The following is a 135000-nucleotide window of genomic DNA, read 5'->3' as shown; positions in this document are numbered from 1 at the left end:
TCAACATATTAAATAAATGTTGGTATTCCAGAGGAAAAGAGAAAATTAAAATTATACTTGATTGTTGTCTGTGATTATTTATTACTAAAAAATCTGGAATGTATTTCAGCATGCTGAAAAATCAAACAATTCTATAATAGATTCTGTATCTTGATTAAATAAAAGCAAAATTCCAAAGAAATATGTTTAAACACTCTATTTTTTTCTTCATAATCAGCTAATCTTCTGTATTAAAAAGCAGAGACATCACTGCCAATAAAGGTGCATATAGTCAAAGCTATGGTTTTTCCAGTAGTCATGTAGCGATGTGAGAGCTGGACCATAAAGAAGGCTGATGACTGAAGAATTGATGCTTTCGAATTGTGGTGCTGGAGAAGACTCTTGAGAGTCTTTTGGACAGCAAAGCAATCAAACAAGTCAATCCTAAAGGAAATCAACCCTGAATATTCATTGGAAGGACTGATGCTACAGCTGAAGCTGCAATACTTTGGCCACCTGATGTGAAGGGCTGACTTATTAGAAAAGACCCTGATACTGGGAATGATTGAGGGCATGAGGAGAAGGAAGTAACAGAAGATGAGATGGTTGGATGGCATCACCAACTCAGCTCAGTCACGTTCAACTGTTTGCTACCCCATGGACTACAGCATGCCAGACTTCCCTGTCCATCACCAACTCCTGGAGAGTGCTCAAACTCATGTTCATCAAGTCAGTGATGCCATCCAACCTTCTCATCCTCTGACGTCCCCTTCTCCTCCTGCCTTCAATCTTTCCCAGCATCAGGATCTTTTCCAGTGAGCCCATTCTTCACATCAGGTAGCCAAAGTATTGGCGCTTCAGCTTCAGCATCAGCCCTTCCAATGAATATTCAGGACTGATTTCCTTTAAGATGGACTGGTTGGATCTCCTTGCAGTCCAAAGGACTCTCAAGAGTCTTCTCCAACACCCACAGTTCAAAAGCATCAATTCTTTGGTGCTCAGCTTTCTTTATGGTCCAACTCTCACATCCATACATGACTACTGGAAAAACCATACATGACTACTGGAAAGACCATAGCTTCGACTAGACGGACCAACTCAATAGACATGAGTTTGAGCAAACTCTGGGAGATAGTGAAGGACAGGGAAGCCTGGTGTGCTGCAGTTCATGAGATTTCAAAAAACAACAACAATCTTCTGTGCATATAAATTATTTACTACTACATCTCTGTCATCTTCTTCTTCCCAGTTTGTCTAAAAGATTTGTTGGTGTAATGAATTTGTTAACATACTAACGCTGCTAAGTCGCTTCAGTTGTGTCCAACTCTGTGCGACCCCATGGACTGCAGCCTACCAGGCTCCTCCATCCATGGGATTTTCCAGACAACAGTACTGGAGTGGAGTGCCATTGCCTTCTCCCAACATACTAACAGATAAAAGGATATCCAGGAAATTTCTAAACAATTTAGGTTTGTGATGTTACAAAACAATCCTTAGTTTGAGCAACATTTCAAGTTACTTTATACTGTTGTTCACAGAATTGGCTTAGCATTCCATAGTAGGTAATTTCAAATTTGCTTGAGTCAAAGTCTTTTCTAATGTTACTACATTTACAAGTGGAATTATAAAACTACTTTTTAGAATTACACTCTTATCTATAGTTATTCTAAGGGTGTAAATAGAAATAGTAAAAAAAAAAAAATCCCATTTATTTCCAGAAAGAAGTATTATACTCATCTCTTGACACTACTGATAGCTCACATAAGGAAAGATTTCAAGAAGATTATTTTCTTCTCTGTGTTTAGCTGTATATGACATTCAGTGATAATAATCTCACAATGATGAATTGATTTTGAGTATTTTGAAAATAACCTTACAGATCAGTGTATGTTACACAAATGTTTATACAAGTCCTCAGTGTTACATCTCTTAAACAGATACAGGCCCCTAAAGAATTTAAATGAACAAACTTCTAATTACATCTATCATGGAGTAACAGGGATTGGCTTTATTCCCTTGCTCTATACAACTAAAAAAATCAGAAAAATATATAAAATAATGGCTTTCTTGGATATCAGGCAATAGTGATCACTGATACATGAGAAACAAAGGCAGTGAGGCTTTTGGTTGCCTGAGATTACAAACTAGAGAAAGAGTCCAGCCATGGCACAGGGAGTTGAAGGTTCTCTTTAAGTTCAATGAGTCAAATTGGAAGACTAGAGAAGTAAAGGTGGTGAGAGCTTGCAGGGCAGAGAACTGAGAGAAAGACCGGCAGAAAGAGTTCTCCAGAGGGCCATCCTTAAGTGCGTGGTTGAGTACTGTTGAGAATATTCATCTGAGGAAACAATCTCAAGCCGGGGGAAAACCATGCAGACAGTTAGAAGAAACAAACTCTACATTTCACACAGGGTCAGGATAAGTGCATGTTCCTAATACACAAAGTGGAAAACCACATTACTTCATAAGACATCAGAGTACGAGGAATGCTGTTGACTCAGTAGTCAAGCAAAATTAGCCCTTAACTAAAGCTCCTCTCCAAATATCAAATTGTTAACATCTGTAGGATCACAGAAAAATCAAGAGAATTCCAGAAAAACATCTACTTCTGCTTTATTGACTACAGCAAAGCCTTTGACTGTGTGGATCACAACGAACTATGGAAAATTCTTCAAGAGATGGGAATGCCAGACCACCTTACCTGCCTCCTGAGAAATCTGTATGCGGGCCAAGAAGCAAACATTAAAACTGGACAGGGAACAACAGACTGGTTCCAAATTGGGAAAGAAGCATGTCAAGGCTGTATACTGTCACCATGCTTATTTAACTTCTATGCATAGTATATCATGTGAAATGCCAGATTGGATGAAACATAAGCTGGAATCAAGATTGCTGGGAGAAATATCAATAACCTCAGATATGTAGATGACATCACCCTTATTTCAGAAAGCAAAGAAGAACTAAGAGCCTCTTGATGAAAGTGAAAGAGGAGAGTGAAAAAGTTGGCTTAAAACTCAACATTCAGAAAACTAAGGTCATGGCATCTGATCCCATAGATGGGGAAACAGTAGAAACAGTGACACATTTTTCTTGGGGGGTGATGGGGGAGTGCCAAAATCACCATAGATGGTGACTACAGCCATGAAATTAAAAGAAGCTTGCTCCTTGGAAGAAAAGTTATGACCAACCTAGACACCATATTAAAAAGCAGAGACATTACTTTGCTGACAAAGGTCCATCTGGTCAAAGCTATGGTTTTTCCAGTAGTCATGTACAGATGTGAGAGTTGAACCATAAATAAAGCTGAGTGCTGAAGAATTGATGCTTGAACTGTGGTGTTGGAGAAGACTCTTGAGAATCCCTTGGACTGCAAAGAGATCCAACCAGTCCATCCTAAAGGAAATCAATCCTGAATATTTATTGGAAGTACTCATGCTGAAGCTGGAACTCTAATACTCTGGCCACCTGATGCGAAGAAATGACTCATTGAAAAAGACCCGGATGCTGGAAACGATTGAAGACTGAAAGAAAAGGGGACAACAGAGGATGAGATGGTTTGATGGCATCACCAACTCGATGGACATGAGTTTGAGTAAGCTCCAGAAGTTAGTGATGGACAGGGAAGCCTGGCCTGCTGCAGTCCATGGGGTCACAAAGGGTCAGACACAACTGAGTGACTGAACTGATTATTATTACTAATGCAACTAATTTGTTATACTAGCACCTAAATCATATATCTGCTATTTTATTTTTTAAATCATAGAGGACTTAGCTTACACACATAAAGTTTAGTTCGTCAAGGATGTATATCGTCACCCTGTTTATTTAACTTACATGCAGAGTACATCATGAGAAACACTGGACTGGAAGAAACACAAACTGGAATCAAGATTGCCAGAAGAAATATCAATAACCTCAGATATGCAGATGACACCACCCTTATAGTAGAAAGTGAAGAACTCAAAAGCCTCTTGATGAAAGTGAAAGTGGAGAGTGAAAAAGTTGGCTTAAAGCTCAACATTCAGAAAACGAAGATCATGGCATCCGGTTCCATCACTTCATGGGAAATATATGAGGAAACAGTGGAAACAGTGTCAGACTTTATTTTTCTGGGCTCCAAAATCACTGCAGATGGTGACTGCAGCCATGAAATTAAAAGACGCTTACTCCTTGGAAGGAAAGTTATGACCAACCTAGATAGCATATTCAAAAGCAGAGACATTACTTTGCCAACAAAGGTCCATCTAGTCAAGGCTTTGGTTTTTCCAGTGGTCATGTATGGATGTGAGAGTTGGACTGTGAAGAAGGCTGAGCGCCAAAGAATTGATGCTTTTGAACTGTGGTGTTGGAGAAGATTCTTGAGACTCCCTTGGACTGCAAGGAGATCCAACCAGTCCATTCTGAAGGAGATCAGCCCTGGAATTTCTTTGGAAGGAATGATGCTAAAGCTGAAACTCCAGTAGTTTGGCCACCTCAAGCGAAGAGTTGACTCATTGGAAAAGACTCATGCTGGGAGGAATTGGGGGCAGGAGGAGAAGGGGACGACAGAGGATGAGATGGCTGGATGGCATCGATGACTCGATGGATGTGAGTCTGAGTGAACTCCAGGAGTTGGTGATGGACAAGGAGGCCTGGCGTGCTGCGATTCATGGGGTTGCAAAGAGTCAGACACGACTGAGCCACTGATCTGATCTGAAACATTACATGTAATGCCTAGAGAAAAGAAAATGGAAAAAGCAGGCCAAGTGTTAACAGCATAGAAAATGAGAACAATCAGAAGGTTTAAATGTAGCCCAGGGTTCTTTCAAATAAGCATTCTTTCGACATGTTACAATTAGAAATGTTAGGTCTTAGCTCCAATATTATTGTGACATATTTACAAAGTAGGATTTGACTTTGGCTACATGAAGACTTAGCAACAAAATCTGTCAAGATTTTTACAAAACCTTTCATTTTTCCTTCAAATATTTCCCTAAAAGTTACACCTGTGTCTTTATAAAATTAAACGTTTCTCTCCTTTTTTATCTTAAACTTAATGATAGCAACTCTCTCTCTTAATGTATGTTTCATTTTAACATTCTGTATTAGACACGCTTCAAAACCAAATCAGTTGGTGTAGAGAATGATCAAAATTATTGGATGCTGATGACCCCATTTTTTTAAATATTAAAAAAATATGACATGTCTTTTTCCATTGCACATTACTGAACTTGAACTGGACGAAAGATACTCAACCTTAATCATTTTCTCCTCCTTTTCTCATAATCATATGCTGACTGATGATAAAGTTATCCATGTTTTTCAAGTTTGAGGGATGGGGGTTTGAAAATTCTAAGGTGTTCAAGTCACCATACAAAGTTTTCATAATATAAGTTGATTTCTGACTAACATTGAATATTATGCCATTAACTTCCGGCAGCTAGAATTGCTTTTCAACCTTTACTATAAAATATTGTACACTTTTCCAATTTTACAGATAAACTTTAATTATAAGTATGTTCTATATGAATTAATTTTTGGTTGTTTGATCATTTTTTTCTTTGCAGTGCAGCTCCTAGATTCTTTTCTATACAAGTTTCTGTGGATTATTTAATAGAAAAAAATATTTTCTTTCAACTAACATGTCCAATTTAAAAATGAGTCATTGTATTCACTCAAGGATGTATCTCTCAAACGGATGGTTTAATTGTCCTATTAGGCTGGAGATTTTGTTTAATAATATACAAAGATAGAACTAAAATAGATATTATTAATAACTAATGTATATTGAATATTTTCTAGAAGAAAAGTCTTTTGCTAAGTCCTAAGTAATTTCATTTATACTTCACTACAATACTAGGGCTTCCCTGGTGGCTCAGAGGTTAAAGCGTCTACCTGGAATGAGGGAGACCCGGGTTCGATCCCTGAGTTGGGAAGATCCCCTGGAGAAGGCAGTGGCAACCCACTCCAGTATTCCTGCCTGGAGAATCCCATGGATGGAGGAGTCTAATAGGCTACAGCCCAGGGGGTCTCAAAGAGTCGGACACGACTGAGCGACTTCAATTTAATTCACTTTCACAATACTAGGAAGCAAGAACCACTGGGATTCCCAGTTTACAGAAGAGGCAACTAAGGATGCCAAAGTGAGCATAACTTGGATGCAGATACTTCACTTATACTGCTCCTGAAGACCCAGACACCTTTATCTTTCAAGAAATTCAGTGACCTAAATGAAAAAAGTCTTCATGATATTCAGTCCCAAGTTGAAATATATGTATATCTCTGTGCTAACAGAACCATAGAATATGAAAGAGTGTCATACTGGGAGTTGAATACACAGTTTTTGCTCTGGTTGGGGGGCGTGGGGCTTATATCTCAATGGATAGACAACCTGGCAATAAATAAGTAGAGACTGTAACATCAGAAAGTGATAGAGCAGTAAAAAAGATTAATAAAAGCAGTATATATCTTTATATATATCATTTACATATACAATGAATATGTCATTTAAGGATGACCAATCTTTTTGAGCACTTGCATTACATTTTGAGTTTTCTACATTGAGTTTTGACCTTTCCCAAAATGGAAAATAGAAAACTTACTTTCATAGCCATCCTTCATCTAGGATTCAGGCAGTATCTTTGATTCTGTAAATAACATTCACTAACATAGATTTTAATATGGAACTGAACATCTTGAAGATATTTTTTTTTTCATTCAGTACACTGAGTTTCTTGATAGATGTAGTAATACACAGTCCAGGAGAACAGTACTGGCCATTTCTGGTATTTATTTTCCCCAAAATATTGATGTAAATGGGGTCCCAGCATCATTGGTATGAGTTTTGGTGCTGGTGTAATATGTTATGTAATATCTTTTAATACATGTATCTCTTCTTAAATTGCCTATAGTGAATTCTACTATCTGCAACAAAGAACTATGACTGATACACATGGATAGAGAGATTGTCATATTGATTGAAGTAGGTCAGACAAAGAAAAATGTCATTTGATATCACCTATATGTGGAAACTAAAAAAAGGGGATGGGGTATAAATGAACCTATATACAAAACAAAAATAGAATCACAGGTGTAGAAAACAAACTTATGGTTACCAGGGAGTAAAGAGGGGGAGGGATAAATTGGGAGACAAGGATTCACATATACACACAACTATATATAAAATGGGTAACTAATAAGAACCTACTGTTAGCACAGGAAACTCTGCTCAATACTCTGTAACAGCCTATATGGAAAAAGAATCTTAAAAAAGAGTGAATATATATATCTATCTGCATAACTGATTCACTTTGCTGTACATCTAAAACTGACACAATATTGTAAATCAACCATACTTACATAAAAATTTTTTTAAATGTTTAAGGTGACATTTGTTAGAAAACATACAAATTTAAGGGAGAAAAGCCCACAGAGATGAAACCAGAAGAAACAGTAAATAAAAAGTCCTGAAATAGGATTAGCTTGATGTGTTTTTGTAGCAGGAAGAACACCAATATGGCTAAGAGAAGTGAACCAGATGGAGAATTATAGGCAATGAGATCAGGCAGAGAGTCATGAAGTGACTTGAATATTATGACAAAAAAATTCAGATTTTATAGTGACTGTGATAGGAAGTAACTGTGTAGTTTTAAGAAGTAGTTTTATATGACCTACAATTAAAAAATTCACTCTGACAGCTGTGCAGTATTTATAATAGAGAAACCAGAGTAGAATTGAGATACACAAAGTTCTAGGAGAGAGAAGAAGTGACTTACACTAAGTTGGAAATAGTGGAGGCCATAGGAATAGGTTTAATTCCAAATATATGTTGAAATGGAACCTATCACTTTTGTTTTTATATTAGATGTACATTTTGAGAGAAAGCAGTTGGGTGAATTATGATTATTTACTATAAGTGAAGCAGCTAGAGAACAAATATTTAGTTTTATTTTGTTAATATGGGGATAGAGAAATCAAAAGTTCAGTTTTGAAATTACCCATTATACATATAAATGAGGATTTATAGAAAAGTTAGTCAATTTTCTATGGATGTGGGGAGTTTAGAGGGCAAACATTGAATTAGAGACATGAATGTCTCTAAATGTCAGAGTCAACTGGACATAGGTTAAAAATCTTTAAATAGATGACCTCTAAGTACTAAATTGGAGAAGGCAATGGCACCCCACTCCAGTACTCTTGCCTGGAAAATCCCATGGACGGAGGAGCCTAGTAGGCTGCAGTCCATGGGGTGGCTAAGAGTTGGACACGACTGAGCGACTTCATTTTCACTTTTCACTTACATGCATTGGAGAAGGAAATGGCAACCCACTCCCATGTTCTTGCCTGGAGAATCCCAGGGAAGGGGGAGCCTGGTGGGCTGCCGTCTATGGGGTCGCATAGAGTCAGACATGACTGAAGCGACTTAGCAGTAGCAGCAGCAGCAGCAAGTACTAATTAGAGATAGGGAATGCAAGAGGCCCATGTATTGTACTAAGCTAGGGGACATTCTAACCTCAGATGTTGGGAGTGTAGGAGGAGTAAGAAAAAAAAAACTGAGAAAAACTGCCCAATGAGATGAGATAAAAAAAACAAGACAGTCTTATTCTCCATATTCCAAGTGAAGATAGTGTTTCTATAAAGCTGGATCACCAACCATGTGATGTTGCTAATCCAAATGGTGATAATGACGAGGTCCAGCACATAGGCATGTCCATCCTAATGTTTTGCCCTGCATGGATTTTCATTTCTTGTTATTTTCATGATACCAAGTATTTATCAGAGCTCTAAAGATTCCATTTAGTAGGCAAGAGAAAGAGGCAAATAAAGATGCAAGTGTATTTCTTTCTTTTAGTGATACTTTCTGGCAGTTAGGTGCAGAATTTCTGCTTGCAACCACTGAACTTAGCTACAAGGCCATGACTGACTGCAGGGAAAATGAGGACATGTAGCCTTCATTCTGGGTGATACAGATAAAAATAAGGGGTTCTATTGGTATGGGAAAGAGAGAAATAAATATTTGTAGATGTTACATTTCAAGTTCCCTGGGAAGCAGAAACTGAGATAGAGATTATTTCCAAGGAAGTTTATTGGAGAGTGTTCTCGGGATCGACAGCTGATGAAAGGTTGGGGAAGAGAATGCCTGTGGGAGACGTTGAACTGCTCCACAGTCCCAACAAAGATCTAAGCCAATCGCATTCAGAGTTGTCCATTGTTGGAAGTGGGCAGGGGCAGTCAGTCTTCATATTTCAACTTTGGTCATTTACTGCAGGCTGCAGACTGTTGCTGAAAGATATGTTGGGCATGACAATTCTCTTCAGCTGAGAAAATTTCCAAAGAAAATTTCCAAAAATTGTCACAAATTTCCTCAAGTGACAATTGAGGGCTCTCTGCCAGCACTTGGGGAAAAATATCTTCATTCCTGTAAAGGGACCTTGTAATATCTACCATTGATGACTACTAGAAGTATGATTGCTGTGGAGGATAAAGTAGGAAATAGAAAACACATTTGCCTCATTTGCCAAATGAGGACCTTGCCTTCAAGTTACATTCCAAAGAACTCAAACACAAGATTGGAAAAACTAAGTATTTAAAGAAAAATGCAAACAAAGAGGGGTGGGTTTCAGAGGGTACAGTTTATCCACTCATTTACAATCTTATTAAGCACTTACTGTATGTTAGATACCATGATAAAACAAATGAATGTGATGGTGTGTTCCTTTGCCATCATGACATTTAGTGACTCATTTGGAAGAATGATGGAAAACAAGTAAATAAGTGAAATAATAGCTAATTTTGATATATGATAGAAAGACAATATTAATAAAATGTAAACAAATGACTAATTATGAAATACGTATTTGAAGGAGATGCTCATAGGAAAGAGGGAACTCTATAAGTGAGGATTAGTGATGAGAAGGAAGCAGCCTCAGGAAGAATGGGAGCACAGATTTCTAGGCAAGGGGTCCATTCAATGACAAAGTGACAAGTTTGAGAACTAGAAGAACATCTGCTTGACTGGGACACAGTAAGCAAAAAAGTGAGTTGTGTGAGATGCTATTAGAGTGGTAAGATTACTCAGTGCCTGAGAATCTGGGTTATTTTCTAGGCACAATGGAAGACAAGGATTTAACACCAGTGAAAGCACATACGATCAGAGTAATACAGTATATAAACTATCTCTGTGTGTAGTTGAGAAACTGATACTTAGGGATTAAAAAGACTTCAGAAAACTTGACATTATTTTTGAGAACTGCTTTCAACAATTATTTAATAAATACAGAAGTGTTCCACACTCTAGAAATACAGTGATGATAAAAAAGACAAAATATCTTGCTTCAGTTCAGTTCAGTCGCTCAGTCGTGTCCGACTCTTTGCGACTCCATGAATAGCAGCACGCCAGGCTTCCCTGTCCATCACCAACTCCCGGAGTTCACTCAGACTCACATCCATCGAGTCAGTGATGCCATCCAGCCATCTCATCCTCTGTTGTTCCCTTCTCCTCCTGCCCCCAATCCCTCCCAGCATCAGAGTCTTTTCCAATGAGTCAGCTCTTTGCATGAGATGGCCAAAGTACTGGAGTTTCAGCTTCAGCATCATTCCCTCCAAAGAAATCCCAGGGCTGATCTCCTTCAGAATGGACTGGTTAGATCTCCTTGCAGTCCAAGGGACTCTCAAGACTCTTCTCCAACACCACAGTTCAAAAGCATCAATTCTTTGGTGCTCAGCCTTCTTCACAGTCCAACTCTCACATCCATACATGACCACAGGAAAACCATAGCCTTGACTAGACGAGATTTTCTTTCTATCCCTATCACTTCTCTATGCACAAACACAAATTTATAAAATTGAATATATGAAAAGTCATCTCTGAATGACTCTTATAGCTCTTCATATATTTATTTTTGCATTTTAAAAATACCATTCTTTTACCTTGTATTAGAGTTATTTGTGATACATACACACACTATCTATATGCATCCTGCATTTTATATATATATTCTATATGCTCTACATGTATATTATGTATGTGTGTATATGATGTATGTGGGTTCCAGATGGCACAGTGGTAAAGAATCTACCTGACAATGCAGGAGGTGCAGGAGATGTGGGTTTGACTGCTGGCTGGGGAAGATCCCCTGGGTAAGAAATGGCAACCCACCCCAGTATTCTTGCCTAGGAAATCCCATGGACAGAGGAGGCTGGCAGGCCACAGTCTATGGGGTTGCAAAGAGTTGGACATGATTGAGCGACTGAACATGGGCATGAGAGCAACTGAGCATGAGCCCGGTTATGTATGTATACACATGTATATATTATGTGTATATAGTATATGCATTATATATGTGTATAGAATACTATATAGATGTTATATATAATATGCTCATGCTAAATTATGCATTAATACATAGAGTTTTCATGTTTGTTAACTATTTGAATAAAAGTAGTAACTTTAATAGTTTGTAGTGTAATCTCAATTTTGTCATGCCCAATACTATATAACATACCACAGGATATTCTCTGTTGAATTCACAAACTTGTGTTCATACGTTTCTATAAAAATAATTTTATATTTTTATTTTAATAAATAATTATTTTAAATATCATATTTTCCTATTTTATGTGAAAATATACCTAAATAAACATTTCTTATTTTTAAATATAAGTCAAAAGTTAGTGTCAAGGCAAAAATATTTTTGTTTACCTATAACTAATTATTATTTAACTCATTCTATTTGTGATAGATATGTCAGGGGAGTGGATAATTTCCTCGGTTCTGTCTCATCACAACAAAAATTTAAAGCGACGGATGTTAAAGCCCTCGGTGTGTCACAGCTCTCAGACAGACCATGTTAGAACTCAAGAACACATCAGTGTTACAGCTCTGTGTTACAGCTCAGTTTTATTTAGAAAATAAAAGGAAAATACATCCTCAAGGTGCTAGGACTTGGAACATGCTGACCCAAAAGACGTGAAGAGAAGATAGAGAGAGAATGCCCATGCTCCTGAGCGAGGGAGAGAGAGACCCCCGGCCTTTTGGCTCCTCTTTTTATATGTTTTTCCTCCCCCTGGGCCTGCCCTATGTAAATTGGGCTAGCCAGGAGTGCTGTTTGTTCTACCTGAGGTCCTCACTCAGGTCCTCGGACCTTCTTTGTTCTATTTTTACAGGCTTTTCTCTTCCTTGTCTTTTGGCCACCGCCATTCTGGACTCCTTTGTCCTATTCAGATATTTATAAAACAATTTAGACGTTTTCTACATTGACTCTGAATAGGATAGCTTAGTGGAACATAGAACTGAATGCAATGCTCTTTTATATGTTGTATTTTCACAAAACCTGTGATAGAATTTTGGATTATTTCATGTGAGAGATTTATGATACTTTGCTATGATTCTACCCATTTCATAAGAGTAGGGTAACTATTGGAATGCTTACATCATCAAAGAAAAAAGAACACCATTTTTTCCAAAGGTTATAAACAATTTTTGTATATGAAGCATGCAAATATTTGAAGCATAAACAGATTTTAAATTTTAAAAAGAACATTGTTCTAGTCAGGGTTTATATTTTTGTTTGTTTTTTCTTAAATAGACTTTGTGTGTGTGCGTGTGTGTGTGTGTGTGTATGTGTGTGAAAAGCAGAACATTGAAGACTCACTGGAATTTAGATACACTTCCATCCATATGCCTCTAAACTTTCAAATGTGTTTTAGACAGAGATCTGAATGTACTATAACCTAGAGACTGTTTTTCAGTCATAAGCCATGCATTTAGTTGGGGAGTCTGAGCTGATCAGGGAGAGAAAAATCTTTAAGGGAGCAAAATACACATCAAACTGATGTCAAAGCTTTTACTCCTTTGAGCTACAGAAAGGAACACCATGAACTGATCACTAATCATGGGCACTACTAAGCCTATGGGATTCAAAAGACAACAGTGCACATGGCCCTTCCCACCAGCTTGTGGAGGAAAATCTTTTTACTCAACAGGAGAAATGTGACACATGCTGAAACAGAGACAGAAGCTAAGAGTAGAGATTTAGCTGACTGAAACTTTTCTAGACTCTAGAAAAATTCTGTCAGAGACAAACTCATTTTCCATCTACTCCCTAGAGCTGTATAAGAAACTATAGAGAACACTTTAGCAAAGAATTAGGGCAGATTTTATCAGCGAAGGGTGGCTGATTATGAAATGCTCTTAGTAATGTAACCCAGACCTGCAGCAATTGTGTTAATTGTGTTCATCAAAAGGCTAGAGCAGGTTACCCTAGCTTTCACCACTTTTTTTGTTTTGTTTCCTAAATCTGATAGAATTAAGTCTAAATCGTAATACATAAGATTTATATATATTGATATATTATGCCTGTTTTCAATACTGACTTAAATGTTATTAATTACCAAAGTATAACGCCATCAAGTTTTTTGAGAAAACTCTCTTAGCCTTATATTAGTCAGAACACTTCCATTACAGTGGCTAAATCTCCAGGTTGGATAACACTTCTTAGTAACAGCCTTAGGATCACATCGGCATTGAAAGGATAGGAGCAGACTGGGGGTCAGTGCCCTCAGGCATCTTAGTTTCTCTTTCTCTGGGCTTCTGTTGCTAGGCACTTACAGAGAATAAAGGCAGGGCTATTGTTTAAGGGTGGTTTCCCCCTTTCCCTCTTAAGCTCCTGTTTCTCTGGTTTCGAAATAAGTGACTATTTGGAAACAGACTACAAAGAGACCAACAGAAATTTCCACACGTTACCATCTAGTTAATATCCCTGGGCAAAGAATTTTAAGGTAAGAGCTATCAAGGAGTTTTTCTAAATTAGTAATCTACTCGAAGGAAATTTTTTTAAACAGAAGTTTGATATTGTTGACTCTAATGAGATTACAGGTTTATTTTGAGTATTAACAGTATTAGTATTTTGTTGAACACACAATAAATTTATTTTTAAGGCATTGATTTTACTTTAAAATGTGTGGCACTTTTAATTCAGCGGGAACTTGAAAAATCCTTTTGGCAGAATTTAACAATACAGACTGAAGGAAAGCATTTATGGTGAAAACTGTTATCATGCTATTATTGCCTATGGCACAATTATTTAACTGTTTCTTTAGTTGATAAACTAAATCAATAGACTTTGTACTGTGAAGCTGTCAATATTTTGGAAAAAGATTGCTGCTACCTTAATTTTACAGATATTTCGATTGCTCTGGACACAGAAATCATGAAGGACATTTTGTCCATTTGCAAATTTGACTGCTTTCTTTCCTTTTGAAACCAAGCTCCATGTTAATTATTTCAACCAGTTTTCTAATATAACAGGAACTGGCCTCTGTGTGTCAACAAAGATGAAGAATCTAGCATAATACATGATATCAGGATAACCTGGGAAGAGGGCAAAGCCTCAAAGTTAAAGTATTACTACAATTATCAGGAGAGGTTATGTGTTTGACTGTTGAAGGCCATAAGGGGAAACAGAAAAATGTATAAATATGTCCAACAAAAATTTTAAAAAGAGATGAACCACACAGAAGGATTTCTGGTGTTTTGAATAAGAAAAATCCTTCCTTGAAGATCAGAGAAATTCAAGAATAGATGGGTCCAAGTCTTACTTTGTCAAGAGTATAGAATATAATGGAAGTAAAGCATTGTTGGTGGTGGTCAGTACCTAAGTCTTGTCCAACTCTTGGCAACCCTATGGACTGCTGCATGCCATGCTCCTCTGTCCTCCATCCTCCACTGTCTCCTGGCATGTGCTCAAGTTCATGACCATTGAGTCAGTGATACTATCTAACCATCTTATCCTCTGCTACCTCCTTCTCCTTTCCCAGCATCAGGGTCTATTTTAATGAATCAGCTCTTCAATCAGGTGGCCAAAGTATTGGAGCTTCAGGTTCAGCATCAGTCCTTTCAATGAATATTCAGGGTGATTTCCTTTAGGATTGATTGGTTTGATCTTGCAGTCCAAGGCACCCTCAAGAGTCTTCTCCAGCACCATAATTCTAAAGCTTCAATTCTTAGGTGCTCAGCGTTCTTTATGGTCTCATATCCATGCATGACTACTGGAAAAACCATAGCTTTGACTATATGGACCTTTGTCAGCAAAATAATGTCTCTGCTTTTTAATATGCTGTCTAGGTTTGTCATACTTTCTTTCCAAGGAGCAAGCATCTTTTGATTTCATGGCTGCAGTCACAGACCACAGTGATTTTGAAGTTCAAGAAAATAAAATCTGCCACTGTTTCCATTTTATCCCCATCTATTTGCCATGAAGTGATGGGACCAGATGTCATGATCTTAGTTTTTTGAATGTTGAGTTTTAAACCAGCTTTTCCACTCTCCTTTTTTACCTTCATCAAGAGGTTCTATAGTTCCTCTTTACATTCTGCCACAAGGGTGGTGTCATCTGCATGTCTGAGGTTTCCGGTGTTACTCCTGGCAATCTTGATTCCAGCTTGTGCTTCATCCAGCCTGGCATTTCACATGATGTACTCTGCATATAACTTAAATCAACAGGGTGACAATATGCAGCCCTGACATATTGCTTTCTCAATTTTGAACCAGTCTATTGCTCCATGTCTGATTCTAGCTGTTGCTTCTTGACCTGCATACAGATTTCTCAAGAGGCAGTTAAAGTGATCTGTTTATTCCCATCTCTTTAAGAATTTTCCAGGTTCCAATTTTTGTTTGACTGGAAAATTTGTTCTAGTCAAATTTTCCAGTTTGACTATTGATCCAAATAGTCAAAGGCTTTAGTGTAGTCAAAGAAGCAGAAGTAGATGTTCTTCTGCAATTCTCTTATTTTCTCCATGATCCAGTGAATGTTGACAACTTGATATCTGGTTTCTCTGCCTTTTCTAAATCCAAGTTGTACATCTGGAAGTTCTCAGTTCACATACTGCTGAAGCCTAGCTTGAAGGAGTTTGAGCGTTACGTTGCTAGCATGTGAAATGAGCACAGTTGTACTGTAATTTGAACATTCTTTGGCATTGCCTTTCTTTGGGATTGAAATGAAAACTGACCTTTTTCCAGTCCTGTGGACACTACTGCTGAGTTCTCCAAATTTGCTGCTGTGTTGAGTGAAGTACTTTAACAGCAACATCTTTTGGGACTTGAAATAGCTCAAGTTGGAATTCCATCTCCTCCACTAGCTTTGTTTGTAGCAATGCTTCCTAAGACCCACTTGACTTCACACTCCATGACGTCTGGCTCTAGGGGAGTGACCACACCATCATGGTTATCTGAGTCATTAAGACTTTTTTTTTGTATAGTTCATCTGTGTATTCTTGGCATCTCTTCACTTCTTCTACTTTTGTTGGGTCATTGCCATTCTGTCCTTTATTTGCTTATCTTTGTGTGATACATTCCCTTGGTGTTTCCAGTCTTCTTGAGGAGATCTCTTGTGTTCCCCAATATTTTTTCCCTCTATTTCTCTGCTTTGTTCACTTAAGAAGGCTTTCTTATCTCTCCTTGCTATTCTCTGGAACTCTTCATTCAGTTGAGTATATCATTCCCTTTTCTCCTTTGCCTTTCACTTCTCTTTTTCTGTCAGCTATTTGTAAGGCCTCCTCAGACAACTACTTTGCCTTCGTGCATTTCTTTTATTTGGGATGATTTTGGTCACAGTCTTCTGCACAATGTTGCAAACCTCCATCCACAGTTCTTCAGGCCCTCTGTCTACCGGATCTTATCCATGAATCTATTTGTCTCCCCCTCCTCCAATCTATAATCATAAGGGATTTGATTTAGGTCATACCTGAATGGCATAGAGGTTTTCCCTACTTTCTTCAATTTAAGCCTGAATTTTTCAGTAAGGAGCTCATAATCTGAGCCATAGTCATCTCCAGGTCTTGTTTTTGTTCACTGTATAGAGCTTCTCCATTTTTGCCTGTTAGAACATAATCAACCTGATTTAGGTATTGGCCATCTGGCCATGTCCATGTATAGAGTAGACTCTTGGTTTGTTGGAAAAGGATGTTTTCTATGACCAGTGTGTTCTTTCAACAAAACTCTGTTAGCCTTTGCCCTGCTTCATTTTGTACTCCAAGGCCAACCTTGCCTGTTACTCCAGTTGACTCTTGATTTTCTACTTTTGCATTCCAATCCCTTATGGTGAAAAGGGCATCTATTTTTTGGTGTTAGTTCTAGAAGGTCTTGTAGGTCTTCCTAGAACAGGTCAGCTATTCAACTTCAGCTTCTTCAGTTGGGGCACAGACTTGGATTACCATGACGTTGTATGGTTTGCCTTGGAAACAAACCAAGATCATTCTGTTGTTTTGGGATTGAACTCAAATACTGCATTTTGGACTGTTTTGTTGTCTATGAGGGCTACTCCATTCCTTTTAAGTGATTACTGCCTACAGTAATAGATATAATGGTCATCTGAATTAAATTCGCCCATTCCTGTCTATTTTATTTCACTGATTTCTAAAATGTCAGTGTTCATTCTTGCCATGTCCTGCTTGACCATGTCCGATTTACCTTATTTCATGGACCTACCATGCCAGGTTCTTATGCAATATTGTTCTTTATAGCACTGGACTTTTCTTTCACCACCAGAAAATATAATGGAAATTAAGCACTGGGTTGATCAAGTATAACTCTGGTTTCTTGATATAATAACATCTCAACTTTGACCAACATACTACTTTACATTGTATAAAAAGTCTCATGTATACTGACCCATGTAATCATCAGAAGGAGACTATAGAGGAGATAACAGAAGGTTGGCAGGATTGAGGGACATGTCTAAGATCATACCAGCAGTCCATGACAGAGCATGGATGAGAAAAATCTCAGGTTCAAACCTGAGACCTTTTGCCATGCTGCCTTCTTTCTACACTGCACTGCCTATGGTTCTAAAAGAAATAGGTAAAGAATTTGGAGAGAAAGGGCTCGTGATAATATGAGAAAAATTATGTGTTTTATGGGGTAGCTGTATTTGGAAAAGATTTATTTACTGAGATTCAGCAGCAGAAGTGCTGATAAATTTAAGGGAAAGCCATTTGTTGGCTGCTTCAATGCAAATCCAGAGAGGTTTTGAATGGATAATTCCCTTTTCTATTTCTTCAGTTTAACTAACAATACACAGATCTGCATACTCTATGCTAAGCAATGAACTGTAAATGTCAATGGAGGCAATTTCTTAATTTTACTGGCATGTAGGCTAATATTTGATGCTGCTGCTGCTAAGTCGCTTCAGTCGTGTCCAACTCTGTGCGACCCCATAGATGGCAGCCCACCAGGCTCCGCCATCCCTGGGATTCTCCAGGCAAGAACACTGGAGTGGGTTGCCATTTCCTTCTCTATTTAAGGTTTAAATTACAATCTGGCAAATATATACTTCAAAATTCCATTTGTGAAGTTGAAGCAAATGCATTTGCAACATACTTCTTAAATATAGGAATTGTTTATTCTAAGATATTAAAGGACCCAAGGTAATGTGGCTGTTTTCTAGTTATCACATATGAAAATCTTCAAAACTTGAGAATTACTGTTAGATACAGTTGTTTCTTAAAATGATTTCTTTTAACTATAAAAGTGTTAGAAATGAAATGAAAGTGTTTTCATTTTGTGTAAATGCTTATGTGTGTATGAATGAGTTATATGCCTTTTTAAAATGAAAGATTGAGACAGAAATGTTAAAGCTGTTTTATGTTTCTCAGAGCTGCCCATGGTGAATGTAAGATGTCTTATTCTACTCAGTACTGTTATCACTACCCTGATAATGGTTCTACTAGCATTGATTTATATTTCTATCCAGTCAAATACTATATACCTTCTTCAATCCATTGTATTTTTGTGAGTAATACACTGAATCATTTCTGCAGGTCTTCTTTTCAACTTACAGTTTTGCTTTTGGGAACATAACAGTAATGATACTACTAATGAAGGAGTTGAGTATAATAAGTTATGCATCACAACTGCTAAGAATCCTTCAGATGAATGCAAAGTCCTTTGTGAGCTATTTTTGTTCTGATTATAACACTGTTTACAACATCTGGTCATTTCCTAAATTTATTACTAATGAGAGTTTGTTAGCAGCTGGGATCGCTCTAAATTTAAGCTAAGCTTATTTAAATTAGGATATTAAACCATTTTCCTACTGCTTAAGAAAAGTAAACTTCTTAGGAAAATTACTTTCATATTTTGTCTCTGTGTGTTACAATCAAGTCTCTTCAGAATGACCATATTTCATTAATTCCTCTAAGATGTGACAAAATTATTGGCTTCTTATTTTCCTATTTTAGGGAAATTTTGTTCTGGTAAAAAAAAATGAATTGTTTGATTGTTAGTCTACTACTTATCATCACTTATTATTAAGTCTGTGTGTGTGTGTGTGTGTGTGTGTGCACGCGCACGTGCATATGTATCATGGTTAGTCAGTTGGAAAGAGCACTTAACATTTTTCCCAGTATTAAAATTAGACAAAATCATCTAAGCTCTGTAAAATTTACTAAGGTATTTTTAAGAGAATGTGTATGAAGACAGAATTAGGTATAAAAAGACTATTGATTTCATTTTGCAAAATCTGGATTTTAGTCCTGATTCTAACAGCAGAATTCACTGAGTGTCCTACTGTATTTTTTCTTTCATTTCGTGTTCTAGACATGTTATAGCCAAATGCTCCAGGAAACAAACTCATTCAGATGGACAGCGTGGATAGTGGAGTGCAGTTTATTACACCAGCGGGTCTGAGAGAGTCTCCTCTTTAGCCAGGGACCCTGACTGACTTTGTGAAAACCTTATATACCTTAGGTGTACTGCTCAAGCCCACATCCCCAAATTCATTAAACCTAGCCTGGAAAATGTTAAAGGGAGGTATAATCAGGTTAAAGCCATGATTCATAATCAGAAGGGTCAGCTGCTTATACATTGTAGCCTACACCAATGAGTGCCATAAAGATTACAAAGGTGATTGACTACATAGGGGGTTATTACATTCTTTTTGGCGATGGGAAATCTTGGTATGGAATCTGGTGTTTATCAGTCCAGGAGGCTAGTTCGGCCGTAGGTATGTTATTTCCATGGCTATCAGGCACATAGTTCAAAGTTCACTGAAAGTACAAGATGGAGTTTCCTTCTTTTTCAAGATGGAGTCAGCTTGGCCTGTTTCTTTCCTCCTTCAGACATACTAAATTTTTGGTTAATATCAATTCAAGTTGACTTTCTATCCTGGAGATCATCTCTGCTCTATAATATGAATATGAGTACTAGATTTGTTGTATTTGATAAAAGAAAGACTGTACACTTACATTAAGAAAGTTCAACTCACTGCTAAGAAGGGGCAGATGTTCTTGATTTACACTCATTAAATTCTTTTCCTACTTATAAAAAATTAATGTGTAAATTACATACATTAAAATTCACAGTAATTTAACAACTGTATATCCTCAGTACTCACAACCCAAAGCAAAATGTAAAATATTTACATCATCTCAGAAAGATCTTTCATGTCCTTTTCCAATAAGTCCTCCCAATCCCAGAAAAACTATTTTCTGATTTCTACCACCATAATTTAGTACTTCCTTTTCTTAGATATCCTATAACTAGAACTGTGTTCTTTTCTATCTTTCTTGTTTCAAACCTTTCACTCAATGTATTGATTTTGAGATTCATTCATGTTATTGCACACATAAGTATTTCATTCCTTTTTGTTGCAGAGTACTGTTCCACTGTATGAACATTTCAATCTTCATTAATATATCCTTCTATTGATGGACATTTGGGTTGCTTCCAGTTTGGGGATACTATTATGAATAAGGCAGTTCTAAATATGAACAAAGCTAGTGGAGGTGATGGAATTCCAGTTGAGCTATTTCAAATCCTAAAAGATGATGCTGTGAAAGTGCTGCACTCAATATGTCAGCAAATTTGGAAAACTCAGCAGTGGCCACAGGACTGGAAAAGGTCAGTTTTCATTCCAATGCCAAAGAAAGGCAATGCCAAAGAATGCTCAAACTACTGCACAATTGCACTCATCTCACATGCTAGTAAAGTAATGCTCAAAATTCTCCAAGTCAGGCTTCAGCAGTACATGAACTGTGAACTTCCAGATATTCAAGCTGGTTTCAGAAAAGGCAGAGAAACAAGAAATCAAATTGTCAACATTTGCTGGATCATCAAAAAAACAAGAGAGTTCCAGAAAAACATCTATTTCTGCTTTATTGACTATGCCAAAGCCTTTGACTATGTGGATCACAATCAACTGTGGAAAATTCTGAAAGAGATGGGAATACCAGACCACTTGACCGGCCTCTTGAGAAACCTATATGCAGGTCAGGAAGCAACAGTTAGAACTGGACATGGAACAACAGACTGGTTCCAAATAGGAAAAGGAGTACATCAAGGCTGTATATTGTCACCCTGTTTATTTAACTTATATGCAGAGTCAGATCAGATCAGATCAGTCGCTCAGTTGTGTCCGACTCTTTGCGACCCCATGAATCGCAGCACGCCAGGCCTCCTTGTCCATCACCAACTCCTGCAGTTCACTCAGACTCATGTCCATCGAGTCAGTGATACCATCCAGCCATCTCATCCTCTGGTGTCCCCTTCTCCTTCTGCCCCCAATCCCTCCCAGCATCAGAGTCTTTTCCAATGAGTCAACTCTGCATGAGGTGGCCAAAGTACTGGAGTTTCGGCTTTAGCATCATTCCTTCCAAAGGAATCCCAGGGCTGATCTCCTTCAGAATGGACTGGTTGGATCTCCTTGCAGTCCAAGGGACTCTCAAGAGTCTTCTCCAACACCACAGTTCAAAAGCATCAATTCTTCGGCACTCAGCCTTCTTCACAGTCCAACTCTCACATCCCTGCATGACCACAGGAAAAACCATAGCCTTGAGTAGACGAACCTTTGTTGGCAAAGGAATGTCTCTGCTTTTCAATATGCTATCTACGTTGGTCATAACTTTCCTTCCAAGGAGTAAGCGTCTTTTAATTTCATGGCTGCAGTCACCATCTGCTGTGATTTTGGAGCCCAGAAAAATAAAGTCTGACACTGTTTCCACTGTTTCCCCATCTACTTCCCATGAAGTGATGGGACCAGATGCCATGATCTTCGTTTTCTGAATGTTGAGCTTTAAGCCAACTTTTTCACTCTCCGCTTTCACCTTCATCAAGAGGCTTTTGAGTTCCTCTTCACTTTCTGCCATAAGGGTGGTGTCATCTGCTTATCTGAGGTGATTGATATTTCTCCCGGCAATCTTGATTCCAGCTTGTGTTTCTTCCAGTCCAGTGTTTCTCATGATGTACTCTGCATATAAGTTAAATAAGCAGGGTGACAATATACAGCCTTGACGTACTCCTTTTCCTATTTGGAACCAGTCTGTTGTTCCATGTCCAATTCTAACTGTTGCTTCCTGACCTGCATACAAATTTCTCAAGAGGCAGATCAGGTGGTCTGGTATTCCCATCTCTTTCAGAATTTTCCACAGTTTATTGTGATCCACACAGTCAAAGTCCTTGGCATAGTCAATAAAGCAGAAATAGATGTTTTTCTGGAACTCTCTTGCTTTTTCCATGATCCAGCGGATGTTTGCAAATTGAATCCTGGTCTCTCTGCCTTTTCTAAAACCAGCTTGAACATCAGGAAGTTCACGGTTCACATATTGCTGAAGCCTGGCTTGGAGAATTTTGAGCATTACTTTACTAGCGTGTGAGATGAGTGCAATTGTGCGGTAGTTTGAGCAATCTTTGGCATTGCCTTTCTTTGGGATTGGAATGAAAACTGAACTTTTCCAGAGTACATCATGAGAGTACAAGGACATCATGAGAAACGCTGGATAGGTAGATAGAAAATTCTAACTTAACTTTTTTTTTTCTTTGTGTATTTTAAAGATGTCATTCCATTGTCTTCTCTCATTTGTTGTATTTAATTAAAAGTCAGCCATAATAGCTGTACACTTTGCATAATGTAACTTATTTTAAAAAATTACTGAGTGCTTTCAATAATATTCTTTGGTTATTCAGGATTTTACCTACAATATGTCCAGGCACAATCTCCTTCTCAGGATTTTCTGAGCTTCTTTAGTGTTTGGGTTAATGTGTTTCATCAATTTTGGAAAATTTTTATCTGTTATCTTTTAAAACTGTATCTTTTGTCCTAATCTCCTTTTCTTTTACTTTTATTAAATCCTACCTCTATGTTATAGCGTATGAAAATGTTCCACAGATCTCAGATACTGTTTTGTCTACACCTTTATCTTTTTTGTGTTGCAGTTTGGACAATTTGTATTTAACCTGCCTGTCTTCATATTAGCCCGTTGTTTCCCTTTCTATTTCCACTGTGCTATTAAGCTTATCAAATTATTTCTAATATCATATTTTTGTTTCTATTATTTCTATTTTCTTTAAGGTTTTTGTCTCTGCTGACATTCCCTCTGTATTCAGACATATTGCTCTCATTCTAGGATATTTAAGTTAAATTATATCAATACATATAATATCTGAGCTTTTCCTGGATCTTTTTCTACTACTGTTTTGTTTCTTGACTATGGGTCACATTTTCTTGTTTCTTCATTTGTCTCATGTTTTTTTGAGAGTATTATGTGTAAAAGAACTGTAGCAAATAATATTTTAGAGAGAGGGGCATATTTCTCCTGTCAGGCCTCAAACATGGGGTCCACTGCTGATTAGTCCCTTCAGTTGCGTCTGACTCTGTGCGACTCTATGGACTTCTCTGTCCATGGAATAATCCAGGCAAGATTACTGGAGTGGGTTGCCATGTCCTCCTCCAGGGGATCTTCCCAACCAGGGATAGAACCCTGGTCTCCTGCATTGCAGACAGATTCTTTACCACTGAGCCACCAGGGAAGCCCCAATATAGGGTCTAAGTCACACCAATTTGTAGTTGAGGTAGGTTTAATCTAAGCTAAAGTTGTTACATCTTTTATTGTTTTAACTCAACACAGTTTTAAAATTGATCCTACTTTGAGATGATCAGGATTTTCCTTTCACTTAAGCTTGCGATCAGAGCACAAACAAAGGTCCAAAGAATTCTTTATTCTTTGCAATACAGAAAAAATATCTCTGAACTTTGTGTGTTACAGGCCTAAAAATTAGGTTTCCAATTATATGCTGCCGCAACATGTGAAACCTAGAGGGTTTCTTATGGCCCTAACCACAAGTTCCCTTCCCCTTTCTGCTCCAGTGGATAAGGTCCCCTGGCCGAATAATTCTCCTTATCAAGGGGACCAAGCACAGTTCCTCTTCATCCCTGAGTAGTGGGATTCAGTTCTCTGCCAGCTTGTAGAATTATTCAAACAAGCCGATTTCACCCTCCATTGAGAGCCAGGGGGCAACCTACATTCTTGATATTATACAGCTGGCCCCTTACAGCCCCTGGCTATTTCACTCTGTTCTCAGGCACAACCTCGGTGCAGACTAGTGTGACATGTAGTGTCTTCCTTCCCAGGACTGTGAGTGTACGTACAAACTGCTACCAGTCCCATTTGTCCATTGTCAGGTGTCATGTGTCATCCACCCCTACCATCATAAGGTGGGAATTCCTCACCAGTGAAGAGGAGGTGATTAAAATGCTATGGGAGATCTCCTGTTTTACAGTAAGAAATCTATTTTATTTTCATCTCTAGTGAGTTATCTTCCTTCTCCAGAACCACCCCTGGATTTGTACACTATGGAAGATATTTCTCCCACCTTTTGCCTTCTGTTTTGCCTTTAGGAGACCACTGAAGTGTGCTCAGTGAAGACTAGCATACCTCAAAACCATTTGTATTTTCAGTCCTCTTGCCCTTTATCCAGCCTTTGGAAGGTTATGGCAGTGACTTAGTGAAAACTAATTCCTCCTCTATTAGCCTTTTCTTGTCACTACCCCAGGGAAGGGATGGAAGCCGAGGCTGCTTGTAACAATCCTGTGAGTGCAGAATCTAAGCTCTCCGTTCAGCCTCTGCAGGCAGGGACAAGGGCAGTACCACAGTTCTTGCTGTGGTATTTGGTGGGAGTAGAACAATTACTGTCTAAAAATATTTCTGTCTTTCTAGGTTGACCATTTTCTTCTGGTCCTTTGGATTTTCTTGGGGTTTTATTGTTTATGCCATCAGTGTTTCTAGTTTGTCAAATTCTCCCATACTTGGTTGGGGAGATATTAGGCAAAAAGAAAATCCAGAGAACCCAATGCAGTTGTTCCTCAGGTCTCCTAGCCCATCCGCCTTCCTCACCTTCCAGAGTCTTCTTATGTTTATATTATACACAGTGGCCAGGAGTTTTAGACGTACTTAGTAGGAGGAAGAGGGAAACATATGCTTCTATATTTCCAGAAGCAGAGGTCATTAATGATAATCAATCAATGATTAGCCATAACTTTCATGAAGGAAAAGAAAATGCTGTTTCTAAAATGTGCAAAAGGAATTAGTCTTAAAGACTTTTTAATACTTTCAAGTATATTGTTCTACTTAAATGGAAAATATAAAATAAGCAATAGGAGATTTTGCAAACTACAATATAAACATTTCCTAAGAGGGTTATTTGGTCATCTTTTATCAGTTTGCTCTTAATGTTCCTAATTATAGAGATAAATTTTTTATATTAGGACAGAATATGTTCTTTCCTGACAAATTAATAAGCTTGTCTCATTTAATATTAAAAATTATTTGACTCATTATACTTCCATATCTCCTTTCCTACCAGACTACTGGACCTAAATTTTATAGTTAACTTTGGTTTGTTTGCACACCTGAGATTTTTCTAGCATAACTATTTCTTTATTACCCTTTATTATACAGCTCTTAGACTTTGCTTTGTAGTTCTCATGTGCCTGTGATGGTTTCAAGAAAAACTGTCTCAAACATATTTTGAAAACAGATGAGGTAAAAACAGTGGTATTTCTGAGTTTTATTTTGGAAGGATTTGCATTCAAGAGGTAATCTTATTAAAAGGGTATTCTAGGAGACTTCTTGAAGTTGTATTCATAGAAGGAGTACCTTGTATTTATTTACCTTGCATTTTTTTTTTCTTTTGTGTAGCTATGAACTGGGGAATGGATCCTCCCCTCTAACCCCTGACAGGTGCTACTACAGCTGTATAGAAGTACTTCATCATTTTATGCGTTCATTCATTTTAGTAAACATTTATTGAATGTCTACCAAACACTATACTAGATGCTGGGGATGTAGCACTCATACTGTCCTGGAGGTTTCGCTCTAGCAAGTGAAGGAGCATGTTTTCTGTGCTTGTGAAGGATAAGGCAATTGCATCCAGTCCCGTAACTTCCCAGCCAATGGAAGGGGAAAAAGCGGAAACAGTAACGAATTTTATTTTCTTAGGCTCCAAAATCACTGTGGACAGTAACTGCAGCAATGAAATTAAAAGACACTTTCTCCTTGGAAGGAAAGCTATGACAAACCTAGACAGTGTATTAAAAAGCATAGACAACACTACTGACAAATGTCCATCTAGTCAAAGCTATGGCTTTTCCAGGAGTCATGTATGCATATAAGAGTTGGACCATAAAGAAGGCTGAGTGCTGAAGAACTGATGCTTTTGAAATGTGTTCCTAGAGAAGACTCTTGAGAGTACCTTGGACAGTAAGGAGATCAGTCAACCCTAAAGGAAATGAACCCTGAATATTCATCAGAAGGACTGTTGCTGAAGCTGAAGCTCCAATCCTTTGGCCACCTGATACAAAGAGCCAACTCATTGGAAAAGACCCTGATGCTGGGAAAGATAGTATCACTGACTCAATGGACACAAATTTGAGAAAACTCTCAAAGTTAGTGGAGGACAGAGGATCCTGGTGGGCTACAGACCATGAGGTCACAAAGAGCTGGACATGACTTAGCAAATGATCAGTGATATCACTTATAATACTGAATAGGAATTAAAAATGGCACCCAAACGAGAGAATAAAGTTGTAAAGATTAGACTAAAAGCAAATTTACAAACAAAAATCTCCCCTCTAATTCCATAAATTTAAACAAATATAAATCACAATATTATCAGCAGTATCTCACTATATGTTTTAGCTGTGACATAAAAGCAAAATATACAGTTAAAAACAACTGACAAAATGAATGATGACAACTTGAAAATTTTCTCTAGATTTTTGTAAACTAGTCTTCTAGTTTTCTATTTTTGACGTGGGGTTGGGGGGCAGTGGAGTTTACTGTTAGATGATGGAAAGAAGAATTGGACATCAGTCTCAGTTCATTCGCTCAGTCAGGTCCAACTCTTTGTGATCCCATGGACTGCAGACACCAGACCTCCCTGTCCATCACCAACTCCTAGAGCCTGTTCAAACTCATGTCCATTGAATTGGTGATGCCATCCAATCATCTCTTCCTCTGTCATCCCCTTCTCCTCCCATGTTCAATCTTTCCCAGCATCAGGGTCTTTTCCAATGAAAAGAATCTTCTTTGCATCAGGTGGCCAAAGTATTGGAGTTTCAGCTTCAGCATTAGTCCTTTCAATGAATATTCAAAACTGACTTCCTTTAGGATGGACTGGTTGGATCTCCTCCCAGTCCAAAGGACTCTCTAGAGTCTTCTCTAATACCACAGTTCAAAAGCATCAATTCTTTAGTGCTCAGATTTCCTTATAGTCCAACTCTTATATCCATACCTGACTACTGGGAAAACCATAGTTTTGACTAGATGGACCTTTGTTGGCAAAGTAATATCTCTGCTTTTTAATATGCTGTCTAGGTTGGTCATAGCTTTTCTTATAAGGAGCAAGTGTCTTTTAATTTAATGGCTGCAGTCACCATCTGCAATGATTTTGGAGCCCAAGAAAATAAAGTCTGTCACTGTTCCCATTTTTTCACCATCTATTTGCCATGAAGTGATGGGACCAGATACCATGATCTTAGTTTTCTGAATGTTGAGTTTTAAGCCAACTTTTTCACTCTCCTCTTTCACTTCCAAAAAGAGGCTCTTCAGTTCTTTTTCACTTTCAGCCATAAGGGTGGGGTTATTTGCATATCTGAGGTTACTGATACTTCTCCTAGCAATCTTCATTCCAGCTTGTGCTTCATCCAGCTTGCCATTTTGCATAATGTCCTCTGCATATAAGTTAAATAAGTAGGGTGCATAAGCAGCCTTGACATACTCCTTTCCCAATTTGGAACCATTTTGTTGTTCCATGTCTAGCTTTAACTGTTGCTTTTTGACATGCATACAGATTTCTCAGGAGGCAGGTAAGGCAGCCTGGTATTCTTATCTCTTTAAGAATTTTCCACAGTTGTGATCCACTCAGTCAAAGTCTTTGGTGTAGTCAGGAAAGCCGAATAGATGTTTTTAGTCATGTATGGATCTGAGAATTGGAATATAAAGAAAGCTGAGCACTGAAGAATTAATGCTTTTGAACCGTGGTGTTGGATAAGACTCTTAAGAGTCCCTTGGACAGCAAGGAGATCCAACCAGTACATCCTAAATGAAATCAGTCCTGAATATTCATTGGAAGAACTGATGCTGAAGCTGAAACTCCAATACTTTGGCCACCTTGTGCAAAGAACTGACTCATTGGAAAAGACCCTGATGCTGGGAAAGATTGAAGGTGGGAGGAGAAGGGGACCACAGAGGATGAGATGGTGGATGGCATTACCTACTCAATAGACATGAGTCTTGAGTAAACTCTGGGAGTTGGTGATGGACAGGGATGCCTGGCGTGCTGCAGTCCATGGGGTTGCAAGGAGTCAGACATGACTGAGTGACTGAACTGAACTGAGATGTGCTTCTGGAAATATCTTGCTTTTTTGATGATCCAACGGATGTTGGCAATTTGATCTCTGGATCCTATGCCTTTTCTAAATCCACCTTGAACATCTGGAAGTTCATGATTCACATACTGCTGAAGCCTGGCTTGGAGAATTTTGAACATTACTTTGCTAGCATGTGAGACGAATGCAATTGTGCTGTAGTTGAGCATCTTTGGCATTGCCTTTCTTTGGGATTGGAATGAACACTGGCCTTTTCCAGTCCTGTGGCCACTGCTGAGTTTTTCAAATTTGCTGGCATATTGAGTGCAACACTTTCAAAGCATCATCTTTTAGGATTTATCTCAAATGGAATTCCATCACCTCCACTAGCTTTGTTTGTAGTGATTTTTCCTAAGGACCAGTTGACTTCGCATTCCAGGATGTCTGGCTCTAGGTGAGTGATCATACCATCATGGTTATCTGGGTCGTGGAGATCTTTTTTGTATAATTCTTCTGTGTATTCTTGCCATCTCTTCTTAATAAATCAAATCCCTTGACAATTATACAGTGGAAGTGGCAAATAGATTCAAGGGATTAGATCTGATAGAGTGCCTGAAGAACTATGAACGGAAGTTCATGACACTGTAAAAGAGGCAGTGATCAAGACCATCTCCAAGAAAAAGAAATGCAAAAAGGCAAAATGGTTGTCTGATGAGGCCTTGCAAATAGCTGAAAAAAGAAGAAAAACTAAAGGCAAAAAGGAAAAGGAAAGATATACCCGTTTGAACGCAGAGTTACAAAGAACAGCAAAGAGAGATGAGAAAGCCCTCCTCAGTGATCAATGCAAAGAAATAGAGAAAAATAATAGAATGGGAAAGACTAGAGATCTCTTCAAGAAAATTAGAGATACCAAGGGAACATTTCATGCAAAATGGGCACAATAAAGAATTGGACATACTATGCATCAATAAACAATGTGCTACTTTAGGAGGTTACTTAAATTCTTTAAGCTTGATTTTCTATCAGTAAAATGAGAGTCAGATACTTACTTGGCATGACTTACTTGGCATGGAGAAGGGCTATAGTGAAGTATTATTTTCAAAATTTTATACTATTTTAAAGATGAGAATTTCTTTGTGAGAAAGAAAGATGCTGCCAAGAAACCCTGTTAATCTAGTTGAAACTATTCCCTGCTTCCAATATTTTATAGAGGACAATAACTCTTGCAGCCATAAAATGGCTTTTAAATAATACATAGCACTATCTACAAATCTGACAAAGGTCCCTATAGTCAAAGCTATGGTTTTTCCAGGAGTCATGTATGGATGTGAGAGTTGGATCATAAAGAAAGTTGGGTGTCAAAGAATTGATTCTTTTGAACTCTGGTGTTAGAGAAGACTCTTGAGAGTCCCTTTAACTGCAAGGATATCAATCCATCAGTCCTAAAGGAAATCAGTCCTGAATGTTCACTGGAAGGACTGATGCTGAAGCTGAAACTCCAATACTTTGGCCACCTGATTCAAGGAACTGACTCACTGGAAAAGACTCTGATGCTGGGAAAGATAGAAAGCAGGAAGAGAAGGGGACCACAGAGGAAGAGATGGTTGGATGGCATCACCGACTCAATGGACATGAGTTTGAGCAAGCTCTGGGAGATGGTGAAGGACAGGGAAGCCTGGTGTGCTGTAGTCCATGGGGTTGCAAAGAGTAGGACATGACTGAGTGACTGCACAACAATCTACAAATCATGAAGTCCTTAATCTAAGATTCTCTTTTAACTCCTAATTACATTTTTGTTTCAACTTAATATGATTTTTTTGTTTTTTCTTATGATTAGAAAAGACTAAAATAATAACAATGAATAATAATACATTACAAAAAGAAAATGGAAATAACCCCCATTATCTCATCAGCTAGAGGGAGCCCTTTTGCAAAATATATTCAATCCTTAAGGTACAATGAAAAATGACATACAAACTCGATGATAGTACATAATATAATGAGTTTTATAGTTGCTTTCTTATAAATTGCTCAATGAAGAAAAATGGCAATAGAGTAAAACAGTTTAACTTAAACGATTTAGCAACCACAGGGGTGTAGCAAAATGATTGGGTCCAGGTGTAAAAACTCTGATGATATAGTTTAATCCAGGGATAGTTTTTATAGTAATTAGAAGAATGACTGAATATTCTTTAGGCAATAATCCCAGGAATATTATTATTCTTAATTGTTAGTTGATGAATATTAAGAGTCTCAAAAGCAGAATTTGAGGCTAGACTTCTGACAGTTTCTTAAGTATAGGTACTTACTTTATGTCTCCAATTAAGGACTGATCCATACACCTAAATCCCTCAGATGAGATGGTGTTTCTCTAGGGAGTTACAGCAATAGATGGCTTATTGGATTGATAATGAGATACAGAACCTTTAGCCTTCTGATCACAAGGTCACTTGTAAGCTAGGATAGGGGTAACCAAAATCATTATTGGTCAATGTGTTACAGGAGGAGAAATGAATTGCTTCACCTCAGCTCAGTTTTTATTACCATTTGAGAGCCATTTGTTATCTCTTATATGAGTGACCCTTACCACTCAAGTTCATTTGTCCTAAATAGGATCAAGATTTTTTTTTCAAATCATAGAAATAAGAAAATGTGTGTGTGTCGTTATTCTGATTATTTCTTAAACTTTCAGGATGGTCTCTTCATCTACTTTTACTAAATCTAACAAAATGATTTAAAATTGTACACTAAATAGAAATACTTCACTTAGAGCTTTCTAATTACTATTCTGTTCTAAGTCAAAGATAGTTGCTTGTGTCTTTTCCAGATAAAGAAGCTGTAATGTCTTTTTTTAGTACTGACAACTATACTTGTGTTGTGAAAATTATGCATTTCATCACTCTTTTTAGTAAGTAATTGCTGCCTGGATTGTCTGTGCTGGACCTATTTGCTCTTTTACAAATGCAAAGTTAGTTAGTTGCTCTGTGATATATCTGAGAAACAGATGTTTTGTATCACGTATCAAAGTCAGTTGGGTTGCTGCTGACTAATGTGTGTCATAGTTTAAATAACCTCATGTTATATACTCTCTAAATGTCAACAACAGTCTACAGCCATACCACCCTGAATGCACCCGATCTTGTCTAAATGTCAACAATAGCTTATATAAGAGAATGATGGAGATGAAGGGGAGAAAATGTATTAAGATCAAAAAGTTAGTAGTTCAGAGGAAATTTAGGTCTTGTTTCAAAACCTGGTGTCCTGTATACAGGATTAGAGACAAGAATATATATCTGTTGTTGTTTGGTCGCTCAGTTGTGTCTGACTCTTTGTAACCCCCTGGACTCTTTGCAACCCCATTTATAAAGGATTAGAGACAAGAGTATATATCTATAATAATATATAACCAAATAGTCATGAGGTTTCCAGTTTTTTGGTTCTGAAGAAAACGTTACAAGACTGAATATTTAACAAGAACTTAATACCAGGCACTGAAATTGACAAAAAGATTAATTACACAGAGATCTAGCTTTCAGGTAATATATAATAGAACACAAGTACATTGAGACCCAAAAATATTCTTGCTTTATAATCTTAGCATCTAAGAGAGCACCTCACTAAAGCTGACTGGCGATTTGGGTTATTACTGAATGAATGAAAGAAAGAAGAAACATATGGATGGATGAACTACTCTAGTTTGTTACTTACATGTCCGAAGGGTATGCTATGGAAAATTTTTTACAGCTCAGAGAGCTTAATGGAAGCCTGAGAATCAGACATTTGTTGGAACAGTGAAATCATAAATCCCATGAAGCATCTCTACTGGGAAAACCACCATTGAACAGTCTTTGATCAATGCAATTCCCTACTTTCTGCTGCTGATACATTTGGCACTACAGTAAAAATACAAAAACTAATATGTATTATTCCACTTTAATTTATTTTCATATGAGTCCACTCTTTCTTCATCCTTTTTTAATGGTAAAATACTAATCACTCTCAACCATGAGAAGATAAGCATTAGAAAATAGAGAATTAAATTTCTGATGCTTCATTCCATTAACTGGTTCCAATAGAAATTTCGAGAGCAAAATTTAAAGTGAGTTTCTTGTATACTCACATAATTCAATAATTTATCCTTTTCTTTTTTATTATCATCATTGAGATTGATTTCAAATAATGCTACAGCTAAAGTGTGTATAGAAAAATAGGGACATGTTTTTATTTTTTCACAATTTAGCCTGTGATGCATGAAAGGGCGGAGACACTGCAGACAGAGTTTTTATTTGTGCATGTGTATATGTCCTTAAACAAAACATGGCTCTCTGGATGGGGCACAGTTGAAAGGAAGTATCACATTATTTTTTCTCAATTTCCTTGCATAGTAGAACAAAATGTAAACTATTTGACTTAACCCATCCAAACAAAATTCCATCATCACCATGAAATTTCTCTTCAAAACTGAGCAACACATGAAATATAAGTGGACCTGGGAAAGTTACTTCACATTTCTTTCATGGGTTTTCCTGATAATCATTGCCTGTGTTTTTCCATTTACCCTCAGCTTCGTCAGACACGCTTTACTGCTTCCATAGATCATCCTACCAGAGGTCACAGATCACACAGAACCTACAGAAACAGGAAATCAAACTTCCTGAGTCCACTACAAAACACAGAAACCTGTTTCCTCTTCACATCTCAAATTGGCAAACCTCTGTCTTAGCAGATTCAGTGTGGAAGCAGTTGTCAGAAAGGCTAGAAGGACTTTATCCCCCAATTTTACTTGAGCTTTCTAGCTTCCAACTACTGAAATGAAAGGAGCAAGGCTATTTATCCTGCTTTCTAGTTTATGGAGTGGAGGCTTTGGGCTTAATGGCCCTACGCACACTTGGACTACAACTGAGGATGAGAACTCCCAGAGGAATGCGACCTCTGCTTCAGTTCCTCCAAACAAAGGACAAAGTCTCCAGGTGCTGCCAACCCCCAAGATCACATCAACTGAAGTGGCCACAGCTCCTGATTCCAGCACTTCTGAAGACAGTCTTCTGAAATCAATACCACTGCCTTCAGAGACAAGTGCATCTCCAGAGGGTGTGAGAAAACAAACTCTCACACTCACAGAGAAGACAGAAGAAGGGATGCTGAAGTTACAAACGCTTGCCCTCCAGACGGAACCTACCCTCAAGTTCAGTCCTAAAGCAGAATCAGTGATTCTTTCCAACTCCACCCTGAAATTTCTTCAGAGCTTTGCCAGAAAGACGAATGAACAAGGCATTTCTCCAAACTCAGTTGGAGGCGTGGGAAATCGATCGCCACGGGAAACGTACCTCAGCAGAGGTGACAGCCCTGGAAGCCAAAGAACCAGCAAACAAAAACCAAGTTTTGAAACAACTAGAGGAAAGTAAGAAAATTCTTTTTTTCCCCCTTTCTAATGATACGGTTTGTAAGATTGCAAGCTAACAGTTAAATGGTCTCATTTCCAGACAGGGTTTTGTGTTCAAGATGAAACCAGATCATATGTCAGTTAGATGAGGGAATTGAGCATTACCTTATCTTAAAAGGAAAAGCTGAACAAATAAAATGCAGCAATTTGTTTTAATTGAAGTGGTCCAAGTTACTAAATAGAGGTACTTTAACTGGAGATGGTCACTAACCCTACAGTGTAACCCTACAGTGACTTGTTAGTTAACTCACATCAAGCATATGCTGTTTGTGCTCAGAATTACATCCACAAGGTGAAAGAAAAAAATGTCAATACGGTTAACGTGTGAACAGATTTAAAAATTGAAACAGCCTGGTGCTGTGGAAATTAAACAGTTATCAAGAACAAACCAAGCAGAGCTGGGTTGGAATCCTGGCTCCCGTACTGTCTGGATCCTTGACTTCAGCAAGTCAATTGATGTTCCTGAATCTAAGTTTTTTCATTTGTAAAATACAGATAGGAAATACAGATAAAAATTCCAACTTTGCAGGGTTATCATGCAAGATTTAAATTAATGAAATGTGCTTAGACACATACTTCTCACAGAATGGGTGCTCAACAAATCATATTTTACTAGTACTGTTATACTGAGTTATGCTATTATCATTAATGTGTTGATTAGAAAGGCCAATTTTTCCAATTGATTTTGATTTAAAATTAGAGAAAATTCTATTTGAATTGTTGAAACAAAATAATAAAACAAAGCTTAAAACAGTATCATTAAATAAAACTTTTAAAAGGCCCAAAAAAACAAGAACAAAACACTGAGAAACGCAAGTCAGTGTTCTATTCATTTAATGTTCAAAATTATTTCTATGTTTAGAATACTAGATGTTTAGTATTATGAAATTAAACTTTCAAATACCTTTTGCTTATAATAAAAATTTAAAGACACCAAATAATGCCTTGGAAGCTTGAGTTAAATACCTGACTACATAAACTAATTTAAGTTAATAATAGCAACTTACACCTGCTATATGAAAGGCATTGTGTTAATGGTATAAAGATGTTCTTGATATAAAGATGAGGACACACTGGGAATATAAACCAATAGATTTGTATTTATTTAATTCCATTTTCACTGTATTTCAAAGGTTATAGAATTTTTTAAATATGGAAGTAAATGTGATTTTAACTAAAAACATTAACTTCGTGGAATGTAGAACATGCCAATGTACTATAAAATAAATACTACAGATTACAAAATGTTCAGCTTGGGATGGATATACTTTGTCTGTAAGAGACATTTTAACAGATATAAATTAAGCTTTCTCATGTTTATGAACAACAGAATATGGACTATCAAATAATAGTAAAATGTAAACTATTGAGAGTCATAGTCACTTATAAAATCATCTCTATTAATATTTTGTAATATTCTATGATTTAATTTTTTTAAACAAGTTGTATAGAAACCTTAGGCACTCGTAGAAAATGACTTGAACTTTTTAGAGATGTGTGTCAAGAGTTTTCAATAGATTGTAAATACAACCAAAAGAAGAAGGGAACAGTTCTAATTAAAATAGTGCTTAAAGTTTTACATGGCATATAGAAATGGCATACAGTTGTTTCATAATTAGAAGTAGTAATTGATAACTTGATGAATACTAGATACATGCTAATTGTTTTACCCAGAGACCTCACTGTCAAAGCTTATGAACACCTACTTATTTTTATATATTACAAATCATCTGATGATTTTTATATATTGCCTATTATGTGCCTAACATTGTACTGGTCTCTGGGGAAATAGAGAATTTTTAAAATAATTCCTGCTTCCAAGGAATATTTTCTATAAAAAGTAACCACCAACATGTCTCAGATTTTTAAAAATTCACTATATGTTAGGAGGAAACAAGACATTAAAGTTGTAACCTGCTGAGCAGAACTCTATCCGTTGGATTTTCCAATGACAATAATCTTATTTCTGGGGCTTCCCAGGTGGCTCTAGATGTAAAGAACACTCCTGCCAGTGCAGGAGATGTAAGAGATGCATGTTTGATCCCTGGGTCGGGAGAATCCCCTGGAGAAGATAAAGGCAACACACTCCAGTATTCTTCCCTGGAGAAACCATGGAAAGAGGAGCCTGGCAGAGTACAGTCCATAGGGTTGCACAGAGTCAGACATGATTGAAGCGACTTAGCACACATGTACTTAGAGGGTCTTGAAGAAACTCCAGGAGACAGTGGAGGACTGAGCAACAACAACTTAAGAGTCTACATCCTGAAGTCCTGGAGAGCTGAGGTTCTATTTCATTTTTTTGGCTGAACCATGCAGCATGCAGGATCTCAGTTCCCCGACCAGATCAAACTCTCTGCATTGGGAGCACCAAGTTATATACCATTGACCACCAGGGAGGTCCTGAAGTTCTCTTTTGGTAAACTTTTCATTCGGTCCCAGACTTCTACTCATTAAGCCACGCAATTGATAATATGAGATAAAACTTAGGCCCATCTCTTATGGACACAGTGCTGACGAAAAGAAACCTTAACAAGGTCAAAAGAGATCTTTCATATTTTATTTGATTAACAAACAAAAATAGTAGCAAACACTTTATGGTATTTTCTCTAGTACTATACTGAGGGTGTGTGTGTGTGTGTGTGTGTGTGTGTATGAAAATACTTAATTTTCAATCCTTTAAACATCGCCATAATTCTATGAAGAAGATTCTTTTACTATTTCATTATGGAGAGGTTAAGAAACTTAACTAGGGTCACTTAGCTAGTAAATTGCACAGCAAAAATGCAAACCCAGGCTGTCTTCAGAGACAAAGCATTCTATCCCTACATTATACTCCCTCAGCAAACACAGTCTACTATCCCAACTGGAAAAAACAAGTGGCCAGTATATTTCCCCACTTCTGAGGCTTCAGTGACTATTCTTTGCTCCATAACAGAGTCCAGATTTGTTACCCAATCAGTCACACAATGCCATCTTTGATCTGGCTCTTGCCTATCTCCCCAGCCTCATCTTCTGTCACTTTCTGGCCATTAAAATTTGTAGTTTTCTAGTCCACAGTATATTGTTTGTTAAACCCATCTCTGGTCCCTGTTTGTACTTCTGGCTAGCACAGTCTTATTTTCCTATCACCTACTTCTTTTACACCTAATAATAGTATCTCCAGGAAGCCTTCTCAGTCTCAGTCAGGTGGGCTCTCTGACTGTACTTAAACTCTGAATTCTTCTTTTGCCACACTTACAGTAGTGTATTATAATTATATATGTGATCTCCTTGCATTTAGGTACATATTTTCATTGCTAGTAAAATATTTGGTTTATAATACATACACAATATTTAATGAACTGACTATAAAGTTTATGGATCTATATGTGAATATATAAACAAATCCTTCCTAAAGAATTATTATTTCTGTATAAGAAAATCTGATTGACTGGGGATAAACTCATCTTTAGGTTTTGGGGTTTTTTCCCTAATACTCTTAGAATTTTATAGTGATTCTACTTAAAAGGAATACTTACATCAATAGAATTTTTCTGGCATATTTTTGTCTCATCTTGTATTTTGTCTCATCTTAGCACCACAGAACTCCTGGCCCCACCAGAGTTGTGGTTTCCTGTCTAGCACAATGGAGGTTGGTCAGTGACCAAGCACTTTGAAACAGGCAGGATAAAAAGGAGAAATTAGAATTAGTGTATCTATGCAGTGAGCCAATATTTGCTGAGGACTAATATAGGCTACACAGTTCATGGGGTCTCAAAGAGTCAGACATGACTGAGCAACTAACACTTTCAACTTTCAATACGTCCCCAGCATCGTGCTTGTGTTGAGAGTAAAACAGTGAAAACAAACTCCCACCTGTTCCGCCTCCTGGAACCTGCAGTCCAGGAGGGCATGGGGAGGGAAAAGAGTGCATCACAAAGACTGATGTGGAGTCAAAATGGTGATCAACATTCTGAATGAAGTTCTTAAGAATATGTAACAGGGTGAGTGGCCTACCCTGAGCACTGTGAGCCTCCCCTGAGAGGATAGTAGGTAAGATGAGATATCGAGAGGCATCGACTGCCTACCTAATAACTTCTCTCACAATCCCAATGCCTGCACATGTGTACTTGAATCTTCATCTCAGTGAATGGCTAGTTCCATAACTGGAAACCTTTGGTATATCTTTTACATTTTTTCCCCTGGCCTTTATATAATCAATTAAGAAGTCTCAGTGTCCTCTCCAACATCCTTCAAACCCCTAGCCTCTCTCCACTTTTACCATACCATCCCATTCTTACCACCATTACCCACCACCAATCTCTTAACTTATCCGCATTTCCACTCTTGCCTCCACACGTGTGAGACCTTTCAAACTTTTTTATTGAATAAATTTGACATAGACCATTGTATGTTTGACACAAAACTCAGCTCCTCTGAGTCCCTCTGTGCCCGGCCACCTGCTCCAACCCAGGTGCTGCCAGGGCCGGGGCCACTGCACCCACACTGAATCCTGATTATTTTAAGCTAGCTGTGGAAATGGTTTCCCTTGGCAATGTTTGACTTAGGAGTAGCCATGTGACCAGCTTTTGACCAAAGAGACACCTGGGAAGAACTATGGGGGGACCTCAAGGAAAAACTTCCCTACTCTTGACACTCAAGGTTTCTCTTCTTCCTCTAGACATGCAGTCTCTACTGTGATAGCCACTAAGCACAGGTGGCTATTTAAAATTAAATTAATTAAAATTAAGTGAAATTAAAAATTCAGTTCCTCAGTTATACTACTAGTTACATGGTCAAGCACTCTGTTCACCTGGAGCTAGTGGCTGCCATATGGGACAGTGTAGACACAGAGTATTTGCATTGCTGCAGAAAGTTCTATTGGATAATGCTGTGCCTGGATATTTTCAGTTTGGATTTGATGCTGAAACAGTGGTACCCATCTGAAAAACACTGAAAGGGGCTAGGGATTGCAAGTGAAAATGGAGATATCCTGAGGTTTTGAAAGATTGGCTTCCCTGATAGCTCAGCTGGTAAAGAATCTGCCTGCAATGCGGGAGACCTGGGTTCCATCCCTGGGTTGGGAAGATCTCCTGGAGAAGGGAAAGGCTACCCACTCCAGTATTCTGGCCTGGAGAATTCCATGGACAGAAGCTTTATCTATCTCTTTAAGGGCTTCCCTGGTGGCTCAGATGGTAAAGGCATTTAAACTTTAACTCAGGTTAATGAATTTCATTGAATGTAAGATTTCATATACTGTGATGCATTATCTTATGTATTAATAAGAAAATATGACATTAAAGTTTTTAGATTTATCTCTCAGAGTTTTATTATATATCACTTATGCATCCTTGAAATGAAAATATAAATAAAACTGGTTTAGCTATTTCTAAGGCAGTAACAATACCTACTGTCTGACCAATAGTGACTAAAAGATACCATTGATTTCAAAACATATTCCTGATTTCAGAGATATGTGTCTTAAAAATCAGTGAAACTTGGTATTTTGCTCACATGCTCAAATTCACTTGGTAGCTCTCCATACCTATAGAATAAAATGCCAAATCCTCACTATGCACACTGGGTCTTGCTCATGACCCCCTGTCTTTATGATCTAAATTTCCACCATGCTCCAAGTTCACTCCACTTCCTTTTCTCCACAAATGGGTTTCCTTTTGGTTACTGACCATATCACGTTAATATATATCTCAAGGAAATTTCCTGTTTGCTCTTGATAGAATGCTCTAACTTCAGTATTTTGAATAATGGATTCCTTTGCTTCATGCAACTCTAGCATTGATGTCCCTCTCTCAAGCAGACCTTCTCTGACAACCCAATGTCAAATTACCATCTTATCACCTTTACTTTTTTCTTTAAAGCATTTATTTGAAATTATGAGTTTATTAATATATACATTTGTGTATTTTATATTTTTTCATGTCAAAAATACACCCTATGATAATAGGAACCTTGCCCTTTTCAATTATTATTCTATTCAACTGCTAACATAAGTGCCATGCACATAGAAAAAGCCAAACAAAACTCTGTGGAATGACTGCTTATTGAGTGGATTTGGAGTTTGAAGCAGAGATCAAGGCTAGAGACATAAGTTTGGAAAATATGAGAACTATAAAAATATGGATAATCAATTGAGGAGTTTTCTCTCTCTCTCTTTTTTTTTTAATGAAAAAGGAAAGGGAGAGAAAGCAGAAGTCAGAGCTGGCCCTGAGAGTTTCCCACTCTTTTGTTGCCATTGTATTTTATTTTGCATAGAGAATGGCCATAAATATTGTAAAATATTAATGAAAAGGCCAGAAGGGAAAAGTTGAATATGAAACAAGATGAATACTTTATTTGCTGAGTTTACTGGAAACTTGATTTATTTTAGAATTTCATTTGTTTATTCTTTCTATAAGCTATATAACTTGCTTTAAGTACAAACAGGTGGCTCAAGTTAAATAAATTACGATTTCTAGTATGTTTAAGGGCTTTCCTGGTGGCTCAGTCAGTAAAGAATCTGCCTGCAATGCGGGAGACCTGGGTTTGATCCCTGGGTTGGGAAGATCCCTTGGAGGAGGGCATGGCAATCCACACCAGTATTCTTGCCTGGAGAATCCCCATGGACTGGGCAGACTGTGGCCCATGGGGTCACAAAGAGTCAGACACAACTGAGCTACTAAGCATATCACAGTATGTCTAAAATAATAAATACTACAAGTCTTGTATTAATTAGACCACTTGTAAATAGAAATTTTAAATATAATATAAAAATTTGATGGTTTAAAATCACAAAAACTAACCATCTAATTAATTCTATTGCCTATCATAATAAGCATTTTTCTGCTTAATTCTGTAAATTATGAGGTTTTAGATGTGAAAAATCTGGTCAATTAAATTCAGATAACATCTTAGTCCATTCAGGCTGTTATAACAAAATAAAAGACTGGGTGGCTTATAAACAACAGAAATTTATTTCTCAGTTCTGGAAGCTGGAAGCCCAGGAACAGTTGCTAGCATGGTCAATGAGGGCTTTTTTTCAGGTTCCTGAGTTCTCATTTTACCCCCACGTGGTGGAAGGGATGAGGGATCTCTCTAGGGCCTCTGTTATAAGGGCACTAATACCTTATACCTAATAACTCCCAAAGCCCCCATCTCTCAATACTATCATGATGGGCATTTGGATGTCAACAAATGAGTTGGAGGGGGACACAAACATTCAGTCTATAACACGTATTGTTTGCAAAGTTCTTATCAAAGGCCTAGTGGCATCCAAGGGGATTATTCTCACCTGCTATAAATATCTACAAGGAAACACACCATTTATATCCTTGAGAAATAAATGTATCAACTACATTATTGCCAGTGAAAATACTAAAGTATACTCTGCATCTCAATTTTTTCTTGTTAATCATTTCCTTTTATTTCTTTGATATTTTTACTCACTGAATTGCTGCTGAATATATAAGTACATATTGTATGATACATACCAGATTTTAAGGAGTGCTTATATAATGTAGGTGATGAGATGAGAAGTGTTTGTATACTTTGTTTACTTAAATATGAAATTAATTTAAAAATGTGTTACTTGGGGGGATGCTAAAAGAGTCAGTTTACAGGAACAACTGATTTAAGTATAGCATTAAGCATCACAGCATCTATTAGCCTTCCTTTCCTGAGGCTCTGCAGTTTGCACAGTGGGAAAGTCTGACACCTACTGGAGTAGAGTTTACAATATCCCTGAAAACACTCAAGTCACAGGATAGGGAAAAGAAACAACAATAAAATAAAATTAGGAAAATAAAACAAATGTATGAAAAAAAGTTTAAGGTACCTTTAATGATTGCTGCTTATAAAAATGCGTATGTTATGCATATCTAATTCAATGTACCTCTTAAAAATGTTCTATTATTGGCTTTAAAACTTGAAAAATAGGTTTGGTCCAAAAGGCAAACTCCATGCACATCCTGGGAAGGGGGCACCCTCAGCTCATTCTCCTAAAATTTTACACTGAAAATTACTATTATTATTATTATTGTATATACACAATAATTTGTGACTCTGAGCATATGTCATTAAAAACTCAATTATATTCACTACATTGTGCCCACCATGGAAGGCAAATCAGTGGTGCCTGACAAAAGACTTTCATTGCAAAGGATGGTATATAAAAGGTTTTTTTTTTTCTTAAAACCTAAGTTAACCAGAAAATTCAAGTATCAGAAATTTCCCATCATCTGAGATTTTCATGATTGCTTCTCAAGATCTGTTTCAAATATTTCTATGATTCTTTTATAAAACTAATACTTCCATCCCAGTTTAAATATTATACAGACTTTAGAAAACGGATGGGCTATATAAAGGTATTACACTAAAATAAAATGAACCACAATTTTTAAAATTTGAAAACAGTCATTTTCTTAACGAGATTATTATCAAGATGGACTTATCTTTTGGACTAACTGCCAAAACTAAATATAAAATGTCTAATGCTTTATTTGTGTGTGATTTACATAATAAGAATCTTTTCACTAAATGTAAATGCTTACTTCCAAGTTCTATTAATATTTCTTTCACATTGTATATTTCCTTTGGACTACTTTCTCTTTTGTAACTGGTGCACTACCTATAAATCCTATACAGTCTATGAAATTCTCCAGGTCAGAATACTTGAGTGGGTAGTCTTTACTTTCTCCAAGGGTCTTCCCAACACAGGGATGGAACCCAGGTCTCCTGTATTGCAGACAGATTCTTTAACAGCTGAGCCACAAGGAAAGCCCAATGAAAATAAAGACTCCTATAAAGATTACATAACATTTGGGAAGTATTTAGGTTCATGTCTTCTTGGGACTATAGAGACATCTGGAATATATTTCTTCTGAGAGCTAAACTTCATCATATGCATTGAACCGCAACAATAATAATCTTCTGTATTGACCTGATATACATAAGCATTTACGGTTAAGATGAATTTATCAGGTCATTAGAGAAGAAAAAGGAGCGATCTCTACTAGTGTGAGGCAGAAAACAAAGTGGGAGATTTATACATACATATATACAGCTATATATATATATATATATAGAAGTCACTCAGTCGTGTCCGACTCTCTGTGACCCCATGGACTATATATATAGCCCACCAGGCTCCTCCGTCCATGGGATTCTCCAGGCAGGAATACTGGAGTGGGGTTGCCATGTCCTTCTCCAGGGGATCTTCCTGACCCAGGGATAGAACCCGGGTCTCCCACATTGTGGGGCAGATGCTTTACCCTCTGAGCCACCTATATAGGTATCTATCTATTCCCTTCATAAAAATATCCTATTGAACTCTCTGAATCATGTAGTCGTTAGCAGCAGCAGCAACTGTTTTAAATATATTAAGTCATTTAATCTCACAACAATTTGTGAGGTAGGTAACATTATTAAATTTATTGTAAATACACAGTCTCCCCAAGTACAAAACCTTATCCAACTTCCAAGAGAAAATTACATACCATTGGCTAGTTTATGGTGGGAATTTTGCTGATTGACTTTGATTTCTAGTGTATAGTCTCAGGAATTGGTATTTTCATGGTATTGTGTCAATTCAAATCACAGGGTATGAATATAAACATTTAAACATTGTCTTCTATGAACAGGATGACAAGCAATTTATTAATCTGAATTTTAAGGACTAGTATAAATACATTACATTAATCTTTTTAGATCGGTGTTTTCTATTTCTTAAGAAAAATACTTGTCATGGTCATTATTTAAACAAATCCTTTGTTGCTTCAGTCCACTCTCAATTCAGGATAAGAATGGATGTGTGTGGGCCATGGTTTGGTCAGTGTGCACAGCAAACGGCAGTGACCAACTCATGGAATTTTTAATTTAGTGTTTTCACTGGCTCCTTGGAATACTGGATTTCTAAAATGTTTCAAAATAGAACGATTGTTTATTTACAGTGCTTTTCTGAGTTCATTAACCACAAGACTTCAAGTTTTCTGAATAAAAATAGAATCTTCTTCTATCATTACTTTTTTAAGTTCTAAATAGCCAAAGATGTCTGCTTTTCCCTCAAACAAATCTTTTACCTATTAACTTGGAAAATCCGAAGGATCAATACAAGCCCTTCTCAGTACATGTTGCTACACAAAAGCAAGTGTTATTACCCTTAAAGAGAATCCCAAATGCAGTCTGCTGTTTGGAGGGTTAGGACCCCACGGAAAGCTCAACACTTCAAAGAAACTGCTCTCTGTTTGCCATAATCAGTCTGGAAAGGTACAAAAGAGGTCTAGATTTAAGCAAAATGCTTGTCTGGGATCATTACATTGCTTTTAAACTTGCCTGTCACCATTTCACCATGCTGAATTTTATATTTTAAAACTTATATTTTCAAATTATTCGGTTTTAAAATTATATTTACATATTTAATATCCCTTAATGAGCTTATTTCATTGGTAGCATAAACCTAATTATGAGTCACACACCAGGGACTCTTTGGCTGTGGATAGTTCTCCCAGTTTACACTGGATCAAAGATTGCTGGGCCATGAGCAATCTACTGATCTGCTTTTTTGCCTACTACACTATTTTAGTCATGAAATGGTTTTACTATTTAGAGTTTTAAACAATCACTTGCAGGTGATGCTGATTCACTCTCACGAACAATATCTAATATCCATCTTTCTATCATCTTTTTTTTCCCCAAAACCCAGGTTACATAGTGACAGTGGTACTTTTTTCCTGCCTCATACTGTCCCCTCCATAATCATTCAGCCAATGCTTACATGACAGACAGTTTAACTGGGCTTCAGCTGAAGTTAATCATTCCCTGTAATTAGGATAATCAGTGGATTTGCATGAAAAATCTATTTTTAAAATATCCCTTTATTGTAGTCTTTAATTTTTAAATTTTTGTTACCTGTTTTTGGCAGTTCTTTGTTTCACATTATTTTTCCAAGTATCACCACACTTGAACAAAATTTGCTAACGTGTCTTTTTATGTCTTTACAGAACTGAATTGTCAAACTTCTCATTCAAAAGAACCTTGCAGAATAAGCTGTATAATGCTCAATTTTTCTGCCTTAGACAGATGAATGACTGAGTCAGCTTTATTTGTAAAAGACCTAAATATTTCAAAGCAGATATTTAGTGACTCTGGGGAAAAATGTGTTCCTTCTTTGGTTTTTAACGTTTAGGTTGATTGTTGTATTATTTTAATAATAATTATTATTATTATTATTTTAAGGAGCATAGATTTCTTATATTCTAGTGATTTTGTGACATACATCTCATACTGATTTGAACTCATTTTTTGCTGTTTAGTTGCTCAGTTGTGTCCAACTCTTTGCAACCCCATGGACTGCAGCACGCCAGGCTTCCCTGTCCTTCACTATCTCCTGGAGTTTGCTCAAACTCACGTCTGTTGAGTCAGTGATGCCATCCAACCGTCTCATCTTTTGTCCTCTCCTTCTCCTCCTGCTCTCAATCTTTCCCAGCACCAGGGTTTTTTCCAATGAGTTGGCTCTTTGCACCAGGTGGCCAAAGTACTGGAGCTTCAGCATCATTCCTTCCAATGAATATTCAGGGTTGATTTCCTTTGGGGTTGACCGGTTTGATCTCCTTCAATCCAAAGAACTCTCAAGCATCTCAGAAGCATCAATTCTTTGGCACTCAGCCTTCTTTATGGTCCAAATCTCATATCTGTACATGACTACCAGAAAAACTTTGATTCTACAGACTTCTGTTGGCACAGTGATGTCTCTGCTTTTTAATATGCTGTCTAGGTTTGTCATAGCTTTCCTTCCAGGAGCAACCATCTCCTAATTTCGTGGCTGCTGTCACTGTCCACAGTGATTTTGAAGCTCAAGAAAATAAAGTCTGTCACTGTTTCCACTTTTTCACCATCTATTCGCCATGAAGTGATGAGAGCAGATGCCATGATCTTAGTTTTTTGAATGTTGATTTTAAGCCAGATTTTTCACTGTCCTTTTTCACCCTCATCAAGAGGCTCTTTTTTTCATTTGACGTTACAGTCATGAGCTTTGCTACTATACTTTGTAAATCATTCTGCCTCTACCTTCAAGAAACATAGCCTCAGTTACAAGTGAGCAGGAATATGTATCTTATTATATTTATATATAGGGAAAAATGATAGAAATAGAAACCTAAGAATGAAAAAAATCATATAATCCAATCATTCAATTAATCTATAGTTATTAAGTGGAGAAGGCAATGGCACCCCACTCCAGTACTCTTGCCTGGAAAATCCCATGGGTGGAGGAGCCTGGTAGGCTGCAGTCCATGGGGTCATGAAGAGTCCACGACATGACTGAGCGACTTCACTTTCATTTTTCACTTTCATGCATTGGAGAAGGAAATGGCAACCCACTCCAGTGTTCTTGCCTGGAGAGTCCCAGGGATGGGGGAGCCTGGTGGGCTGCCGTCTATGGGGTCGCACAGAGTTGGACACAACTAAAGTGACTTAGCATAGCATAGTTATTAAGAACTTTCTTACAGTTTAGTATAGGATCTCTCTTATAATAAAATAACTGGTATTACAACCAGAAATGAGGCTGATTTTTGTTTTCCCAAATGGTATCTATATATTCCAGTCTCATTCTGTTAAAAATTAGAAAAATAATTTTTCAGATATTACAAGCACATAAAAACATTTTCCAGACTTCTGCCTATAGCAACTAAGTTTCATCCATTTACATTAGATAATTTTCTTTCTCATATGATTTGTTTAATAAATTATTTTTATAAAATTGCAAATAATTTTTTTGTGTCTATACTCATTTAACTGTTAACATTTAACTCTCTCTCCATTCCCCTACAACTTAATTTGTAACATTAATATATATCTTCAATTTAAGATTCCTTGAGGTGTGGGATATCTTTAAATATCATTTTGGATGGCTTCTGCCAGAATGTCAACTAAAAATAGGTACTTTAATAAGGGCCATTTTTGTCTGATCATTGCATTTTTGGCAAATGACCTACTTTAATGTTGTTACAGTTTCTCAGCCTCCTTGGAGAATGGTCAAGTCATATTCCTCTATTATCTTATATGTTGAAGAGAGTAAGCATACATGCATGGATAGAAACAAAGTTTTTTAGAAATGGGCTTGAGAAAAGTTATAGGTACAATATGGTCTAATTGATAAGACATGGGTCAGCACAGCAATTCAACTGAATCTTTCTGTAAGGCAGGATTTATTTTTACGTTATTCTTAAAGCATACTTAAAATTGTGTGATATTTGATAAAAAATCGATTTATTTTTTAGTTTTATGTAAGAAAAGAGCATCACATGGTATTATTTCTGTAATTTGCTTGCATCACACAAGTTTAAGTATTGATGAATAAATCTATGTGTAAATATTTCAGAATGTATTTCACCATTCTGTGGTAAATGGACATTGAAACTACTTTTAAGCTTTGATAATTATGAATAATACTGCTATAAATACTCAGATACATGATTCCTGGCACATATGTGCCATGGTTTCTCTAAAGTATATATCTAACCACTGGATCAGAGGATTCAAAGTTCATTTTTACATGATATTAACACATTGGTTTTCAAAGTGGTTGTGCCACTTTATAATTCCACCAGTAGTATGTATGAGAGTCCAATTCTCTATCTCCTCTGAACACATGAGACTGTCAAATCCTCAATGTTTGCTTTTTGGAGGTATAAAGCATTATTCCATTATGATCTTAATTTGCATTTTCTTGATGTTGACAAGACTGACCTTTTTACATGTATAATAGACATTAGTATTTCTTTGTATAAAATGTTTGTTCAAGTAGTTTATCCATTTTTCAGTGTTCTATTTTTTGTCTTTATATTACTTATTGGTAGGAATTTGTTATATTTTTTGGATGTTATTTTTTTTTTGTCTTTGCCAAATATTTTCTTCTAATCCACCGTCTCTCTTTTTAGATTACTTCTGGTGCTTTCACATGAGTAGAAATTTTAAATTTTTATATATTTAAGTATTTTAGTTAGTACAAAGAAAAACAAGAGGGTTGTTTTTGTACTTTAACCTTATATGTTACAAGATGGCTAAATTCACTCATTACCTCCAGAATTTTTTTGTAAACACATCACAATCTTCCACATAAAACATGTTTTCTGCAGGTAAATATAATTTACTTATTTTCAGTCTATGTGTCTTTCTCTTTCTTATCTTATTATATTAGAAGAGGTTCCCAAGTAGTGAAGATATTTGTCTATGCTTTCAAGAGGTTTAGAGTTTTAGCTCTTCCTTTGAGAGCTTTAACCTGTTATTTGGTTAATTTTCATATCTGGTTTAAGAAAGCAGTTCAACTTCATTTGTTGACATGTGGCTATCCATTTGTCTGGTCTTGAAAAGAGTATTCTTTTCTCCTTTAAAGTGCTCAGCACTCTTGACAAAAATCAACAGAATATAAATATAAAGGTTTATTTCTGGACTCTAACTTTGATCCATTGTATATAATTATAGAGATCCTATAATTATATCCTATTAATTAAGCTAAATGCAAGTCTTAGTTAATGTAGTTTTGTAGTGTGCTTTGAAATTGGATAGGGTAAGTACAGAGTGCTCTATTCCGCCCCCCACCCCCCGCCCCCAGTATGCTTTGGCTATCCTGAGTTACTTGCATTTCCCATATGAATTTTAAGCTTTAAATTTCTGCAAAAAAGCCAGCTGGGATTTTGACCAAGATTGTGTTTAAGAGACAGGATGGCAATACTCACCAAATTGATCTAACAATGTTAAGTTTTCTAATTGGTAAACACTTCATTTATTTAGGTCACCTTTAAGTTCTTTCCATGATATTTTGTAATTTTTGTAATTCCTTTGTTAAATGTTTCATGAGGTTATGATTATTTTGATACTAATGTGAATGGAATTGCTCTCAGTTTTATTTTTTGAATAGTTTCTAATGCATAGAAACAAAACTATTTCTCATATATTGCAACCTTGCTATATTTGCATATTAGCTCTAGTAGTGTTTTAGTGGACTCAGAATTTCCTACATGCAAGAAATATGCAAATATAAGTTTTACTTCTTCCTTTTTAGTATGGATCCATTTTTTTTTTACTCTTCCCCAGTTACCCTGAATAAAACCTCCAGTAAAATGTTAAAAGTTCCATCTTAATGGCTCACTGTCATTTCCTTTAAGAGCCTCATATAAGTGCTTAGCCGTAAGTCCAAACTTGGGAATCCCAATATGACAAAACCCAGCTATTCCCCGGAATCCACACAATATCCATCTGGTAGTGAGAATAGCTACTCTAGGTAATACTTTCCTTCTATTTGCAGTAAATCTGTTTGCCCTTTTGATAATTCAAATCGTATGTATCTTAAAATTGGTTGAAAATGTATGCTTTTATATTCCTGGTCTACCAAAAAGTTTAAAGTGAGGATTATATTTTGGTCTGAAGCTTCCTTAATTTTACTAGCAATTAGTATATCATCCACATATTGGATTAAAACTCCATTAATTGGAGATCCCTGAATTCCTTGGCTAAGGCTTCCCCCAAAATAGGCGGCAGCAGGGAGGGGCATGCTAAAATCCTTGTGGCAATACCATCCAAAAAATATTGCTTTATATTAGTCTCTGGATCAACCCATTCACAGGCAATCAATTCTTGGGACTCAGGGATATGTAGTAAAAAGCATCTTTTAAATCCTGAACTATAAACCAGCAGTAGGCTCTAGATAAAGTTGTTCACAAAGCATATGTATTTGGCACCACAGGATATATATCCTCTATAGTTTGGTTAATGGCTTTCAAATGTACAAAAATGATAATCTCTGATCCTTAGCTTTTGTTATTTATTTATTGGCCATGTCACATGGCTTGTAGGCTTTTAGTTCCCTGACCAGGTATTGAACCTGAAAAACAGGGCTTCCCTTGTAGCTCAGCTGGTAAAGAATCCATTTGCAGTGCAGGAGACCTGGGTTCTATCCCTGGGTTGGGAAGATCCCCTGGAGAAGGGAAAGGCTATCCACTCCAGTATTCTAGCCTGGAGAATTCCATGGATCGCAAAGAGTTGGACATGACTCAACGACTTTCACTTTCACTTTCACTTTCTTTCACAGATCATAGCAGTGAAAGCCTGGAATCCTAACCAGAAGCCCGCTAAGGATCCTTCTCTGAGTTTTTGTACAAGCAGGATTGGAGGGTTATGTGGGGGTTAAGAAAGTCAGATTACTTTGCATATAAGAAATGGGGCTATCAAAGGCTTTATACTTTCCTCCACATGCTTCTTTTAAAGGGTATTTCTTTGAATTTGGAGTCCTGGCACCTGGAGGAATTTTTACTACTATTGGGTCAGCCGTCTTAGTTCTTACTGCCCTCCTGTCATCCCAAACATCTAGACTTTCCTTCCTGAAATTTTTCAGGTTGGTGTTTTTCTCCCTATTAGAACAGTTTGGAGAGTTTCATCTTTTTAGGATCATCTCAGTAGGACAGCATTTTATTTATCAAATTATATGAGCTTCCCTGGTAGCTCTGTTGGTAAAGAATCTGCCTGCAATGCAGGAGTCCTGGGTTCAGTCCTTGGATCGGGAAGATCCCCTGGAGGAGGGAATGGCAAACCAGTCAAGTATTCTTGCCTGGAAAATCTCATGGACAGAGGAGCTTGGTGGGTTATAGCCCATAGGGTCACAAGAGTCAGACACGACTTAGGGACTAAACCACTACCATCATAGATCAAAAGTAGAAAACAGTGAGTGACATATACAAATCCCCTGGGGTAGACCTTGGTCATCCAGACCTGTGGGAACTTGTCTCGAGGGATATTGCCCTGCCTGAGGCAGAGGAGCCCCTGGACTAAATTATGTACTCTGGTGAGTACAGGGAAGGGAGACCAATCCCTTTTGATGATCCAGAAAGAAGGGTACAAGGTCAGAGCTGGACGTGCAGCTCTAGGATGGTTGGTGAAAACCTCAGGGGCACTTGCAGAGATTCCTCCCTTCATATAGGGAGAGAGCTACTGGAAACTCCACAGGAGGAGTCAAGGCCATCATTAGGCTCTGACTCAGGCAAGACAGGCATTTTCTGAAGGTTTTCCCTCTGAATCAGAATTTCACATCTCTTTTGCAAATCCTTGAAGTGAAGTGAAGTGAAGTGAATGAAAGTCCCTCAGTCGTGTCCGACTCTTTGCAACCCCATAGACTGTACCTGCCAGGGTCCTCTGTCCATGGGATTCTCCATGCAAGAATACTGGAATGGGTTGCCATTTCCTTCTTCTTCTATAAATACCCAGTTTGGTTTTGCTGCTGAAAAATGTATTTAACAACTTGGAAAAACCAGTTGAAGTGAAATATGTGACCCCATTGCTTGCACATGCCTATTCTTAATCTGAGGAAAGTGGATAACCACAGTGCAAGGCAGAGATGATGGTATAACAGCCAGGAGTCCTCCATCACTGGAGGAAAAATAAGCCCTTTAGTGAAACTGAGCTCTGCAGTTCGCTGATAAGATTTCCTCCATAGTAGTGCTCAAAATAGTTTGCTTGTTAGCTAGCAAAAATACCAAGAGCCTAGAAAGGCCTTTCCTCACATTCATGGGGTGGGTCACGTGTCAACCAGCAGAAACTCAAGGTCTGGGTGATGCAATGTTGGCTGTACCCTTGAGTTTACAGGAGATGAAGGAAGGCACCAATCTGGGGTTCAAAGCACACTTTTTCCTTTATAGGAAGTACCTGAGCACAGTAGAGCCCTGCCCTCCTCACCATCTCTTCACCTTAATGCTGGTTCTGAGGGTTAGCCCACCCCTCCAAGAATGAAGGTTTAGAAAGAGAGAGAGAGAGCACCTGTGTGGGCACGCAACCCCTACATCAAAGCTCGGTCATTATCCTAAGTTTTAAACCCAAGAGCTGGGAATGGATTGCAAATGGATTGCAAATGGATTGTTACTCCCCTCAAAAAGAAAAAGGAAATGAAACAGCCTCAATAGGCATGAGAGAGAAAGTAAGAACCTTAGGATTTAGAAACCAGTTTCTAGTTTTGTTTGGTTTCTGGAAAGAAACAAGCCAACGTAGCAGTGACTTGGCTATATGAAGTCCCCGAGACACCACTGAAGAGAATGACAATCTCAAAAATGACCAGCTCAGATGGGAGGACTCATTCAGGGAACACTGGAAAGCTTTCCATTAGAGATGGTTGTCAGAAGTATAGCCCAGGCTCTGCCTCACTCACCACCTTGAAAGCTTACCTGATGAGGAGGGTAGAAGAGGTGACCATATCACCCTGAAGAAAGTGAAGTGAGGAGGCTGCCTGAGATTCAAAGCTGAATTTGACAGAGGATACAGGTTGAGACAGTGAAGGCCAGGGAAGCCTGGGATGCTGCAGTGCATGGGGTTGCAAAGAGTTGGACACAACTGAACAACTAAACAGTTCGAAATAATCAAGTGCTCACTTCTTCCAGAGCATATTGGGGTTTAATCTTCCTAGTAGAAAATCAAAGCATTTTACCTCCCCAGCAGAGACCACAGACAAGCGAATCAAGACATCTGGGCAATTTCCAGGTAGAAAGCATTCACCTCAAAGCTGCCTCCACATTCTAGCCCGTGGCATTGAGCACCACCACCAATGTTTGTTCCTACTGGCAGTTTCCTTTCTTACACACATATGTTGTTGTTTGTCACTGAAGTATGTCTGATGTTTTGCAACTCCCAAGACCATAGCCCTCCAGACTCCTCTGTCCATGGGATTTTTCAGGCAAGAATACTGTAGTGCGTAGCCATTTCCTTCTCCAGGGCATCTTCCTGACCCAGAGATGGAATCTGTGTTTACTGCATTGGCAGGCTGATTCTCTACTGCTCAGCCACCAGGGAAGCCCTGCATACATATACACACACACCCTTAAAAGCAGTTTAATGCCTGCTAGCTTGGCTCATACAAAAGAAGGTTAAAATTCTCAGTGAGGAAAAAGCAAAATGTATTCAATTGTATAAAGGCTTCTTCCCTTTCAACAAACAGGGATAAAGCAAATTTCCTCCCATTTTTCCTCTTTTACAAAGGAAGTCTAATTGTAAGCTGCTGCTGCTAAGTCGCTTCAGTCGTGTCCGACCCTGTGTGACGCCACAGACGGCAGCCCACCAGGATCCCCCATCCCTGGGATTCTCCAGGCAAGAATACTGGAGTGGGCTGCCATTTCCTTCTCCAATGCATGAAAGTGGAAAGTCAAAGTGAAGACACTCAGTCGTGTCCAACTCCTAGCGACCTCACGGACTGCAGCCTACCAGGCTCCTCCATCTATGGGATTTTCCAGGCAAGAGTACTGGAGTGGGGTGCCCAAGAGAGTGTTATAATTCAAAGACCATTCTCTGGCATTTTCCTCCAACTCCAGCTGATATTAGAGCTATGCTGTGTAACAAAAGAAAGCCATTTGTTGTTGTTGTTGTTTTTCATAACTTCAGTATACCATAAATATAGCAGGAAGTTTTATATAGAAATTGCAAGAACATGTTACCATTTAAAGAATAAAAGCACATAATTGAAAGAGCCATGTTATAAGAAAGGACAGGTACAAACTTACTGATAGGGTTCTGTAACCAAATGATCCTTAGATATCTCCATTAAAAAGTATCTCCATCTTTGAGATAATTTAACCTTCTAGACCAGCCACTCTTAGATGTGTTTAATACTACTTAACTGCTATTTTCAATGAGCTTACTAAGCATCCTCTTAAAGTTTTATTTGTGTTTTGGAAGGTTTTTTTTTTTTGCTTTGTTTTATACCTGGCTAAATGTAGGCCAAGTTGACTATCATATTTATTATTTAAACTGCAAATAATTATATAAAATTATTTTTTCCTGTTACTACTTTAACTATCTCAACCTTCCTTAAATTCCTATTTGTCTAATAACTGTCTCACCTGTTTTAATCTCTTTCGTTAACTCACTCTAAAGTTACATGGGTGTCTTATATCATGCTGACCAACTTGGAAATAGATGATTTTTCTTCTAGCTCCCATTTTACTAATTTTACTTCATGTATTTCCCATTTATTTTTCCTATGCTTACTCCTTAGGCTGATTGGTATGATCACATACTTCTTTTCTTTTCCCATTAAATTTGCAAGTAAATGGTTGAGGTACCCCATTTTGGAAGTTTCCCCCCTATACCTCAGGAAGACCAGAGGGAAATGATACCAAGGAGGTGTCTTAGGTGGAAAATTCCTCTAACCCAGGCACAGACTTTGTTCTTCTGGAGTGGGCAGTTTTCCTGATTTACATTCCCTCATTTCTTCTCACACAACAGAGTAATCAGGGCTGGTTCCATTAAGAGCACACATCTATACCTCCAGGCAATCATATAGGCATGAGCGAAAGACCAACCCCAGCGGAAAGCAAAATCTCTAGTCAGAGAGCGATGTCTTCTCCTGAATCAGAGGACCCTCATTAATGTCAGGTGTAGGGACTTCTTACGGGTCCAGTGGGTAAGACACTATCTTCCAATGCAGAGGATGCAGGTTTGATCCCTGGTCAGGGAAGACTCCACATGCCTTCTGGCAACTAAGCCCTTTTGCCAGAATTATTGAGCCTGCACTCTAAAGCCTGTGAGCTGCAAGGGAGACAGGACACAGCCAAAATTAAATAGATAAATAAAAAAAAATTTTTTATATTTCAAATTTAATACTTTTCTGCAGTCATTCCAAGAGCCAATGGCTATTAACCAAGCCTAACAAAATAGACACAGACAAGCATGGACAAAGAAATCCAAAAGCCTGGGACCCAATCCTTTGAGTACCTCAGCAGCTGTAAGCTTTTATTCCCACCCTACCTTGTGGAAGTGTTTGTCCCTCCATCCTGTCCAGCTCTGTGGACTGTAACTCATTAGGCTCCTCTAATCCAGGCCAGAATACTGGAGTGGGTTTTCATTCTCTTCTCCAGGGGATCTTCCCGACCCATGGATTGAACCACGGTCTCCTGAATGGCAGGCAGATTCTTTACTGTCTGAGCCACCAGGGAAGCCATACCACCCTCGCTTAGGGTGGGAATCTAACAATCCTGAGAAGGTTTCAGTACAATTTCAGCACAGGCACTTTTTAACAAGGTTACTCACCCGAAAGACGTGTGATCCTGGAGCAGTTTCTTCTCTCAAAAGTGAAAGCAGCACCAAGGAGCCTGGAGAGCAGCAGCAGGATACGGGAACATGACTGCTGACCCCTAGACAAGTTTGGTCTGGATGGCCACTTAGGGTCAGTGGCAAGGGTCCACGTGCTGCCAGGGGCCACAGTGCCCCTGGTGTCTTTGGCAGACAGTCACAAGATTTCTGTCCCTTAGTGTCACCAAAATCTTTACCTAGCAAGGGCTCCCTGCCCACTGCGCACAGAAGCCAATACCAAGGTATCAGCTTTTGAGAAGATAGAAGTGTATTGCAAGGTTGACTGGCTGTCTCTTGCATCCAGGGCTCAGGATGAAATTTGGGGGATTAGGGAAATTTTAAACTCGGAACCTTATTGGCTAGTCTTGAACCTGATTGGGTTAGTCCATATAAGCTCTCCCTGCTTCTGGAAGCCAGATTTTCCTGATTGAAGAACTCATTTCTTGAAAGCCTCAAGTAGCAACATTTCTGTCCTATTGAGTTCCACAAACCAAAGATTCTTGATCCTGCAGTTATTCTGGAGATAAGGGTTCCTGTCTTGCACATGCCCAGTGCTGTCTCTGTGAAATAACTCAAGGTTTCATTAACCAACAGTCTACTCAAGGACGCAAGACCCCTTTAAGCTGGTGCTATTTCCATTTGATTAATCGATACATTTAAGAATACGAAACTAGGTAAAGCTGGTCAATATTTTACCTGCTGTTTAAAATTTAATAAGCTTAATGTTATTTTTGCTATCGTAACTATAACTGATCTTAGCCATATGTCTAAACTTTTTATTAATTATAAAAATGTTTATATTAATCTTCACTGAACTGCTAAACTCATTTATTATAATCATTTAAATTGACTGTATTTTCTTCATTCACAATCATATCACTTGTGGCTAATAACAATTTTTCTTCTCTTTTGAACCTTACACCATTCATTTGCTTACATTTGTCTTACTGCATATTGTTCAATAGATCTAGGTCTGAGTCACTATCTCAGTCTAATATTGATAATTTGCATAAGGGCAATCTTGGATTTTGACTTAGCTTATAGCTGAACAGTAGAGATTCTGGTTTTAGCTCTGATTTATTCCTAATTTATTTTGATCTTACAATGTTTATTATCCATAAATACAGCCATGCAATAATAGGCATGTTTTCTCTCATTTCTAGATACTTTAAAGTTAGATATCAAATTTTCAATGTGTCTAATACACAATAGTGGCAGTAGACATAGGTGTATGAAAATAATCTTGATGAAAAGAATGCTTTCTGACAATAATATTTTCCTAATATAAGTGATCTCTTCCTTAGGAACTGGTGCGCTTATGTACATACCAGATTGTCTCCAACAGTGATACTGGACAACCAAGTCACTTATGTTCCAAGTGGCAGGGGGCCCTGTGGCTGGACCAGTGGACCCTGTCCTCAAAGGTATGTAGTGTTTCTTGAAAATACCCATTGCTTTTACCATAATCATGTGTGGCCTGGATTATGCAAAGAAAGTTAACCATACCAAGTACATGTATGTACAGTAGGGTCAGGGTAGAGCCATCACATTAAACTAGATGTGTGATCTTTAGTTAAAATGGACAAACTAATTATCCTTGCATCCGGTCCCATCACTTCATGGCAAATAGATGGGGAAATAGTGGAAACAGTGGCTGACTTTATTCTTGGGGGCTCCAAAATCACTGCAGATGGTGACTGCAGCCATGAAATTAAAAGATGCTTACTCCTTGGGAGGAAAGCTATGACAAACCTAGACAGCATATTAAAAAGCAGAGACATTACTTTGTCCACAAAGGTTTGTCTAGTTAAGGCTATGTTTTTTCCAGTAGTCATGTATGATGTGAGAGTTGGACTATAAAGAAAGCTGAGTGAAAGAATTGATGCTTTTGAACTGTGGAATTGGAGAAGATTCTTGAGAGTCCCTTGGACTGCAAAGAGATCCAACCAGTCCCTCCTAAAGGAGATCAGTCCTGGGTGTTCATTGGAAGGACTCATGCTAAAGCTGAAACTCCAATACTTTGGCCACCTGATGCAAAGATCTCATTCATTTGAAAAGACCCTGAAACTGGGAAAGATTGAAGGCAGGAGGAGAAGGGGGCGACAGAGGATGAGATGGTTGGATGGCATGACCAACTCAATGGACATGAGTTTGGGTATTCTCCGGGAGTTGGTGATGAACAGGGAAGCCTGGTGTGCTGTGGTTCATGGGGTCACAAAGAGTCAGACACAACTGAGCAACTAACTGAACTGAACTGCCACTTATGGGTGTTTTTAGCATATGTGAGTTAAATGAAGTAATATGCTTAGCCTAGTGCCTGGTACTTTGTGGGTTTTTAGTAAATGTTAACTCTATGTTTGTTTCTATTTGTATTATTACTATTACTTATATTCTATGACTAGACCAGCAATCCTTTAATTCCATGAAATTCATATGGTTCTAAAGGTTTATTAATAATTTCCCTTTCATACTAGGCTAAAGAGAAGCCCATAACTTGGCAAGCCACTAATTGCAATTATGTATGGTAAAGCAGCTAAGTGGGTTCTTTCTTCTTGTGTCTATTTTAATGACTTATGTTATTTAGGGTTGTTTTTTTTAATTATGTAATTTTCCTAAAATGTGAGGCTGAGTGATAAATTTTCTGAATTCATGCAGTCACAGTAGCTCAGCTGGGGGTATTTCAGGAAAGCCTGCAATAAAAACTAAAATTGTTATTCAGGCCATGATGGCTAATGTTATGCAAATTTTCATACAAATAACTCAGGCAATGAATCAGTCTGGAACAGTGTGCAGTAAGGATGCATAAAACCAAGGTGTTTCTTAGTGCCTAAGGGCATAGCTAAGGTCCAAGGTCCAAAGAGCTAAGCACATCTTAGGGATTTGGGAGACCTAAGCTCCAGTTCTTCTTCCGGCATTTACTCCCTTTATGACAATTTCCTAGTCAACGTGCAATACAGAGAAAGGACTGTTAATTCTTTAGTAGTGAAAATATCACTACAGTAACCCCAATCACACTGCCCTTCTGAGTTTAAGGTGAACTTTTTTTTTTCTCTTTGAACAAACTAGAAATATATATCTTTGTTCCCGTTTTTTAATCTTTCTCTACATTTGAGTGAATCTCTCCATGTACTTTTTATTTCAGTACAAAAGCACCATTTGTCAGTTTTTATTTGTCTGAGCCACATGCACCAGGGATACAGTTTGTCAAAGCAGGAACAGTTGACTCCAACAGTAATGCAGCTAACTGCTTGACTTCACCCTGACAAACTCTAGAGTCTTTGCCCAAACTGCCTTACTCCCTGTTTAGCATTAGCTGCTGGACTAGAGATGCTATTTCACTGGACAGAGTTATTTGCTGATTATAATTTACAGAAATAAATACAGATAAATGATTAGCCTACTTTCAGAGATGGAAGAAGTCTTATAGCTCATTTTAAAACTGAGAAATAATTTCACACATAATTAATCACCCATCAAGTTATCACAGAAACTAAGACCCAGCCTGTTATAATACATTTCCCCACATAATCAGGGTTTATCCATGATACTGGCTACTGTTGTCTCCACATGGTCATATGTGACAAATTCAGATAATAATAAGTTCCTCATCAGCAAGCCAGGGTAATAATACTGTCCTCATAGAACTAATATGGGGATTAAACAAGATAATACAAACCAATTTCACAGACCCATTTAATAAGAAGTATTACCTAAATATTAAAGTCATAGGGATAAGAATCGTGTGACCAAGTTGTATTTATGATTTACACTTACATATTTAAAGCTTGCAATTTAGTACCATTCGCTACTTATTAATATATTGATTATTAACTTGAAATGCTATAGTTTCTTCATTTCCCTTTCATGGTTTCTTCTCAGAAACATTTTCTCATGTTAGATCCTTTTCTCTCTCTCTCTCTCCCCCTCTTCCCCTCCCTCCCTTCTTCCCTCTCTCTCTCCCTCTAAGAGAGATACTACATAAGAGAAATATAGGTAGTATAATTTAAAAACTTGAGAGATAAGAAAGTACAGGTTAAAATCATAGTGGCTATCATATTTTTAATCAGATCACTGATATCTAACTTGTTTCAAGTTGTTTAATATTTATCTGGAGGAAAACAGATTCTTTTAACCCTAATTATATAAGAATAGTAAGAACTAAAACTAATTATTCTCATTAGCTATTTAAACATTAGAATTAAAATAGATTTTAACATTGGTTTAGTGAAAAGCATTATCAAGGGAAAAATTGTAGTATCTTTAGAAAACATAATGATAGGTATAAATTTTAAATAACAAAGAGTATAAACCTTAATTTTTTTATAATGTATTTAAAGAACTCTAAGTTTGACAGTAATATTGATGATGAACATTATTGTAATAAGAAGAATAACAGATAACACTCAACATAAGCTTATTATATTCCAGGCATCATTTTCCACTTTTATTCCAACTAATAATTTAATGTGAGACAAATAAACTGTTTTCCCCCAATGGGCTCCTCTCCTCTAGATCTCAGAAGATACCAAATTCTGTGTACAGGATGCAACATAAGATTGTTACCTCATTAGAATGGAAGTGCTGTCCTGGATTCAGCGGACCAAAATGCCAGCTAAAAGGTATCCAGGTTCAATGCATGAGACAGGGTGCTCAGGGCTGGTGCACTGGGATGACCCTGAGGGGTGGGATGGGGAAGGAGGTGGGAGGGAGGTTCAGGATGGGGAATACATGTACACCCATGGCTGATTCATGTGAATATATGGCAAAACCACCACAATATTGTAAAGCAATTAGCCTCTAATTAAAATTTTAAAAAGGGTATATTCTAATAGTAATTTCATAATCACAATGAGAAGCATAAAACTACTAAAGAATAAGCAACTGATTCCAAAGGAGTTGTGTTTTCTCTTTTGAACCCAAGCAAATTAACATGAAGTGAAACTACCAAGACTTACTATTTTAGAGCTTCCTAATGTGGGAGCTATTCCAGCACCCTAAAATTTCATAAGCTATCCTTTAAATTCTTTAATATTTGTATTGGTTTCATATGATGAATAATTGGAGATGTCTAAATATTTTAATTTCCCTTAGCTCTGTGGCATCGACAACGCCTTATTAAAATATCAGAAATCCTAACTTTATTTTTTAAGTAAACTGTCTTTAGAAGTGATCCTATGTAAAATTAAAATCACCTTCTAGTTTTGTTCCAGTTCAATCATTTGAAATAATATCATCTATAAGTGAAATTCTGCTTTTTAAAACTGATCCTAATGGAGCCATTTTTAAACAAAGTTTAAGGATTTTCTGGTGGCAAGCCTGATCAAATGCATGGTAACCTGCTATGGTCTAACATCCATGTGACTGTTATTTTGCTTTGGGCTTTAAATAGGTTTCCTTTGAAAAATAAAATACTGCATCAGAATACATATTTTAAATGAATGAATATTACAAGAAAGGCCATTAGCAGTAGCAGGGAATTCAATCAACAGTGTAAGAGACTGTGATTAAAAATTAATATAAGTGTGGAGAAACCATTATGATTCACATTTAAAAAAAAAGAAAGTTGTAATATAAAAGCTCTAGGAAACTTGCAGTTTAGTTAAGGATATTATATATGGTTCTTCTAGCCCATTCATTGAGAATCTGTAGGCAAATTTCACTGTACTGCTATTTTATTCTGGATCTGGACTGAATTTCAGAAATGTTATTTAATACATTTTCAGAGTATAGCATCAGGTAAAACAAAGTTTTAAGCAGAATATAATCTATACCAAAAATATTTGCAAACAAGGTAATTTAGCGTGTTCTAAAAAAACTCAAAATATGATCCAGCTTTCAAAGGATTTCTGATTTCCATCAGGTACACAAACATACTCTCTGTGGTAAAACATATTTGTTTATAGACTGTGTATGTCAGACGGTTAAGAGTTCTGGAGAATATTTAGTACTCTGTTCTAAAGTCTACAGTTCATTTTTATATTTCTCTTATGAAAAAAGATCCTTAGGATTATTAATTCCATTCAGTTCAGTTCAGTCACTCAGTCGCGTTATCATTTCTTAAATATCCAGCGTTTGTTCAGAAGGGTTCACAATATACCCTTCTGGAAATTTTGAATGTCATTGCACGTCCTATTGTACCTAACGGACTGAATGCAGACATGTAGCAGGAAGAGGAGCCTGTATGTCAAAGAATGTCATGGTCTCCAGTTGATGAGGACTATGTTCCTTCATGCTTCTTCCTTTTATACCTGCTAATGGATTATTAATCACTAAAGGTGGACTGTTTATGCCCAGGAGGAAAAAACACAGAATTTCATCATTATAAATATACACACACAATAAAAAAAAGACTAGTTGACAGTTTTGAATACCTACTATGTAGTGTTTTCCCCTTTTTTCAAAGTATTATATGAAATATTTAAACTGAATTCAAACGGGATTTGCTTTGTTTTTTTAACAACACCCTCTGGTATAATGGAAGCAACCTGTGGATACCTTTAATACTAGATTCTCAAATCGTTATCTTGAATCCCCATTAACAAACACATTCCACAACAGTTCTGACTCTGACTTTCCGTCACAATAGTGTAACTAGAATTATGCAGGTGTCTGCTGGTTAAGCTGCCGTGGCAGGTCTTCTTTCCATTGAAATCTAGAGTAGGAATAATTTTCCGATGGCAGATGTGCCCGTTGTGTCATTTTGCCATACAATCAACCTAATACAAGTGTGATTCCAAGGGAACCTACTGTTGCTCCCTACAGTATCCTGACCATCCCAGTCTTCACTTTTATTGCAGTACATAAAAGCTGTTGAATTTTTCATTAGAGCAGTTGATGCACTGGTAGTATCAAGAAATACTGTGTCCCTTTGTCCCTTGAACCATTCTTCATTATCTCATCTATCCTTGGGGCAGGGGTTGGGGGATGTGGGGGGAGTGCACACATTTTCCTTCTGATTCCTACCCAGTTACATAAAGGTACTCCTCCGCTTTTCATCATGCCTTATATATGTGCCAACAGTCTTTTATTCATATGTGGGAGAGAAAATTGTCAGGTTTCCTTTGACAGCACTCTCCATGCTGTCTCATATGACAAGCAGCTCCAAATATGGCAAGAACAATCAGTGTGGCTGATCCATTCTTTAAATCCCTTCAGAGCCCTCAAGGGTTTGAAAGAACCTGGTTATGTAGCTATAATTACTTCCGTGTCAGTCCTTTACAACAAGAGGGAATTATTTTATTCATAGAAAATTTGTAAAGTATTACATGAATTTCATAAATCCTTGTTTCCCCACAACCTTCCTTCCCACAACAAAATTAACTTCATAATAGAAAAAGTAACAATTTTAATTAAAATTGCACTAGGGAGGTCTTTTTAAATATATAATCAATAGATCAGAAAATGGAATTGCTGGCAACTATACTCTCATTTATTTCTCCTGCTTCACTTTCTACCCTTCTCTTTTTCTGTCTCTCTCTCTTTCAATAGACCAATCCCCAACCTGTTAGGAAAGGATGTGTGATCCAAAATCCATGGGGGCAAAAGAATTTGAAAAGGAAAACAGGTACATGTTTATGTATAACTGAATCACTTTACTGTACACTTGAAACCAGCACAACATTGTTAATCACCTATACACCAATATAAAGTAAAGCATTAAAAAAAACAAAACCCATGGAGCATTTCTTTCTGTGGTCTTATTCTCTAACATACTATTTATATTATTACTAACTTTCCACACATTCTCTTTTTGCTGCAACTCAGGGAATCAAAATTCTGGTAAGAAGTTCTATTAAAATATTAGTCACACTCCTAAGAAGAAACTAAGTTTTAAAAAGCGTAAGTGAATAGAGTTTTGTTGGGAAGAAAAAGGAGCACCAAGTCCAATATCAAAGTAACATTTTTATATATTTTACATTTGTTACACCTTTCTTGAGGGTCAGCAAGCTTGTCTTCACAAAGTGACCTAGATTTGTGATATGGTATCCAAGATATGTTTTGAAATATCAGTGATGACATACTTTCTAAGACAATTTTATAAACTTTGCAATAATGTGCTTTTCCAGTAGATGTCTCTGAAATGTTCTGAAGTAGTTAAAGGAAATTTTGGCTTGCTCTAATAACACAAAGGACAGGAATTTAAGTTCAAATAATGTTAGCGAGGAGGGGAAAAAAACTTCTCTAAAAATCTGTTTTTAAAAAAATCCAGTCAGCTTTAATCAGATCCTCTATCTAGTAAAAAGGTATTTTATAAAACTTTTCTAAAATATATCATAGTTATTATGAATGTTTAAAATGTAATTAGTTGGTTATTAGAATAAACAGGCCCTGCCATATATTATGAATATATAAAAAATATTTCTTTTCATAAGTGTGCACTAACTCAATAAATTATGTAAGAGCTATTGTACTATTTTAAATATGGGGCTTCTCTAGTAAGATTATTTTGAAAATTACTTCAATTAATATACCATAAAAGTTACAATATTTGAAACGAAAAAAACTACATTTCTTATATTTTTGCATATCTAGTTCTTGGTGGTGATTAATGCCTTCCCCTGAAAAAGAACATTACCTCCTCTGCTCAATGATAGTATGATACGTTTAGTCAAAAAACACAATGTACTTTTGTTGCATCAAACTGTATTCTTCTATTTAGCTACTAAATCTCAGTAAATGTTTACATATGTACTCAACATCATCATGCAGTGTTCAGTTAATATCAAAGGATCAGCTGCAAACTGGCCTTGTCAAACCACACAGGAAGGTGTCTGGTTCTAAGGTGGAGACAGCAAGCTTCCTCATTACTGAGACACCATTAATGACTTCCTCTATATGCCTCAAAAGCCTGGAAGGAAGAAAAACTCAAAAATAACACCTGTCTAATTAAAAGAAAAAAAGGAAAATCACCTAATAAAGGGATGGTTGTTCTTGACACTTGCTGACCTTGCTTCTCTTAAGCCCTGATCCACCAAGATCAGAGATTCTAGTGCAAGGAAAAAAAAGAGTAATTATATTGGGAAAAGAGAAAAAAGAAATCCAATTTTTAAAATACATTGAACTTTTTAAAAATCAGAAGAACATAAAGATCTGGGTAGAATTATTCTAATTATTATTAGAATTAATTATTAATTATTGATTGAAAAAATTGATTGAAAAAAATGAATTAATTATTCAATTAAATAAATGTCCTTCTGTCTTAGCACCAATCTCTTAGAAAGGATCAAGAAAAAAAGAAATTTGTACCTATGGAATAAAACAAAGGTCTCTGCTTAAGCGCAAGATAAGAAGATTGCCTGGAAAACCTAGAATCGTGGCAGTCCTGTGGTAGAGAATACATAAGGAAGACAGAAAGATTGCTAAATGAAAAAATAAAAGAGCATCGATCAACCAGGAATTTTATCACAGGAGAGTAACTGACTCCACTCTCAGAGATCATATCAGTGCTTCTCTACCATCTAAATCCCAAGAAATAAATTGGAATGAATGCAAGTATTGAACTCCAGTCAACAAACAGAGCTAAGAAAAGATAACAAACTATTGAATTTGTTAAACAGGCATTTCAGGTTTTTAACAGCCTTGGCAGAGACCCCATCCAATGAATTCCACAGAAAAGAGGTTCATACAACAATTGGATCTCAAAGATCTTTTGTGGTGCTTAATGGTTGTTTCTTTTACTTAGGAGTAAAATTCTTCATCCATTTCCTCCTAAAACAATTAATTAAAAATAACTATAGCTAAGAGCAAATGCGAAGTTTTATGCACACACACACATGTAATCACATTAGTTTTTGCCATTCAATATTGAAAGGGTTTCTTTCCACTTACATTTTCTTTCAAATCAGTCTTTTTAAAACTTTAAAACATATAGAAAAATATTCCTAGATTTCTTAAGAATCTCCATACCATCTTCCATAGTGGCTGGAAACTCAAACAGGGCTCTGTATCAACCTAGAGGGGTGGGATGGGGAGGGAGATAGGAGGGAATTTCAAAAGGGAGGGGATAATGTTGAGTTTTGACAGAAAACAACAAACTTCTGTAAAGCAATTATCCTTAAATAAAAAGTAAATTAAATATATATATGGAGAAATATTAACTGTTATTTCATAAAAATATTTCTACATGCTGAGGAATGAAGCACCAAAGATGAGTATGCAAGAAAACTAAAGACTTCAGTCAATATTTCTCTGTTAATCTTTATCCTTTTTGGTTTATTTCTCTTTTTCTTCCTGAAGTGTTAGTCACTCAGTCATGTCTGACACCTTGTGAACCCCATGGACTGTAGCCTCTGTACATGGAATTCTCTAGGCAAAGATACCAAAGTGGGTAGCCAGTCCCTGCTCTAGTGGATCTTCCAGACCCAGGGATCAAACCTGGGTCTCCCACATTGCAGGCAGATTCTTTACCACCTGAGACTTTCTGAAAGCTTTATTTAATTCTCTTCTCCCATTTTCTTATTCTAAAATTTTTTCTTATCTTTTTATTTCTAATTTGCTGATTTGCTCTAGTATGTCACTTACTATTCTCTCATTGGCAATGCAATAGCATTTTTCCAGATTGCATGAATGAAACTTACTTGAAATTCTTTTGACCCTAAGGTGAATAGAAAATTACACTTAAAGTCTTTTTGTATACCTCCTTTCTGTTCTTGACCCTTTACCTCTTACCTAGGTTTGTTTTCACTTCTTGCACATTCAGGATCTGGCCTGGAGTGAGTGGCAAAGAGACAACCATAATTGGATGAAGTACTCTGCCTCCAATAGGACCCAACACACATAGAATACCCTTCACTTCCTCTTGTGTGAGTGTGTGTGTGTGTGTGTGTACGACTCTCTTTTTGCTGGTACTTTCCAAATCAGGAACAGTCAATGAAATAGAATATTACAATCTCCACATTAAATATGCAAGATTTAATACTTTGTAAAGAGAAGAGACCCAATTTCATTAAAATATAATGCAATATAAAATAATGCCTTATAATTTGTAATGAAAACTTTTAGCATCGTATTTTAAACCCTTGGGAATGTACTGTGTAAAATGCTACTGCAATTTTTATTGCGGTTACTCCACTTTAGTCAGGATCATGATTGCCTCAATCTGCCTCTTGATTATGGTGATGTGGTGGCAAGGGACAGGGTTTATATTAAAAAAATTGACAACTAATTTGGTATCAATTAATATATAAATCAATATAAAAATCAAAAATTAAGAATATTACTTTATTTTCTTAAGTTACTCCTGGAGGAGGAAATGGCAACCCACTCCAGTGTATATGTTATTTATATTATAAAACTATATACCAAATAATATAAATCATAACACAAATCAGTCATTGTATCATTCAAATAAATTCTAAGCAATTTATTAATTTCTATAAATTTTGATGTGCTCTTTTTTTTTTGGCATGGATGACACCAGCTAAATGATCTCCCCATCAGAGATATGATTTAATATAGGTAACTGCCTCTGTCTGTTTTAAAGACTTCTTCATCAGATTTAGAGCCATGAGTGACATGAAATCTCAGTAAGTTTATAATTTCTTTTAATATCAATGGTATTGCCACGTGACTGAATTATCTACTAGACACCACTGAGTTAACAGTGATTGCATTATGTTTTTTCATTATTTCTGTGTGTATTTTTAAATATTCAATATATTTATTATTAACTAAACCATAAAAATTCTTATAGGAATGTCCTATTTAATCAATTCATAGAGCTCAGCAAACATTTAATCAAACTTAGGGCATCATAAATCAAGGTGCTTAAACATTATACTTTTGAGTCTTGTCATAAAAATTTCATTTTCACATAAGTTATTAGAAAATCTGTATTTTCTCATGTAATTTCTCCTGTATTAATTTTTGTGTTAAGTAGTATCTGTAAACATTTTTCATATCTAAAATATCTTTTATCAGTTTTCATGTTATTTTCAGTTTAAAAGGGAAATAATTTTTTCCTTATAAAGTTAAAAAAAGATTTAGAATATCATTTATGAAAACCAATTCTCCTTTTCCTTTCTGTAAAAAAAAAAAAACCTTGTTTTCCAAATGTTAAACATAAAACTGATCTGAATTTCATGATGATGTTAAAAGTTCTAATTTTTTCTAAAATTCTTATTTTATTGAATTTTACTAACATATTTGATAGTGTTTTTGAAGTTTTTTATTTCAAAGGCTTTACTTTACTTGAAAATTTTTATCATTACAAAAGCTTATTTCATGAAACTAATTGGTGGGTTCTAGTGGTAAAGAACCCACCTTCCAAGGAGACATAAGACATATGGGTTTGATCCTTGGGTTGGGAAGATCCCATGGAGAAGGAAGTGGCAACCCGCTCCAGTATTCCTGCCTGGAGGATCCATGGACAGAGGAGCCTGGCAGGCTACAGTCCATAGGGTCTGAAAGAGTCAGACATGACTGAAGTGACTTAGCACACATGCAATTTCATAAAGTTCTTTAATATTTTTCTCTTGATCACAAATTAATTTTAACAGAAATTAAATGTCATTGAAGACAAAAAAAGTCTAGTAATTTTTAATGATACAAATTTAGATCGTTATTTGAAGTCTACATTTATATATTAAGTAAAAACTGATGGACTTCTGTGGTTGTTGAGTGGTAAAGAACACACCTGCCAATGCAGGAAAGGAGGATGTGATCCCAGGGTCAGGAAGATCCCCTGGAGAAGGGAATGGCAACCCACTCCAGTATTCTTGCCTGGAAAATTCCATGGACAAAGGACCCTGATGGGCTACAGTCCATGGAGTCAACAACAGAGTTGGACACAACATAGGGACTAAAAAAAAAAAAACAGTTCACTAATTTGTATTGAAAATCAAGTGGATTTTATTTCAAAAATACATATTATATTTTAAAATATAATTTATTTTTGATATTGATTTGTTATTTTTGATTTTGATATCTTATATATCAAAAGATGTTCCAGACTGATATTTGCACTGTATCATTAGATAATCCAGGACTTGGCTCATTATTGATAACATTTCTATTTTTTTCTAAGGTTCAAAAAATTCCCACTCATGATATCTAAAATACTTTGAAAATTTAAACCTTTGTCTCTTTTCCAGTGTTTTTAATAATTTATTATAAATTCATAAATAATATTTAGTAAAATCTATGTACTGTGGAAAACTCTGAAAGAGATGGGAACACCAGACCACCTGACCAGCCTCTTAAGAAACCTATATGCAGGTCAGGAAGCAACAGGTAGAACTGGACATGGAACAACAGACTGATTCCAAATAGGAAAAGGAGTACGTCAAGGCTGTATATTGTCACCCTGTTTATTTAACTTATATGCAGAGTACATCATGAGATACGCTGGGCTGAAAGAAGCACAAGCTGGAATCAAGATTGCCGGGAGAAATATCAATATTTCTCAGATATGCAGATGACACCACCCTTATGGCAGAAAGTGAAGAGGAACTCAAAAGCCTCTTGATTAAAGTGAAAGAGGAGAGTGAAAAAGTTGGCTTAAAGCTCAACATTCAGAAAATGAAGATCATGGCATCTGGTCCCATCACTTCATGGGAAATAGATGGGCAAACAGTGGAAACAGTGTCAGATTTTATTTTGGGGGGCTCCAAAATCACTGCAGATGGTGACTGCAGCCATGAAATTAAAAGACGCTTACTCCTTGGAAGGAAAGTTATGACCAACCTAGATAGCATATTCAAAAGCAGAGACATTACTTTGCCAACAAAGGTCCATCTAGTCAAGGCTATGGTTTTTCCAGTGGTCATGTATGGATGTGAGAATTGGACTGTGAAGAAAGCTGAGCACTGAAGAATTGATGCTTTTGAACTGTGGTGTTGGAGAAGACTCTTGAGAGTCCCTTGGACTACAAGGAGATCCAACTGGTCCATTCTAAAGGAGATCAATCCTGAATGTTCATTGGAAGGACTGATGCTAAAGCTGAAACTCCAATACTTTGGCCACCTCGTGCAAAGAGTTGACTCATTGGAAAAGACTCTGATGCTGGGGGGGGATTGGGGGCAGGAGGAGAAGGGGACGACAGAGGATGAGATGGCTGGATGGCATCACCGACTCGATGGGCATGAGTTTGAGTGAACTCTAGGAGTTGGTGATGGACAGGGAGACCTGATGTCCTGCGATTCATGGAGTCGCAAAGAGTCAGACACGACTGAGCAACTGAACTGAACTGAGCTGATGTATTGAGAACAATTAGTATGTGCTAGAAAGTAAACTAAAGTAAGCACCAAACAATTTAGAAATTCTAACTACTACATAAATCACACCTAATAAGAAATTGTGTGTGTGAGTGCTCAGTTGTATCCCATTCTTTGCAACCCCATGGACTGTAACCCACCAGGCTCCTCTTTTCATGGGATTTTCCAGGGGAGAAATCTGGAGTGGGTTGCCATTTCCTTCTCCAAAATAAGAAACTGATGTCTGTCAAAAAACCGATATAGTACATCGATTAAGGAATCTCCTTAAACTAATGAATCTGCCTGTAACGCAGAAGGCTTGGGTTTGACCCCTGGGTCAGGAAGATCCTCTGGAGAAGAGAATGGCAGGCTACTCCATTCTTGCCTGGAGAATCCCATGGACAGAGGAGCCTGGCAGGCTACAGTTGGTGGGGTCCCAAAGAGTCAGACACAACTGAGCGACTACCATTACTATTATGTAGTGCATAAAACGGACCCAACAAATTACTAGTTGTGAAAACAGTTCAGACGTTATAAAAGGAATTCCATTGATCATGTATCCTACAAGATATATCTTTTATCACACATACACAATTAACTTGGAGTAATTTAATATTGCAATTTTTTTAAACTAAGTTGATCAGTTATTGTTGTTTAAGTTGTATCCAACTCTTTTGCAACCCCATGGATTGTAGCTTACCAGGCTCTCTATCCATGGGATTTCCCAAGCAAGAATACTGGAGCGGGTTGCCATTTCCTTCTCCAGGGGATCTTCCTGACCTAGGGATCAAAACCATGTCTCCTGCATTGGCAGGCAAATTCTTTACCACTGAGGCACTAGAGAAGTGCTTATGAGTTATTACACTTTGTCATAATATATTTTCCAGTATGTATGGCTGTATTTCAATATTTTAATAATTGCTAGGTCACATTGGTGTATACTGACTGAATACAGGTTTGGAGTTAGGGCTTTGTGGGATGTTACCAGATAACAGTGAGGTGCTATAGCCTAGGCTTTGAGTGGAAAGGCCCTTTTATTTCTGAGACATACTGAAATTGTCAGTGGGCTCTAGATTTGATTGCTGGGTAGGTGGCTCAAAGACTTCACATGCACACACTTAGGAACCTCTCTTCGGGGATTGTGTGTCCTAACACTGAGAATAGTATTATCTATAGTAGGGAATGGGAACTGTGAAAACCACCCTCCACATCCACCTCACTTCACTTACTCCTTATAAAGGTCTGCTTGTCTATGGAATGGTAGGAGACTAAAGGTTTTAATTCACTTACTAAATCAAGTCTTTAACATGTACTCTTGTTATCAACAAAGCTAGTAGTTGTTTAAAAATTTCTGAAGATTAATCCAATTGCAATCTGGATTGCAATTTTTAACTTAAAAACATCTGGTGTTTTCTTTAAAAAAAAGAAAAAAGAAAAATCTGGTATTTTCTGCCTTATAACATTGACTTTATTTATTAGAATTAGAAAATTTTGAAATTTGTTCTAAATTAATGGTTCTTAACCACAGTCATGCATTTAAATCACCTGCAGAGTTTAAAGAACTATATATACACATTCTCAATTCCCCAGAACAGCGCTACGATTCATAATCTTCAGACGGGGCAAGGGTGATGGACAGAATGTTGACACTTGGTTTCAAAGTTAACAATCACTTCTGATTTCCATCCATAACAAAAAACTACTAGTCTAAAGAAATGTTAGGAAAAAAGAAGAAAAGCAAGAACATAATATGCTTTAAAAGTTAATAATAGAAAAATAAGTTTGAAGAGCAACTGTGTTTGTATGCCACAAAATATGTGGTCTTTGTTTTCACCGTAATCACACATTGCTTCCCAACAAAATGCTCTACCTACCAGGTTGTGGCGTGCATTCCAATGCACCAGCTCTTTTTGTTCTCCTATGATCTGGCTCAGAAAGGTTAGCAGTAAAAAAATGAAAAGACCATTTGTTCATTTTGCTAAACCCACCTTTCCCTTTTGCTATAAATACAAGGCTATATCCAGAACACTCTTGCACGGCTAAGAGGAACGGGTAAGGTAGTGAGGTGGAAAGTTTGTAAGAATGATTTATCTTGATAGATGGATTTAATTCCAGTGATTCACAAACTTCAGTGTGCACTGGAATCAACTGGAGAGCTTGTTAAAGCACAGATTTTTGCCTCACTCCAGGGTTTCTTAAATTAGCAGGTCTGTGGGGGGTGCCCAGAAGTTGTATTTTTAAAACTCCTAGGTGATGCTGATACTGCTGATTCAGGGACCCTGGTTTGAAAACCAATGCTTTACTCTTTAGTAACACTCTTAAGTAGATAGATTTTAGCTGCCAAGAAAATGCTTTATTACATCAGAAGGTATCTTGATTTTTAAAATTATATAATTATTTAACACATATTTCTATAAATTAATTTGAATTGGGGCTATAATAATTTTACTGCTAGGATCTAGCATAAAGTTAATACTCTTCACCACCTACCATGGCTCCCAAATGCATACACTTTTCCCCAAGCTACATATTGTCTTCTTCCACCAAATAAGTTAAAAATTATGCCAGGCTATTTATTAATCAGTGGAGAGAAGAAAATCAAAACAAAAACTCCGGACATGAATGGAGATTCATTAATTTAGCTCAGTGCCCTAAAGAAAGCAATGCAAAATTTAATCCAACAATAGAGACTAAGTGAAATTAGCACCAAGTATATATACTTTCTATGAAGTAGAGATGATTTAGTATTATTGTCACAGCGACATATCCTTACGGAGAATAATTAACATATGCCAGAAGTGCAATTTCATTGGTACATAATTTCACATGGGAAGAAACACAGTCAGATACCAAACACTTGTTTTCTCGTGTCTGACATTCAGACCTCAATGAATAAATTTGTTCATTAGAAGTCTGAAAATTACAGACATATATTACTTGATGTGTTCAATATTTTTAATAAATCTTCCTCTAAATTGTTTTCCCCAGTGAAAAATTATATTCCCATTTAAAATATTGTTTGATTCGTGGGAAAAAAGAAGCAATGTTTTAAGAGAGTAAATTTATTTTATAAGAATTTCTATTTTTCTGAAATTTCACTGATTTTACTGCTTGGTACCCTTTAGACATGCCCTGTAATGGTTTGCTTTTACTTACAGTGTTTCTGTTTTGAACCTATGTATTTCTTAAAAATCTGGGGAAAATCCATTTAAGTGGCACTATTAAGCAAATATTCTCTTAGTAAAGCACTTGTAGCTCTCCCTTACTTTCAAGTGGCCACCAGTTGGAAATTGCTTTGTTAAGCAGACCATCTTTGAGACAGTCCACTTAGAAAGTTGCTACAGCTTTTAACACAGCTGAGTTTAAGGTCCCCTCAATTATACTAGCAGTATATATCCCCAAGTTTACACAGCTTCCCCAAACTATCATCCATTTTCAATTACAAGGAAACCTGAATAATTTTACTTTTTTCAAAGAGAACTAGAATCTTGCACTTCCAGTACCAATAATATGGTACCAATGTGGATGGGGGCAGAGCCGCTCACTCTGCAGTCATATCGGACCATGACCATCATGCTTCAGTACATGTGAAAATGCATGTTAGCCACATTGCTGCTCAGGACTGGAAAAAAATGAGGTAAACCCAGTGCTTAACTCTCTCTCTCTTCTCTTTTTGCTTCTATCTAGCCCAGGAACAACAGCAGCTGATACACAGCAAACAGGCTGAAAGTCACGCGGCTGTTGGCAGAGGAACATTGGAGCAGCAGCCCCAAGACTGTGGTGACCCAGGTCACAGATTGTAATTACTATTGTCCCTAACCCAATCATTGTCAACTCTATTTATGAAGACTTACAAACAATACATCACTTGCCTGTCAAATGTTTGATGATGACACATTAACGTACCTCTTGACCCTTTTCTACTGCTGCTGTGTATTAGGTGAAACTGAATGAATTGCTGGTTCCCAGCATGAAAGGAACATGTGTAATTATTGGAGCTCTCTTTACAGACACAGAAGGGAACAGAAATGCTATCACACTAGGTTGTAAGGAATTCACAGGTTTTCAAATTTAAATCACATTATTGTCCTCCAAAGAGTACAATTATGGAAGAACTTTGGCATGGATGGAAGGACTTGATCATTTTAAAGCAGCTGAGAAGCCTTTCTTCCCTTGTTTGATAAGAGATTGCCAAGGTGTATTGATCACAGACTAGGGCAAAGAACTGTGGCTCAGAATCAACAAGAATATCATGTTGATCTAAAGTTGGCATGTCACATACTTTCTCATATTTCTAATAAATATTTCACCATTCCTTTTAGGCTTCATCTCTTAGAAACATAAAGTTGGTTACTGCTAAAAACATCTATGTTTGGCATATATCTAGTCATATAAAACAAGGCACTCAAATTGAGGAATCTGATTTAAGGGAATCTCTTTAAGAATTCAGGTGAATATAGCTTATAAACTGTACTCAATTTTTGTTAAGGGGTCAAACTTCAGTATTTTCACAAAATACAATGAAACCCTCCTTGAATTATTGAAATCACATGTAAAGTTATGGAAAGTATCATTGTTTGATAAAGTGATTCTAACCAAATTCTGAATCTCTTTCTCTCTCATGATTTGAGTGGCTTTTTACAAATTTCTTCCCCTAAATAGCATAAAATTTAGGATGCCATTTGCCAAGTATATATAATCTATATTTTCAAATATGAAGCACAAACATGGTTTATCTGAATTACCACACAATCTATCATGAGATTTGAGTGGTTTTAAATATGAATTTTTAAATGTTTCCTATTTTCTCATCTTATATATCAGCAGTGACACAAAAAATGACTGACCAGATGAACTACCAGGCAGTGAAACTAGCCCTTCTGCAGAAGAAGATTGACAATATTTCTTTGGCTGTGAGTGATGTAAGGAGCACATATTCCTCACTAGAAGAGAAAATCAATGAAGACAAAGCCGGGGAATTTAAATCTTTTCTAAAAGGTAAAAGTAAATTATTCATTTAGTTGAGACAGAAGGCAAAAGACTCATTTATCTTTTCCCACATCATTTTAAGATCTTTTCTTTAGATTGGGAGGTAGAGAATTCTAAAACAGATTTTTTGGGGGAATAAGATACTTTAAAATCCCTTAATTTCTGAAATAATGTGAACCATCTAAATATATTTTTACTAATACAGACAAATCTTTGACTATTTCATCTGACGTACTGACATTGTGTACCTAGTTATAGCCCTATCTGTATTCCTTTATAGTTAAAATGAGCTATACTTAATCTGCTTCCATTGTGGTTTCCAGTTCAAGATAAAGATGCAGTTCAAGATAAAGATGCAGTCAAGGGAAGCTTATCAAGGCACATAGATCCATGAATGTCTTAATATTGATAAAGATATTGAGAATAAATCTAAAATATATTATTACCCCAGAAACTAGCTCATGGAATATAATCAATAAAATATATTCTAAATTCCATCAGGTCATTATTCATAGAAATCTGAGTCAGTTTTGCCTGAATTTTGTGCTCTTGAATTAGCAGTCTCTGTTTCTTTCTGGAGATCTGCAGGATAATCCATTTCCTGTTCATTTGAGTTGTTAGAATTCATTTTTTTGCAATTGTAGGATTGAGGGTCCATTTTATTGATGACTAAATTTGTTCTCAGCTTCTAGAGGCTACTGCATTTCTTGGCTCATGGTCTTCTTCCTCCATTTGCAAAAGCCAACTCAACAGCTGTTGAGTCCTCATGGCAGCTCTCAGACCCACTCTTCTGCCTTCTTCCTCATTAAGGACACATATGATTACACTGGACCCATCTGGATAATCCAGGATAATCTCCTCATTTCAAAGTTCTTAACCTTAATCATATCTGTCAAGATGCTATGGAAGGTAACATATTCACAGGTTTAGGCGATTAGGGACTGAACATCTTAGGGGCAGCATTATTCTGCCTACCAGAGAGTTTTATGCATAGTGAGTAATTGGTACGGTAGCAATACAATAGGACCCCTTGATAATTTCAATAAATCCAATCTAAGGGGATCAGGGAAGGCTTCTACAAAGAAAAACCAAGTCAACTGATAAGTAATGGATCAGGAGGACTTAATTTGGCAAAGAGATTTCAGGTAGACCACGGATATTCTAGACATGTGTTTTGGTTACTAGGAGCATCTCAAGTCACTGGGTTTATTGTATGTTTCCAAGTTTCAGGATTACTTGTCCTTTCACTTTATTTTGTACATAAAAAATATGCACTGTTCATCCCATTTCTACCACTCATGTTATTTTTTTTTCTATTTTATGTGGTTCACAAATAAAAGAAATAAAAAGGTGAAGATTTCCATATCATTTACTAGTACAGAGCCATCATTATTTTTTCAGTCATGTAAATTATTAGTGCTATTAACCAACTGAAAGAAAGACTCTGTCTTACATTTCTGGTATGTCCCCTATGGCTAAAACTCATAGCAAGCATAAGAAAGGAATATATTTTCCCTGAAGTGATAGCATGAGAAAGAAGTTAAATAGAAACAGTACACAATCAACTATAACCATCATAATAAAATTTGTTTAACAAAATTTAGTTATCATAACCTGAGAGAATTAGGCCTGTCAACAGCCTTTTGTGAACCTACTAACAAAAAAACTGGCCCTGACACAGGAAAAATATGCATTCATAGTAACAACAACAGTTCCTCTTCAATAGGAGGCATTAATTGTGAGCTGAGCCCAATCAATTAAAAGAACCAGAGGGCTTGCAGTTAATGAATGTTCATACAGGGAACAAGAGCTAAATTCACCCCCAAGGTACTGCACTTTCCCAGCAAAACCATGACCCTTCTCTCACTTACACTACATCAGACCGAGAGGCACTGCTTTATCTGCTAGGAGCTGGAGAAACTGTTTAAAATCAAATGCCCCAACACTTTTAGAGTTATCTAAATGTTATGAATAGACCATGTGTTCACAGCCACAGGAGGGACATGCCAAGATATCTGATATCAGATATATCTCTTAAGTTACCATATACAATATCGAATTGTTAGGAAGTAGTAGCACATTGAGTCACATGAAACAGAATCAAACTACACTGAAAATGATGTGCTCCCTCAAATATTGACATAAGGCATTTTGACATATTTTTGCAAAAGTTAGATTCTTGCACAGATGTTTCTATAGTAACAAATTATATGAATATTATCTGAAAAGCTTGTTTTCCTGAAACAAGTTTTTAAAGCTAATAATCTGTTTGATTCCTTTTCAGACACTAGCTATAATTTTTACCCTTTACCCAATGTAGTTTTCCATTAAAATTTTAAAGCATGAATTGTTACTTTTATTGTTTATTTTTTTCATAATTACTTTGTTCAGGATTCTGTACTGAATTTTATACCTATTTACAGTGTTTTCACCTATTTTCATTCTTTTCCTGATTTTCAGATCATGCTGCTTTCCCTGTTTAAAATCTGTTGTTACTGTTGCTATTATTCACAATTAATAAATTCAGTTACACTTAAGTTTTATTTTACCTTGTCAATATTTTTTTTCTTTTTAAATTAATTAATTTATTTTACTTTACAATATTCTATTGGTTTTGCCATACATTGACTTGAATCCACCATGAGTGTACATGTGTTCCCCATCCTGAACCCCCCTCCCACCTCCCTCCCTGTACCATCCCTCTGGGTCATCCCAGTGCACCAGCCCAGAGCATCCTGTATCATGCATCAAACCTGGACTGGCAATTCGTTTCACATATGATATTTTACATGTTTCTGTGCCATTCTCCCATATCATCCTGCCCTTGCTCTCTCCCACAGAATCCAAAAGACTTTTCAATACATCTGTGTCTCTTGTGCTGTCTCACATACAGGGTTATTGTTACCTTCTTTCTAAATTCCATATATATGTGTTAGTATACCATATTGATGTTTTCCTTTCTGGCTCACTTCATTCTGTATAATAGGCTCCAGTTTCATCCATCTCATTAGAACTGATTCAAATATATTCTTTTTAATGGCTGAGTAATATTCCATTGTGTATATGTACCACAGCTTTCTTATCCATTCATCTGCTGATGGACATCTAGGTTGGTTCCATGTCCTGGCTATTATAAACAGTGCTGCGATGAACATTGGGGTACACATGTCTCTTTCGATTCTGGTTTCCTTGGTGTGTACGCCCAGTAGTGGGATTGCTGGGTCGTATGGCAGTTCTATTTCCAGTTTTTTAAGGAATCTCCACACTGTTCTCCATAGTGGCTGTACTAGTTTGCATTCCCACCAACAGTGTAAGGGGGTTCCCTTTTCTCCACAGCGTCTCCAGCATTTATTGCTTGTAGACTTTTGGATAACAGACATTCTGACTGGCCTGAAATGGTACCTCATTGTGGTTTTGATTTGCATTTCTCTGATAATGAGTGATGTTGAGCATCTTTTCATGTGTTTGTTAGCCATCTGTATCTCTTCTTTGGAGAAATGTCTGTTTAGTTCTTTGGCCCAGTTTTTGATTGGGTCTTTTATTTTTCTGGAATTGAGCTACCAGAGTTGCTTGTATATTTTTGAGATTAATTATTTGTCCATTGCTTCATTTGCTATTGTTTTCTCCCATTCTGAAGGCTGTCTTTTCACCTTGCTTATAGTTTCCTTTGTTGTGCAGAAGCTTTTAATTTTAATTATGTTCCATTTGTTTATTTTTGCCTTTATTTCCAATATTCTGGGAGGTGGGTCATAGAGGGTCCTGCTGTGGTTTATGTCAGAGAGTGTTTTGCCTATGTTTTCCTCTAGGAGTTTAATATTTTCTGGTCTTACGTTTAGATCTTTAATCCATTTTGAGTTTATTTTTGTGTATGGTGTTAGAAAGTGTTCTAGTTTCATTCTTTTACAAGTGGTTGACCAGTTTTCCCAGCACCACTTGTTAAAGAGATTGTCTTTTCTCCATTGTATATTCTTCCCGCCTTTGTCAAAGATAAGGTGTCCATAGATGTGTGGATTTATCTCTGGGCTTTCTATTTTGTTCCATTGATCAACATTTCTGTCTTTGTGCCAGTACCATACTGTCTTGATGACTGGGGCTTTGTAATAGAGACTGAAGTAAGGCAGGTTGATTCTTCCAGTTCCATTCTTCTTTCTCAAGATTGCTTTGGCTATTCGAGGTTTTTTTGTATTTCCATACAAACCGTGAAATTATTTGTTCTAGTTCTCTGAAAAATACCATTGGTAGCTTGATAAGGATTGCGTTGAATCTATAGATTGCTTTGGGTAGTATACTCATTTTCACTATATTGATTCTTCCAATCCATGAACACAGTATATTTCTCCATCTATTAGTGTCCTCTTTGATTTCTTTCACCAGTGTTTTATAGTTTTCTATGTATAGGTCTTTTGTTTCTTTAGGTAGATATATTCCTAAGTATTTTATTCTTTTCATTGCAATGGTGAATGGAATTGTTTCCTTAATTTCTCTGTTTCTCATTGTTAGTGTATAGGAATGCAAGGGATTTCTCTGTGTTGATTTTATATCCTGAAACTTTACTATATTCATTGACTAGCTCTAGTAATTTTCTGGTGGAGTCTTTAGGGTTTTCTATGTAGAGCATCATGTCATTTGCAAACAGTGAGAGCTTTACTTCTTTTCCAGTCTTGATTCCTTTTATTTCTTTTTCTGTTCTGATTGCTGTGGCCAAAACTTCCAAAACTATGTTGAATAGTAGTGGTGAGAGTTGGCACCCTTGTCTTGTTCCTGACTTTAGGGGAAATGCTTTCAATTTTTCACTATTGAGGATAATGTTTGCTGTGGGTTTATCATATATAGTTTTTATTATGTTGCGGTATGTTCCTCCTATGCCTGCTTTCTGGAGGGTTTATATCATAAATGGATGTTGAATTTTGTCAAAGGCTTTCTCTGCATCTATTGAGAAAGTAATATGGTTTTTATCTTTCAATTTTTTAATGTGGTGTATCACGTTGATTGATTTGTGAATATTGAAGAATCCTTGCATCCCTGGGATAAAGCCCACCTGGTCATGATGTATGATCTTTTTAATATGTTGTTGGATTCTGTTTGCTAGACTTTTGTTAAGGAGTTTTACATCTATGTTCATCAGTGATATTGGCCTATAGTTTTCTTTTTTTGTGTGGCAGCTTTGTCAGGTTTTGGTATTAGGGTGATGGTGGCCTCATAGAATGAGTTTGGAAGTTTACCTTCCTCTGCAATTTTCTGGAAGAGTTTGAGTAGAATAGATGTTAGCTCTTCTCTAAATTTTTGGTAGAACTCAGCTGTGAAGCCGCCTGGACCTGGGCTTCTGTTTGCTGGAAGATTTCTGATTACAGTTTCAATTTCTGTGCTTGTAATGGGTCTGTTAAGATTTTCTATTTATTCCTAGTTCAATTTTGGAAAGTTGTACTTTTCTAAGAATTTGTCCATTTCTTCCAAGTTGTCCATTTTATTTGCATATAGTTGCGAATAATAGTCGCTTATGTTCCTTCGTATTTCTGTGTTGTCTGTTGTGATCTCTCCATTTTCATTTCTAATTTTGTTGATTTGATTTTTCTCCCTTTGTTTCTTGATGAATCTGGCTAATGGTTTGTCAGTTTTATTTATCCTCTCAAAGAACCAGCTTTTGGTTTTGAAGTTTGCTTTAAAAATCGGGTCTGTCTTTCTTTCTTTCTTTTTTTTTTTGCAAGGTAATAGTAGGTTATAAAAATGAAAATTAAAGGAGTAATGGGGACTTAAAAATAACAAAAAAATAAAATAAAATATATTTTTTTAATTTAAAAAATGATAATATAAGACTTTCTCTGGAGCTGTTGTGGACAGTGTGGGGTCAGTTCATTTTCAGATAGTTCCTTGGTCTGGCTTGTACTTCTCATGGTTTATAGGCCCTACCTATGTAGTCGGTGCTAACTATAGGGTTTTAATCCATTGCACCTGTCACTTCCAAAGCGGTTCCCTCTGTTTATTTTAGCTTCTTCTGTTTGCTAGTCTCTTCAGTGTCTAATTTCCACCCTGACACAAGGGGCGTGGTGATGGTCACTTTTTTTAGGCTCGCTTGTTCAGTCGTGCTTTGGGGAGGGAGGAACACTGCAAACAAATATCACTGGCATGTGTTCACAGTGATTCAGCCACACTGGGTTTGCCCCCGCTCACGGAGTGTGTGCTTTCCCAGTCTACACTGCTTAGGCTCTAGGTTGCTCTGCTGGGAACTATCTGATGTGGGCCCTGGTTTGCATGCACTTCCCAGGTCTAAGCCGCTCAGGTTCAGGTTCTCGGGTACTCCACAAAGACACAGACTTGGTTGGGCCTGCATTTTGCGCCCATCCCAGGTCTGAGCAGCTCAGGTGACCAGGTTCTTGGGGTGCGTAGTCGCCCCCAGTTGAAGGCTGTGACTTATCCCCTCCCCCATCCTAGCCACTCAGTTTTCTGGGTGTACAACGGGCGCGCCTTCTCAGGTGTGCCATGTATCTCTTCTGGGAAGCTGATCTCTGGCTGTGACGCTCCCGGCGGATGTTGACCGTCCAGAATCCCAAGAAGTCTTGGTTAGCAACGAAGTTTGTTTGCAGTTTGGCATAGGATGCCTCTCTGGGGCCGCGATTGCCCCCTTCAGGTTCTGGCTGCGCTCGCCTGCCTGTCCCCGGCGGGGCATGGGCCGCTCCCAGCCTGCTAGCTCTGCTCAGTCCTTTGTTCTGCAAACGTGCCTGGCGGTGGTTAGGGCTTTTTGCTGGATCACGGGATAGCTATCCCACAGTCTGGGTTGCTATCTCAAGCTAGTTTCCTCAGATTGCCCTCAGGGCATTCAGGACCAGTCCTTATCCTAAGCAATGCCGCCCACTCCTCCCTGTTCCTCCCCAGCTTGCTAGTGGGGGATGCAAGCATATGGGCTGTTGCACCGGTGGGAGTTGCTGTTAGGCACATAATCTGTGGGTTTTAATTAAGTATTTATTTTTCCTTCCGGTTATTTTGCCCTCTGAGAGTCCAAGGCTCGCCACAGACCCCCCGGAGAGATTGTTTTCTGGCGTTTGGAAACTTCTCTTTTTAAAGCCTCCCTTCCTGGGACGGATCTCCATCCCTACCTCTTTTGGCTTTCTTTTTATCTTTTATATTTTGTCCTACCTCCTTCCGAAGACAATGGGCTGCTTTTCTGGGTGCCTGATGTCCTCTGCCAGCATTCAGAAGTTGTTCTGTGGAATTTGTTCAGCGCTCAAATGTTCTTTCAATGAATTTGTGGGGGAGAAAGTGGTCTCCCCGTCCTATTCCTCCACCATCTTAGGACCACTGCCCCTACCTTGTCAATCTTGAAAAACATTTTAAAGCCAAAATTGTTAGATTATAAATTTCAGAGAAGTCTGATTCCTAACCTTAATTATTTTATTGTGTTTCATCTAGTTGTTGCCGTGAAAATTAAAGATGATTTTAACTAACAGGAAATGACTAAATGATTCTATATAAAGTGCCATAAAAATATCATTTCTATTAAGTGGTGCCTTACACTCAGCGAAGCTACCGTATTCTGTTTTAAATGTCATAAATCTCATTGGCCAAATTTCATTTTCTATGTAGCATCTAGAATATACTCAATGAAGATTTGTTGTATAAATGAGTGGTGTGTCAAATGCTAAGTAAAATTTAAAAAATAAAAATACTTAAAAATCTTTCTTGGTATAATTGTTCATTTTAGTAAATGCAAAAGCTAGACTGTGTCAGTATAATTTATCTTAACTGCAGCTATTTAATCTTTTCTAATAAACTTAGCTTTTCTTTAGTATTTTGGTGCTGTGTGTCACTGATTACTATTTCATACTTCACATGCTTTTTTTTTTCTATTACATACAAGTTGATTTTCACTTACTTACAGTTTTTAGACTATGTTTATTTCAGTGTCCAATGGGTTTAGAAGTGTAAATTTTGTGCTCTAGAAATCCTAAAGCCTAAAAGATCTATTAACAACATTCATCTTTAGTGTTTAGGATTTCTAAGGAAATATTTATCCATTCACAGCTTTGTCTTTGTACCACATTAATTACCAAGTATCAAGATGCTCAAGCAATACATCATTCCATTTGATATAATTGTTCTTTCACAATATGTTTTATGTAAGCCTCTCAAGCAACTTACTTTTTTAAACTTGCTTACAAAATAGAGACATGTAAAGACTATATATTTTTATTTGCTAATTATTTTTCTTGAATAGTCCTCATAGTAGCCATAACTTGTTTCACAATACTCCATAGTTCAGACCTTCAATTTAAAATACTTTGTAATATGTTGCCTGTATTTTGCATTATAAATGTTGGCTACTTGTTGGATTTGAATGGACATATCTTCCATTTATATCTGTTTCATTGCCACATACTATAAATATGCCTCAAATATGTTTTAGTTTTCCCACTTTCTGTTTTTGTATGTAACTGGTTTGTCTGTTTTTACATTTTAAAAATATTTATTTCCTGTTTTAAATGATTCTGAATAGTTCAAGAGTTTTTTCCTCTTTTCCCTTTTTTTTAATGCTGCTTTTTGAATGTCCATAATTCTGGCTTGTGATCAATCTGTTCTTTCTAAAAGGGAAGTATTAACATGTACTTTATTAATGGCAAGTTAATAAACTCTCCCCTTTTTGTTAAGCATTAATGTAATGATATTATAAATTAACTATACTTCAATAAAAAAATTAAGTACAGAATTATCAAACTAAAATTAAATAAATAAAATCACCTAAAAAAGAATTAACATCATGTTATGATAGGTCATGTATATCTTAAATTTCTGTCTTCATTTGACTTAGTTTTGTGGTTCCCCAAACATCTCATTATTTTTATTTCATTGTTATTATGAACTATTGTTGAATTTTGTGATTATTACTTCTTACTACTCCTCATTTGGGAACCTCATGAAATTTCTTTCTGCAGTCAACATATTAAGTTTTAGAAGCACAAAATACAAGCTCTGAAACCTAATTACAGTTGACCCTTTATCAACATAGGTTTGAATCTCCTGGGCCCACTTACATAAACATAAGCAAACTTTTTTCAGTAGTACATACTACAGTGCCTCACAATCCACAGTCAGTTGGTTGAATCTAAGGATGTGGAACTGTGGATTCGGAGATTTGTTGTTTAGTTGCTCAGTCATGTCCAACTCCTTTATGACCCCATGGACTGTAGCACACCAGGATTTCCCAGCTAAGAATACTGGAGTGAATTGCCATTCCCTTTTCCAGGGGGTCTTCCTGACCTAGGGATCAAACCATGTTTCCTGCTTTGGCAGGCAGGTCCTTTACCACTGAGCCATCATGGATTCAGAAGAATCTTGGATATAATGGAGGGCCACTACAGATAATATGTGGAGTTTTGGCTGTGCAGAGGGCTGGTGCCCCAATCCCTGCTTTGTCCAAGGGTCAACTGTACTAGAAAGTCACGAGCTAACACCAGGTACTAAGGCAGAAAGCCCCAAACCATTTATTTTCATATAAAACTAAGGCTAGAATCATTGCATACAAGGGTCTGTTCACTGAAGTCCATCGTATTTCCTTCATGTCTTTTTGTCCAAAGAAACTTAATTCTACAGTTCTAGTGTGTACTACCTGCAACTGATTTTTTCCCCCTCAGACTTACCAATTAAGAAGTGATCATCTTGTAGGAATGCCAGTAATTTTTTAAAATTTCATAAGCAAATGTAGTCAAGAAATATTTTTATTTCATGTCATTAATGTTTAGTCACAAACTTTTATCTTTTTAGAGATATAAAAGTTTACACAGTTAAAATCTATGTCATTTACTGTTGTTTCTTATTTCTTTCTCCAGGCCTAAAGTCCAAAAGCATTAATGATCTGGTAAAAGAAATAGTAAGAGAACAATTTAAAATTTTTCAAAATGACATAGAAGAGACCGTAGCGCAGCTCTTCAAGACTATATCAACTGTCTCCAAGGAACTTGAAAATGTCAGACAAATAATTCAACAAGTTAATGAATCTGTAATTTCAGTAGCAGTCCAGCAAAAGTCTGTTTTAATGCAAGAAAATAGGCCTACTTCAATTGATATACTGGACCTGAAAGATCACATTGTAAATATAAGACAAGAAATGACCCTTATGTGTGAGAAGCCTGTTAAAGAACTAGAAGCAAAGCAGACTCGTTTAGAAGATGCTCTAGAACAGGAGCGCTCCAGTAGAATTCTGTATTATGAATCCCTCAACAAGACCCTTTCTAAAATGAAGGAAGTGCAAGAGCATCTTTTATCAACTGAACAAGTATCAAATCAGAAGACTGTTCCAATTCCTGTATCAGTTAGCAATAACTTCACTGAATACGTATCTACTCTACATCAGAATATAAAGAAACAAGGTTTGATGTTGTTGCAGATATCTGATGATCTGCATGCCCAAGACAGCAAGATAAACAATCTTACCCTTGCTTTGGAGATGGAGAAAGAATCTGTCAGGGAGGAATGTGAAGACATGTTATCCAAGTACAGAGATGGTTTTAAAGTTCAAATTAAGGACACAGAAGAGAATTTACAAGTTTTAAACCAAACATTGATTGAGTTTCTCTTTCCAATGGACAATAAAATGGACAAAATGAATGAGCAACTAAATGATTTGACTTATGATATGGAGATTCTTCAACCCTTGCTTGAGCAGGGAGCATCCTTGAGAGAGACAATGACTTACGAACAACCAAAGGAAGTAGTAGCTACAAAGAAAAAAGTGGAAAGTCTGACTAGTGCTGTTAACAGTCTTAACGTACTTACCAAAGAACTTACAAGAAGATACAACTTACTTAGAAATGAAGTACAGAGTCGTGGGGATGCCTTAGAGAGACGTATTGATGAACATGCCTTAGAAATGGAAGATGGTCTAAATAAGACAATAACCATTGTAAATGATGCCATTGATTTCATTCAAGACAACTATGTATTAAAAGAAACTTTAAATATAATAAAGTATAATCCTGAGATCCATCATAAATGTACCCAAAATATGGACACTATATTGACATTTATTTCTCAATTCCAACATTTGAATGACTCTATTCAGATTTTGGTCAATGACAGTCAGAGATATAACTTTGTTCTGCAAGTTGCCAAGGCCCTTGCATATATTCCTAAAGATGAAAAACTAAGGCCATCCAACTTTCAAAAGATTTCCAAAATGTTCAATGAAACCAGTTCCCAAGTGATAAAATTCCAGCAAAATATAAGTCATCTGGAGGAAAAAATACTCTCAGCCACAAAAATTTCCAAAAATTTTGAAACTCGGTTGCAAGGCATTGAGTCTAAAGTGACCAAGATGCTCACACCTTACTATGTTTCACTAAAAAAAGACAGTGCAGCTACAAATGAGAGCAACCAGGCTCTACAACTGCAGGTATTAAATTCCAGATTTAAAGCACTGGAAGCAAAATCCATCCATCTTTCTATTAATTTATCTTTAATTAACAAGACTCTCTATGAAGTAGTAACAACATGTCATGATGCTTCTAGAAGTATATCAGAACTGAATGCTACCATACCCAAGAGGATAAAAGATTCCCTACCAAATATACAACTTCTTCAGACAAGTCTGACAGAATATGTGGAATCAGTAATTGAAATAAAAACTCAAATTGCCCTATCTAATTTAACTTGGTATATAAATCAATCATTGTCCAGTAGTCTTGCAAATATTGTCAAGTCACAGAAGCAGATAAAAGCATCACTGAAGAAACCAAATACTCTTAAAACAACAGTGAACCTGACAACTGTCCAGATAGGCCGGGCCCAAAGAAACACAGACAACATTCTACTTCCTGGTAAGCTATTATCAAAAAAATAACTTTTAATCATTTTCCTATTTAAGTTTATTTAGTACATATGCATGGTTTAGCAAGATCATAATCTTTGGCACTTAACTGAGCTTGGATAAATAGTTAAGTAATTCAAAGATCTCTGATACATTATTTGAATCTTATTTCATCCTGTGTAAAGCAGTTATCAATACAAAACAAATGCTTATAGTGTAAATACTTGTTCTATATGTCTTTTTTTCTGACAGGCCCCCAATAAAAAGATCAAGCTTGCCCTTGTAGAACATTTTCTTGCATAGGTAATTAAAGGAATTTATTAGACAATGAGCTCCTTGATGAATAAGACTAGATTGTGTTCTGTTCATTTTGGTGTTATGTGGCGAAATGTTTGGTGTGTCATAGGAACTCAGTGTATATCTGTTGAATGACTGGCCCAGTGAATGTACAGTGAGCAGGGATTCAGTTTGGGCTGATGATAGAAGGCCTTGAATGACAAGCTAAGTATCTTAGTCCCTTTGGGCTGCTTTAACAAAATTCCACAGACTGGGTAAATTATAAACAACAGAAATTTACTTCTCAACATTGTAGAGGCTGGGGAAACTAAAATTAAAGTGCCAGCATAGTAACAATCTGGTGAGGGCCCTTTTCCTTGTTCACTTGGTTCTGGTAATCACTAGCTGTATCCTCACATGGGAGAAGGGGTGAGGGAGCCTGTGATATCTCTTTGATAAGAACACTAATCCCATTCATGAGGGCACAACCCTCATCTCCATAGCACCTCCAAAGGTCCCACCTCCTATCATCAACAGTGGGGGTTATATTTCAACCTATAAATTTTGGGAGACACATTCCAGGCAGGTAGACATGATTTTGTAAAGAGTGGTCTTTGGATATTTCGAGCAGAGGGTTGGGGTATGGTGAGAACTCTGTCTCAGGAGCATGAAGCCAGCAATTGTGTGTAGCATGAAATTAGAGTAGGACATTATTGGCAAAATCATAAGAACCAGATCTTGGGAAGAGGTAGCAGAATCAGAGGAGATGGATATGAATAATGTAAAAGTAATATTCAGTTCAGTTCAGTTCAGTTGCTCAGTCGTGTCCGACTCTTTGTGACCCCATGAACCGCAGCATGCCAGGCCTCCCTGTCCATCACCAACTCCTGGAGTTCACTCAAACTCATGTCCATCGAGTCGGTGATGCCATCCAGCCATCTCATCCTCTGTCATCCCTTTCTCTTCCTGCCCCCAATCCCTCCCAGCATCAGAGTCTTTTCCAATGAGTTAACTCTTCGCATGAGGTGGCCAAAGTACTGCAGTTTCAGCTTTAGCATCATTCCTTCCAAAGAACACCCAGGACTGATCTCCTTTAGAATGGACTGGTTGGATCTCCTTGCAGTCCAAGGGACTTTCAAGAGTCTTCTCCAACACCACAGTTCAAAAGCATCAATTCTTCTGCGCTCAGTTTTCTTCACAGTCCAACTCTCACATCCATACATGACCACAGGAAAAACCATAGCCTTGACTAGACGGACCTTTGTTGGCAAAGTAATGTCTCTGCTTTTCAATATGCTATCTAGGTTGGTCATAACTTTCCTTCCAAGGAGTAAGCGTCTTTTAATTTCATGGCTGCAATCACCATCTGCAGTGATTTGGAGCCCAGAAAAATAAAGTCTGACACTGTTTCCCCATCTATTTCCCATGAAGTGATGGGAAGATGCCATGATCTTAGTTTTCTGAATGTTGAGCTTTAGGCCAACTTTTTCACTCTCGTCTTTCACTTCCTTTAGAGGCTTTTGAGTTCCTCTTCACTTTCTGCCATAAGGGTGGTGTCATCTGCATATCTGAGGTTATTGATATTTCTCTCAGCAATCTTGATTCCAGCTTGTGTTTCTTCCAGCCCAGCATTTCTCATGATGTACTCTGCATATAAGTTAAATAAGCAGAGTGACAATATACAGCCTTGACATATTCCTTTTCCTATTTGGAACCAGTCTGTTGTTCCATGTCCAGTTCTAACTGTTGCTTCCTGACCTGCATATAGGTTTCTCAAGAGGTAGATCAGGTGGTCTGGTATTCCCATCTCTTTCAGAATTTTCCACAGTTTATTGTGATCCACACAGTCAAAGGCTTTGGCATAGTCAATAAAGCAGAAATAGATGTTTTTCTGGAACTCTCTTGCTTTTCCATCATCCAGCGGATATTGGCAATTTGATCTCTGGTTCCTCTGCCTTTTCTAAAATCAGCTTGAACATCTGGAAGTTCATGGTTCACGTATTGCTGAAGCCTGGCTTGGAAAATTTTGAGCATTATTTACTAGCGTGTAAGATGAGTGCAGTTGTGCAGTAGTTTCAACATTCTTTGGCATTGCCTTTCTTTGGGATTGAAATGAAAACTGACCTTTTCCAGTCCTGTGGCCACTGCTGAGTTTTCCAAATTTGCTGGCATATTGAGGGCAGCACTTTCACAGCATCATCTTTCAGGATTTGAAATAGCTCAACTGGAATTCCATAACCCCCACTAGCTTTGTTCGTAGTGATGCTTTCTAAGGCCCACTTGACTTCACATTCCAGGATGTCTGGCTCTAGGTGAGTGATCACACCATCGTGATTATCTGGGTCATGAAGATCTTTTTTGTACAGTAGTTTTGTGTATTCTTGCCATCTCTTCTTAATATCTTCTGCTTCTGTTAGGTCCATACCATTTCTGTCCTTTATCAAGCTCATCTTTGCATGAAATGTTCCCTTGGTATCTCTAATTTTCTTGAAGAGATGTCTAGTCTTTCCCATTCTGTTGTTTTCCTCTATTTCTTTGCATTGATTGCTGAGGAAGGCTTTCTTATCTCTTCTTGCTATTCTTTGGAACTCTGCATTCAGATGCTTATATCTTTCCTTTTCTCCTTTGCTTTTCACTTCTCTTCTTTTCACAGCTATTTGTAAGGCCTTCCCAGACAGCCATTTTGCTCTTTTGCATTTCTTTTCCATGGGGATGGTCTTGATCCCTGTCTCCTGTAGAATGTCACGAACCTCTGTCCATAGTTCATCAGGCACTCTTTCAATCAGATCTAGTCCCTTAAATCTATTTCTCACTTCCACTGTATAATCATAAGGAATTGATTTAGGTCATACCTGAATGGTCTAGTGGTTTTCCCTACTTTCTTCAATTTAAGTCTGAATTTGCCAATAAGGAGTTTATGATCTGAGCCACAGTCAGCTCCTGGTCTTGTTTTTGTTGACTGTATAGAGCTTCCCCATCTTTGGCTGCAAAGAATATAATCAATCTGATTTTGGTGTTGACCATCTGGTGATGTCCATGTGTAGAGTCTCCTCTTGTGTTGTTGGAAGAGGGTGTTTGCTATGACCAGTGCATTCTCTTGGCAAAATTCTATTAGCCTTTGCCCTACTTCATTCCATATTCCAAGGCCAAATTTGCCTGTTACTCCAGGTGTTTCTTGACTACTTTTGCATTGCAGTCCCCTATAATGAAAAGGACATCTTTTTTGGGTGTTAGTTCTAAAAGGTTTTCTAGGTCTTCATAGAGCCATTCAACTTCAGCTTCTTCAGCATTACTGGTTGGGTTATAGACTTGGATTACTGTGATATTGAATAGTTTGCCTTGGAAACGAACAGAGATCATTCTGTCATTTTTGAGATTGCATCCAAGTACTGCATTTCGGACTCTTTTGTTGACCATGATGGCTACTCCATTTCTTCTAAGGAATTCCTGCTCACAGTAGTAGATATAATGGTCATGTGAGTTAAATTCACCCATTCCAGTCCATTTTAGTTCGCTGATTCCTAAAATGTTGACGTTCACTCTTGCCATCTCCTGTTTGACCACTTCCAATTTGCCTTGATTCATGGACCTGACATTCCAGATTCCTATGCAATATTACTCTTTACAGCATCGGACCTTGCTTCTATCACCAGTCACATCCACAGCTGGGTATTGTTTTTGCTTTGGCTCCATCCCTTCATTCTTTCTGGAGTTATTTCTCCACTGATCTCCAGTAGCATATTGGGCACCTATTGACCTGGGGAGTTCCTCTTTCAGTATCCTATCATTTTGCCTTTTATACTGTTCATGGGGTTCTCAAGGCAAGAATACTGAAGTGGTTTGCCATTCCCTTCTCCAATGGACCACATTCTGTTAGACCTCTCCACCATGACCCGCCCATCTTCCGTGGCCCCAAAGGGCATGACTTCGTTTCATTGAGTTAGACCAGGCTGTGGTCCATGTGATTAGATTGACTAGTTTTCTGTGATTATGGTTTCAGTGTGTCTGCCCTCTGATGCCCTCTCTCAACACCTACCATCTTACTTGGGTTTCTCTTACCTTGGACGTGGGGTATCTCTTCAAGGCTGCTGCTGCTCCTTATCTTGGATGAGGGGTATGTCCTCACCACCGTCCCTCCTGACCTTGAACGTGGAGTGGCTCCTCTCAGCCCTCCTGCGAAGCGCAGCCACCGCTCCTCGGACGTGGTGTAGCTCCCTGCCACCACCCCTGGCCTTGGGTGGGGCTTAGCTCCTCTCTGCCGCTCCTGCGTCGTTGCAGCCTGGCACTCTCGGCCGCAGCCCCTGACCTCGGACGTGGGGTAGCTCCTATTGGCCGCCCCTCTTAATATCGGACTTGGGGTAGCTCCTCTCTGCAGAAACGAAAACATAGTGGGAAAATTAATGGTCTAAGGAACAACAACACATGATTCCAGTCCTAGTTGTTTCAGTATGTCTGTGTAGCCTTGAGTAAGTTCACCTCTCTGCATCTCAATTCTTCCATTCATGTGATGGAATTGCAATAGGTATTTTGCTGAGCTTATTAGCAGAAATATCTAGTCCCAGACTGTATCTGTTGCAGACTGGATCATTGTAAAAAAAATAAAAATAAAAATATGTGAGCCATTCACAGCCTGAATGCATGGCACTTGGGAAGGGGAGAAAAGTAGAATATTCTGTGGTTTTACACTTGGGAAATGAGAAGCTAGAAGTACCATTGACAAATATTATAAACACCAGAGGAGAAGCATACATTTGAGAGGAAAGAGGAACTTATTGTAGTGCATATAAACTACTTAATAGTCTCTCTGTATGAAAGAAGTGTTTTACTGAGATGTTTGGCATATGAGTAACATTAAATGATATTTTCACAATGAAAAGAATACTCTTCCTAAAAGAAATGGCAGTGTACCTCTCATACGAGTCTGCTGTTTAATTATACACTCTTTTGGATGAATTTTGTATTTTACTGTTTTTTAATTACAAAAGGGTAATCATTATCCTAGAATAATATGACCCTTCATGTTTTATCTCTGAATGTTCTGATAATATTAAAAATCACAGAATAATACAAAGTTGAAATATCTCTTCACTATTTAAACTATTGTACTTATTTATGTATGACTCCTTTCAAATTAATCTGACTCAGGAAAACTAATCTTACCCTATGGGATCACAGAACAATTATTTAGGCTTTACATATTTCCAAGAAAAGGCAGTGTTTCAATACAAGATGTTCTCATAAAAATAATTTTAGGAAAAATGAGTTGTTCTTCCTCCATATTATTTTAATCCTTGGTCTTTCCTCTGTGGACATTGCAAATGAGTTTGTTAAGCTCCATAGGATGTGTGATCATACACCAGGTAAGCCATGTCTTTTTCCCCCTTAAATCAAAAAAATACCCGTATCTACACAGCAACAATAAATTTAAATAGCTTCAAAATTCAATAGAAAATTAAAAAACTAACAAAGTTTCATATTCTTTCATTGTAAAGAATACATGCTAGGAGCTTATAAAAATTGCATTGAGTATTTATATACCAGTATATTAATGGGCTAATAATTAACTTAGTATTGATTCTTTTTTTACTGATGCCTTTATATAATTGCTTCTGGTTTCTTTATTTACTGTAAGTAGAATTTTTATAGACCTAAAATTAATAATTAATTAAAAGTTCTTTATTTTATCTTTGTAAAGATAACCCATAATGATGTCAGGGCAATGAAGATTTATTGGCCTAATTTCATATGTGGGGTAGATATTCACTTTATGCAGGAGCAGCAACATAATATGTGGGGCCCTTTCAAGTGAATGCATAGATACACATGTTCATTAAGCCAGCTCTGCTTCTATGAGCCATGAGACTAGTGGCATTCATTGGACAGCTGAGCAGCTAAAGTATATGTAAGGTAATAAAACCAGTGGATTCAGGCTAAATTCTCCTATAAGAATAAACCAATTGCAAAATATACTACTTTCTTTGATACAAGCTGTCAGGCACACTGAAACACTGCTTAAATTTGACTGTGTTTCTTTGACCTTTGCTATGATATGATAAATATAGTCCATCCACATTATTCCCTTACCTAATGCCAGAAGGTAATTTATCATCATTTTAAAACTTTCACAATATTATTCAGGTAATAACCACTATCATTTGCAGAATAAATACAATTTTCAGGAATAAAAACCACATAAACATACTTTTTTTAATTTAATTTTTTTAATGAAGCATAGTTGATTTATAATATATTTTTAGTTTCAGGTGTACAACACAGCATTCAGTTAGACACACATATATTCTTCTTTATATTCTTTTCTAGATTTTATATGTTCTTCTTTAGATTCTTTCCCCTTATGGTTATTATAAAATATGGCAGTAGGTCCTTGCTGTTTATCTATTTTATATATAGTAGTATATGTATGTTAATTGAAACCTCATTTACCCCTCCTCCCTACCTTTTTCCCCTTTAGTAACCATAAATGTTTTCTATGTCTGTGAGTCTTTTTCTGTTTAATCTTAATAACTGATAACCTCCTTTGAAGCCTAGTAATAGAAATACTACAATGATGTAATATTGGATACTATTTAATAACACTTACTACATCCCAGGCTCTATTCAAACTATTCTACATATGTTCCTTCATTTGATATTTATGAGGTAGCTATCATTATTCTTATTTTGAAGATGAGTAAACTAACCCTCTGCCTAAGGTCATGCCTTGTAAGTGAGAGAGCCTGACTCCTGGTCTGTTGGACACAGGCCTCAGCTGAACCACGGTACTCAAGTAGACTCTGAAGTGTGTTCACCTGCCTTTCTCTTCCTTCTGCTTGTGTTTGATGCATCATACCTGCTTCAGAGTCTGGCCATATCTGAATATTCCATATGACCAGCGTTGATACTCCCAGGGAGTTTGATTTCTTGAGAATCCAAATACTGTCACTTATTTCTGCTTCTGATCAGAGAGAGGTAAGTGGGTGTTTTTCAGTGTAGCTTTTCCATGATAATGGCCAGTGGGCAGTTGTAATTGAAAGTTGCCATTGGTTATTCACAAGATCTTCTTGGTGCTGATGCAATGGCAGGTAAAATTCAGAGTCCTCTTCCCCTCACTTCCTTCTGAGCCATTTCCACATTCAGTTATGCTAACTATGATTCCTCCTAGGCCAATGCTGATAAACTGTTCTGGTTGAATCCCTACATATTTGATTTGTTTCTAAACAATAGTCCAATAGACATCAAGAGGATTTTATTTCACTTTGAAGATTTGTTTGTACAATTGGCAGACTTGTCCCTACAGAGTTTGGCTGCTTGCCTTCCAAGAGAAGCTGAATCCTGTAGTAACAATGTCAGCAGCATGGCTGAGGCTGTGTCCTCCGCTCGTGAGACCACTGGCTTTCTACTTTAACTATTTCCCCTGTATTTACCAGGTATATTTAACTCTCCTTAATAAACCTCTTATTCATCATGATCACTTTAGTTACTCTTTTTAAGAAAGATTTTGTAAAAGGTTTGGTAGTATATGATACACAACTTTTAAAATGATCATTGCTGTGAATATAAGCAGTTTAAAAGAGAAAAATAAGAAACTAGTGAACATTTAACTGTTATATCACTTTAAAATCACTTATAAATTTTGTGACACAGCATAGAGGCAGTTGTGGATGACTAAGAAGCACTGAATTGCCTAGCAAGACTTATTTGTAATAAGTCTTTTTTCCTAAAACTTAGTTTCCTCATTTATAAAATTAGAATAACATATCTACTTTACAAAGTTTATTTTAAGGATCAAAGAAATCAACTGGAACACAGTGAATTATTAACATGGTTATGACTATATGATAAAATTTTCTCAGCTATATTCAATGTTTATATTTTATTTTCTTTAATATTTTCACTTAATATTTTATATGTAATTATTTCCATGTATCAACATAATTTAAATGCTCATGGTATTCCATTGTTCTACTTTTAATTTATAAGTCTCACTGTTTTAAACTCAACATGTTTATAAATGAACTTATGCTTATCACATAACAATAAGTCAAAAAGAACAAGATTAAAAATGTAAAGGCTTAAATGTATAAAAATGCTTGTGCATTTCAAGCACTAAAAGAGATCTGCAGAAGTTTTAATGAGTTTTCTCCATGGTATTTCAGCTCTTGATATGCTTTTCCATGTTATAAAAAGTAATCATTCTCACATATGCCTCAGGATAAGTTGACTTCTATACAAAATAGTGAATATAAGCTAATTATTTTGAAGGATTGCTGCTTGAATTTAGTTTACAATGTGTTTCATAACATATACAAAATGTCACACAAGTTTGCCAATATGCTGGAAGCACTATGGTACTCAGAAAATAGCTACACACATAGCTAAGTTTTATTATAGTGAAATGATGCATGATATAATCAGCAAGGGAAAAGGACCCAGGCAGAATCTGGAGAAATCCAGCATAGGCTTTCTTAGGCTCTCTCCCTCCTATAAGGGGGTCCCACTTCTGTGTGGGATCTTTTGTTTTCCAGTCACCAAAACATGCAGTAACATGCAATTATTCTGCCCAGAGAAGTCCACCAGGTATCCAACTCCTAAGGTTTTTACTGGGGCTTGTCTTAGTCAGCTTACACTGCTATACTGCTATGACAAGTACCATAAGTAAGGTGGCTTATAATCAATAGAACTTTACCTCTCACAGTTTTGAGATCAGGCTGGCATGGTCAGTTTCTGATGAAAGCCCTCTTCTGGACTGCAGACTCAACTTCTTTTCTTCTCACATGACAGAAAGGGAAGGAGGGAGAGAGCTTTCTGGGGTCCCTTTTAAAAGGGCACTAATCCTACTCATGAAGGCTCCACCCTAAATACCTAAATGCCTCCACAGGCCCCATCTCCTAATACCATCCCTTTGGGAGTTAGAAATTCCTCATATGAGTTTGTAGGGGACACAGACTTTCATCTTAAACAGGGCTGGTCATGTAGGCACCCTCTGCTGAGCACATATCAAAACTCTAAAAGGAAAGCAGAAGTTCAGCCTAAAACATATCATTTGTACAATGAGTCAGGGCACTATGAAGACACTTTTTAATTAGAGAAGCCAAGTTCCCAGATATGGATCAAGGGCAAATCCTTGAAAGTCAGCATTTCTAAAGGTAGCAGTCTCAGGCCTGCTATATAAACTCTTTTCTGCTCATGATCTTAAAGATATTCTCCATGCCAGAGTTGGTTAGCAAGCCTGTCTTCTGCGGATAGCATCCCCAGTTTGTGTCAATAAAGCAGGGTTGAAGAGAATATTAAATGAAGTAGTTTTTGTTCATTGTTCCCAAGAAGAAGAAAAGAATCCCCTAGCTTTTCAGAGGATTCCCCTGTGTATGGAAGGATGACAGTTGAAGAGAAGATGCTGGCAAAATTAACAATTCTTTCCTGCCTCATGTCTTGCAATAAAGTGACCATGGAATCTAAAGGTGAACAGTCAGAATGCTATGTGCTTGACATTCTCATCTGAGCCAAAATTTATAACACATGCATCTGACGATAAAAAATAAATGGGACAGGATACCAGGATTCATTTACATAGTCACTACATATGCTAAGATTAGTCTCCTAACAAGAAGCACAGGAGCTATTTATCAACAACTAATTGTTTCTTTGACACCAAAGATTTTACACCAGATCTAATTATTAACTGCCCTGTGATTAAATACAATGAATGGATGTCTTTCCACTGGTGCTAACAACACTATAAATTCAAAACTGCACCTGACACTGTAGTATTATTTTGTGTTGTACTCATTGTCAAACACGAGGAATAATCTGTTGGGATTATTAAGTCACAAATTGTGAGCATGTTGCACAGCTGTCTGAGTGGACATGATTCTCGCATCTTAACAAAAAATTGCAACATAAAAAAATAGTTAAGCCATATGTTAACTGCACAAAAAATTTGAAAAACACACCCCAAAAGTTTGTAATTGCCAGTTTTACTATGCACAGCTTCAAAGTGGATCTGAAAAGAAATAATAAGTATTTTCTCAGTATTATTTCTCAGAAATAATAAGTATTAATATTTTCTCATGGTCCCAGAGTGACTAGTTGGGATGTTTAATAATAAACACTATTTGGTTTTAAATAATAGGAAATATTTTAAGAGAAATAATAAGTATTTTATTATAAATTTAATTTGAATTATTCAAACGTACTTATTTTGAACATCACTGTTTCAGGGGAAATATAACATGGCATTTTGTTTTGTTGATATAATTGGTTAATGTAAACTCAAGTATCTTCACCTCTCAAACTAATTACCCCAAAATTTATTATACAGTGTTTGGAGAACTAAAGAAGTCAGTGAAAGAAAATTATTGAGTCTCATTTTGCCAGTCATGTAGAAATTAAAATACACATCTACCTTTTACAAAAAAGGATATCATTTTTATAATCAACAGTCCCTTAAGAACTCTTTTCTAGACTTTATAATCTTAAACAAGTGTTAAATTTAAAAATTTTCAGGGATATTTATAATAGATTCAAGAGGTATCTGCACAAATATTAAGTGCCAATAAAATCAGGTACTTTTATAGACGTTTGGAATACATACATTTTTTTAAATTCCTATTTTTTGGAGCTTACACTCTACCAGGGATAGAGAAAGATAAGTAAAAATGTAAATTATACAGTCTGGTAAAAGGTGATAAATGTTATGCATAAAATAAAAAGTAAAGGAAGGTAGAGAATCAGAGTACTGTGGGATGTGCTGAATGTGAATAGGGAGCCAAGTGTAGTATTAGTAAATAAAATCATGGGATAGGGCTCGATTTCTGGAAAAATAGTAAACTCTGCAGGCAATGGGAATATAAAGAAAACTTTGTAATTTTGTTGTAACACAAGTTGACAGTGGAAGATGTACCTATAGAGTAATGTGGTATTTCGTTGTTATGTTTTATGTTTAAAAATTTTTTCCATGTGCTTCTGAACACCATGTTGATATAGCTGTTTTGAACATGAAAGAAGAGAGACATGTCACAGCATATGCTAAGCACTAAATGAGGGTTATAGGAGTTTATTATCTTAAGAGTTTAGTGTCTATTAAGAACTGAATGTTTGGGCAAATCTCATGAAAGAGGTAATTTTAGGCTGAGCATTCATTAAATCAACCATTTATACCCTGTGTGGAGTATCATATGTTTAAATTCATTCTTTTAGTAACAATGAAAGATTTTTGAGCAAGAGTGTAAGATAATCAATAACCTCAGATATGCAGATGACACCACCCTATGGCAGAAAGTGAAAAGGAACTAAAGAGCCTCTTGATGAAAGTGAAAGAGGAGAGTGAAAAAGATGGCTTAAAATTCAGCATTCAAAAAATGAAGATCAAGGCATCGGGTTACATCACTTCATGGCAAATAGATGGGGAAACAATGGAAACAGTGACAGACTTTGTTTTCTTGAGCTCCAAAATCACTGCAGATGGTGACAGCAGCCATGAAATTAAAAGACACTTGCTCCTTGGAAGAAAAGCTATGGTCAACCCAGACATATTAAAAAGCAGAGACATTACTTTGCCGTCAAAGGTCCATCTACTCAAAGCTATGGTTTTTCCAGTAGTCATGTATAGATGTGAGAGTTGGATCATAAAGAAAGCTGAGTGCTGAAGAATTGATGCCTTTGAACTGTGGTGTTGGAGAAGACTCTTGAGCATTCCCTTGGACTGCAAGGAGATCAGCCCTGAATATTCATTAGAAGGACTGATGCTGAAGCTGAAGCTCCAATATTTTGGCCACGTGATGCAAAGAACAGGTGAAAAAGACCCTTTTAATTGGAAGAGACCCTGATGCTGGGAAAGATCGAAGGTAGGGGGAAAAGGGGATGACAGAGGATGAGATGGTTGAATGGCATCACCAGCTCAATTGACTTGAGTTTGAGCAAGCTTCAGGAGTTAGTGATGGACAGACAGGGAAGTCTGGAATGCTGCAGTTCACAGGGTCACAAAGAGTTGGACATGACTGAGCAACTGAACTGACTGATAGCATCATCATGTGTGTGCATGATTAAGATTTATTCTAAGTTCTTTCACAGATCAGTCACAAAATTACAACTATCCTGACTTGAATATATTAAGACCTCAATAGGTGATAGAGAAAGGAACAAAATGAAAACTGGGAATGTTAGTTAAATGTGAATATGTATTTAGCAGAAAACAGCCAATTGGAAACACAAGAACTTAGAATAAAAATAACACCAACATTTAAATAAAGTATCAGTGATAAGAAGTCAGTCATTCCATTAATGGAAATAGAAAGGTTAAGAAGGAAGTACAGATGCACATGGGAAGAGTTTAGTCTGTGATACCTTAGTTTAAAGCTCTCTATCCCTGTGTGCATGTGTGTGTGAGCTTCTGCATGCCCAGCCACTCAGTCATGTCCGGTTCTTTGTGACCCCATGGACTGCCCCTTGCCAGGCTCTTCTGTCCATGAAATTTTCCGGGAAAGAATACTGGAGTTGGTTGCCACACCCTCCTCCAGGGGATCTTCCCAATTGGGTTGGGAAGATCACCTGCATTGGTAGGCGAATTCTTTACCACTGAGCCACCTCTATCCCTATGGAAATGTCCAAAAGTCAATGAGTAATGTAGGTCTGGAACCAGAAGAGGGTTTTTAGGTAAAAATTGGAAATTATTGCACTGAGGTGATAGTTGAGGCCACAGAATTAAATTGGGTAGTTAGAGAAAAAGTAGAGAACTGAAGATAGAAACATGGGAGAGAGAAAAAGGTGTAATCAGAACCAGAAAAGTACATGAGCCTCTGAATCAAAGTCTTTAAGAAAAAACAAAAGATTAAAAAAAGACATAATGATGTAGAAGGAGGACCTGTGCAAACAAACAAAATAATAGAAATAAAAATGTTGGGGAGATATCTGTTTATTTTTGCTATAATTTACATGGAGTTAAATTCAATGCTTTTTTTTTTTTCTTTAATTCACTATTTTTGACATGCAGTCTGTGAATTCTGACAGATGGGTAGTCATGTAATCACCACAAAAGTCAAGATGGAGAACAGTTCCATCACACCCTCAAATTCTCTTATGTACCTTTTTAATCAAATCTGCCTCTACTCCAAGTCACTGTCAACAGTGATATGTTTTCTCCCCTTACCCTTTTATCTTTTGCAGAGTATCTTTTACATTAAATCATGTAAAACATTATACAAATCCACCAGTATCTGTTCTAGATACTATGTCTACCACAACATTATAACTTTTCTTTATCTTTCATGCTATGTAGGCTTTTGAGCCTGGCTTCTTTCACCTGGTATATTTGAGATACTTTGTTGCATGTCTTCCTTTTCATCACCAAGTAGTGTGATTCATTGTATGGATGGATCTACAGTTTGTTTTCCCATTTAGCAATTGAAGGATGTTTTGGCTGTTTACAGTTTGGGGTGATTATAAATAAAGCTGCTATAAACATTCAGGTTTACATTCATACATACAGGTTTTTGTGCATGCATAGTTTTCATTTCTCCTGAGTTATGCAGCAGTAGCATAATTTATGGAGAAGGCAATGGCACCCCACTCCAGTACTTTGCCTGGAAAATCCCATGGATGGAGGAGCCTGGTAGGCTGCAGTCCATGGGGTCACTAAGAGTCGGACGCGACTGAGCAACTTCACTTTCACTTTTCACTTTCATGCATTGGAGAAGGAAATGGCAACCCACTCCAGTGTTCTTGCCTGGAGAATCCCAGGGAAGGGGGAGCCTGGTGGCTGCCATCTATGGGGTCGGACACGACTGAAGTGACTGAGCAGCAACAGTAGCAGCACCATAACTTAGTTATAAAATAAATATAGTTTTAACTTTGTAAGAACTGGTCAACCACTTGCCATTTCCATTAAAATGTATGAGAATCCTAATTGCTCCACAATCTTGTCAGCACTTGGCATTGCCAATATTGTTTATTTTACTATTTTAATAATATATTATTGTATTTAATTGTGATGTTATTTTACATTTTCCTAATGACTAACATTGTTGAACATATTTCAGTACCTTTACCATTTTTAATATTCTTTTGATTGAAGATTATAACTCTAAAGAAAAAAGCAAAAACAGATGATAATGTTGAGTAAAAAACATTTCATTTTCTGAGTTGTGACTTAGGATAAATATAATGACAAGTGTTAGAGTAAATCATCTGACAGGGCTAATCTATTTGATAAAGATTGCTGATATGATTAAAAGAGCTTTAAATTATGTTTGAAGTGTTGAGAAAATTATCCCACAAACAAGATCAATAACAACAGACATGAATTTAAAAGAACAAAATAAAAACTGATAATTGAAGGAAAAGTAGTAAAGATGGTTGAAAACAATGTTTCCATCCATCCCTAACTAATGAACAGAGTATGAGTGCCTGTTCAAAACTAAAGAACAGGCAATGAATCTGAAAATGTAATATAAACAACTGTTCACATTTCTAGAAGTTGTTGGAAAGGGACACATGAAGCGTTTTAAGAGCAATGAAAGGATACGACTTATTTGATAGATATGGTTTTGATAAATGATGAAACTGAATAGCACTGAAAATTAATATATACATTAGTATGAGGGTGAAAACATGTTAGCATTGGCATCAGGATGAAAGATAAAGAAAAATTATAATGTTGTGTAAACACAGTATCTAGAGCAGATACTGGTGGATTTATATAGTGCTTCCCTCTGTGTATGACAAAAGTTGCCCAGAGGCACTGAGAGGTCCTCTCACAAGTCTGTTAGAAACTCCATTCTGACCTCAGCAGGGATCAGAGTTATCGGTCCTGCACAATGTTACTGTGTAAATGATGAAATAAAAAAAATAAAATCCTGATGCTAATCTAGAACTAAGCATTAAAAATAAAAATAATTTAAATAAGTAATAAATAAAAATAAAATATTATATGAAACATGTATGGTGATAGGTGTACTATAAACAAAAATAGAAGTAGAAGACATCAGTATGAAGTGTCCCTTCATTATTCATCAAATGCCTATTGAATAAGTGCTGAATGAGCACTGAGAAAAATTAAGTGGATAGAGGGGTAAATTAAACACAACCTCTCTTCTCATGGAGTTCAGACATTAAACAAGCAATTAAAATAAAGAATGGTAAATATTGGCAAAGACAGAGTGCTTTGAAAATGTAAGGCGCTCTTCAAGCAGTTCAAATTTAACATGAGCCTTTATAAAATGTGGAAATAGGATTAATAGAAAAGTATAACTTGAGCACATATCAGGGTTCAGAAAGCAAAGACCAGAACAAATTGAGACTTATGAAACATTCCAATAGAGTGGTAAAGGAATTTTAGTTCTGTTCAGAGCAGGGAAATGAATATTAACAGATTAGTCATGCTATTTGCACAAAATGAGAGAATATTGAGTTGGCCAAACTTAATTGTACTGATCTTCATCAAAGAAAATAAATGGACTGGAAGGAGTTTGAAGTTCTACCCAAGATAGAAGTTGTGGAAAGTTTGCTTGAAATAATTCCATGTCTCTAGAAAAACATGCCAACAACATCATAGAATCAAACTCTACCTGACCTTTGAGAAAAAGTGAAGAAGAAATAGAGCATTAGATAAAGGATGAGATCATCTACTCAATCTTCCATCCATTTGTTTACTCGTCTTTAAAAAGACAGTTTAGTACTTCTATATGTCAAGCACTGTGCTAGTCAGTAGCGACACAAAGTTTAAGAAGTGGAAACCCTGAGCCCTGTCCTCACAAAAGCTCACACTCTAATTGAAAATAGGAACAAATGTACAATTACATGACTCAGTGGGTAAAGAATTCACCTGCAACGCAGAAGACACAGAACGCAGAAGGCAACATGAGCCTTTATAAAACGTGGACATGAATTCGATCTCTGGGTGAGCAAGATCCCCTGGAGAAGGAAATGGCATCCCATTCCAGTATTCTTGCCTGGGAAATCCCATGGACAGAGGAGCGTGGTGGGCTACAATCCTGGGGTCACAAAGAGCTGGATACAATTGAGTGACTAAGCACACACGCAGGCCTGACAAATTCAACAGGAACTTCAGAGCATCAAACAATTAAAAGAATCTATGTAATTCTATCGAAAGGAAAGATGTAAAAGAAAAAGAAAATGATGTTTTATTTAGAGGCTGATTTTTATTAATTCAAGGACAAATTGCCCATTGAACACAGATATGTACAGGAACTTATAAAGGTATCTAACCATTTTTTAAATATTTTAGTAATAAATTAAAAAAATACAAATCAGATGATATACAAAAGTAGATTTGTAGCTGACTGTATAATAAAATAGAAATAGCTTCAATTGACAAATCAGTGCCAACCAATCTTTAGTTGTTTGTTACAAGGTTCTGTACTTAACAAGTATCCATTAAATATTTTTTCAAAATGAGAATATAGCCAATATCTTATCATAACTTTAAATGGAGTATAGTTTATGAAAATATTGAATCATCATGCTGTACACCTGAAACTAATAACATAACACTGTAAATCAACTAGACTTCAAAAAAATTTTTTTTTCATTCTAATTACACAGGCATGCAGTTTGGTCACATTTTATGTGAATTTGAATTATTTAAATATGAAATAGAATGTATTTAAAATATTTATAGATCTCACTCTTGAAATAAATGTTAAAGCAAATAACCTTAAATTTAAAAATCAATGACCTTGTTTTGAAATGAGTGAATTGTAAACAGTTTACACTATTTCCACAAGGTGGAGCCATAGTGGTAACTGTATCCAGTAATGTATTCTTCCAACCTTTTCTTTCCACATTATGTATTACGTTTATAACCATATTTATAACTTGAGGCTTTCTAAATAACTGAAATTATTCTATATCTAATAAGTGAACTGAAACACTGTCTTCAGCAAATTGAGTATGTTGGGGATTTATCCCACTGTTTTACTGCTGTCTAATATTCCTTGCTGAAAAGAGAGCGGTAGTAATAGTGTTAGTCTCTTAGTCCTGTCTGATGCTTTGTGACTCTGTAGACTGTAGTCTATCAGGCTCCTCTGTCCATGGGATTCTCCAGGCAAGAATACTGGAGTGGGTTGCCATTCCCTTCTCCAGGGGATCTTTCCGACCCATAGATGGAACCCAGGTCTCCTGCATTGCATGCAGATTCTTTACCGTCTGAGATACAGGGAAGCTCTGCTGAAAAGATACTATAATTCACTGAACAAGTCCCTTTATCAGTGGTCATTTAGGGGTCCTACTATTTTTCACTAGTGCAAATGATATCATGAAGAAATTTCTTGAACATTATCTTTGTGCAAGTGTGTCTGGAATATATATTCTGCTGGGAGAAATTTCTGGCTCAAAGCAAATGAACATTTTTAATTCTGTCAAATTGTCCTATTCAAAGGTTCCAACAATATAAGGTCTAACCAACATTATAGGAGAATGCTCATTTTCTGCATGACTGTTTTGTTTTTAAATGTTGCCACCTGATATAAAACGTTGTTGATGGTAATTTGTTACTCCTTAATTAGTAATGAGGTTGAATAAGTTTTGAACTGTAGTTGTTCACTGACTTCCCAGCTCATATTACTTGTGCCTTTGCCACTATTTTTACAGGGTTACACTCTTTTTTCTGAGGATTAGTCAGAACTTTTTGTTATAGATATTAGTCATTAGATTGTTGTATCTGTTAAAAAATATTTTCTCTTCACCTAGCACTTTGAAATTTCATAATATGTGGCTTTCATTGCAAATGAGTTTTGAGTCTAGGTGGTCAAACATCAGGATTTTTCTCTTATGGCTTCTGGGTTTTGTTTTGTGTTGAAAAAGCTTTCTAAACAACAAAGATATTCTGTTTATTTGGTTATAATGTAATCATTTTTTCACATTTAGTATTTTTATGCACATGAAATTTATATTTTTATGAAAATACAGTTAGTTTAGCACCATGTATTGAACAGACTTTGTTTTCCTTCTGTGATTTGAAATATTACCCTCATCACACACTGGTTTCAATTGTGTGTCCAGATAGCCTATTAGTTCTACAGTTGACAAAAATCTTAATATTTATCACAAATAAATGCAGTGGATCATAGAATTATTCTCACTTCCAAGAAGCAGGAAAGGGCTTCAGAAGAAGCAGCTCAGAGAGTTCAGAGATTTCGTGAAATCCCATGACTGCATTGGTGGGTGATCTGGGCCTGGGAATGCATTTTTCCTATTTCTGACTCAGTGTTTTTCCCATTCTGCTGCAAACTCTAATTTGACATCAACAGAAAAACAGGTCACTTTTACCCTCTTTTGTCTTAATTCTTTTTCAGTGACAGAGGAGTATTCATACTGTAGTAGATCCCCATGCCAGAATGGGGGTACATGTATAAATGCAAGAACTAGCTTTATCTGTGCTTGCCGACATCCTTTTACTGGTGACAACTGTACTGTCAAGGTGGCAGGAGAAAACGCTTTAGCTCCAGGTAAGAATGTACATGTGTCCTTGGATTTGCTCAGTGTCATAAACAAATATATTTTTTGAAATGTTTTCAAATGAATGTTTAGACCTGCTTAATCTGGACTCACTTGAGGATTAATTCCTTTTACTTCTGAAATTCACTGAATAACATACATGATTTTGTCAGGTAAACTAATTCATATACACTAGTTGAAATTTTCAATGTTGCTTTAATAGAAGCAGTTTATTAAAAATCCCCCAACTTGTTTTTTCTAGTGCATCTTAAAATAAAATATATATTGCATAAGAAAATATAAATTATACTTTCTTAGAAAATATATATTATATATATATACACCATATAATATATATGTATACATAGTGTATATATATGTATATATATAAACTTTTTGTCCTCAAACAAGAATACATCTTTGATTCATATCAAATCTGATCCCTTAAATAAAGCTTTAGTAAGTGTATAGCAGTCCGTCTTCTATGAAGGTCATAATACTGTTCTGACTGGCTGAGGGCTTTTAGACTATGCTAAAATATAGTGAGTAGGGCAAGATGCCTTTTGTCCATTTACTTACATAAGTATTGGTTGCTATAGATTTACTTCCAGAGTGTATCATTTTTGATTTTCACACAACAAAATGTGTGCAGTGCTTAATATATATTCTCTTTAAAATGATGGCAAAAATATGTTTCAAATCAGGCTTTTCTTAATAATATGCTGCATAATAAAGAGTGAATTTTTTAGTCTGCTTTTAAATCTCAGCCTTTGTAAGTACATTTGGCATTAATTACATAGAAGATTGCTTTTGTCTACCTCTCTATAGTGCATATGATTTCCTTGGGTTTCCGTTTTAGCCTCCAGAAACTGTTTGACAACATGCAGGAAAAATTGTTTCTACATCATGTCAGCTTTAATTCATCCAAGGGGCTTTAAAACATTCTGGCATACCATAATAATCATAAAATGCTTTGAATCCCTTCATCTCTGGAGAGATCAAAGACACACACAAATTAATCTTTGAGGCCTTTTTGTGAGTGATATATTGAGTGTTACTGTCATTCTACCATGATCTAAGTGGAGAAACTGAGTCTCAGAGAGACTAAGCAGTTTTGGGTAGTTCAGGCAAGAAAAGAGGCAGGCATCCAGACACACGTGCCCTTGTTAAGTCCAATGAATAACCATTTTACTTCTATTAACCCTTTTTATAACTGAGATAAAGAATAAAGATATAAACAAAACAAGATCAAAACATGAAAATCAACTCTTTCCATTTTTTTCCACTAACAGATTTTTCAAAAGGAACTTACAGATATGCACCAATGGTGGCATTTTTTGCATCTCATACTTATGGAATGACTACACCTGGTCCTATCTTATTTAATAACTTGGATGTCAACTATGGAGCCTCATATACGCCAAGAACTGGAAAATTCAGAATCCCCTATCTTGGGGTGTATGTTTTTAAGTATACCATTGAGTCAGTTAGTGCTCATATCTCTGGATTCTTAGTGGTTGATGGAGTAGACAAGCTTACATTTGAGTCTGAAAATGGTAACAGTGAAATACACTGTGATAGGGTTTTGACTGGGGATGCCTTATTAGAATTAAATTATGGGCAGGAAGTGTGGTTGCGCCTCGTAAAAGGAACAATCCCAGCCAAATTTCCCCCTGCCACTACATTTAGTGGTTACTTATTATACCGTACATAAATTAGCATGAACGACAGACTGTCACCTTTACTGAGAAGCAGCCAGTGTTTTTATTTATCTTTGCATGCACATCTGCTCTGTTTTTGGTTTTTCAACATGAATGAAAACGAACCTCTTTATAAAATCTGAGTAAGGCTCTAAGTTTGTTTATTTCACAAAATTATTTAATTATCTTTTAGACAACCCGTATATGAAGGAATTTTTGCTCCTAAGAGGTTTAGTAGCATAGAAAACAAAATTAGTTTTTTAGCATAACCATTCCTATTTTTGTTCTTTCATGTTAAGGCATTGCAATATACAGGAATATTATAAAATGAGAATCAGTCAATATTGCCAGTCACAGTAATATTTTCAACAGAACATTTAACTTTTGTGATTCCTTGTGTACATAAATATATAACATATATTTCTTAAATTCACATGTTCAAAGTACTCAAAGACCAAGAAGTCTTCCTTTAACTTTGATTTTTCAGTCTTTTCTGTTTTAAAATTTTACATATTGAAATTTTCACTTGTAATGAAAATTTTTAAACTTGAATTAGAAATTTGAAATATGCTTTACTATTGTTTCCTTCCTAAACTATATTCAATATCCTGTGAAAAGCCATAATGGAAAAGAATATGAAAAACAATATATATGTGTGTAACCGAATCAATTGCTATACACCACAAACTAACACAACATTGTAAGCCAACTATACATCAATAAAATTTTTCTAAAAGACTATTTTTTCCTTCCTATAATTAGAGAATAAAGAAATAGTTAACACATGAACATTTACACCCAAGTCTAAAGACACAGAAGTGGATATTTTATCTTTCTTTCATCATACAATAACTATGTGTGTGCTCTGTCACGCTCAACTCTTCATGACTTCATGGACTGCAGCCCAGCAGACTCCTCTATCCATGGGATTTCTCAGGCAAGAATACTGGAGCCACTTCCTTCTCCAATGGATCTTTCTCACCCAGAGATCGAACTGGGTCTCCTGAACTAGTAGGCAGATTCTTTACCACTGAGCCACCAAGGAAGCCCATATAATATATACAGGGGAAAAATTAAAAACACCTTTTTATACTGAGTATCCTATGGCAACACATACAGACCTGATTGTATTTTTATAATAGGTGCATATATTCCATGGTGATATTATGTTTTATGGATTTATGGTATGCTTCCTGTGCCCTGGTTCTCTTCTATGCAACTAATATGTAACATCTCATTGATTCCTTACAAAATTTTTAAAAGGTGGGTATTAACCAAGTTTCACAGCTAGTAAGGACTAAGGTAGGATTTAGAACCTTCTTATCTAGCACCCACTTGCATCCTTTCTCTATCTTACCTCCTACAGATGTACCATAATTGATTTAATAATCCCTTTGAAGTGATTTGGTTATCTCCAATGTCTCATTATAACAATATTATTGTAGTGAACACTCTTAAACATACATTCTTTATATATTTAACAAGATATTTCTGAGGAAGAAATTCCTGTAAGACATTCTAAGAAAGAAGTAAAAGTTTTTGGTATGGAAAACATTCCTCATCAACTAATTTATTTAATGCTTATTTAATCCTATGAATAACTAACTAACCTTTTGAGATAACTAACTATAATAATAACTAACCTTATGAGATATGTATCATGTATTATTCTCTTTACACTGGTGAGAAACAGAGGCACATAAGTGGGTAAGTTTCACAACAGTTCAGGAAGTTGTGAGAATTTCAAGAAAAAAAGATAAGCATATATTTCTACTTTGCTAAAAGTTCTATCAAAAGGCCCTTGAGAAGATTGTTATCCAGTTTACTCATGTCGAGGAGTATTCATTACCCCCAAGACATACTAATCAAAACTTACAGTGTTTAAAAATACTGCCAATTTTAATGTGAAAATATTATTTCCTCAGAGCAGAAACTTAATATTTTTTTCAAATTTTCTAAAACTTGAATGCACATGTCCAAGCAAAGAGCTGTATACAAATGTTCACAGTAACTTTGTATGTAATAGCCAAAAACTAGGTTTCACCCACGTTTGGCAATAGATGAACAGTTAAGCAGATATATCCACACAGCAGAGGACTGCCAATCAATAAAAAGGATATTGGCACGTACTATATGCCAATCTGTAGAAGATTTCAACCTGCAGCCTAATGAAACTTGGACAGCCCTACAGGTAAGTGTGAAGTGTGCATTGCCCAGCGGAATGTGTCATGTTGAGCCAAAATTGCTGTGCCCTCACAGCCCAGCCTCAGTACACCAGGAAGAGTGGAAGCCAGTTGCTGACAAATGAAGGCTGAATGGCTGACAGTTTCTCCTCTTATGTGTAAATGTGTTATTTTCAAAAGTATTTGGAGAATTTTGATAATTTCTTTAGTCCATGCCTAAAATAACATCACAATCTGAAATGTTTATTACTTCAAATACTCTTAGATTAAACAGAATTTTTGTTTTCCAATTATACTTTTCAACAGATACCAGTGATTTCAATGTACTGCCTTTTCTGTAATAGCAAGAACAGTAGGGAGTGAGCCATTTGACAATATTTGTCATTGCCACGCACAATTTAATTTTTGATTTTGTAATTAGATAATTTAGAACATTTAGCATTAATAATGCTTTAGTGTTTGGGTTTTAATTACCAATTTTATCCTGTATTTTTACACATATTTGTAGAAATGCACAATTAAATGACAAATAGCCACCAATTACCAAAAGGCATTGTAGCCACTTCTAAGTTTCTGTGGATTTGTTTGTGTATCTTTTTAAAAGCCATCCAATATTATGCAGGACATCTTGCAATGTATTTGTAATTGTCATGATCAAATTTTTCCATATATTAAAAAAAAAACACTGGGATTTTCTTGATTTTCCCTATGTACACAACAGACTTTAATGGATATTATTTTGCAGATTGAATTCCAGAGCTCTTCTCTCTCACCAGACCTTCCTGCCTAGCAAACTCCCAAAGTATACTCAGACCCTAATTAGTGATGACAATTTCATACCCATTCATTCATCAATTATTTAATAAATACCCACTCTGTGACAGGGAGGATAAGTCATATATTAAAGTAATATAAAAATAAATATCAAATAAATTAGTACAGACAGATAATGCATTTGAAATAAATTATTCAGAGTCATGCTGAGATTTACTCTCACCAAAATCATGAGTAGCTCCATAAGAATGGAAAATGTATATTTAATAACCAATTCTGCCAACAAAGGTCTGTCTAGTCAAAGCTATGGTTTTTCCAGTAGTCATGTATGGATGTGAGAGTTGGACTATAAAGAAAGCTGAGCATTGAAGAATTGATACTTTTGAAGTGTGGTGTTGGAGAAGACTCCTTGAGAGTCCCTTGGACTGCAAGAAGATCAATCCAGTCAATCCTGAAGGAAACCAGTCCTGAATATTCATTGGAAGGACTGATGCTAAAGCTGAAATTCCAATACTTTGGCCACCTGATGGGAAGAACTGACTCATTGGAAAAGACCCTGATGCTGGGAAAGATTGAAGGCAGGGGGAGAAGGGGACGACAGAGGATGAGATGGTTGGATGGCATCACTGACTCAATGGACATGAGTTTGAGCAAGCTCTAGGAGTTGGTGATGGCATGCTACAGCCCATGGGGTCACAAAGAGTCAGACATGACTGAGAGACTGAACTGAACTGAATAACCAACCTCCCTCTATTTTCTACACCTCTGACAAACTTCCATTACTTGTTTTTGGCTCACTCCAGGAATAAAGAAATTTCATATTCAAAGCCAAGTGAGCCTAAATTGTTCTTTCTTACTATCTTACCAAACTGCTCATTTTGGAAGAATGGGCTAGTATCATTAGGGCACTGTGCTCAGTCTCTCAGTTGTATCCAACTCTTTGTGACCCCATGCCAACTCTTTGTGACTCTTTGTGACTGTAGCCCACCAGGCTCCTCTGTTCATGGGAATACTGGAGTGGGTTGCCATTTCCTTCTCCATTTGTGCATCAAGAAATGCTAAAAATAAGCCAAACTGATTTTCACTTGACTAATTTAATTAATGCTCTTAAAGGGGATTTTTTTTAATGTTGTTCATCTGTTTCAAAATATAAACTCACTGAATTAAATGAACTTCTAATTAGTAGAAGTTCAGTTATATATAAACATTATTTATATATAGATATTTACATTACACATACATTTGGTCATATGTAAATCCAGGTTTTCATTTATCTAATATATGTCTAAATACTTCTAAATACTCTCCTATCTATATATATAAATTATGTGTATTATATACATAAAATTTAAGATTTTTATCATGTACTTTTCATCCAAGTCTGACGGAAATGGGTTGACAACTTGGCACTTTTTTTAATAACTGCTACAGTTTATTACTGTCAATTTTTTCACATTAGAAACTAGTTGAGTAATAATCTTTGCTTTCAAGGGCAATTTTTTAATGCAATAAAATACTCCTTTCTCAAAATTGTTTGCCTATCCTCTATATTTGCAAGCACGTGTGGAACACTTCAGAGCAGAAATGATAGCCCACACTTCCTAGATTGCACGTTTACTCTGGTTGATCTTCCCTGTTAGAGGCAGAGATGTTTGCTGCCCCAGTGGTTTCAAACCCAGTGCTTCATCAATGAGCCGAGAAGTGTTATAAGGCAGATTCTCACTGATTTGTGAGATCAGTGAGAATCTTCAGTCAGCTATATTGGGTTTGTGCTTGGGAAAAAAACAATAAAACAACGTAGTGTTCCTTTCTCTGGGCTGACATGTTAATTAAACAACCCCAAACTCTGGAAAAGTCCAAATTTAGGATTTTTAAATTATTTTTATTCATGGGTTTCTTCATGAAATATCAAAACCCAGATTTTGGTCAAAACATTTCCCAGAAAACAAGTGTCAGATGTAGTAATATTTAGAATATTTTTAAATGTTATTTGCATATTTTAAAAATATCAATCTATAGCAGATTTTGGGTTGTAACATGATTTCCTATTCAGTTCAGTTCAGTTCTGTCCCTCAGTCGTGTCCGACTCTTTGTGACCACATGAATTGCAGCACACCAGGCCTCCCTGTCCATTACCAACTCCCAGAGTTCACTCAAACTTAACAAACTCATGTCCATTGAGTTGGTGATGCCATCCAGCCATCTCATCCTCTGTCATCCCCTTCTCCTCCTGCCCCCAATCCCTCCCAGCATCAGAGTCTTTTCCAATGAGTCAACTCTTCCCATGAGGTGGCCAAAGAACTGGAGTTTCAGCTTTAGCATCATTCCTTCCAAAGAACACCCAGGACTGATTTCCTATTATATTCAAATAAATACTTATAGCAAGCCCAATGAAGATTACAATTAAAATGCTATAAGACCACAGTCTAGGAGTCAGTGTTTTTTCCAGTGTATTTAAATCTACATCCAAAAGTTTGGATTAAAAGACTTGAATTCCTTATCTTTTAAAATCAAACAACTACTGTATCAAGTCCACTCAAGTTAAGCATGAAAATACTTAAGCATGAAAATACATGACACAACCTGAGGGTTAGGCATTCTTATAAAAACTACTCCACTTTGCTTACTTAGCCAGCAGAGAAGAAACTGACTGACTAGATTCCTCTTACCAGGAAAAAGACAATTACAGAGAGTTTCTAAAATTACAAATAGTGTTAAAATTGTTTTGGTAACTTACTGCCCTTCATTGATCTTTGCTGTCACCATCACCAAAGCATTTAATTGTGCATAATCTGTATAAAGAGGACCACATATCTATTTCTTCATCTATATGAAAGTTGTGAATTAAGGATGATAATTTGCCAGAACACATATGTAGAAAAATACCTTTGTACTACCTAACCATTTCCAAAAATCATCTGAGATAGCTAGATGAATAATATGATAGGAAAAATATTAAACTTTGACAAACATACTTGATATTTAAACATCCAATATATGTCAAGAACATGTGCTTTTCTCATCCTAATTTTTTAGATACACTCATATGCACTAATTTTCATTATTTGTCACAGTCACCTTGTGCTTAACAAAGAATATTCTACAGAGATGCCTCCCACAGTCTCAAGCCCTTTTTTAACCCCCTTCTGCACCTGATTCCATATCCCACCATTGTATTAATAGATTTGCTGTTTAACGAATGTGTTTAGGTCTCTTTAATCCTGCTGAGGAGGCAGTTAAATAGTGTGGAAATTATTCTGTAGATGAAATTTAAAAGACTCTCCAGGGATTACATGTCTTTTTAATGTTACTTTCATTGTCCTTTCTGAAGCTTGTCGTTAAGGTTTTTAATCATGATTCTATTTCATAAACACTAATTCTATTTCCTTTAAATGGTCAGCAAACTGATAGGTTATTCATGGGTTTTAACTTTTCACAGAGCTCCATATTAACAGCAAACTGAACTCTATCCCATGCAATGAACAAAGACCATTACTGAATCTCTCTATATAATTTTTTTGGTTTCTTTCATCCCATGTGGCATATTTGACAAAGAAACAACAGCATCATCATAATCAACAACCACTACCAAAATATCCTAAGGGCATTCTTGGGTATCACAAAGGAACCTGTTTTTATACTTAAGAAATATATTTTAAATATTACTGGAGCAGTATTGGTATCTGAAAACTGATTGTGTAGTGTATTCTGAAAAATGGGCAGACAAAGATGCCTGTAAAGAATCTTAGAATTCCATGAGGTTGGTACCATTTGCCCATCAATAAAGTTCTTGGCACCGCAACTAGTGGAAGATCACTGAGATCAGTAAGTATACAGAACATACTGGGAACTGAATAGGACTAAATGTCTTAAGTTTATTAATTAAATTTTACTAATTTAGAAAGTTTTCTAGTAAAACTCATTTTACTTAATTTGATGGAACAAAAATAATTTGAATATTCAAGTTTGTGATCACCAATATGAAAACTAGTTCTGATTTTTTTTTTGTTTAATTAGAGAATTAATATGTGACATCTACATTTGGCTAAGGCTGTTATCTTTGTTAGACACAGGTTTTAGGCCTGTGATGAAAACATCGAATTTTCTTAAAATAATCTCATTCTGGGCTGTAACAAATCGCTACTTACTTGCCGTAGCTACATACTTAATACACTGATGCAGTTGCTCCAACAACTGTATTCTTCACGCCAGTGGAAAATGATCTTGGCAAGTGACCTTGTGAGGAGACTATTTTGAAGAAGGCAAAATAGCTACTAGCTCAGGAAGAATGACTTCTCTTACCAGTAAGTAATTATACAGAATTTGAATTGCAGTTCTCTTCTTGAAGTACACATCACACAAGCTACGCACTGCCCTTATATCACTACAGTTTAAAAATTGTAACATCTTTTTTTCCCCCAGAACTGTAAAATCAAACACATCAGCTACAGAGAGAAAGCTCCTAAATATTTTCTTTCCCTCTTGCCTCTTTCTGGCAACTATGTGACAGAAAATGTATGGAGACAAAAGAAAGAAGAAAGATCAAAAGAGAAGTAAGAATGAGGAAAAGGAAGATGAGTAGAAGGAGGATGGTGCCCTTGAGAGGGGGAGAGTGATGAGAGGGAGCAGAAGTAATAACTAAAGAGCCAAACTGGTTAGTATTGAGAGATAGATTATGGTCAGACACAGAGTGATGTAGCACTGGGGACTGAAAACCGTCTTAGTTGCAAGATAATAGTACATTTTCATCAACTTACCTCTGAGCCCAGATGGCATTGTTCCCCAGCAAGAGCTTAGTGCCCTCACATGTAGACACAAATACTCTGGCACTAATATTTGAAAAAAGAAAAGAACTTTATTTTGAGGTCCACCAGCAAGGAGATTGGAGAAGGAAATGGCAACCCATTCCAGTGTTCTTGCCTGGAGAATCCCAGGGACAGAGGAGCCTGGTGGGCTGTCGTCTCTGGGGTTGCACAGAGTCGGACACGACTGGAGTGACTTAGCAGCAGTAGCAGCAGCAGCAAGGAGATAGGGCTCAAAGCTGCCTTTCTGCTCCAGACCTCAGGATAATAGTTAGGGGTTAGGGGAATCTCAAACTTGGAAGCTGATTGGCTAGTCTCAAATCAATACATAGAAGCCACTCATGGTGCTGTGCCGGGAGTCAGCATGGGAGGCCCCACCCATGACAAGGCCATGTGGAAGAGTTCTGGTGGGCAAGGCGAGCCAGAACTCGAGGGGTGCCCCTCTGGGCCTGCCTGAACATTTACCCCAAAACCAGAATCTGTCTGCTTTACTATTTCACGACTTTCACCAACTCTTCTGACATTAACGGGGGGCTATCCCCGACCACCTTTCTCTGTAAGAAAATCAACTTAAAACTCTAGTTAATAAGTCTCCTGGACATAATAGGAGTGTTTCAATTCAAACCCCTCTGATGACTTTCTAGCTTGCCTGACAAGTTTGTTCAGATTCACAGCCTCCCAACCACAAGAGGCATGAGAAGCTTAAGATATTCTAACAATGCAGAGCTTCTCAGAGAGTTAAAATTGTTAAATAGAACTAGCTGAGGATTTCTTTGTTGAGCTAATGCTTGCTGCCAAGTTTTCATATCCCTTACCTACTGTGTCCCTGGGAGTGTATTGATATAGTTGGTGTATAGAAATGTAAGTAGTAGCTTTAATGTTTGTAGCCTTGGACCCTTGAGTTAATTCTTTTCTTGTTATAGCCCACCACTTTTGCCCTATAGGTATGCAACTTTATCTAATGCTTTTGGAGGGTGACAGCCGACTTCAGAATAATCACCTTTAGAGAAAAATAAGTTTTCTGAGGAAAAGGGTCATAAAATGTTAACAGGCTTCCTGGCCAGAAGATGATGTAAATCACCTAAAACTTTTGCATATGATAAGTTTGCAGGAAGAAAGCCTGGCTTCGATAAGGATCAAGGACTGCTGACCTTGCATGACTCTACCCCTTCCCCCGTTATCCTCTATGCACAACTTAAGGTATAAAAACTACTTTGGAAAATAAAGTGCGGGCCTTGCTCACCAAAGCTTGGTCTCCCCATGTCGTTCTTTCTCTTTCCTTTTCCTTTTCGGGCTGATTCCATGGAGTGCAGGGGCTGTCTGCGTTCACTTTCCTGCCTGGGCTTCTAAGACCCACTCGAGAAGGTGCCTAAGGCGGGGTACCTTCCGCGATTTGAGAGGGCGCCTGCGGCCTATGTGAACAGAGCAAGTCCCGTGCTGGGGCTTTATTAGCTTTCTGCATAAACCAAGGAATATCAGCCTCTTTTCTCTCCTCTATTTTCTCAACTGCAAAATTCTTTCCCTGTCTCTTTATTTCTGTCCTTTTCGCCAATGCTCTCCTCCCAAGGGAATCCTTGGTCCCAACCGGGGCTGGACCCCGGTACTGCTGGAAACCACATTTCCTTATTGAAGGAATTCTTAATCCCTAAAGGGTGTGCTGCCACCCATGGGGTTGCAAAGACTGGGAAACGACTGACCGACTGAACTGAACTGACCTGAAAGGGATCTGTTGGCAGTGCTTCTATTCTTTGAGTTTGTAGAGTGAAGAAGATCCTTGGTTCTGGGGTTATCCTGGAGATATGAGTTCCTATCCAGTATACGCCCAGAGCTGTCTATGTAAAATAACTCAAGGTTTGATTAATCAACTATATAAGGAGGCAACACCAGTTTAAGCTGGTCAGTATTTCATGCACTGTTTTCAAAGGGAAAACCCAACAGAGAAAGCCTGCAACCTATTTGTATCTACTTGCGCCAGCTGCCATTTAGGAAACCAATAACTTTGTCTTGAAAAATTTTGATGCTGTCCTTTGAACTTTGTGGAGTGCTATTTTCTGAGTCATGTATGGATGTCAGAGTTGGAATATAAAGAAAGCTGAGCGCCAAAGAATTGATGCTTTTGAACTGTGGTGTTGGAGAAGACTCTTGAGAGTCCCTTGGACAGCAAGGAGATCCAACCAGTCCATATAAAGGAAATCAGTCCTGAATATTCATTGGAAGGACTGATGCTGAAGCTGAAACTCCAATACTTTGGCCACCTGATGCGAAGAACTGACTCATTGGAAAAGACCCTGATGCTGGGAAAGATTGAAGGCGGGAGGAGAAGGGGAGGACAGAGGATGAGATGGTTGGATGGCATCACTGACTCAATGGACCTGCGTTTGAGTAGACTCCAGGATTTGGTGATGGACAGGGAGGCCTGGTGTGCTGCAGTCCATGGTGTCGCAAAGAGTCGGGACACAACTGAGCAACTAAACTGAACTGAACTGATTTTGAGTAATGTAATACCAGCTTCACAAAATAGGAAGTAAAGGGAAAAGGAATTATTTTCTCATCCCAAAAATTCTGTATGATAGTGTCCTCATATTCTTCCTTTTTGTTCTTAAAACTTGGCAATGGGTCTAACAAGAGAAAAAGTTAGCATTCCTACAAATGTTCTTTTAGTGGAATTCTAAGATTATTTCCTAGTATAAAACGATTGTCAGTGTGTTTATTCAGCATATTATTTGAAGTCCCATGAGGCGGGTCTGCACTTTAAAACAAAAGGTAAATTGGTCACGTTTTCTACAAATGAAGCTTATGTTCTGGTAATACCAAGAACTGCCAAGTTTCTACAATGGCATTGCTGCTGATAAGTGTAGGAAGTTAGCAAAAAAAAGTGTAGGAAGTTAAACTGTTTATATGTTTTCTGAGCTCTAAAAGCAAAGAAAATGCTACAGATTTTTTTTTTTTAATTAGTGTAGTGGCTTTAAAATGAATCTGCATTTAATTCAGATTGCTCTTACTATAAAGTATGTTCTGTATAAATATTAATCATAAAATACTTTATCATAATATGCATTTTTCTCTCTCCCCAAATCTCTGTTTTCTTAAAAGGTAAAAGGAAATAAATTTCCATCTAAAGTAAAATTTCATTGATTTCTGCCTGCATCTTTTTTAGAAAAAGAGAATTTGATTAACAAATATATAACTAAATAATCACAGAGGTGGAGTATTGGAGAGGAAGTTCTTTGTAAAATCTCAGAAGAAATATCAAAGGCACATAATTCTGATTTTCCCTTCTGAAATATTTCATAACATCATCCAGATTAAATTGAGAATTTTTTTCAGAATAAATGGAAAGACATTCTGAAAAGTATTTTATTTTCCAACTCTTTCCTATTTTATTTTTTGCCCCATATTTTGTAAAGTCCAAGAATACTCTAAAACACTTTCTAGGAAATACTGAATTTTCAGTGAAATTTAGTTTCACTGTATATAGACCTGAAAGAAAAGTAGTAATTACCCTGAAAGTTAAAGTGTCACTCAGTCGTGTCTGACTTTTTGCAACCCCGTGGACTGTAGCCCACTAGACTGCTCTGTCCATGGAATTTCCCAGGCCAGAATACTGGAGTGGGTAACCGTTCCCTTTCTCCAGGGGCCCTTCCTGACCAAGGGATGGAAAGTGTGTTTCCCACATTGCAAGCAGATTCTTTTCTGTCTGAGACAGCAGGGAAGCCCATATAGACCTGAGGAAGGCCTAATTATATTTTCTTTTTGAAAATGTTACTATTAATATCCTGTTCAACAGGATTCTATAGTTATCTAAACCAATTAAACTGCCATCTGAGTATTATGTTTAAAATAAATTATTTAACATCATTACTTACAAATTGAAATTAGTTTAAGCATAGATTTTACTTACGTGAAATATTTATCTTGTGCAAAGAAACACCTTACTTATTTAGGTGAAATGTTTGTCTTGTGCAAATAAATGTATGGAATGAATTACAAAAAAAAAAAGTCTGTACATAGCCACCTTTATAATCAAGTAAAAAAAAATACAACTAAATAAAAAAATTTGACTTGTAATAGGAGATGAAGCAACCCTTGGGTTTAATTAGCCATTATACAGAAAAAGTCCTAGTCAAAAATAATTTCTTCCTAAGTATCAGAAGCCCTTTGAATATACAGAGCTCACATTATTGAAAATCTGTATGTTTCAATTGATGAAGATTAAGCAAGATGAATGCTTGATTATCTCAGATGAAATCATGTATGCCGACAGAACATCTGTTACAACCTCCCCTCTTGTTATTTTATTGCAAATTTACAATCTATTGCAACTAAAATAGCATGATTAAAACTATAGACATTTTGAATAAAGGGTAATTTATAGACCTCTCTAAATAATCAAACCTATTTTGCAAGTGGATGAGATTTTAAAACAGAAAAAGATTTCTGAAACCCTATATGTGTTGCTTTTCATTCAAAGAAACACTCATATTTGGTTTCTTCATTCAGTCATAACTACTATTAAAAAATTCCAGAATCAAAAATGTTTAATGTTCACTTATTTTTTATATTTATAAAAGCTATTTTACAGACAGTTAATATTGTTTTTTCTTGTTTATAATATCCACAAGGACTAACCCAGTGGCCACATATAGTAAATATTTATTTAGTATTTGTTTACTGAACATTTAACTCGAAAATAAATATGAATAAAATGTCCATACGCACAAGTTTTAGGTGTGTACAAATGTTTCACACTAAGAAAGTAGTCAAAATTATTTCATACAGAATGATGCCATATTACATGATTTATAAATGCAAGAATGTGAAATAGTCAGTGTTAAATTTAAAGTTTATGAAAACAATCTCCCTCATATAACTGATGTTCCCCATAATCTGCCTATATAACAATTAAATCTATGAAACTATGTTAACTCTGAATAAAAGGTTATAAAAATCATTTGTAAACTACAGCTTGGTGGTGATTTAGTCGCTAAGTCATGTCTGACTCTTGCCACCCCATGGATTGTAACCTGCCAGGCTCCTCTGTCCATGGGATTCTCCCGGCAAGAATACCGGAATGGGTTGCCATTTCCTTCTCCAGGGGATCGTCCCAACCCAGGAATTGAACCTGTGTCTTCTGTGGCTCTTGCCTTGCAGGCAAATTCTTTACCACTGAGCCACTAGGGAAGCCTTGACTATTTGATATTGCTAACTAAAATTTCTAATTTTATTATTTATTTACCTTAAATCAAATTTTCTAATCCAAATAAAGCACAGATTTAGGTCCCAAGATGGTCAGAGGTTTCTTTGATAACAAGGCCTGAAATCAGTTATCTATCAGTCAATCCCAGAGGTTACACCTATTTCATGGGAGAGGCTGTCTACTAGGGGGGCCGGTTTTATAGGCAGAAATTACTAAGTTCAAACTCCGTCATGAGCATTGGACTCTTTTGTGCTTCATTTTCTTTATCTGCAAATAGACATAAAAACAGTTCCCATTATTATTAAGATTTTCATTGAGATTAATTATGACAATGCTTGTATGGCTGTGTGTCTGTGTACTCAGTCCTGTCTGATTCTTTGCACCCCCCTGGACTGTAGTCTGCCAGGCTCCTTTGTCCATGGAATTTTCCAGGTAAAAGTACTGGAGTGGCTTGCCATTTCTTACTCCAAGTGATCTTCCTGGCCCCAGGATCAAACCCACATCTCTTGTGTCTCCTGTATTGGCAGACATACTTTTTACCACTGTGCCACCTTGGAAGCCATGGTTAGCACCTAGGAATAATCACTAAAGGGTGGGCTAGCACTGTGATGCTGGAAAGAAGATCATGAGGAGTAAAGGGGAATGCCCAGAGAAGGGGAGGAGATAAATGGCAAGCTCTCAACCACTGCTTATTGTTGTATTCAACTTTTAACAAGGAAAATGAAAAGCAGTAAACAGAATGAGAGTAAGCTTATGAAAATGGATAGGACAAAAGATGCCCTTTTGCCAGAATAAACTTGTATACTCATCTTGTGACAAACTAAAAATCTGAAAGGAAAAATAAGTACAAAGCAAGCCTTGCACACTGGATTGAATAATTCTGAAATGAAATGTAACTTTAGCCTGAGGTAATACATCAGTGTTTGGGGAAAACAGAAAATGAGGACGTGTGAAGAAAAAAATGTAACAGAAAATTATTTGCTGAATTTCAAATTCTGTATTAATTTGTCACCTTTCTTTATGTCACAGTGACACAAACCTTGCAAGGGTGTACAAAAATGTTTAAATAAAAAGGATATGAAAAAATGCCAAAATGAAAAAGAATTTCTCACATAAGTAAATTTTTAAAAATTGAGATATAATCACCATATAATGTTAGTTTCAAGTGTATAAATAGTTAAATACAGTTTTAGGCTGGATAATTGGCTTTTTAAAATCAGTTTTACTGTAGTAGTATTCCAACCTTCTTAGATTATATTAACCATAGTGTCAAAATGACAGATCACATATAAAATGTAAAAATTAAAGCTATTGAACCTCATGAACTGTTCTAATGCATCAAAATTGCATGAAGCTTAAGAAAATCATTTTATATTGCTCAGAATTGTTTAGTTCAGTAGTGGTAAATGCTTCACTAAAATTTTTTGACTTATCTAAAGTAAGAATTTTTAAATGTTGGATTAAAAATATGTTCCCCTGTTCTAGAACATTAGAAAAAATCCTAAAGTAAAAGCAGAGCAGAGCAATTAAATAAAAGGTTTTATGAAGGAACTGGAATGCATAGTGGTTATAAATAAGATTGCTTGGCTCAAAACCTGGCTCTGCCATTTGCTGTGTGACCTTAGGTTAGTTAATAACCTCTCTGGGGCTCAGTTTCATCTTCTGTAAAGCATAGTAATACTATTTACCTCACAGGATTGGTGTAGGAATTAATAGACCTATAGCACTGAGAACACTAATTAGCACATAAGTGATATTCTTGAAATATTCACTATGGTATCTGTAATTTCACTTAAAGGCAAAATAATTGAAATAATCTCAAAGTTTAAAAATGATAAAAACTTCTTTGGCATCAGTACAGTGTTGCCCAGAGATGTACACTTCAATTCATTATCTAACATTTATTTATAATCTCAAAGAGATTTCACTTTAAACAAAGATTATGAGATTCGAAGAATTGATGCTTTTGAACTGTGGTGTTGGAGAAGACTCTTGAGAGTCCCTTGGACTGCAAGGAGCTCTAACCAGTCCATTCTGAAGGAGATCAGCCCTGGGATTTCTTTGGAAGGAATGATGCTGAAGCTGAAACTCTAGTACTTTGGCCACCTCATGCTAAGGGTTGACTCACTGGAAAAGACTCTGATGCTGGGAGGGATTGAGGGCAGGAGGAGAAGGGGACGCCAGAGGATGAGATGGCTGGATGGCATCACTGACTCGATGGACTTGAGTCTGAGTGAACTCCAGCAGTTTGTGATGGACAGGGAGGCCTGGCGTGCCGCGATTCATGGGGTTGCAAAGAGTCGGACACGACTGAGCGACTGAACTGAACTGAACTGAACTGAATGAGATTCTCAGAAAATCTCACTTGAAATATTTTATGGTTATTATAACTTTTAATATTTTATAATAATCTCACTTGAAATACTTCTCACAGGAAGTAGTTTATTAAGAATCTCTTGAGTAAGTTAATATAGAACATAAACATTCAAATAGTGCTAAAATGATTTCTTCCTATGTCTGTTGCCCTCCTGAATCTTTTCAAATATCTAGTCTATGGTACAGGTAAATAACAGACTTTATCCACATGGATTCCTGCATGCTTGATTTAGTGATGATTTACTCAAACAGAAGTTCAGAAAATATCTATTTTTTATTATACATCAAGAGGCTTTTTAGTTCCTCTTCACTTTCTGCCATAAGGGTGGTGTCATCTGCATATCTGAGGTTATTGATATTTCTCCTGGCAATCTTGACTTCAGCTTGTGCTTCTTCCAGCCCAGCATTTCTCATGATGTACTCTACATATAAGTTAAACAAGCAGGGTGACAATATAAAGCCTTGATGTACTTCTTTTCCTATTTGGAATCAGTCTGTTGTTCCATGTCCAGTTCTAACTGTTGCTTCTTGACCTGCATACAGGTTTCTCAAGAGGCAGGTCAGGTGGTCTGGTGTTCCCATCTCTTTCAGAATTTTCCCCAGTTTATTGTGATCCACATAGTCAAAGGTTTTGGCATAGTCAATAGAGCAGAAATAGATGTTTTTCTGGAACTCTCTTGCTTTTTTGATGATCCAGTGGATGTTGGCAATTTGATCTCTGGTTCCTCTGCCTTTTCTAAAACCAGCTTGAACATCTGCAAGTTCACGGTTCACATATTGCTGAAGCCTGACTTGGAGAACGGTTAAACAAAGGGATTCGGACAACTTCTGGGTTAGTGAACGCATTTGAGTGCCAGAAGGATGATGTACCCCAAACGTCATGGAAACAGAAGCCCCTACAACTTGGGATGCTTCCAGATTTCATCCTATGTACCTCTTCATCTGGCTCTTCATTTGTGTCCTTTATAATAAACTGAGCATATTAAGTAGAATTTTCTCTGAACTCTGTGAACCATTATAGCAAATTATTAAAACTGAGAAGATAGTTGTAGAAACCCCAACTTGTAGCCAAGCCAGACAAGAGAACGGGTGACTTACTACTTGTGATTGGCATTTAAAGGTGGCGAGACTGATCCCTTAACCTTCAGGTCCACATTAATTCTGGGTAGATAATTGGCATAATTAGTGTAGGAACCTAGCTGAGAAATGCAGAATTGTTTGGTCTGGAAAATCCACACTTTTGATGTCAAAAGTTTTCCACATATTAACAGATAAAAAGCAGATCATAGTTGTAGATCACTTAAAAGAGCAAAGGAGCATTGATGAAAGAGTAAGTCTGTTAAAACAATGGAACCCCATAGACAGTGAATGCAATTAGGTGGAGTAAGATGAGAACAGAACTAGATTGAGACTGACTCAGTTCTCTAGTTAAGTGACTCAGACTGGTGATTTGGCAAAGAGAGAAAAAAAGCAGTAAGGTGAAGATAGTTGTTTTCTTTCTTTTTTTTTTTTTGTCATACACATATACACATATAAGCTGAAATTCTGAAAAAAACCCAGAGAAAATAATTTTGTACTCTGGATTCCTCACCTGTTTTGAAATGCACATGTACCATTAACCACTAGGAAAGCAATCATTCTATTTTTTGGCAGGGAAACCTGGCTACTTAAAATGAGAGCATAGATAGAGGAAGATATAATAGAAAATTATTTTCTGAAATTCAGAATTCCACTTATCTTTATGCTTATTGCTGTGACTTGCTAGATATAGCAATATGGCTCTCAGGACAGGAATGCAAGGTCAAATTCATTTCCCTTCCTCCTAGAACTGTTTCGCTTAAACTAAACCTAACTTCTGAACTCAGGATCCTATACAAAGTGCACAACCCCCTGGGAAATGTAATTCAGTCACTGCTTCAATCCCCATGCCCCATCTTCTGCTCTGTTATGCCTTCTCTTTTGGTGAGCAGCTGCCTAAGCAGAGTCCTTAATAAATCATTGGGAATAAAAATGTCTTCAGTTAATATTGTCTAGTTATTTGATTTGTCGTGAGTTAAGAGACAACAAAAAGAAGATACACAATAAGAGGGTGTCAAGATTTTTTCAATTATTCTAAAAAATCCATTTGTATAATAAGCTATCATAGTTCTTAAGTAATACAGTGGACTGCACAGTTAATTCTCTGAAAAAGAAAAATAATGCTTGAGCATATATTTGATTTCATATTGAGAAGAACATAATTATTCCATACCAAAAAAATCACTAAAAGGAGTTTTCTTGTTGAGTTTTAAGTTTTTAAATTAACTTTACAAATTAAAAATCCTCAAAATATTGAAAAACTGAAGGAGGATAAGATGATAACTGTCCCATTATATACCACAGTCTTTGATCTTCCAGAAACCCTGATGCTCTCAAATGTAAGCTTTTTACTTGTCTGCAGGTTTCTTTTCTCTGGGAGGAAACAAATTAGTAATTATCAACATATGCACAAGTTAGACCCAGTTACAATTAATAGTAGAAATTGAGAGAGAGAAGTATTTCATGGAGGGTGGTCTGGGGATTTTCCTGCCTCTGAATATTTTATTGGCCAGGGGCTTAATCACATAATGAGAAGCCCATTCTATTTTAAGGCACATATATTGTTCCCAATACTGAGATAAAATATATTTTATTTTCACATTAGTTTAGTTCTTTCATGTAAAATCATATAGAAAATAATTTCTACATTCTTTCTATGACTTGTCCATGCCTCTTTTAGAATGTCATACCCAGAAGGGAATGCTGTGCTCCAGGCACACAAATACCATGTGGAAGGATGTTCAGAAGCTTTGCCTTACAGGACTTATCAGAGGCGGCAGGTTTATGACATTGAGATTGCCAATGCCCACCCCTCAATACTTCCAGTTTCCTTGGAAGAGTCACTCAAGGATCACTCGACAGGACTGTAGGCATCTTTCTCCACTGATGTAGCAGCTGAGACCTAAAATGAGTCTCAAGTCATTTCACATTAAGATATTCTATAAATGAAAATGGAGCACTGAACTTAATTATGCAAAACTTAGCAACTATAATAAAACTCTATTAATGTTGTGGTTATACACACAATTAATATAAAATGTATTGTTATGGACTGAATTGTGTCTCCCTCAAAATTCATATATTGAAATCGTGATCCTCAGTATCTCAAAATGTAATTGTATTTGGAGACAAGGTCTTTAAGAAGTAATAGAGTTAAAATGAGGTTTTTAGGGTGGGTCTTAACCACTGGTTTCCCTAGTGGCTCAGAAGATAAAGACTTTGCGTGCAGTACAGGAGACCTGGGTTTGATCCTTGGGTCGGAAAGACTCCCTGGAAAAGGTAATGGCTACCCACTCCAGTCTTCTTGCCTGGAAAACTCCATGGACAAAGGAGCCTAGTGGGCTACAGTCCATGGCATCACAAAGAGTCAATATGACTGAGTGACTAACACTTTCATTTTCTTTAATCCACTGACTGGTGTCCTTATAATAAGAAAAGCACCTGTACTGAGGAAATACCATGTGAGGACACAGCTGAAGATGATCATGTGCAAGTCTTCAGGAGAGGCCTTAACCTGTGAATACAAACCCGTGAGCATCTTGACCTTAGACTACAAAATCCAGATGAAATAAATTTTCAGTTGCTTAAGTCTCTCAATCTAGAGTTCTGTTATGGCAGCCCTAGGAAACTAATACATGTTGTATATAGTTATTTATATATAATTATTATGCAATCATATACATGTATGTTTTTACTATATATAATAATACAGTAATGTATAATAAATTAATATATAACATTAATATTTATCTTATATATTGTTATATATAATTTTAAGAGTTTGATAACACTAAATCTACATGTATATCACCTATATCTTATCTATAAATGATCCAGTGGGGTGAATTCCTTTGGAAGAAATAATATTAAGGTCAATATACGTATTCATGTCTGTAATAAATTTTTGTAAGTTTTCATCTATGCTGGAAAACACTAGCTGTGAACTGAAAAAAAACATAGAATGCAGAGATTATTCTTAATAGATAGCTTGTGGGGGAGTAAAATTCTACTTTGCTACCAAGGAATTTGCCTTCTCTAGTCAACAGCATTTTAAAAAGTGCTGACAACACACTTATACAATTGCCTTCAACCTAACAAACTTAATGAGAAATTTCTGTCTGCGTTTTGATCTTCCCACAGTATGGTGGCTGCATCTTTCAGAAGAATGTACCAATCATTTGGTCACATATGCCGATAGCAGCATGCTGTCAACCTTCACGTTATTGGACCCATCTATTGTATTTGACATCATTGATGATGAGTTCTCACATTCTTATACAGCATATGTTTTTTCTTAAATAAAGGTTTTTCTTTGCTCATGAAGCATATATGGTTCAGTTCAGTTCAGTCACTCATTCATGTCCAACTCTTTGCAACCCCATGAATCGCAGCATGCCAGGCCTCCCTGTCCATCACCAACTCCTGGAGTTCACCCAAACTCGTGTCCATCGAGTCTGTGACGCCATCCAGTCATCTCATCCTCTGTCATCCCCATCTCCTCCTGCCCCCAATCCCTCTCAGCATCAGGGCCTTTTCCAATGGGTCAACTCTTCGCATGAGGTGGCCAAAGTACTGCAGTTTCACCTTCAACATCAGTCCTTCCAAATGAACACCCAGGACTGATCTCCTTTAGGATGGACTGGTTGGATCTCCTTGCAGTCCAAGGGATTCACAAGTCTTCTCCAACACCACAGTTCAAAAACATCAATTCTTCAGTGCTCAGCTCTCTCCACAGTCCAACTCTCACATCCATACATGACCACTGGAAAAACCATAGCCTTGACTAGACTGACCTTTGTTGGCAAAGTAATGTCTCTGCTTTTGAATATGCTATCTAGGTTGGCCATAATTTTCCTTCCAAGGAGTAAGCGTCTTTTAATTTCATGGCTGCAGTCACCATCTGCAGTGATTTTGGAGCCCAGAAAAATAAAATCTGACACTATTTCCACTGTTTCCCCATCTATTTCCCATGAAGTGATGGGACCGGATGCCATGATCTTCGTTTTCTGAATGTTAAGCTTTAAGCCAACTTTTTCACTCTCCTCTTTCACTTTCATTAAGAGGCTTTTTAGTCCCTCTTCACTTTCTGCCATAAGGGTGGTGTCATCTACATATCTGAAGTGATTGATATTTCTCCTGGCAATCTTGATTCCAGCTTGTGCTTCTTCCAGCCCAGCATTTCTCATGATGTACTCTGCATAGAAGTTAAATAAGCAGGGTGACAATGTACAGCCTTGACGTACTCCTTTTCCAATTTGGAACCAGTCTGTTGTTCCATGTCCAGTTCTAACTGTTGCTTCCTGACCTGCATATAGGTTTCTCAAGAGGCAGGTCAGGCCGTCTGGTATTCCCATCTCTTGAAGAATTTTCCACAGTTTATTGTGATCCACACAGTCAAAGGCTTTGTCGCCGGCTGTGATGGACCATGCAGAAGCGCGGCCGAGAGGACCTAGCCCACGTCCGAGGTCAGCGGTGGCGGCGGCGATGAGCTATCCCACGCCCAAGGTCAGGGGCAGAAGCCGAGAGGAGCACATATGGTACCTTATTGTTAATATTGCCAAGCTTTTTCTGATTCACTTTAAAGATACCATTAAGAACCATGAGATTTAATTCTTGAGTAAAAGTGAGTCCAGAATTGCTGAATCTAATTTAAATTTTCCTTCAAAGACCGTCATTTTGAAGTATAGTTTCAGTTGGCATTATTATATGGATGATATATGAGTTTATTTTTCATGTCTCAAAGAGCAATTTAAAAATTGACTAAGTACCTGAGTGTCATTTGCTAAGTAAAACTGTGAGGATCAGACCATCACCTGAATAATTCTCACTTTCATAGAAATTGTATTTATACTCCATAGTTACTGGGACATATTGATCCATATGGTTTAGTGATAGGAGGACACTTCAGTGGATTCCACTATAGTATAGGTTCCAAATATTTTAGTACTCTACTTCTTTAAAATCTTACAAAAGTGGTATCTTAAAATAATATTACAATGCATCTTACATGCAATAACAATTTAACACTCAAAATTAGCTTACCAGCAAGACATTACTAGAATTTCCCCAATAGCTTAGTGGTAAAGAATCCATCTGCCAATTCAGGAGGTGTAAGAGATGCAGGTTCAATCCCTGGGTTGGGAAGATCCCCTGGAGTAGAAAATGACAACACACTCCAGTATTCTTATCAGAACAGTCCCACAGAGAGAGGAGCCTGGTAGGCAATAGTCCATAGGGTTGCAAAGAGTCGGACACAACTGAATGACTGAGCACACAAGACATTATTATTCCAATTTTATGTAAGAAGTTAGTGAGAGACTCTGCAACGTTAGACTACTCACTAACCTGAACTGGATGTCAGAGGGAAAACATGAACCATGTCTGACTCCAAAATCCACTGTCTTGTCTATTGCTACATTAATACATAACTCTCATTGAAATATTGCGAATCAGTTCTATTTGGTTTCTGCACTGGAAGATTATTTTAAGGTTGATGTTATTTAAGAAACCAGGTTTTTCAAAAACCCCTGTTTAAATTTATACAACTGTTGATCTCATGATTAAAATCAAGCATTAAAAATGGTTGTATAAGCCTGGTAACAATAGGAAAAAAATGCATATTTTGATATTAAAATTAATGATTGGAGAGAGTTCCCAAGATGGCAGAGGAGAAAGACCATGAGCTCACCTCTTCTCACAAAGGTATACCAAAATGAAAACTATTTATAGGATAATTATCTATGAAAAACACAAGAACCTACCAGAAAAGATCTACAATTAAGGATATAAAGAGGGAACCACAAGGAGATGATGAAGAGAGGCTGAGTCATCTTATAGTCAGACCAATACCTCTGGGTGGGTGGCCCACAAATATAACAATTACAGCTGCAGAGGTGCTCCTCAAGAAACCAGGGGTTTGAGTCCTACATCCAGGCTCCCCAGCCTGGGTTTTCTGCACCAGGGAGATAGGTCCCCACAACATTTGGCTTTGAAGGCCACCTGGCTTACTTTTGGGAGACATAGAGGACGGTGGGAAACAGAGATTCCACCCTTTAAGGGCACACACAAAAATCTTACATGCTCCAGGACCCAGGGCAGAAGCAGCAATTTGTTAGGACCCTGGGTCAGACCTAACTGCTTATCTTGGAGAGTCTCCCAGAGAGGCAGGAGGTGACTGGAAGTCACCCTTGTGATGGAGACACTGGCGGCAGCCATTTTGGGGAGCTTCTTCTACCCTGGTAGACACTAGTGTTGGCAAGCAGTGTTTTGGAATCCTCCCTACAGTTTATTAGTCTCAGGACCCAGCCACACCCCTGCCTACCAGCCTGCAGGCACCAGTATGGGGATACTTCAGGCTAAGCAAAGCAAATAACTGGGCAGGGACACAGCCTTCCCTGGCCCCACCAGCAGAGAGGCTTCTCAAAAAAAAAAAACCAAACAAACCCTGAGCCTACAGCCTCCCCTGGACAAGATGTTGCCCAACAGAGGGCCCAGTCCAGCACCCAGCTCTGCCCACCAGTGGACAGGCACCACCTCCAGAGTCCCCTGGAGCCTGGCCCCACATACTAGTAAGCCTGCTCTAGACTCTGGGACCAGCCACACCAACCAGAGGGCATACACCAGCCCCAGGACAACCACAGCCCCATAGCCTGTGGTGACAGGAACCAGCCCACCGACCAGCAGACCAGAACCAGCCTTTGGTCTGGTGAGCGCTGGCCCCACCCACCAAAGGTCAACACAAGCTTCAGGACACCCCAACTCCTATAGCCAGTGCGGCAGGAACTGGCCCTACCAACAAGTGGTCCAGTGCCAGCTTTGGGACTTCTGAAGCCTGCAGCAGACCCAAGGATGCAGCTCTGCCCACTGGTGGCCCAGCACTAGCCCCAGGACCTGCTTTCACCCACCAGTAGGTAAACACCAACCCCAGGACTCTGGCTCTGCCCACCAGTGAGCCAGCCCTAGCTCTGCGGCCCCTTGGGGTTTTGCAACTAGACACCTTGTGACCTACAACCAGCAACTGGCAGCTTCCACATAAGGCAGGCTCTGGGACAGGGGCTAGCCATGCTTGCCAGACCACCCAGAGTAATCAGCCCACCACAACAGAAGGCCCCATGCAGCCAAAATAGGAGTTAGAATATACCCCTAGGGTATATTCTTGAGAACGAGATCATAAAATAGGAATCAGAACACGGTATTTAAGTTCACCTTTGAGACAAAATGTTGTGGGGCTGAACATGTTAATAAACCAAAAAGTTTCTTCAATAGATATTTGCAAATGAAAAGTTCCCAACAGCATTAGGACTGACCCAGTTATTTTGAATATATGCTGACATTATCTCTTCATCCCTCCTTGTGACAACTTTGAGTGATTGTCAGATAAACAACTTGAATTTGAATGCTTTCCTCTTGTGTTAAATGGTTATTCACCTAATAGAATTGATGGGCAGAAGACTGTGCAGTGATGACTGACAATAGCAATTTTACTATTCCGACACACTTTGTGCTATGATTTAATCAGCCATGACATTGTTTTTAACTTCTTTTCCTCCCGTTGGCTCAGAAATCTTATGTGTGGAACAAATATACAAACAAAATGGAAAAGAGTGTGCTGGTATGATTGCAAAAAAATGGTATGGAAATAGGAAGACCCTGCTGTTTTCAACAAGAAGGATTTTGGCCACACAATGTTTATTTCTATTTCTCCAGGTGTGAGGGGAAATATTGTTTAATTATCTGAATGATTAATGTGCTGACACACTGATCTATACCACTGTTTTTGACCATTGTTTCTTTAAAAGAACAAAAAGTTCCAGAAACCTTGGGAAAGTGATTCCAGTTGAGAGACATTAATTGAAGACACAATTCTTAATCTAATGAAATATTTAAAATTCTGAATTAGCACTATAAATAAGAAGTTTATATGTTTAACTATTAAAAATAAGTTTTAGGGTTATCATCCAAATAAAACCAAAAATTTCATGGCTTCTTTTTGAATTTTTGATCCCTGGTTTCTGTAATTCATGGATCTCCAGTTTGCCTATACAAAATCAGACAAAAAGTGGCATTCTGTTTCTAATTGAGTTTGAGACCTCTGCAGCAAGGGGCTTGTGTTTGGCTTCAGCCCTGTTATTAGATAAGTCTGAGTAGGTCATTTCAACTCTGCATCTTTTCCCTCATCAACAATAAGAGTTACATTTAATGCTCTCTGAGAACTTGTGGTCAGCCAAATGATGCCCCTCTCTCCTGAACACAACCCCTGGAACCTGAAAAAGTTAGCCAATGTAACAGATATACTTAAGGTAAGGAACCTGCCTTTGATAATGTTTTGTTTTTACTGTGTTTAATTAACATTTTTACATGTGCAGAAGTTTTAAAAAGAAATAAGTGCATAAGGTTGGTAACAAAGCAATCCCCTGGATGTCTTTCACACATTTCTCCTTTTCATAGGCAGTGATATCGGTAGTCTTATTTCTTGATATTTCAGTTTTAGGAATCATTCGATCACTTGCTACTGTGGAAGATGAGCCCCACCAATACACAACCATCCCACCACTAACCCTCCCAATATAGCTATGTCGTATGTTGATTAGATTAATATTTTTGTTTACATTATGATGATTATGCAAATGCTAGTCACAAATGAGTTTTCTCTAGAGTTAATCATCTTGTTTGTTTGCTTAGTTTTCTCTATACTCTTCACTAATTCAATCCCAAACCGTTTGCCAAATATTTAAATGTCTTCTCCTAAATGATCAGATTTCTGAGTCATTATGTCAATTTCACTTTTTTGCTCCACTCTAGTCTCATTGCCCTCTTGGCCTGATGCACAGCTGTCATACAAGGACTCTTTGTACCCTCATTGTGGGGATTCTTTTCATGTCTTTCCAAAAAGAATCTATTCAGTGTTTTTCTGTGTCTAGTTTTTGCCTCTCGTTTGAAAGAATCAACTTCTCCAGCTTTCATAGAAAGTTTACAAGGGACATAATTCTTTGCTACTCTACATGACTAAATATCTTTATTCTATCCTTGATTGCAGTGTGGTTTGATTTAAGATTCTCGATTTAAAGCAATTTCCTTCAGCTATCTTAGCATACTATCCATGTCCCTGTTAGCTTTCTGTGTGAGCATGGAGAAATTCAAAATTGTTTTGACCCATCATTCTTTATTAGTGGCCCTCTATTTTTTGGTTTTCTCTTCCTCTCTGGATTCTTATAGATATTCCTCTTTTTCCAGAAGTGTTCTGAATATTCACTATGTGTCTAGGTATGGATTTATTTAATCATTAATTTGGACACTCCATGAAAAGAAGGGATGGATAAAAGTAGATGAGTTGGCAAAATTGAAGTAATTTCTCTTGGATTTCATTTTTCTAATAAGGTAAGGTCTTCTACTGAAGTCCACAGAATTTTTTGGAAAGTTATTCAATTCTGAATTGTGGAGAACAGAAATGAGTTCTTATTAGACAAGTTTATCCTTATGTGAAAATAAGAAAACAGGGTGGTCCAGTGGCTAAGACTTTGCACTCCCAATTCAGGGAGCCTGGGTTTGATCCTTGGTTGGGGAACTAGATCCCACATGCCACAACTACAGATCTCATAGGCCACAATGGTTTGATTATCCTGTGTGCAAATAAAAATATTTTTAAAAATAAGAAGTAAACAGGACTTTGGGGGTCTTAAAGATACTAGGAACCCAAAAGCTTGAGAATTTGTTGATAGTTTATGGACTAACACACAGGTTGCAAGTATTTTCACATTTCATAGTGATGTGCTGGGCATCTATGCAGGACATATAAAGCAGGTGATCAAAAATCCATTTTGCACACTTAGCCAATACCTCTTCCTATGCTATTCCCTCTGTGAGTTCTCAATGTCTGAAGTTGAATGAACGGGAGAGAGAGAGTTTCTTTGAGGAAAGCTGGTGAAGTATTGCAGCATTTTTTTTATTCCTTTCCCTTTTCTGTCAACAAAAGAGGGGATCAGACTATTTATTTTTCACCATGAGCAAATCGAGATGGTAGTCAGGAGGACTACTCAGAGAGTTTGACTTGTACTGCTCTGAGTTTCAGGGAGTTACTAAGTCAATGTTATCCACATCTGGAAAAGTTTTAAGTGAACTATTACAGACAGCTGGCATTTCTGATCTTAGAGTTAACAGAGGTGACTCTATTGGAAACAAAACCAGAAACTACATCTGTAGGCATGCAAGGGAGCTCAGGATTAATATTTTCTCTGATCCAGAGTCATCTTGAAAGGAACCTTCCGCAAGAGTGTGACTGCCTAAGACAAGGAACCATAGAAGTAAAAGGATAGATGTGGGGAGGGGATGCAACAACAGCTCATTAAGTCATATATCACTCATGCAAAAAAAAAAGTACATTATGCAAGTCCTCACAGAAACTTCCAAGAGTGAAAATCAGCATCAAACACAGGTCAGCCATAAAAAGCCTCAAAACCAGATTGCCCCCATAGTGGTTAATAATCTTACAGATTTTAATCCACTACCATAGTTGATTACATTATTGCCCCAATAGGTCCAGATATGGCCATCAGGAACTCTTTCAGACTGAATCTTATGTCTTTTCAATCTGACCCAAACTTTTTTTTCCCCTTCTTTTAGCATGTTTGTAAAACACACAAATTGGCACAATTTGATGCTGGCACAATGAGATGCTCTAGGCTTCCCTTGAATTTTTTTCAACACAGCACTAGAATCACAGTTTCTCCAAGGAGTTCTGGTTCTCTTCTTGGAGAATATATTTAAAACCCAAATCCTAACACTGAGTGTACTCTTTGGAAAGAGTCACTGCTTCTAGACCATCTCATTGCTTGGAGCTAGATAATATATGTATGTACACTGAACCTTTACTCACGCACATACAATTATGTTTATTTATCTACCTATTGAAGAAGGCTGAGCGCCGAAGAATTGATGCTTTTGAACTGTGGTGTTGGAGAAGACTCTTGAGAGTCCGTTGGACGGCAAGGAGATCCAGTCCATTCTGAAGGAGATCAGGCCTGGGATTTCTTTGGAAGGAATGATGCAAAAGCTGAAACTCCAGTACTTTGGCCACCTCATGCGAAGGGTTGACTCATTGGAAAAGACTCTGATGCTGGGAGGGATTGGGGGCAGGAGGAGAAGGGGACACCAGAGGATGAGATGGCTGGATGGCATCACTGACTCGATGGACATGAGTCTGAGTGAACTCTGGGAGTTGGTGATGGACAGGGAGGCCTGGCGAGCTTCGATTCATGGGGTTGCAAAGAGTCGGACACGACTGAGCGACTGAACTGAACTGAACTGATCTACCTATTTGCAGACAGATATTTGCAATTAGTTCTTGCTGATTCCTATTTAATTCAGTACCACATGGTTCATTCTGGCATTCACCTTTTGCTTATTGGTAAACTCTTCCTCTGACAGAAAAAATTTTATTTAAACCCTTTAAAAAGCTTTCCCTTGTACTCAGAATAATATTCTCATTGATTACAAACCCTGTGTGATCACTCCTGCTCACTCAGCTTGCTGTTATACATTCTACTCCAAACTCATTGGCCTCATTTCCTTGGTTTTAAAGTCCTGGTTTTGCTTGGAAAATCCCGTGGATGGAGGAGCCTGTTAGGCTGCAGTCCATGGGGTCGCTAAGAGCTGGACACGACTGAGCGACTTCACTTTCACTTTTCACTTTCATGCACTGGAGAAGGAAATGGCAACCCACTCCAGTGTTCTTGCCTGTATAATCCCAGGGACGGGGGAGCCTGGTGGGCTGCCGTCTATGGGGTCGCACAGAGTCAGACACGACTGAAGTGACTTAGCATCTATTACAAATCTAGTTATTTGCTCTAGAGATGTCTTCTCTGTGTTCTTTGCTTGTCTGGCTCAACTCAATGCTATCTCCTCTAAGACAGAGGCCCTCCTTGACCATAACCAACAAGGGCACACTTCATATACCTCTACCTCTATCCTATCATCCTGGTGACCACGTTTATTGCACTCAGCAATAGCGGAAACCTCCTTTTATTTTTGGTTCACTTATTTATATTCTATCTCTTCAACTGGAATGTGTCATGAAGGAAGGG

The 135000-nt window shown here is 37.0% G+C and overlaps 1 protein-coding gene across 2 annotated transcripts; it reads left to right on the top strand.

Annotated features, from left to right (window-relative positions):
- Positions 1-13634: 13634 nt before the first annotated feature.
- Positions 13635-107252, top strand: MMRN1 (multimerin 1). Of its 2 annotated transcripts, none has more exons than XM_027544068.1 (9): positions 13635-13734; positions 33157-33993; positions 56415-56534; positions 59623-59729; positions 72990-73091; positions 74130-74300; positions 84110-86095; positions 104670-104822; positions 106104-107252. In XM_027544068.1, the coding sequence occupies exons 2-9, from the start codon at positions 33404-33406 to the stop codon at positions 106523-106525; spliced, it is 3651 nt and encodes a 1216-aa protein (XP_027399869.1). In that variant the 5' UTR covers positions 13635-13734; positions 33157-33403; the 3' UTR covers positions 106526-107252. The 2 variants fall into 2 exon arrangements, with proteins under 2 accessions (XP_027399869.1, XP_027399867.1); XM_027544066.1 differs by having other exon boundaries at positions 74127-74300.
- Positions 107253-135000: the final 27748 nt, after the last annotated feature.

Source organism: Bos indicus x Bos taurus, chromosome 6, assembly GCF_003369695.1.
Source record: "Bos indicus x Bos taurus breed Angus x Brahman F1 hybrid chromosome 6, Bos_hybrid_MaternalHap_v2.0, whole genome shotgun sequence".
Taxonomy (NCBI): Eukaryota; Metazoa; Chordata; class Mammalia; order Artiodactyla; family Bovidae; genus Bos; species Bos indicus x Bos taurus.
The sequence above is the reverse complement of the archived record's forward strand: the minus strand, read 5'-3'. Positions and strand labels throughout refer to the sequence as shown.

Excerpts from the sequence above, each read along its gene's own strand:
- MMRN1 (XM_027544066.1), top strand. The coding sequence starts at position 33,404 with ATGAAAGGAGCAAGGCTATTTATCCTGCTTTCTAGTTTATGGAGTGGA. Across the intron at positions 33,994-56,414 it reads TTTGAAACAACTAGAGGAAA|GAACTGGTGCGCTTATGTAC; the intron begins GTAAGAAAATTC and ends TCTCTTCCTTAG. Across the intron at positions 86,096-104,669 it reads AGACAACATTCTACTTCCTG|TGACAGAGGAGTATTCATAC; the intron begins GTAAGCTATTAT and ends ATTCTTTTTCAG.